The following is a 118440-nucleotide window of genomic DNA, read 5'->3' on the forward strand; positions in this document are numbered from 1 at the left end:
ATGCATGTATGTCACAAGGATGAGAGGCAATAATTTTTCATATTTGAGTCATAATAAAAGAAATAAATAAACAGAAAGCTGGTAAGAAAAAGACAAGAATTCCCAATAATACATGTAATAATAATGTACAAGTCTTTTATATTATTATTGAATCACAAACTATAAATCATAATAAAAAATAGTTTTTTATTAATTAACAAAATAAAGACATTTATATTAACAATGTATATCTATTAAATTTAAAAAAAAAACAAACAAATAAAGAAAGAAACTTATTTCCATTATTATATTACATGTGGTTTTTTACATGATAAAGTGAAAAGTTAGAGGGGTGAAAAGTTGGTAATGCTAAACAAGAGTTGTGTTCTTCCTAATAAATGATTAACCGTTTATTCTTCTCAAAAACTTAGAAGCAAATTGCAAACAAGGGGGAGAAAAATTCAAATCAAAACAAGCCATATGCCCAAGATTCTGAATCCATGAACATTTTTGAGAACTGAGTGAGAGAAGCATCAAACACTTGGTTTTCAATATCACTATCATCATCTTCATTAATCAGCCAATTAAGTTTGCCAATAATGTCTTCATCCCACAAGTCCATGCTGCTGCTGCTGCTGTTGTTGTTGTTGTTGTTGTTGTGGGTAGTAGTACTATTATCATTGTAATTACAAGACCATTCAAAATCTGGTAGCTGCAAGTCTTCAAGGAAAATGGTTGAATTTGAAGAAGATGAAGAAGAAGTGGATGAAGAGGAAGGTCCACAAGGCATTAGAATCTCATCAGGTTCAATTATTGGAACTTCATCCGTGCAGAAACCATTCATTAGCTCCATTTTGTCAAATAGGGGTGTGATGATTTGGTCTTCCAATATGGCTTCTTCTGTGATGGTTGATGACTCCAGTGAAGTCTCTGGCTCCTTATTTGGGTCATCTTTGGGGTCAAAGTCAACTTGCAAAGGTTGTTGGTTCTGCTCTTCTTCTACTGGTTGGTGGTGTAGTTGTTGTTCTTGTTTGGTTTGATTTTTTGTTTGTTCTGTTGCATTAGGGAGTGGCTTATGTGTGACAGGATCAATGCCCATTTTCTTGAGCTTTTTCTTTATGTGGGTGTTCCAATGGTTTTTTATCTCATTATCAGTTCTTCCAGGGAGATGAGAAGCAATCTTGGACCATCTGAGTAAAAAGGAAAATGACAATTAGTAAAATGATATATAGTAGTATTAAATAGTATATAGTATTGATTACAAAAGAAAACACGCGAAAATGAAAGAAAGATTCCATCATTAACATAAGGTTCACGCGGAGATCACTTGAAAGGTAGAATGACTTTATAGCCACTAAAATGCTCCATATGCCATGCAAGCTACGAAATCACAAAAAAATTCCCCACAAGACAAATTTGGCCAAAATTTGCTTTTCTACGTCTATGACACCTCATTTTAGTCAATTTTAACTGCAATCATGAGAAGTTTCTTTTATCTTCTTTTTTTAGTCCTGAAAAAATGAAAAATAAAATGAAAAGAAAAGAGCTTATTCTGCAATTTTTATACGCCTACTTTCCCTCCCAGGTGTGAGACATGGGACCACGGCTTGTGCCTAAGATGAATAAAGAAAATTACAACTTGGGGTGTATGTATTATTAAAATAATAAATTCAATTAGGTTGGTGCGTTTGGTGAAACTTAATATATCTTTAGAGCTTTGAATCATTTCCTGAGATAAGCCTAGCCTAGTAGATTTCAAATAAGCACTGTAGTAATCATTAATTTTAATGATTAGAAAGGTCCTTCAAGGAAAAATAAACATGCAGAAAAAGCAAACAAAGGAAAAATAGTGGATCAGGAAATAACCTATTGCCAAGTTGAGCATGAAGATCAATGACCATTTTTTCTTCATATTCAGATAAAAGGCCTCTCTTTAAGTCTGGCCTCAAGTAATTTGTCCACCTCAGCCTGCAACTCTTCCCACACCTTAATAGTCCTGCATGAAGTCACACTCCAATTGTTTAGTTTTAATTTTAGTAAAGTCATTGTTTCTGCAAGCTCTAACTTTTGTTGTAACCTTATGTTTTTGAAGATTAGTTCAAACTAAAAGTTGGAAAGAGTATGCCAATTTTGAGTGGTGCTTGATTTCATTGTCATTGACAAAATAGAAATCAAAGGAGCTGCTGAACAGAGGAACCATGAAGAAAGACCACAATCCAATTGACCATAAAGCAAAATATTGCAGAACCATTTTAAAGATATTCAATAACCAAATAACAAAGAAAGCATGAAAAACTGATGCATTTCAGCTTCATTCATTATTCATAAATGATTTGGATGGCTACAAATTAAGGACTAAATTGAGGAGACCTGCTAGCTTAGGAACAGCTCTCCAGCAACATTGGCCATTAGTGAGGATGAAGCTTATGAGCTTCTTATCCTCCTCTGCAGTCCATGGCCCCTTCTTCAACCCAACTTTGTCACAACAAGGTTGCCTTCCCATTTTATACCAAAAGGGAAAATGCTACAAAGCCAAGTTATGAACAATGAATAATATCCCCTATGAGATTCAGAAATAGAGAAAGAGACACAGAGAGTATAAGGGAGCTAAGAGGAATGAATATGCACATAAGTTAGGATAGAGCACCACCACCAACTTATTTATTTATAGAAATCAACCCCTCTAAACTCCAAAGTCGCCAAAAGTCCTAAAATCCCACTATCACAATTTTTTATTTTATTTTATTTATTTATTGATGAACTAAATTGTGTGTACTATTCAATACAACTTCTTTCTCTAATACTACTTTCTTGTATTGTTCTTGTATTATTGGTTACGAATTTGTGTTTAAAATGAACACGTGTGCATTGGGGATGAGGCACGTGCCGGGTCTCAATCAGAAAGCACCACCTCATCCACCAGTTTTGCTTGTGATGGAAGCGTGAGATACTCCACTCACTAACTCAAAAACTATGGCTATGAGGATGGTAAGAGAATTAAGTAGTCACAAGTCTTTTTTCTCGAACCTTTTTTCCATTTATAATAACTACTACTTCCAATGTGTGAACGTGGTGAGAAGTGAGAACAAGAGAGACAGAGAGAAATTAATATTGTGGCTGGATAAAAACATCAAGTCAATAAACAGAAATTTGAAATTTGAATATTCCGATTTAGATTTCTATTCCCTTCCTAGAAAAATAGGTTAGACCTAGGCCAAATGATAATAAAATGTTGTCAAAAGAATTTGCAACTATTATTTTTTGAACGACAAATGGGAGGGCCAAACGTATCCATATAATAAGCTAGAGTCGCCCCCAATGGCAACAAAATAAAAGGGCACGGATTAATTGTTATTTTAGATAAAATAAATAAATAATTTTATCTCTTATACATGTGATAAAAGTTACAAATGATTAGTTATGAGCTCCTAACTGATATTCTTGGTTCAAAAATAAAAACTTGTTAATTTATATTATATTATTTCAGTTAATTTGTAATTTTTTTAAAAGTTAAAAAATTTATGTAATTGTTCAATAAATAAGATTTTCTTGATAGTTTTTAATTTTTTTAAAACGTTAACTTTTAACTTTTTTATATTTTTCTTATCTTTAATATATTTATCAAATTTTCTAATTATCCTTTTTAAATAAACTATAATTTTATTATTTTTAAGTCATTTTACACTTCTTTGTTATTTCAGCAATTAGTTTTATTGAATATTTATGATTTAATAAATTAATTTTTCAATTTTCAGTCAACAATTTGTAACTTTTTCAAGTTTCGGTTAATTGTTTAGCTTTCAACTAATTTTACAGAACATAACTTTAGATGTGTAATAAAAAAATAGAAAGAAAAAAAATTTCATAATATGATAATATATATTGGATATTTTTTCTAAAAAATGATAAGTTGTTGGAAATATAATCTATAGTTTTAAAATTAAAGTACAATCTTATATTTTTGAAAAAAAAATACAACATTAAAATAGTGCTATTATTCTTTTATGCAATAACAACTATAAAATTTTAACCTAAAACTTTGTACTACCCAAACACTTTATCACTAAGTTTTATTTATTTATTGGCAAAGATTAATTTAATAGTTTAATTAGAAATATTAGCTAGAAGAATTTAAACTTGTGATCTCTTTATTCTCCTTTTATCGTTCATCACTTATTGAATCAACCTTATATCTTCACTTTATCACTAAGTTAATCTTAGTGGGTTAAAATAAAATTGTTGAACCATTAGAAAATTTTTCAAAATTTACATCTAAATATAATTATAAAAAAACCTTTTCCAAACCAACCTTAGCCATCCTCACATCACATTTATATGTATTTTCTTTCTTTTTATCTATTTGGGTCTTGAAAGATTATTTGTGCGTGATCATAAGGTTTGACCTTTTCCCACTCTATTACCAAAATTATACAAACAGACACTTAGGATTTGTGAGCTACTCAACGATGGTGTCATACAGCATGAGCCTCTCGTAGTTTAATAATTCAGAATAACGAAAGGAATAACAACCAACGTTGAGAAAAAATAGCCAAACAATATATAATTTAAGTAAATTTTGTTATTTTTATGTTTAATTTTATGTATAATTATAAAATATTGCACTCTTTTATTTTTGAAAATTGTAAAAATGATTAAAAAAAGTATTGTAAATCTTTTTTTATAAGTATGAAAACTAAAGAAAAGATTACAAATGAAGGAACACAGTTCCTACAGCATCAGCTGTGACAAACATTGAGAAAATATATTTTATCAAATACTTTTAATCACCTATCTTTTTGTATAATAAATATTTTAAAATAAAAGTTTCTATTCCATCTCCTTAACTATGAATATTTTCCTATGAATATTGTGACACTTGATCAAGATTCTGTTGCTCTCTTTTTGTTTTGAGATTTTATTGGTATATTTTTGGGATTTTGTCTAATTACACCCTACTTTATACACTTTTTTTCAAATTTGCTTTCTTGCCATGACATTAAGGGGGATAACATGACATAACAAGCTGATAACGTGTTCAAATCAAAATACGTATACAGAAAATAAATACACCCGAGTAACCTAGCTTTATATCTATAAACTTTTTGAAATCGATCTGACCTCAGATATAATAATAATCAAACCACGGAATGCGTAGCTGATAGAGACTGATTCAAACTTAATCAGTAATCCTAAGTTTGATACCTGAAAATACAACTATATATATTAAGACTCGATGGAGTTTTTAAGCATTGTCTGACTCCAACTTGAATAGAGTGGGCTAATATTTCCAAAAAATGATATAATAGCTACAAAATAAAGATATCCCACTAGAGATGATTAATAAAATGACAAGGTATTTTAGTATTTTTTTTTTTAATAGGCAACAAGGTACTTTAGTATGTTATTCTTCATTGTGTATACACTCAGATAGATGATTAATGAATTCCCCGACCCCCGTGGAATAGAATTGCTAACACACTCAGATAGAGTTTTAATTATATATCACACAATATTTTATTATTCTGAGTTCATATATAGTTGATTAACAATCCCCATGGAATATTGTTAACCTCAAAATCGATGTAGAAAGTTCACATTGTACATCGGTTGAACTACACAACCAATGTAGAAAGGTTATCCTTGAAAGACGATTTTTCAATCGATGTTGGTATTCAATGACACTGTGTTACCACACGGGTGTTATATTTTTGCCATCTTACGAATGAGTTCTATATATCTAGACAAAGATTATGATTTATGCACTTGGCTGAGCAGAAGCACAGGTCAAGCCTTATCATGTTGAAATTAAATGATCAATAAAAAAATGATGAAATGAAAAGGCGTTACGATTTCTAAATGCTGCTGAAGATGAGTTCTCATAACCATAAATGCAATATTAAATTTATAATTAAATGCTTGATACACTAACAATTCAAAAGTCATAATTATCATTACTTTTTATTAACTGATAATGTAATATTTTTACCACTAGTGGTACATAGAAATTAAACTTTAAAAAAATTATTATTCAGGCCCTTCATTGATCATCACTAAAAAATAATCAATGAAATAGTAATCAAATTTAATGATAAAAAAATGCTTTTCGTCTTTCATTTATTTTGGAATCATTAAATTTTAGTGACAAATTTTATAAATATTACATATAAATTATTCTGGCCATTCATGATAGGAGATCGAAAATATTAAGGTGCTTTTGAATTTTGATAAAAATTGGAAGTATTCTGCTTACAAGAGCCATTGTACACGAAGAAAAAAAAAACAAAGATTAATTAATCAAGAATTCAAGATAATATAGTCAATTCTAGATTCAAGTAATGCTACGAGGAATCTACCTGGTTTGGTTAAGCAATATGCATAAATTATTATAAATTTTTTAATATCTTAGTTTAATTTCTATATATTAAAAAAAGATTTAAGTAATGCTACGTTACTATCGAGAGGTACATGTGATTATTATTATTATTATTATTATTATTATTATTATTATTATTATTATTATTATTATTATTTGTGTGTCTTGCTGACTGAATGAATTTGCCTAGGTATGTATATCTGCCTGCTATTTTTGAGTGGAGAAAATGAAACAGCAACAACCCAGAAGAGAGTAGTAGCAACGTTTGAATTTGACATTTGCAAACTATTTTTGCTGTTGACTATTATGTCATGAAAATATCATCGTCCCATATGGTGAATGGACTCAACTGTAATTGTTTTATCCAAATTGTTGCTTCACTTGCGAAAGAAGAGTGATGTTTTGTCTGCTTAAATATATCCCACATATTAATATATGATTCAGAAAACGAAGTTCACTATTTTAACGCAATCATGGTTGGTTAAAATATATATTCGTCCTGTACTTTATCATGTTCATATATATATATATAACGTTATCCCAACAAGAAAAATAATGAAGACACTCATTAATTTGGAGAAAATTATATTGAAAGATTGTTTGCTAAGGGAAGCGAACAATAAAAAGTCAATGGAGGGCAGAAACTATACACTTTGGAAAGTTGAAAAATTATAGAAGGGAAAAATTCTTAAACATGTATCGCGTTATCCTTATATATATAGTGTAGGGACGTGAAGTGTCCTCAAAATTCTTAAACATAGTTTTTTTTTTTTAACTTAAACAATAGTCATAATTATCTCTCGTATCTTAATCACATTCAACCGTTGAAAATCAATTTTATCAAACTCTAAACAAATGGCACCTAATATCCGTCAGAGAGCAAAGCAAATCACTTTGATCATGGCAAGAAATTATCATTATCATTGAACGTGTCTAAAAAATCATGCAACACTCAATTTCACTTGTTAAATTTGTCTAGATATGGATAAGACACAATAATCAACTGATATACAAAGTACAAAGAGTTCTTTAATAGTTATACCAAAATACACATATAAGGTTCATATTTGTCAACAACGAAAGTTTATAATTCTAAATTTCTAATTAATATTTTTGTACTGTTCATTAGGACACATGATTATAATAATGTGTTTGACCGTACAAGCATATCCTTATCTCAATTTGAGCTCCCCTAGTTCCCTAGAAGACTATCATAATCATATATAATCTCTATTTATTGATCGACTTGGCAAAAAAATTAATTTCTTTTATTGTTGAAATCAACCTACTCTAGCCGATAACATTTACTTACTCCATTAACAGCTCTGTTTTTGGTTTATTATTTGTTGAGTTTCCTTCCAATGATACGATATACATCATTTTTATTAATTTATGCATGGTCAAAAACCCTAGCGATTTAGTTCTCTACCATAGGTCCCAAAAATTAAGTTGTATCTCCAAATTGGAAGAATCTATATATTTAATAACTGAAGATTAGTCCTGCTTCTTCTAACAGCTATCGGTCCCCAAGTTGAAATTATAAATCTTCTCCGAGTTTGAGTTGTTGACAGCAAGATTAATTGTGTAGGTATAATAAGTTTAGGGGACGTACGTTCACTTAGTTGTTTTTATCTATCTACATCATTTTTGTATCTATATTTATTTAATGACAAAGAGTAACCAATGTGATTAAAGAAACAAAATAAAGTTACTACTACGTCTCATTATACAATAAAAAAAAGAAACAATAGTTAAAAAATATATTAAAAAGTATTACTAATACGTCTGAGTATACTTTTATTAATCTCTTAATGAGAACACTAGTTCCTTCAAAGAACTAAATAAATCAGAACACTAGTTAAGAAGACCGTTATTTTATTTTATTTGGATTTGTACCTATCCTCTGTGTTTCTGTATCCTGGTTTCCTGACCAAACTGCTGCTGTATTTCGTAATATATATATATCTATATCTGTGTGTGTGTATTAAATAAACTTTTGTATTTATACAATTTCAGATTTCATATTTTAATTCTTTTTTTTTAATCTATTTTTATGTCCTCATTTATTTTAATTTATGAATTTTAGTCCTTAAACAAGAAGGATTTAAAATGAACAACAAAAGGGTAAAAATTTAACACCATATAGACTAAAACTGATGAACAAAAAACTAAAAATAGACAAATAATTAAAAAAAAAACTAAAATTGTACAAAAATTGTATTTGTACGTGTCCTCTTTCTTTATGTATCCCGGTTTCTTGACAAAACTGCTGCTGGTTAATTCGATTTGGTAAGATATATTTTATGCTTTATTAAATTCTCTCAGTAGAGTATAAATCCTTGACTTACAACAACAACTACCCATCTTGGACTCACCTGCGTAGTGCCACCTAATAAGTCATATATAATAGAAGTGACTTTGAACTTTAGACAATTTTTTTAATCATTTTATATCATAAATTTTGAGGTCACTCTAACGTGTGGCTGGTGTATGCAACCACTTATCTTCTTTTGCCCTTTCACATGTCAGTGAGAGACATAATTGTCCTACACAACAAGCGTGAGGAATGATGCCTGTGTTATTATGTTAAAAAGTGTTTGAAATCTCAGAGTCGCAAAGTCCTGGGGGGCAATGATTTTCAATATCATCCAACAAAATAAATAAATTCTTGACTATAACGAGCGAGAATTTTGTGAATCATGGAACTAGCTAGGTTTCAAAATATGTTGTGCTTAATTGGAAAGTTTTTTCATCATGTCTAATGTCTAATGCAATATTTAATGAAAATAATTATATACAAGTACACAACTATGAGGGGAAGAAAAGAAAGAACTATAGAACAACGTGCTCTTTTGAACTTCCTCTCGGCATTGTTGAGATCGAGTACTTAACACCTTTAGACAAACAAGTGCATGCGTGTAGAGCTCTTAACAAATCAAAAATCTCAATTGTGATTTGGTCAATTTTTAGGTGATTAGGTGGTTAATATATATTATATGCATATTTTCCTTCATGTAAATATACAATTTAATCTAATTTCTCTATTCATGACACTTCACGCTTACATCATAATTGTTACCTCAAGAAGCTTAAAATTTGACGTTGCTGACTTCACAGTCAACTCAAATGTTAACAGGTGCTTCTCTCAAATCCACAAAATTTTCAACGAGGAAAAATATACTTGAAATTTTCAGAGAAAAAATATATTGCCTGGGGTGATTTTTTTCTTCTCCGTTAATTAATTCGTTTTCTCCAAGATATTTCATGGATTTTCGATCATGCATTGCATATGTAGAAATTTCCAATTAATGCTATAGGGGGGAACTTACGTCAAAAACGTTGCATTCAAAATAGTTTTGAGGAAGAAGTGCAATAATTTAGCATAACGCAGACGCCATTGAAGAAATGTGCTAATTAACATGTTTTAGCACGAAAACTAGTGGATGAAATTAAAGACAAAGATTATCGCAAAAGTCTACCCAAAAATAGTTGATATTTTTAGGGCTGCTGGATAGTAATTGGCAAGAAAATCTCAGCCACGATTTTCATGTTTAGTGAAACTTTTGTGAAAAATACTTATATGTATTTATCATTTCATTTTTATTATAGTGACCAAACAAAAAATTAAGCACAGACAGCTGGGCAATAGCCAAAGTCCACTAAATAAAATATATATATTTGACTGAATAATGACCATTTAAGCAAATTAGCAATATATAGAAAGAATAGATATTTTTAAGCTTCAGAAGAGATAATTTTTTTCTTTTTTCAAGAAACAAAGATGAAGTCGTGGGTCTTCTGAGAAATTGGTTTGGAGTCATCTATCTAATGGGTTATGGGCCATTCTTTGGTCCATAGCTAGTCCACATATAGCTTTGTATCTATAAAAACTATATATAAAGATATATAAGTGTTTTGGTATACATATTTTTATATCATTTTATTTTTATAATTATAAATATAAATTATTATTTTATTCTTATAATTATCTTCACAAATTTAAAATTACTCGCTATTAAAAAATAAAATATGGAAAAAAAATTCAGGCATGAAGTGTCTCTTTTCTCATGTATCAATAATGAAAAATTTCTTTATGGACCCAAAATGAAAACAAACACAGTTTTTGGGGGGTGGGGAGGGTCAGTTGGAAAAATTAAGAATGCAAAAATTGTAAAATAAACATCAGGCTATTATAACTTTAATTTTCTTCAAAAAGAAATTTTGCATTTCAACTTGTCACGTACTTTAAAAAATTAATATGCATGTACCTTGAGTACAAGTTTTTAAACTGTCAATTAATTTCATATCATTATTGATGTTATTTTAATGATAGTTATTATAAGTTAATAAGATCATTATATATAATGGTTTGTAAATTTTAATTGAATAATAATGTAATATTTTTTTCAGTATCAATTCATGTATTATTTATTAATACCAGTAACAGTGAACTATAAGTTAGACTTTACTATAATATTAAGAGTTCAAATATTGAAATTATTATTATAAGGAAGACTTCCCTTATCCATCACCCACCACCCGAGACCTGATCTCACAAATTTGTCAATGAAGTTTCTTGATCATAAATATAAAAATAAAGTAAACTGAAAATTTGTCACCTATTTAATTAACCAATGATGTATTAAAAAAAATTGTAATCAGCCAAATATTTTTTGTAGTTATTTAGTGAAGTTATAACTTGAACATATCCTCCAATTCAATTCTCTTAGTAATTTTAAAGAACCAAAATAAATTTCAAAAATAAGATGAAGGATAAAAGTATATTTTAACTAAAATTACAATATACAAATATTTTATAATTATTGCTTTTATTTTTTATATTTTAAAACTTAATGCGTTAAAATTTGTATATATTAATTATTATATTATATTTTTATTTTTATTTAAAAATTATAAAAAAAAATGGTGTTAAACTCCTAACAAGTAGGTATTATCAGTTTTCTTAAATAAAAAAAACGTAAACTTGTAAAAAAGCAATGACAACTTTCTATTAGGCGCTTTCTAATTATACGTAAATTGGTAATTATATTTTATATTGTTTTGATAACTATTATTTTAGTATCATCTTAGAAAGAAAAACCCTATAGTTGTACTTGTACATCACACTCCGAAATTTGTGCGTTTTCTATTTTCCAAAGATTCATCATTCAACTCCAGTAATTTCATGGTCATTTTTACTGTTGTAACCGAAAAGATACACAGGTCATTTCTCATGTGACTATTTGCTGCTACATATTATCATAAAACAAGCGTTACAACTCACAAAAAACACGGCCATTTTCTAGATAACTAAAAAAATATATACCAAAAAATCACAAACTAATCTATAATGCCCGCCTTTCTTGTATATAATAAATTGATTGCCAAGAAATATTCAATGCATTTGCTACTTTCAAATTCTAAGACAAGAGTTGGTACACCTTCAAATGGTGAATAAATTTTATTTGGGAAGCATTCATCAAGATTTAGCTTTTTCCCCCATATAAGGAACACAATACTATTCAATTTTTCAGACAAATAAACTTGTTGGACTTGTATTTTATTAAAAATAGAAACCACAAAAAAAATGTATGAGATCAACTAATCGGTTTATGATACATAAGAACATTGCATGGAAGATTTGAGTCACCTGACCTGGTTTGATTACTATACAGACAAACTTGAACCACAACTAAATTAAAGAAAATGTATTCTACCAAGAAGGAATTTCCTCAACACCTTGCATCTTTGACTAAAAATGAAATACTGGTCAAACCAAGGATCATTTTGCAGTTTTTGAGTGTTTGATTAGCCAGTCAATGACTACATCTAAGTTTACAGAATCCTTGCATGAAATCATATAGCAGCAGACCTCTCTGTCTTTAATTGACTCAAGTCCTCTGAAATCACCCAAGGAGAAAATCATAAAGCATCAAGACAAATTTCAATAATAAAAAAAAGAAGATGATATAAGGCAATATTGATTTCTAGAACTCACAGCTGATCTACCAATGCTTGCTTAGAAAGAGCTTCTGACTTGTCAATTTTGTTTCCAAGAACAAGCAAAGGAATCCCACTCAAAGAAGGTTTTGTCAATAGATCATGTAACTCACTTCGAGATATTGGAACACTGTCTCTATCAGCGGCATCTACAACATATCTGTCTTTGCATCCATCAATGAAAAGAACAAAAGTGTAAAAACATGGAGAATGGACACTTCCAATAACTTGAAAGAGCTATACATAATAACACTCTACAAGATGAAGCATGCATGACCAACCTTCCATTAGATCATCAGAAACGATAGATAAAACCAAGCATTAAGTTCTTTGAGTTTGAAACATAAACAGGAAAAGACAACAGTATAAAAAATGCCTTTGGGGTCAGTATCCTGTATTATAGGTTGTTAGAGATCTAAGAAATATAAATGACAATATCCATATGCCTTCAAGGATGAGTGAAACATCATATGGCATTAGAGCCTCTTCCATGAGGAAGCCAGGAGTTCAGTTCTTAATACTTCCATCTTATATCAAATTATGCTTCAGCATATGTAGTTGTGAAATAAAATTTGTTCCACTTAAATCCCAAAGTCTATTTGCATGAGGGTCCATATTAGAGATCTAAATAAAAATTGTTCCTGAGTATTTTCTTGATAGCTTAAATAAACTTAAAGGATAGTTAGTCATTGCAATAGGTAATCATTTTAAGAGTAGGCTTCACTAACATTTTCCTTTTCTCCGAATTCCTAAAAAGATCTTAGGAGGTCTTTGTGTTTCAAGGTATATGACATTTCTAGAAAGAATATGCTTATGAATGTTTGGCTAGCATTTAACATTTTTGAAAATGTTTTGCAAAATTCAAATGATGGGATAAAGACTGTGGTAGAAGTTGGAGTGGTAGTGCCACAAAGGTTGGATGACATGATAGCTTAGGAAAGGGAAAGCAACATAGCCATCCAGCCATCCCTCATCATGGGAATGAAAAAAAAAAAAAAAAAGCCAAGACTTAGGAATGTGCCACTTGCCAGGGAATTAATAATGCCCAGGAATTTTAAAAAAAAAAAATCATAACATGAAAATATTATATTCCCAAGTTCACTTTCCCAAAAATAACTTACTATTTCTTCAAACAAATGCACAGTTAGGGAAAGAATAAAGGTATCATTTACATTGTTGATTATTCTAGACTTCTCCAAAGAACCAGAAAAAACCCTCTAATAGTATGAGGTATCTTAAGTAAAATGGGATGAAATGGAACTCTATTTACAAAAACCTCCATAATGCAGACAATTTCCTGTTTGGAGTCTAAAAACTAAAAGGTTAAAAAAAAGAAAAGAGATAGCATATAAAACCTAAAAATCACAAGTCAGTATTTGTTTAGCTCAAACTTATTTTGGATAATCAGTTTTTTGCCAGCTTCTTGAGAGAACTTTTGAGGGGTAAAAACCATTATCCTTAAAACGCTATACCCTATACTCAAATATCCTATTAGTCTAACACTATAGGCAACTTTTGATTCAAAGCCAAAACATAAAAAACACAATGAAAGACATGCATGTGTGTGAATGTATATACATATGCTTGCCCTCACAAATATATATCTGAAAGAGAGAGCAGTAAGAGAGACAATACACAATAGCAGAGACACCACGACAGTATCGCTCCCACATTGACCGGAACCTCCTCTGTCCCCCAAGGTCCCAAAGCTTTATTGTGACATTTCCCTTAGTCACTTTTCTCATGTTGAACCCAACCTGCGTTTAACACCAAGAATTATATTTCAATTACAAAGGCAAACATGCTCACAATCATCAAATATGCAACAATTCAAGATTCAATCAAAAAGCAAAGCTAGATACACACAGTTGGAATCATGTCCTCACTGTAGCCCCCAGTCTGCAGGTAAACAAAAAAACCAAACATCAATGTAATGTCAAAACAAGGCCATGAGAGCAATAACAGTAATAACAGAAATTGAATTTCAGGGTTTAATTTCTAAATTGAGTCAAAATTGCAATGCTGCAGCAACTCACAGCAATTGCATTGACAAGAGAAGTCTTGCCAGCATTCTGAAGGCCAACAAGTGAAAGTTCCATCTCCTGTTTAAAAAACAAGCTGACACAAACAACAAACAGAAAGTCACAATCCTCAACTTAAAAGGAACCCTTAAAATCAAATAACCTAGGCTCAACTTTTAAGGCTTTCCTGAATCTCGATGAATAAAGCATATCCCAAAAGTTGGGATGAAATTCGAGAGATAATAATATTGGGAAAAAAAGTACAAAAAAATAGTAGTATTGCGGAGAAGAGGTTTACCTGCGGAGCCAATTGAGGAAGGAATCCCAGAGACCCATTGTGTGTGAATCGAAGAAAGAGAAAGATGAGGGAACAAGAAACTTCGCGGACCAACAAAGGGTAAATAGAATAGAATTTGAAGGAAGAAAGGATTGGAATCTAAGATGGAAATACGAGGTATCTTTCTTTCATATAATAACACCTGTTTCAAACTCTCCTCCACTTTACTCTACATACTGTTCAAGTTTCGCCCCATTTTTAAATTGAAGAAAAAAAATTGATCAAATTAACTTTTTAAAAGATAAAGAACTAAAATTAATATAAAAAAATAAGATAAATGATCAAATTAATTATTTTTTTTAAAATAAATTACTAAACTAAATAAAAAATAAAATAAATCATCAAATAGATTATTTATCCTAAAATATACAAATGATCCATAACTTCTTTTTTTCAGGCTAGCATATACCATTAAGTTAAGTGTTCCATTTTGGACCATGTTTTATTCACCGTGGATTTATTAGTATAGTATTGAAAGTTGGAGATTGATTACCAAAAACAATTTTAACCAGTTTAAAATAATTTAAGGAAGATATTGAATTATATCTATTTTGCATCGATGTATTAATTTTATTGACCAATTTCAACGTTAGAGGCATTAGGTGCTTATGGTGTCGTGAAAGTGATCATCTTTTAGGAAATATTTCAATGTTTCCGCAAATAAATACTATCTCCAAACAAAACAAATCAGAATCTTCAATCTCGTATGGATCAAAGACAAAGTGAGAAGATGCATGGCTTCGTGAGTACAAGTGTTTTGCGTGTGAAAAAAGATTTTTTTTTTTTTTTTTTTGCATAACCATGAACATGGAGCTTTTCTGAAAAAGATATTGACACAGAATCATTGCACAATCCCAATCCTAATCCAAAAAATGTGAAAAAAGAGAACTTTGGTCCAACAACTTATATAATTTCCAGATTCAATAAATCAAAAGAGAAGAAAAGAGCATATACTCCTTCTAAGATTGCATTTTCAGATTCTCTAGCACTACCATAGTGTGTGGTTTTTTAAGAGACGGAAAGTGGCAACATAGACACTATCTTGTAGTGTGTCGGAGCCTCTGTGTCTTGCCACCTCTTCCATTCTACGTACACTCCATTTTTTTAATTAACTATTAATACAAGTTACTTTTTTAAAGTAATAAAATTAGTTATGATATAAATTACTTTTTTAAAATTGAAATTAAATTGATAAAGAGAAAATTTATCATTTTATGATTAAAATTTAATTATTATATTTATTACCTTTGATAATAGAAATTTAATTAATTATGATATTAATTTGTATCGTAATTAGTTTTATTAAAATTAAAAAATGTAACTTATATCATCATTAATTCAAATTTAAATAAAAAGCTAATTTATATAACAATTTCATTACTGTTAAAAAAAGGTAATGTGTTATCGTTTTATAAAGTATACAACGAAAGCGTATTTTCCTCATGTATTTTTTTTCATCTCTCTTATATAATGGAAACAGCTTTTCATTGTGTATTTTTAAGGGAATGTGTCTCCATGAAAAGGTTATTTCTGGAAAAATAAAATTTAAAACACATGTATGGGTGTAAATAGCAAATTAGGGAAATTAGAATAGCAATTCCTTACTCCGCGAGGCCTAAATAAATGGGCTCGAATTAGAAATTTTAGTTGCACAGTATGTCGCTTCCCATTTTGTTGTTTGTTTAAGTCTTTTATTATTATTATTATTATTAGGGAAAAACAAGAATTTCGTGTCTAACTTTTTTCATATTTTAAATAAAAAATAAAAAATAATAAATTTTAGTGAGTGATTTGTGAAGGTTATTATATCTATATCATCATATAAAGGAAAGGCCAATTTTTGTGTCTATCTTTACTTTCCACTTTTATTAAGTTCATTCTACCCTTTAATACTTAAAAAAAAAATTGTAATTACGTACTATGTACTGTGGGACTCATGTCTTTTTCTGAAGATAAAATAATTGGGTTTAAAGTTTGATATATTCTTATATTATAAATTTGTAATTTTCTAATAAAATTTTTGTTTGGAAGTCAACAATAGAATCCTAATTATGTGTTAAAGATGTGGTAAAAATAAAGAGAGAATTCTTGAGATAAAGTTGTTGGAATAAAGTTTGATTATCTTACCATGCATTAACCTGAATAATTTTAATTTAATACATATTAGTGTATAATAAGATAAATTTATAATATATATATATATATATATATATATATATATATATATATATATATATATATATATTAGTGAAATAGAAATCGAAAACACAAGTGTAACAACGCCTTTATTTTTGCTAGTAGAGATAAAATAATAACTGATGAGTATAGTTATAAAAATAAAATGTTATCAAAATGTGTACATCAAAACACTTTATTTCTTTTATATAATTATAGATTATTATTGTTATTATTTTGGTACAAATTATTTTTTTTTTGTACAACTTTTTTTTAATTATTATTATGAAAGAGAATTTGAATTAAAATTAAAAGAAAAATATTTTTCCACATTTGTAGATAATCATTGACTCGTAATAGGGAAGACTAAATGTTCATTTCTTTTTCTTGTTTTCTTTTTATAATAAAATTTTCAAAGATATAAGAAATTAACAAAAATATCAATATACTTTTTTATACATAAAAAAAAAATAGTCCCTTCAAAATTTGCCCGTACATCACCTAGGTCTTCTGTCTAGTGTATAATATAGTGTGTTTAACAAGTTACTTTAATAACCTATAAGCTTAGAGTAAAAACAAAACTTATATATAAGCTAGTTTGATTAATTTATAAGTTGGTTTGACTAAATAAACTTTTAGAGAAAGTAAATGGAGATAATTTTTATAAGTCAACTTATGCATAAATTATTTTAGTTTATTGATAAGAATTATTTTTATCTTAATTTTTTCTTATATAAGCATTTATTTGAGAAATTTATTTGGCCAAAGTGTATTAAGGGTCCACTTGCTGGAGCAAGACATTTGGTTCCAAGACTGACAGTTAACTGCTTCTGACCTTACGGTCGTTTTCAATTGAAGATTTTGTAGATAAAACCTATACTTTCCGAGGGTGAATGTTATTAAATAGAAAATATAAGATAAAAAAAATCAAATACAATATATAACAATGCATACTACGATAAATACCATATGAATTATTTGACCCCCTTTATTTTTCATTTTTATCTGAACTAATTTATTTTTATTTTGGGCATTGAAATTTCTGACATTATGATTATTATGTTTAATAAAATTTGTTGAAAAGTTAATTAAAAAATGAAAAATTAACTGGAAGATAAAAAATTATCTTATTGAATTATAAATGTTTGATAAAATTATTTATCGAAATAATTGAAAAATATAAAATTACATAAGTGGATATAAAATTTGTCTTAAATAAAAATTGAAAATAAAATCTAATAAATATTCAAGAAAAAAATATTAAAAACTAAAAACTAATATTTTAAAAAATATTATTTCAAGTGGCATAAAAAAATGAAAAAATTGTTAAAAAAACTATTTATTAGATAATTTAATAAAGTTTTCAATTAATAAAAAAAATATTAAAATATCTTATCCATCACACTCTGTATTTCCTATCCTAGGCCTCAACTCTTATGTCATGCTCTACTAAAATAGCAAGTATAGGAGCATGTGGTGAAGTATTTGATGTCACTAAACTCAGATCATAACTTCCCAAACTAACTGAAACAACTCAGTTTCAACAAATCAAAATTGCATCAGAAGCGAAAACAAGCCAGTTAGCCAGATTTCACTTTTATCTGTCTTTTTCTCTTTTTCTTCTCGGATGCCATAATTTTAGATTACAAGTTGGAAAGCGTAATTCTTTAGAATCTTTACAACTAAGTTTCAACAAACCGAAGTTAAACCAAAAAGCAAAAGAAGCATAATAAAACATTTTCGTATGCAATTAAATGTACTTTTTTTTGGCAGTGGAAAATATTTAAAAGCATAAATGCTCTCTTTGTCACTCAGAAAGGTGTGCAACAAAGTATATGTCAACTTCCCAAGAACAAGAACAAATGCCTTAAAAGGAAAGCACTTAGCAGAAAATTCTATCTCTATCTTGGTCTGAGATCGGGTGTTCATGTAGCATATTTTTTTCTTCTTCTTTTGGCCAAGATTTATCATTCTATCTTTAGATTTGAAGACACAAAGACGTTGCCCAAGAATAAAACAGGACGGTTTAAATAATAAATAAATTTATATATTTCAAAAATAATAAACATTTAATATTTTTCCAAATATTCGACAAAAAAATATATTAAATTTTTTTTTAGTGAGTACCTTAAAGACTCTCCGTAAGAAATTAAACAGAAAAATATTGATAAAAGCACAATATTTAACACATTATAAACTTAAAAGAATTGCATTTTATTAAATATTTTTATTTTATTTTTAACATTTTTTCCTTGAACATTGTTTCTCTGTTGTTCCTTTTAATTTATTTATTAAAAATACCAAATAGTATAAAACTATGTATATAAAACAGAAAAAAAAATATATACAGAAATCTCCATACACTTATAAAATCTAGAGTGACATTAAATGCTAAAATAATTTAACTTTAACCTAATAATTTTTTTTTTCATAAGAGTTTTTTTAAAATAATTTTATTTGAAGCACTATTGGACATTAAGTATCAACATCTCCTTTAATAAAAATTTTAATTCTAGTTTATCATGTTATATGAGACTAAGTCTTTCTATTATATCCAACTATTGATACCCACTAAATTTATTAGTGCAACAATATACACCATTTTTTTTAGATTTGAAAATTTTAATTGTTTTTTAGTTAGTTTTTGTCATATATTAACTTGGTATAAGGTGATTCATATCTTTTCAAATGTCATTAAGTTATTTAATTATGAGATCCTACGTTTAAATTTCATTGTCCTCGTTATATAGACACAAAAGGTTATTTAATCATTAGGTGGGAGCAAAATACCTCACATATTTACATGTTCTGCTTTTCTTGAGTTTACTTTTATTTTGTATTTGTATTTAAAACAAAAAATTAGTTGAATCAAAAATAATTTCACGCTGAACTTCTATTTTGACAACATAGATTGCCTAGTAGCACCTAGAGAAATATACTTTTTACTTCTATCTAAACGAGTTTGAACCTTAGCTGTCACTTCAAAAAAGCTGATTCATAATTTTAATTATACCTTTTAATTTGATGGGTGAGTAGTTAAGATTGTTTGAAGAAATACTACTTTTGATTATCACAGAAACTGATTCTTTTCTTTTTAGCATTACGTCAATGAAACCTCTAAATTGGAAGAAATGCATTTTGACATTATTATGCAGAGCTACCTATATCCCCAACCACCTTAGGCACATAGTTATTGAAAAACTATAGGCCAGACTATAACACCTTGCCTCACTGCTATAAAAGAATGATGCAACTCAAACTGACTAAAAATAGGAGGGAGAAACATCAATGTAGTTATGTAGATATATTCAAACAAATTATTCACAATTCACGCATAATCCAGTAAAAATGAAAATAAATAAACGTCTTTTCAGGAATGTAATGAAGTAGTAAATATAGAAGGGAATAGAAACCCTCAACAAAGACTCAGAATAACAAAAGGGACTAAGGAGAATTAAGGTAGTAAGAGTGTAAGACAGGACATACACAGCTGGTTTTTTATAATAATCCCCTCAAATGAATAAACAAACAAACAAACAACATTTGTGTAATAAGAATGCCAAAAACAGGCCAATGATGAAATAATGAGGTCTTTCTTCAATTCTATATTCAAGCTTGGGTGTGGCCAATGATGAAATAATGGGTTCTTTCTTCAGTTCAGTATTCAAGCTTGTGACACACCCGAGTCAACAGAATGGTACTGTTGGGAAAATCCATTATCAGCATCTTTAAAATCATGATTCTTCTCTTCCTCTTTCTCTAAACTAGGATGACAAATTTCCTCAATCTTGCTTGCCACCACATCCATTGAAGGTCTCTTATCAGGATATTGAGCAGTACATTCAAGGGCAAGCTGCAAAAGCTTGACCATTTCCTCCTCAACACTTTGGTACCTTAGAAGCTCCATGTCAAATACCTCAGTGTTCCACTCATCTTGAATCACAGATTGGACCCATCTTGGAAGGTCCACCCCTTCATCATTAAGTGAAGAATGAGTAGGAGCCTTCCCTGTAAGCAGCTCCAAAAGCATGATACCAAAGCTATAGACATCGGCTTTTTGGGATATTTTGCGTGCATCAGTGACCTCTGGCGCACAGTAACCAGACACACGGTTTGGTGTAGAGGTTGGGAGAGCAAGGTACGCAAGGCCAAAGTCAGAGACGCGAGCTTCAAAAGTTTTGGTGAGAAGGATATTCGATGACTTGATGTTTCCATGGGAGGATGTTGGGCCAAGTGAATGAATGTATGCAATCCCACGAGCAGCGCCAAGGGCAATGGCAGACCTTGTTTCCCAATTCAGTGGAGTCCTCCCCACTCCACCATTTGCTATAACAACAAAAACAGAAACATGTGTAAGATAAAAATGTCAGATCATAAGGTGCTTGACTTCATAGCATCCAAATTAAAATCTTTTTTTTTTTGTTTTTGCATCCCAATTCAAATTCATTGCAGTTTCATTCAACTAAGAATTACCAAATGCAGCCTACGTTTTTCGTTTCATCAAATGTAGAGCCTTTGATCCTCATACTACATTCACAAGTGAAGAAGTATTTAACAAGCAATCACTAAATCCTGGAGCCTTATACAGTCAACATTACTACAAAATAACCTTTTAAGTGTTAGTTAGAATTAGAAAGTACAATCCTGAAAGAAAGTATTTACTGACAGCAAATTTTCCATTAGAACATAGAGGATCAGCTTAAGACCTAATTAAGAGGCAAACAAAAATTGAGCTTTCTCAGATAATTTTCTAGACAGCAGACTTCACTCTTGATGCAAGATTCTCTCTCCCTTGGACATAATCTAGTGCAAGTATGCATTGGCATCCATTATACATCCAAATTAGAATATCAAACATCAATTTTGTCAATAAACCAAACCCTTTTAACTCAGAAAAGTAAACCAAAATCCGACAAGCAGAAAAATGTGATAAAATGAAGCCACACTCTAGACAAGACAGTTAGCAGAACTGAAACCAGGCCATGATAGTACATTACAAAACTGAACAAGAAACAACAACAACAACAAAAGCAAAGAGAAACATAAAAACAACAAGTAGCCACCCAAAGAGATAACACGGAGTAGACACAAGAACAACCACAATCATTCATTCACCTGAATTAGAAACAAAAGCAATTAGCACCAAGACATAGAGAAAAACACTATTGTCCAAAAAACCAAGCATGAAAGATGGGGTACCAATTACCATGTAAGAGAGCAGATAAGCTTCCCATAGGCATGTAATCATACACAACAAGCTTCTCATCCCTGCTAAAGAAATAACCCCTTAGTGGGACCAAGTTGTGATGAACCATCTTCCCCACTTGCTCAATCTTCTCCCTGAATTCCTTCTCTGTTGCAGTAACATCCTTCAACCTCTTCACCGCCACACTCGCCCCCATCTCCATCGTCGCCTTATAAGTCGTCCCAAAGGTGCCTTTCCCCAAAACTTCAGCTGATGCCCTCAACAACTCATCCAAACTAAAAACTCTACTCACATTCCCAAAAAACACCAAACTCTTATTATCTCCACCACCACCACTGCTACTCCGAACCTCACTCTTCTCCACTGAACCTGAATTCCCGCCACTCTCATTACTCTTCTCACGAGACACTACTTCACCTTCCACGACACGCTTCTCAGGTGGCAAAGTTTCATTCTCATCTTTCTTGTTCCTTTTTCTACACAAAAAGAACAAAAGCAGCAGAATCAACAACACACCAACCACGGAACCAATAACAATACCCGCAATAGCGCCACCGGATAGTTTACTCTTCTTCTTCTCCTCAGTTCCGGGGCAAAGCTGCAATGGCCTCCCGCAGAGCTGCGAGTTTCCGAGAAAAGCGGTTCGGTCCAGACGCGAAAACCGGTTCGGAATGGATCCGGTCAGCGAATTAAACGACACGTTGAACTGATCGAGCGGCGGAGCATCAAGGTCAGGGATAGAACCAGTGAAATTGTTGCGTTCTAAATAAAGAGTGGCCAAACGAGTTAAGCTGTTGAACTTTGGCGAAATCTCACCGCTGAAATTGTTGTTACCTAAATTCAACCTAACCAGATTCTGCAACGCGAACACCGAATCGGAGACCTCGCCGGAGAAGAAGTTTCCCTGTAAGTAGAGGTTGCGGAGAGATTTCAGGTTTGCGAAATCTTCGGGGATTCGTCCGGTTAGCGCGTTGAACCGGAGGGAAAGTGTCTGCAGTTCGGTGAGGTTGCCCAAACCGGAGGGAAGCGAACCGGAGAGACCCATCGCGGGAAGACGCAACATAATTACTCTCCCGCTGGCGCAAACCACGCCGGTCCACGAACAAGGGCTTGTTTGGGTCGAGTTCCATAACAACGTGCGTCCCCCCACCGCGCTTCGGAGTAACAACAACCCCGCTCTGTCCGAAGCTAGATCCGAACAAGCAATGCTTAAGAGACTAAACATAAACACTAACAGAATCGCTTCTTTGACTCGCGCAGACTTCATTTTGGTGGTTCGAGTTGTCCGAGGAAACGGGTTGTTAGTTAGGGAATTGGCGCCATGGGGGAACAAACATGAAACAAAACAACCTCGATCAGAGTGTGCTGTTCTTATAAAAGGAGAGAGTGGTGGCTGTCACGTATTATAGTTTGCCAAACACATCAGAGATTGGTACCTCAAATTTAATTTCTCAGTGAACTGTGAAGGATTGATATTAGTCTGAAATTTATAATTTATAATTTAATAATAAAATAATTTTTAAATTTAATGGTAAAATCACTCTATCACACTTTTTTTGTTGTGTATTTATATATGTTAAATTTAACTTTTTTATCTTTTAAAAATTACTTTAATATTACTTTATACTTGCATGTCCTAAAATGAATATTTATTATATTTTAGAAGGTCCGGAGTGGGGCCCGCATGTTGGAGTGGTCCAGTTGAAACTTAATATGCCTCTGATTCGTAGCGTGGCCTCCCAGCTGGATCTTCTGTCTGAGAAAAAACTTATTTTATGCATCATGTGGGGGTGCCATACTTGTTTTTTTCCTTCTTTTTTTTTTTAACTTTAAAGCTAGCTATATAGAAAATGGAAAGTAGAGTTTTTTTTCTTTTTGCCTGTTTGACTAACTGTTAGTGTAGTTTGATGAAAGTTTGTTTTTTTCAATGGAATTTTAGTATAGTATGTAGTAAAATGACTTGTTTGAATATAAAAATTAGATAACTTTTCAAAATGGTGGATATTTTGTGAGAATTTATTTCAAGTGAAATAAGGATAATTTAAATATATTTTAAAATGGAAAGAAATTAAGTTTTTTTCTTCTGCTTTTAGTAGTATGAATCTCTCTACTCTCATCTCTTTTTTTTTCTATTCTCCCTTTCTCATCTTTCATATATCTCTTTTTATTTTCTTTTCCTTTTCTCAATTACATATCTCTCCCTCCCTTTCTTTTCTACACGCGTTTTTGCTCTTTTTACTACTCCACTTTTCTTTTCTTACATCTTTATTAGTAATAAAAAAATATCACTTTTTACTCTTTTATTATTAAACAACATTTTCATAGCCGTAAAATTATGTTACAATCAAAATCCTAAGTACTTGGTATATGATTTTGTATTTATTTGCTATCTAAAAATGTATAATTAATCATTTAATGTGTTACCTTTTTCTATTTTATAAATTACTTTCTTTTCATTTTTTAAGTTTTGACTAACATTTATAGTAAATGATAACAATTACTAAAATAGCATTTATTGCAGTAAAAAAAGATTTTATATTAAAAACATTTTTTAAGTAAGTATTCATAAAGAAAATTTTACAAATTAAGAAATGAAACTAATTTTTTAAAATAAAATATAATGCAAAAAAATAAATATTTTCTCTAAACAAAATATTGTAAAATTAAGTAATTAATATAATCAAGTTCTTAATGTATCTTAAATTTCTTAAAATTTTGAATCTTCACCCGATACACAGCTGTACAAAAAATTAAAATGTGTTTAAGGGGCAAAAATCCAAGCTAAGGCAGCTGCTAACCCTAGCCTTTCACCTCTTGTAATGGACCATTTTCCTTTCGAGCAATTGGTCTTTTTTTTGTTATTATCCTTAATGAAATAGTACTTTTTTTTACTACAGATTTCTACCAACGGAAATCTCATTTCCTGTTTGATTTCCCTTTCGTTTCATTGAAAAGGTTAAAGGTATAGAAGAAAAAAGGTTAAAGGCGTTTTCGTCGAAGATGATAAAACTCTTATAATAGCAACTTCACATTAATTATTAAATTTTTTTCTTAATTATTTTGGTCAAACGAAAAATAGATCAAGTCTTCTTGTTACATAATTTTTAATGTTTTTAATGAGAATTTTTGTCAAGCAACAAGAAATTTATTCAAATATTTGAATTTATATTATGTTGAAAGAACATATAATTTAAAATTATTATAATGATATAAGAGACTTATTTCTTTCGCACCCACGTTAAATTAGGATATATATGTTTTGTAGTCATTCATTTGGAATAGCATGTTCTACTTTTAATTAATTTAAATATTCTTAAATATATTTTAAGCAAATTATATTAATTTGTTTTAATATAAATATATGTTACAAAATTATTTTTTAATATAAATAAATATCTCAAGAATATTTAGTTTTATATTATTTTTTTCTATTAACACAAAATTTTATATTTTAACAAGTACCTACAAATATTTGTGAGTAGCCATGAATATATATAAAATCGTGAATACTCACTTAACAAATACTTGTATAAGTACGGGTGATCAATAATAACTATTACCTTTATTTATCTCATTTCATTGTCATCTGCCATCTCTATCAAAGATTCAAATAAAAAATTAAACAGAAATAATTCTACCATCATTTTATATTTATGATAAGTGAAAATAAAGATATTTTAACTAAAAATTATAATGTTTTAAACTTTTTTTTTTCTTTTTGAATATAATTTTATTCTTTTTTTTTTCAAACCAAAATATTTTATCCAATTAATATGATAAATGTTATTAATATATGTCTCTACATAGGTAACAGAGAAACCATTGAAAGTAATACTAATAATTTTGTAGTAGTAATGACTAATAACTCCTTAATTCTTATCAATGAAGTACAAAGCATAGAGATTGCGGATAAATTGCAGTAGAGAGAAAGAGAGAGAGAGATTGCGGATAAATTAAGATGAAAAATCTAAGTAAAGATTCTTCATTCTTACTATTGTATTTTACAACTACTAGAAATTTATTTACTCAAACATTCTTTTAATTTAACAAGGTAAGAAGAAACTCTACTTATAATTTTAAATATTATTTTATTTCTTTAAAAATGAGGATTCACCTTTAAATATTAAGTAAAACAAATACTAATAGTGAAGTAATCGTGGTGGTTGAGGCATGTCGTAAGAGTCGTTGAAACTATTCTTTATTTTACTACTAAAGAGTTAATAAAGGCTACCCTTTTACTTCATGATTTTGTCTTTTCAGCTAAGTGCAATAATAGTCTTAATTCGTTGACAACTAATACGTTATAAGATTCTTTTTTCAGAGCACGAAATATTTTCCTATTGTATTTGTTTGGTGTGTAAAAGTAAGTATAGTACTAAGATAGAATAGAAATTTAACTCAAAAATATGTTTATGAAACAATCACAACTTTGACTAAATTAAGATTACAATTCTAAATTACAATTTTAGTTTCGTACACCAATCTCACGTTTAACCTAAACTTTTATGTACCTATATTAGATATATAGAGGAGTTGAGGTCTTGGGGCCCTCCTCGTATAAGAAAAAAATATAGAGAGGAGCTGTTATACATGAAAAAAAAAATCTTCTGAAGTTTTTATATATATAATGACATCCAAAAAAGCTTTTGAATTCAATATTTCAACGTCTTTAAGGATGCTCCAAATGCATATCAATTAAGAGGTAAGTTATTTCTTTGAAAATAATTAATAATGAGATAATATTTGACTATTCCCAAAAGCAACAAAAAAGATGGCTAGAAATGGTCATGGAGGATATAAATAGACAGAGACTAAACTTTTTTTCCCCTCTCAATCAAACCCCCATATTCATGCAACTGCTGTCCAAGTCACAAGACTTATAAATAGTTTATTGGGCTTATGTAACTCAGAAAGAAATTTGTTATTAAATACTAGATACTAGATAGTTCAGTTTTATGTAAAAAAAAAAAAAAGGGTTCAGTTTTGGTTTAGTATCTCGCATTTTACATTGATAATCCATACATTATCAATACTAAAATAACAACTATTTCATTGATAGTATCTCGCATTTTGGTTTAGTTTTACTTATATTTCAATTTTATATATTTTATTAAAAATATGTTTTTAATCCATCTTCACATATGATGTTAATGATGTTTATTATGTGACACATGGAGATTTCATTTGATCATTTTTTTTTTATATAAATGTGGCGTTGCATCATTCCATGTGATATTTTGAATTAAAAATTTGATAGAAACAATTTTTTTAAGAGAATCAAAATAGAAAGAAATTTCATTCTTTCTTTGTTATTTTCTTCATGCAAACTCTTTCTCTCTTCCAAGATTAATAACTTCTTTCCACACACACATTTCTTTCATTTTGGGTGTGAAGAACAAGTTATGGATTTCAAACTACAACTCTTACGTGCAGATCTTGATAAGAAAATTAAACATAAGAACTCATGAAAGCAACATTCAATAAACAAACAAAATTAGAAAAAGAAGACACAAAAATAAATTTGCAACTTGAATTAGTGAAAAATGAATGTAGAAACTAAACATAGAAATAAAACCATAGAATATTAAAATTCCATGTGTTTGAGAGAAACATTTTAATAATTTTTTTTACATTATTTTAATTATCTTTTTAAAAAAAGAAAAAAAGTACATTATTCTCCATGTTAGACAAAGTTAATATCACTAGTGAAAATTTTGTAAGAGACCATTAAAAATAAGTTTTTTTTGTAAAGTTTTGAAGACTAAATTAAATGATATGAAAATTTAAGGAGTAAAAATGAGTTATTTAAGTTCATTTTTTATCTCAAATAAATTAGACAATTCCCTTCCATATATAATATGACTTCCTACATTTTAGGTGCCGTCAACCAATTAGGCGATAATGCCTGTTATAACTTATTGGGTGGTGAATTTGGAATTTGGAATTTGGAGAATGACACGTGTCGAAATAAAATTTGGTTAAGCCAAATAATAGCAAAACTGTTCCTGTCGTTTTAGCAACAGCCAACAGGGGTCATTTCATAGCGTATCAATGTTAGTTTAGTACATACCCTTTCCGTAATTTAAACGTTATAATACCTCTCCTATTGCCAAAACGTGAACTACAAAGTTTTTTTTTTTTATCAATTGTCATGTTGTACACATTTTAATAGCATAAAAATATTATATTTAATTTTTATATTATCAATCAATTAAAATTATTACAAGTAAACAACTATTGTGAAAGTGAATAGTTTTATTATACAAAATAATTCATAATCAATTAGCAATATTTAAAATATTTATATTATAAGTGTATTGACTTTATTATAATTACGTTCACAATATTACATACCTCCTTACACGAATATATCTTGTCTATCTTTTGTTATACGGTAAAATATCTCTCTTGACAGAAAACTCTTTCTTTTTTTTTTTGTTAATTTATTTCTTAATGAGGTCTTTCTTTTTTTTTTTTGTTAATTTATTTCTTAATGAGGCCTTGGTGGAGCCCACAAGGGACCTTTTAGCTGATAGGAAAGGACATGTACGCATTAAATTATACCGTTCTGGAGGAAAATAATTGAATATAATGAAAGATAAAGAAATTGAATTTCTTTGTTAGGTTACATAAAGAAATTGATTTTGCTCATGTCTACAATTAATACTATTTGACATATGTGTGTATGCTGTTTAGTGGTTTCTGTTTGTTCTTCATTTTGGACACTACATAACCCTTTATTAGTGTTTCCCTGTATGCATTGCCTTGTCCTCTTATAAGCAGGTACATGTTATAATCATAATTAAACTTTCAATATAATATTATTGTATATGAACCACCCCATTCTTAATCACAATCTTTTGATTAAGTGAATTACTTCACACAATAGTATAACTACTATTTCATTTACACGCTTTATTTTATTAACTCCGGGGACTCTTTCCACATCCTTCCATTTTATTCAGCCTGATACCAACTGCATTGATATGGTTAGATTGCGGTTAAAAATGTTAACTTTGATTTTGGAATGAGTAAATATTTAGGACAAATTTTAATGAATTTGAAATTTTATTATTTGAATATGTTATTTAATTTTTTTTGCACAAAAATTTACACAAGGAAGAAAAATAGATAAATATAAAATATGCAAAAAGAAAAAAATAATAGTGCTGAAAAATATTGAATGAAGATAAATGTTAATAATAAAATTTTAATATTTTTATAATACAGTTTTATTATAACTGATATTTATTAAACTTGAGTCCACTTTGGAACCAAATTTATTCTTATAAAATAGAGTCAAACTGAGTTTGACTTTCTATTTGTTTCGAGCCTTATGTTCGATTGAACAGACAGAAATAAATAAGGAGGCGCAGACATAAATGTTGTCTTGAGATTTGGTGTGCATGGTTAAGGTATCGTTGTTTAATAGTAAAATAGGTTATGTAATTGCCTTTAATTTACTCTTACAGGCAGTAACAAAAATGGCTTAACAACTCTAACATATGATCGGATCAATTGTATGTAAAAATAAAATGATAAATAAATATAAGATATGTTTTTTTTTCTTAACTAAAAAAGCTCTAGAGTCTAAAATTAAGAAGCCAGAATAATATCACATAATTTTAATTTTGGTGTTACTTAAGCTTGTATCATACAGTTGGCAATCGATAAAAACAACATTGCTAGTTAATGTGCATTTAGAAATTGATAAAATATTTTTTAAAGGCCCAAATCTGTACTCCCCAGCCAGGTCCCACATTATCAATCATCTGATAATCAAAATCTCTTGGTTAGAGACTTAATGCATGTTTAGACATCCATTACAAACCAATATTAGTGACAAAATGAAATTTATAAAAATATTCTCATCCTGTTTTTTGTGTTCAATTTATAGTAGACCATTAAATTTAATTTCGAAATTTGTACACAAAAAATTGATCTGTTCTTAAATTACTTTGTCTATCTACTATTCTTCACACACCTAATGTTCCTCTGAAATCTAGTTGGCAAGTTGACAGCTGTGACACCACTTTTATATAATATTCACATTAATGATGGCCGATTAGATGGATAGTTGGATAGAGTATGCCCCATTTGGAGAATTCATTAAGTTACAGTTGAGCATATGTTGGTTGTTTAATTAGTGAGAATCAACAACTCTTATCTGGGTTTTTTCATACCAAATTATGTTTCCAGATGGATCAAGGTGGGAAGAATCGGATCTTTTAGACTTATGCAAGCTCTTGGTTTATTTAGCAAAAGGTTTCAGCATATATAGTAACATGAAAGTTACACAAGGTTCATATCAATCAAAGAGGGCTAGGTCACAATATAAACACACATGGTCTTAATCGTTACATCATTAGTACATTTTTTTTTTGTTCTCAATTAGTATTCATATAAACATATTCTAGATTTGAAAACCTTAAATTAAAGCCTGCTAGTGATGTTAATATTTCTCACTTTAGGCGTTTTGGGTGTTGCATCTTTAGGCACAACTATACTGAGGACTCCATTTTCCACCTGTGCCTTAATCTGATCCACCTTCACATTCTCTGGCAATTCAATTTCCCTTGAGAAACCCCCCTTTCCAGTGCTTCTCTCAGCCACATGCCAAACAGTATCCTTCTCCTTTGCTTGAGGCTCCTCTCTCCCACCTTCCCCTTTGATGTGAAGAATATTCCCATCCTCAATCTGCACCTTTATGTCTTCCTTGCTGAATCCTATCCACACACATACCCATCATCCAAAACTCAATTATAATCATCCAACCACTCCACTAATCAAGTCAAACCCTAAAAAAGATTCCATTTTCACCATCATACACAGAATCACCGCTCAAGATTCTAATGGATCATCAAAAGTGAAGAAAGGGTGAAAGAGTGTAATAAAATAAAGGACAAAATTTGCATGTAATTCTCTATAAAATTTTGTTGTTATTCTCCTTATTAAAAATTGGAGTTCCACTTCTATTATACGTGTAACAAAAATTTACACTAATATTAACATAGATTATCAAAATGAATAAAACTTTAATTTATTTTATTCCTTAGAATAAAAACATTTATCAGAAGTTTCCAACAACTTACGTACATTACTAAAGTTCAACTAAGCTATACTCATTCGATTAAAAATAACATCAAAAGCACGTAAATAACTCTATCTCTAAGTTTTTTTTTTCAAACAAATATTAACATGGTACCTGGAACATTAACTTTTAAGATGTGGGCAGTGGGTGATTCGAGCCAATCTAAGAGGGCTATTGAGCCAGACCATTCTCTGAAAATTGGAGGGTGACCCCAGATGAAGCGTCTGAAAGGGTATCCAAAGATAGCGTCAGCCATTGATTAATGATATTACACTACCCAGAGAAAAGAGAACTCTAGTAGAAGAAGAGATAAACTCGTTGTCTAATGATATGGTGGTGCTTGCAATTTTTTTTATGAACAATGAAATTATTATATGTATTTTTGTGTTAGTTGTCGCAGACACTCCAGAATGTTCTTTGATTGATCCTATGTTCGTCTTCAATTAACAATTATCCCTCGTTCTGGTTCTAGGTTCTTCTACTGAAAAGCGAAATGGGAAGCCCAATTATTTGGGCCTAGCATGTGGTATATGACTTAGTTATTGGGCTTGTAATTTGTAAAAAAAGAAAAGAAAAGTGAATACGTTCCTTGGCATTTTAAATACTAAATTAATTACTACGTTCTAACTAAACTACATTAAATATAAAAATTTGGTTTTATTTGGTGACCACAACACTGGAGTGGAGAAATCAATAATTTTTTTTAATGATTAATCTCTATCGAAAAAACTTGATTAATCATTTTTAGTAATATTTTTTAATTTAATCACATTTTTTTTATATAAGAGTCGAATATGATATTTTAGTTAAAAAAAATTGAGTCAAAAATCACTTGAAGTAACACCTTATTAGTATTATATATTGGTTTGATTATTATACAGCTTGTATATATGATAAAATAATGTGATTCATAATTCAGGTCTCCTTTTAATTTTTATTTTGATAATCACTTTTCACTTTTTGACTTTGTGTTTTAGACTTTTAGTATATGCTTAACTTTCGGTTTCAAATACTTCCGATATTAGATAAAAGCTAGATTATTACGCATATAGTATGCAGAATGCAAGTTGCAGAGATGAGAGAACCCTCGAGTTTTACGCATTTCATCGTACTTTTCGTCATCTTCCCTCTACAATGTTCTACTTACTTTCTTCCACCAATTCGTACCATACCAACACATTTGCATTTAATTATTACGAAATTGTTATATTATAATATGAGTTTAATGATCGACAAACTTTTAGAGTGTTGGATCTCATAATTTGTTGTTAACATAATTATTAAATTAATTTTCACAAAATTTATTATTTAAATTTACAAGTGCATTAAATATATATTAAAATTTTTAATTTAATATTATGTATAATAACATTATTTAATTTATAACATAATTGACTCATTAACTTAATATAACTTGAAAGTTACGGGTTACAAACGTCTTTTGTAAAAAAAAATTCTTATACAAAACTTTTTCCTACAAATTTTACGAAAATCATAAAATTTTTTGAAAGGATAATTTCAAATTAATGAGTACACAAGTAATAATGATGGGGGCATCTAACAACAATATCCTTAAATTGGTCTGAAATGTGTCTTGAGAGAGAATATAGGGATCTCAGTGAATCTCATCAGTCTCAACAGGGGACCCAAAAAACTAACCAGTATTTCACCATAAAATTTGTAAAAAATTATTATTGGTTAAAGTTGATAAAAAAATACTAGTTGACATTAGTAAAAAAAATATATTTTTAGTATAACAAGTGCTTTTTAATATAATAAATATATGTTGTCAACTAAAATAAATAAATAAATATTTTTAATAAAATTATATTTTCTTAAATTGATTATAATAATTCCAAAACGCAATGCTAATAAAATTGTGTATTACTTCATAAATAGCAAACATGACAAAACACACAATGCTCATTGAATATATATTCGTACCAACTAGAAACTGCCGCTCAGTGTCTATAAAAGCGGGTATCTCCCTAACTGATGAGGGCATGTTGATAATAAGAGCTTTTCTTCTCTGAAATTCTATCTCTTTCTCTCTCTAGACTCGTCTTTCTCTCTCCCTTCTCCCTCGCGGTTTCCTTCTTCCTCTGCACCTAGGGGGGACTTTTGCTGGGGGCCTCGAATACCCTGAGCTATCAGGTACTCTTATCTTCCACTATGTCCCCACTGCCACCAACCCCGCCGTCACACAATGGACCCTAGTGATCACAACCACCACTACCCCGTTGGGTGATCATAACATATATGGTGATTGCCATAACCATCTCGTAGGTGATCTTTTATTTCACGTACAAGATCGCTATGAAAAAACCTTCACATTTATTACCACCACCACCAGTGGCGCCGGCAGAACAAGAAGTAACAGCGCAACCACCACCAGCGGCCGTGGCAGTGACAAAATAAGATGCCACAGAAGCGCAATTGCGGTAGAGCTGGAGCTTCATCTTCCAAAGACTATGCTGGGTTATTTAGAGTTTGTTTTTCATGTTTATTCAGTTAATAACAATCTCGATTAGTTGGGGATTAAATAGTTACACATTTATCTATTTCCTAGCCACTATAAAACGTGGATATTTTATTTTTTCTTTGCTGCATGTTGTTGTAAGGCTTATATAAGCCAAGACTTTGTTATCAATGGACAGAGTGTTTGTTTTCTATTATACCTCTTTCCCTCCCCCGATAAGCTTAATTGTATTTAGGTACGTATAAATGGAGAATTACAACTAGCATTTACACCAACTACTTCTCTGAAACCCCAATAAAAATTCGCCGCTGAAATAGACAAGCATCATCCATGGATGTCTATTCCTTATGCCTAGCTAGAGTTGGAAAAACATTCTTCTTTGGCACATAATGTTTAATGCTTCTTCTCAAAGTATGTGCATGTGAGGTGTGTTCATATTGTATACAAGTGGCTACTGCCACCAATGATGTAGGTCAAGGTACATATGATATGATAGGGTTAATGATATTTCCCCTAGACTTCTGGTTTTAATTAGTTCATTAGGAAGAGAACCAGAAAACTTTACGTACGTAGTTGGTGTAATTACTGACCCATAACATGTGCTGCACAACCATCATCCATGGATGTCTATTCCTTATGCCTAGCTAGAGTTGGAAAAAAATTGGCACATAATGTTTAATGCTTCTCAAAGTATGTGCATGTGAGGTGTGTTCATATTGCATACAAGTGGCTACTGCCACCAATGATGTAGGTCAAGGTACATATGATATGATAGGGTTAATACTTCTCCTAGACTACTGGTTTTAGTTCATTAGGAAGAAACAGAAAACTTTACGAATATTTCCTCTTTTTTGTAATAAATAACTCATGACCCATAACATTGCTGCACAACCTTCTTCGGCTGATTGTGAACCTTTCTTCTTTACCGCTTATTACCTTCCACTATGTCCCCGTCGCCCATCTCCAAGCACCTCCACACGCTTGATTCGGACCCCTACCACCATCTCTCCCGGAAGATTCTGGTAACACTAGCGATAGTAGCCTTAATAATCATGGCAGGGACGATTTATATCATATACAAGATCATTGTGAAAAAATTTATCATACCAGCACCACCAGCAGCGGCAGTGACAGCAGAAGAAGCCACCAGAAAGGCAATCTACATATATAATTCATACTTAATCATAGATTATGGAGATACAGAGAGATTGCAGAAGAAGAAAAAAAAAAACATAGCATCTGAGGATTAAGGAAGCTTCCCATCAACGAGCTGTCAATGATAAGCAGGACTCCATTTTTATATATTGAATTAGATAACTAATGTAAAAAAAAATTATTTTATTTTATGTTGATTGTATTGAAAATTGATGTAAAAATATGATTTTTGTCACCAAAACTAATGGAGTTGCCGAAAAAAGGTATGATTATAGTGCTTTTAAATAATTGGGGAATTTGATTAAATTTTTTAATAATTGAGAGACACAAGTTAAAATTTTAATTATAATTAAGAGATCAATTATATAATTAAACATTTAAAAAAATTAGACAATTGATTTATATACTCCACTTAATAAAACTAGACAATTTTGTTAAAATACCTCAGAATGTAAAAATGCAAGATTTAAAGTTTGAGTAAAAATATACTGACAGCCTAATGGCTCTGAGCTGATCTCTAGAAAGGGAATGAACTTAGATCATAGTTACAGTTCTGATACCAAATGCAATATGGGGCACTCACTTTTCAGAGTTCAAAATTTCATTCCTCAAATCCTTGGCTCGTGACTCTCTTTGCAACATCTTGCAAGAAAAAGTCAGTCATCATTATTATCTACAAAAGCAACTAATTACACCAAATCTACTTAATTAGGCACCATAGCATATCCACTTAAAGGAAGAAAAGTACAGAAGGTGCAAAATATATTCTATACATTATTCATTTAAGAAAAAGATGATAATATGTACAAGATGCTGACACAGATTATAATATGTATGGGTGCCAACTCATATCAGCAACATCACGTGGGACCTCCTGCACTGTTGAGTGAATGAATGCTACTAGCCTGCTACTAGCTTCACATTAAATCGGGTTCACATAAATGAGTCCTCATATTTTTGTAGAATAATTTAATAAGTTTAAAAAATGTACCCATAAAGCATTAGATGTGGTTCATTCGAATAACATTAAATTAAAATTTTTAAATATGATCTTCAATTCTTATCTTATAATATATATATAATATTAAAAAAATTCAAAAAAAAGTAATCAGACAAAAATTAGGTTTTTTAAGTGGAGTTTAATCATCTACAAAAAATAACAAATAATTTTTACTATTGTTAATATGAAAAAAATACATTTTGATATACAAGATTATATGATAAAATTTAAATAAATTTGGGGTTGAGAAGATCTCTCTCAAAATACCATTTCCTCTTTTTTCACATTATAAATAGGACGCGAGTATTAATAAAAACAAACGAATAATTAGAACGTAAGTCTGAATGAAGTTGGGGATTTGCCGAAAATTCTGCCCAAAAGAATGATTGCTTACAAAAATTGATAAACTTTAGTTGTACCAACTCCCCCTGTAATGTAGTTAAATAAGAATATAATAATGAATGACACACATAAAATTTACTATCTTTATTTACTTTATTTCTCACTTATTTTTCTACAACCAAACAACTCAAATCTTAAATTTATTTTGACTTTATTCTCGGGTTGGTTTACCCCTGAAATTTTGTCCCTATTTATTTTTTAAGTTTTTTTTACGAAAAATTTATTGAAGTTAGAAAATTAATTCTATCACTTTAGCATTAGTAAATTTAATGGTAATTAATTTTTTTATCAAACTTTAATAAGGGTAAGTGTAACTCTTAAAAGGATAGATTGCAATAGAATAAAGTGTTCCTTAAAGGAGATCGAAGATTTGATGCATCAATGGAATCCTATTTTAGTTTTTCATCAAGAGTAAAGGAAATAATACATTACCTCAGCCCTGTACCGTAAAGATTCAACAGCATTCTTGGTGAGGAGGGGAAACTCAGCAATGGAATTTGTGTCTTTGTTTTCATTATCCCCAACATGCTAAAATATGTTTATAAATCAAAGTTTCAATGCTTCATTTGAGAGTGACAAACAAATGGGGAAAAAAAGAAAAGAAAATAACCAGAGTAGCTGCAATGATGTATCTTACCAAGAAAAGGATTCCCCTTTCCGATAAAGCTTTGACATCTGTAAGGTTTCTAATTAAACCCAACTGATTCAGTACCACACCAAGAGCATAGCCATAAGACAAGCAATATTATATGATACCATATGTTCAGTGATAAAATGCCAACAAGAGCATAAGAGTAGAATAGATGAAAATGCTGTGTTGGATTTCATATCATACAAAAAGGAAAAAAATGCTGTGTTGGGTTTGATATTATACAGAAAAGAAAATGCCTCCCAACAAGTCAATATATATATAATAATTGAATAAAAATAATGAATGTACTAAAATTAAAATTAAATCATTTGAATACTATTTGAGTTCCAACTTCAAATTAGTTCATATATTTTTCTCTTAATAAACCAAAATATTAGAAATGAAAATCATTTTCAGTGCAAATAATAATAATTCATGAAGAGGCTGGATAAACTCTTTTGAGTGAACCTGGAGTATTACTATCCGAGGTTCAGAGACTAATAATAATAATAATAATGCAATACCAAAAGCTTAAGATATTATCTAAGTAATAACATGAAAGCTTGGTAGCTTGTCTTTAACTTCTGCGCCCACCTATTAGCTTATAATAAAAGACTATTTTCTTATATGCCTTTATTACTACCTTTGAAAAATCAAAGGATTCCATTGCCATCAAACGCTCCACTGTGCAACAGAGTGAGAGAGAAAATATACCTTTGCCAACTAAGCACAAAAAAATGGGATAGACTACAGAATTAATTTTTCTTACAAGTTACAACTATCAGGTTAAAACACGAGTCAAAAAGAAGTACCCTCTTAATGAGAAACAGTCACATCAAGAAAACATGTTTGTTTGAAAGAGAAAATGTGAATTTGAACTCTTGGAGCCATGCCACTTTGATTAAATTGAACGCGGGATATATATATATATATATATATTATAAAGAAAAGTACCTAATAGACATTGCTTCATCATTTATCTTATACAGCATAAATACAATCCAAAAGAAAAGACAATAGAAATAAAATAAATAAATAAATAAAAGATAAGTCAAATCATTATAATAATTTCAAAAAGTAGTAACGTGTTGATGTTACAAGAACAATATTGGCTTTAACAACTTCATTAGAGTAACGTGTTGATGCTACAAGAACAATCTATTAAGTGGAAAATTAAATTCCCCACAAACCTTTCTAGTTGCTTCCCAGTTCTCATCCATGATTGGGATGGGTGCTCCAAGAAGTACAACTTTTTCTACAAGTTCAGCTGCCAATAATAATCAGGACAGACATTAAAAGTAATATGGTAACCTCTCATTCAACGGATAAACATGAAAAGAGTATGCAGGGCATACCTAACTTTTGGCAAGACCATATGAAAGGTCATTTTTTTGGCAGGGATCATCACCATCAATCATAAAAATAATAACATCACAGGTTTTAAAGTTAAGATAAACTGAACTAAATTACAAGCTGATTTCAATGTAACAGTAGTTTTCTATCAGCATGTTGCATCAACATAAAAAATTCCTAGGTGAAACCACCTTCCTTGACCAATGGTACTAGTATTATTGAAGGAAAATGTTCACTGTTGTACCTCTCCAAGTTGTCATTCTGTCCTTCCCATGGCCTTATAAAATCTTCCTTCTCAAAGACAAATCCTGAGACTAAGATCTCAACCCCTAGCCTCTGCAAGAAGAAGTTCAACAGAATCTAATTTGAAATAATAACCAAGTGCAGAAGTATTATTTGATACTACAAGAAAGGCGAGACAAAGTTCACACATGCACATACAGAAACATAGATCACAACTCAATTTAAGCAAGCTATGTCACAAGAAAACAGGGATGTGAAAGATATCAAAACCTACGCCTTGGTTATGGTTTTCTCCTATAGCCTTGAATTCAAACTCATCAACACCCCCAACTCTCCTAGCCATTTTGCTTCCAGTAAGTCCAGCTCCAGCAGCTGGCAAAAGTAGAAGAAAGCGATACATAAAAAATTTCATATTTTGAAAAAGGAATATGCAAGGAGTCAATTGTCCAACAGATGCAACTTTTATCACAATAACAATTAAGAACCAGCATGTACTGTTAAGAAATCAAATGTACTGTTGTCACAAATCAGGATATCAGATATTAATGGGCCTGCATCACTTCTCCACTTAGTAAACTGTTACTTCCTAAAGTAAACACAAATTCTCCTGTAACCTTGGCATATCCTCTTCTGAACAATCAAAAGATGATGAACTAAAGATTGTATTTCAGTCTGAATGAATGTATCTTATTCAAGCAGTTAGTGTAAGCATGCAAATTGGTAATAACAATACAACAACCATCATAATATATTTAATCAGATAACACCTTCCAACCTTTCCATCAGCATGCAACATAGAAAATATCATATTGAGAACATATTCTAAACCTCAAGATGAACATAAAAACTATAACAGGGGAACATGTCAACAATGACCTAGTGATTCTAACAATATTCTTAAGGCTTGAACTCCACACTAAACTTAAAAAAGTGAGGGAAAGAAGCTACAATAACATGGCATGAGTGAATTCTAGCAATTTCAATCACATATATTATAGGCAAATATAAACCTCCAAATGATGCAGCAACAGCAACAGAGCCTGCAACAGTTGCAGATCACACCATGAAGAAGATTCGCAAAGCTTTCATTATGCCCAAGCTGATGCTGCTTCTTTGTTCTCCTTCCGTGTACAAGTTGACAAGGGAGCCTCGACCATTTTTTCTATGTTTACATATTACTTACTAACCTTATTAAAAATAAGAGTAATTTTTCAAGGTGGAATCTCATTAATTTAAAAATTAATACAAATAAATTAGTTAGAAGTCAATACAAATAACACAATACTCGAGAAGATATTATGATTAATTTGGTGATGAAAAAAAGAAAAAAAGATTATGAGTTAAACTCTACTACTAACAAAAACTAACAAATTAATAACTAATATTTATCCATAAAAAAAAAAAAATAACACAACATAACACAATACTCCCTCCATTCCAAAAAGAATGACATTTAAATTTTTTCACAGAGTTTAAGAAAAACAATTATATTATAAGAGAATACTTAGTATTTATTAGGGGATAAATTAAAAAAAATATCATAAAAATTAGAAGAAAATAAAAAAAAATATGTATAACATAATTTTTCTCACCCTAAAAATGGACTCTGACCAAGGCTATAGGTGATAAATCGGTCAAGCCTTTTTGAACCCAAATTGTATAGGGTTTGGACTCTAAATTTTGAAGCAGAATTAAACACGAGCCTTTTTCAACTTATTTGATTAATTTCATGTCATAATCGAGCTTAAGTTAGGCCATATTTGTTGGGCTTAGGCTAATTGCTTCTATTTCTAGCTAGTTCAGTTAAGGATGAAACTAAGAGAGTTTTTTATATTATAAATAATCGCACTAGTTATCATTTCATTTTTTCTTCTTCTAAATGTAATAATAAAACAACATTGTTATTTGTATTTTATTTATTATTTATCATACTAAACGGATAGAAATTAATCAAAATGCTTATTTATCCTCCAAATGTGATATTTTTTTTTTGAGGAAAACAAAATGTGATACTTAATATGTATTTTTCTAAAGTAATTAATCAAAATGCAAAAACTATTAAATGAGAATTTTTAAAACATCAAATTTTTTGATAGAAATTCAATTTTCAACTGCACTAAATTTTTTTTAAAAATAAAATATTAAATTCTTTTATACAAAAATGTTAAAAATCAGGATAGTCTCCGTCAGTAAACCTCATCCAAAGTAGCATGCAAACGACAATCTTTAAAAATTGCTGTGAACTAGCACATCCCTGCCACGTCATCAATCCAAGTGACCTTCTCAACATGGCAGTTCAACCGTGGGATCATCTTCTTTTGGTTGATTCCTAGCCGTCCATATTCTCGTAAAGATGAACAAGGCAGAGTTGTAAAGGAGGCATGATTTTTTTTTTCTTTATTCTCTTTAATTAAAACTCTTTCCAATTTTTAATTTATTTATCTTCCTTTAAATTCAATCCTCAGATCTTTGTAAGAGTCATCCATATCATACCTTTCACTTTCCTAAAGAAAATTGGAACCTGCCTCTGTTGTTAAAGTTTGTATTTTTTTTTGAGTGGGGTGGATTGAGAGAACTGTGCAAGCTTTGGAACTTCTTCAAAGTCTGGTACTTCAATGGCTACTGAAGAGGTTAATAAACTTCAATCACTTCCTCCTTACCCTGAGGTAATTCACATCAATATTCAGAATCCCTTTTTTATTTTATTTTTTCTCTCCAAAATTATTAAACCTTGGAACAATTTTCCTAGTAAAGTTGGCAGATTTCACACTGATGTAATTGATCTGTGCATTTTCCCTGACTTGGGTTTCTTGTTTTGGTCACCCAGCTTAAAATTTTAGTACTTTTGGAAACAAAAGGGTTGGAAAAAAAAAATAGGGTTTTGGAGCAATTCAAGCAAACAGGAAAAAAAGGGTGTCCCTTGTTGGTCTACAATGAGTTTTACCCGAATTCATGAACATGGGCTATGATTTTTACTGCACCCCAGCTCTGTTACTGAAAAAGACTTAATTCATAATTTGTGAGACTTATAAGATGTTGATGTTGTTGTAGATGATAGTGAAAGCACTTGAAGCCCTGAATGAGGCTGATGGATCGAGTAAATCAGCGATATCAAAGTACATAGAAACCACCTACGGTGAGTTGCCAGATGAAACTGTTTTGGGGAGTCACCTGAACAAGATGAAAGAGAGTGGAGAGCTTGCCTTCAAACAGAACAATTACATGAAAGCTGATCCAAATGCCCCACCAAAGAGGGGACGTGGAAGGCCACCAAAGCCAAAGGTTCCATTGCCACCAGGCACTGTTGTGTCCCCTCCAAGGCCAAGGGGTCGTCCCCCAAAAGACCCTAATGCCCCTCCTAAGTCCCCTAAGGCTAAGGCCACCCCTGCCACTGGCAGGCCAAGAGGAAGGCCTAAGAAGGTTGCTCGCTCACCGGCCGTGCCGTCTCCCACCGCCGTCTCCACTGGAAGGCCTAGAGGCAGGCCTCCCAAAGTGAAGCCTCAGTTGACAGAAGTCAGTGTTGAGTCATAGAATGGTTTCTTTCTTTCTTTCTAATTGATGTCAAATGTAGTGATCTACTCTTGTCGAAGTGATGGTGGGTGTGGTCTTAGATATTGGGTCAATTTAATTTCTTTGTAAAATTAAGTAGTGGTAGCTTGCTTATTATGAGGCTTTGTCTTGGTTATTCTTGCTAATTACTACCAAAGAGAACAGTGACTTGAGCTAATGGTGATTTGGTTTCTCGTGGTGTGTTCTTTAGTTCTAACTTATAAATCCATAATGTGGAAGGAAAATGGATGTCTTTCAGAGTTTAATGTGGTTATTTATCTATCCGTGGTGGATCTATGCGCAGTGCAAATTTTTAAAACAAGGGAATGGGTCAATGGACCCTGTCCCTAGAGGTAGGGAAAAGAGAAGCCCAAGTAGATGATGTAATAAATTTGATTCTATGCATGATATTTGGACATCAACCGTACAATACAATCTCTAATCCTATGTTTCCGTTGATAAGACATTTTCAGTATGCTAAGAAGTCGTTGTTTCCCTGGTGGGGGAAATTCTCTGTCCTGGTTTGACCACTATGATTGGTGCCTTGTGTCATTGGTTAAATACTCAAATTTGTATATTTGGGAATGAAGTTGTTCTGCTTAGTTAGTTAGTCTCAGTTTGGAATTAAAATTTTGGAAGGGTGGTGAAAGACTTTAACCGTTATGAGCCTAGTATTGTTGGATGTGGCACGGTTTCATGTTTGACCCCGTTAGGTTAAGTGGTGGCTAGATTCACTTCTCGATCTTTCAATCACCACCTTAAATTATGTCGGAAAAGCAGTCGTATGTATGGTGGGGTCGTTCTCAATTCCATCTGGTTATATTGACTTGTGTTTTGTAAGTATTTGTATTGAATTTGATTTAATTAATTAAGACTTGATTATAATCAGATTGAATAATGAATTTTTTTTAATCTAATCCAACTTATATTATAATTATATATAAATTAATTATTAAATATAAAATATATTAATTTTTAATTCATAGTTTATTAAATTATTTAATTAAGTCACTTATCTTTTCTTAAGTTATTTTTATTTCTGTCTTGATTTTATTTATATTAATATAATACTTTATTTTTATCTAAAATAAATTATATTATCATTAAAATCATTAATTTGATTAATAAAATGTTATTATAATTTGATTTCTTTTGAGTACATTTAAATATAATATACTTACACATTTTTTTAAAAAATAAATTATTGTTTTAAAAAATTTATTCTTTACAAAATAAAAAATATTACGATCCGACTCAATTCATTTGTAATTAAGTTGGATTTATAAAATAGAATTTCACATACTAAACTCAACTTAATCCATAAAGGATTAAAATTTTGAAATTATTTAATATACTTATGAAAATATAATTTATTTTCATAATATATTTAAAACAATTTGGAAATAGATTTTTGGGATATCTACAAATTCTTAGAAATTAATATCTGAGACATCTACAAATTTCAAAAAAAAAAAAAATTGTAGAAAAATAAAAGGCAGAAATTAAACGTAAAGGGAGTACGAACAGACAATAATAAAAAGAAAAAAGGAGTAAATGATCCAGCACAAAGTGACGAAGAACGCATACAACTTCCTCCTTATCAAAGCCCAAAGTATATTAGCATCTTGGAATGTGCTACATGGTGGTCTAAGCTAAGATGAACCACAAAGAGAAATACTACTTTGTTAAGTTGAAGCAGAAATGACCATCCATCTTCACATAGTCAACATGGACTTGCATGCTTGGATTTTGACAAACCTTCATATCTGGTTGATTTGGAAGAGTAGGAACAAATGACTCTTTCTTCTTCTTTTTTGTTTACAAGAAGGCAAGGCCTAATTAAAAGCCCAAAAACAAACTAAACCAAAACAGCTCTAGCCTTAGCAATCAGCTAACAGTAACAGAGAAACATGCATTAGGAGGAGGAGAAGCAAGGAAGACAGTGCCACAAGAAAGCTTATACGCTGCTTTAGCCATTCAAGAATCCGCAACAGAATTAGGGTGTGAGAACTTGATTGTCCAAGTATTGATAACTTGAATGATGATCAAGCTGGATGTGATGAATCATTATCTCATAATAGTGTCATGAATTTTTTATTTTTTTTATAGGAAAGTGTCATGAAAATTTAATGTTATTATTTTGATTTAATTATACATATTTTTTACTGCAATTATATGCGCGTGGGCGTCCACACACACACACACACACATATATATATATATATATATATATATATATATATATATATATATATATATATATATATATATATATATATATATATATAAAAGAACATCATATTTGTATAATTTCATATTAGAAAAAAGAAACATAAACCCAGCAATAGGAGGGGGAAAAAATAAAGACTTGCATGTTTTTATCGTGTATTACAAGTATTTTACCGTCACATAGATACTCGTTTAAGGGATTGTCAAGAGATTGTAGTAAATTGGAGTAAAAACTAGAGAAGTTTGGATAAGGATACCAAAATTCAGAAGCTAATTTTATTGTCTAAGTTTTCCTTGAGGAAGATGACGGAAAACTATTCCCTGTTGATAGAAAATATTCCTTGGTACAGTGATGCTGATTAAAAATAAAATAAAAAAACACTGGTACAGTGTTGTTTTTGATTGTAAAACGTTCTCTGGTATTCCTGGTACCAAGATTAATATATCATTTTTTCCTATCAATAAAAAAACTAAGGTCTATATATTAAACTTAACCAAGATTACTATTACTTACATGTGAACATAAAATATTAGAGAAACAGAAACATGAAAAAACATCATACTTGTTCTACTAATTTATTGGTCTCAAATATCATTTGAATTGTGATGGAATATGTAATAATGGTGGCGTTGTATATGTTGGGATCCGTCATCCGTGGTATATAGAAAATATAGCTGGAAAGAAAGTGACACATTAAGGTGGGATATATGGATTCGGGTACATGGCTAGTGTTATTTGTGTAGGAGTGCAAGTCTGGTACAAATGGAACACTTGGGAAATATTAGTGTTTTGGATATCCGATTATGGTTATACTATGTAATGGGGTATAGGATAGATTGAGTGCTTTCAAGTTGTTTGGCTTATATGTGTAAGGGCGGATACCCCTTTTACACTGTATTATCTTCCTTAATACATATTCTTTTCACTGATTAAAAAAAAATCTGCTTGAACACTTCCATAATGAGGTCATGATAGTAAGCAAGAAGATTGTCCTAAATCCTAATCCTTTGATGTCCTGATGTTTTGCACAATCATTCCCACCATGAAGAACCTAACACGTAATGTGCAAATTTGAAGTTTCCACCTTTACCATATACAAGCATAATGGTATCCTGGTGGGTGATCTTGAATGACATTTCACCTAATAAGCGGTGAGAATCGAAGAGGGACCCGATTCAGTTATGACATTTCTCTATCTTTAATAGATTTATTTTTCTTTTTAAATGTATTTAAATGACATGTTACTAATACTTCTATAAGTAATTATCTAATTAATAAGAGTATAACTATAATGGAATTATTTTTACTTTTTTTTAATAAATGTTTAAATGGAAGGTACTATTGCCTATTAAGGTATTAATCATAAGTAATTATCTAATAAAATAATTTCTTGTGAAATTGTCATTAAATTATTTACTATTTTTGGGTAATTATAGATAATAATAGGTGAGATGATGACAAATGAGCAAATAATGTGACAACAAACAATAGATTGACATCATAGGCGGTTTCAAGGCCCGGCTACCCTGGGCAATTGCCCAGGCTCTGGCCCAAATTCATTTGGTAAAAAAAAAAAAGGTAAAAATTAAAAGAAAATTCATTTGGCCCAAATGATTAGGATGTTCTTCCTTTTCCAAGCTAAGTATAACAGTTGGCAATCAGTTTCGAACAACGCATTGGAGAAGCACATATCTGAATTTTTTTTCAGTTTGATTTTTTGAGTTTAAAAAGTTTTATTTGATCATTTGAAGTTCCTCTGTTAAACTAAATTGGTTATTCCAAAATTTATCTATCAACTTAGTTAATTTAGTAAAACATGAAAAACTGTGAGATGTTAGGTTAAATGAACTTTTATCACGTCAATTAAATTTGACATCGTTAGTGTAAAAAAATTAATGGAAGAACCAGCTTGTTCTAACCGACACATTTTAAAAGATTAAAGTCAAACGGTTTAAAGTTAAGGTTTAATTGTATTTTGTATTTCTAATTTTTTTAATTTTTTGTGAATTTTATTTTTAATATTTTAATTTGGTGTATTTTACCTTTAACTTTTAAAAATCCCAAAAATTCTATCCTATGTCGTTTTACTATTAAGATAATTGTATTCTTTATTCCTAATTTATTTTTTTTGTTGTTGTCAAAGTTTATTCCCAACTTTTCAATTTTTCAACGACTTTCATTCTTAACTTTTTTAAAAAAAAGGTAAAAATTAAAAAAAAAGGTAAAAATGTGAATTTGCTATCTTTAAATTTTTGCCCAGGCTTTATAATTTTTCTGGCTCCGCCACTGATTGACATGACTACACACATAGTTGAGAAAATTGGATCGATTGAGAATTGATGGCCTGATTGGTTCGATTAAGTCATTGGATCGAAAATACAATCAATTTGGATCAATCCATTTTAATTTGATAGGGTTTGACAAAAATTGGTGACTTGGACCAAATTGGTTTGATTTGACCCGATTGATGTATAAAATATGTTAGGCTCGCACAATGACAAGTATATCATACGCAATAATAACAGTGGACTCGAAAGTCTGAATACTGAATCTAAAGGACCAATTATGTTCTCAATTAGTTAAGTTTATTAAACTAACACTAAAGATTATTAAAAAAGGATTTAAATATTTTTATAATTTTGGTTTTTAAAAGAAAGCAAATAGATGAATATAAAGAGAGGTTTCGAGTTATAATCAATATCAAAAGATGTTTTTACCTTAAATCAATACCTAATGATCATGGATCTATCAATTTAAGTCGAAGGATAAAATAAATTCTAGGGGATGATTACTTAAAGATTAACTAATCTATCGAGGATTATCCAAACAGTTTTATTATGTAATGTGGTGCAAAACATTTTCTACCTAAATCTACCAATTACATGTAGATGGTCACTACTATGCAATCAAATGAGTATTAGAATGATCGGTTCCAAATAAACATTAAAAACAAGGGAGATAATTAATTAACAAAATAATAAAAAATTTCATTAAGAACAAAGAAATGAATACATTTGAACAATTACATCATAATCCTCGGATCAAGGGGACTTGCCACTCATGATCAGAGCAAAACTAACAATCATATAAAAAGTAAACAAAGACATACCAATAGGTAAGAGCAATGATCACAATCCTCCTAATGGTGTTGCCCACGCTTTTTAGTTTACAAAAGTCTTCAATGTTCTCTTGAATTCGTAAAAAGATAAGAATAAAACTCAAGAATAAACTCAAAATGAATTTTACAAAGCCTAGAAACCTATATATAACTTCTTAAAGATATTTGCACAAAAAGGTGCACCACGGTCATTGTGAATCCACCATGGTCGTAGTTGGAAGTGACACTGAAACCTTGGGCCATTATGGATTGACCATGATCCTCATGAGTTGACCATGATCATCATGATTTGACCATGACCATCGTTGAATCTTGACGTTGTTCTGGAGGATTGTTATCACTTTATTGTGATTGTGCTGATTACCATGGTCATGATCAATGTACCACGACTGCAATCAAATAGAGTTTTCAAATCTTCATAGATTTATGTAGTTTCCAATTTTTTTCACTTAATTGAGCAGTTGTGCTTCTCAATATAAAATTAGTGTCCAAACATGAGTTCTACAAAAAAAAAATACATATAAAATAGTACAAAAACTCATACAAAATATCACTTAAAAAGTAATTTATCGCCGGTCAATCATTTTTATTTTTTTCTACAATTCCTAAAACATGTTAAACTATTAATAGCTAATTATTGAATACTAATGTATAATATACTCATAATATTATTTTGATCTTAATGAAAATATATAATAACTAATAATTATTATCTTAATTTTGATATGATTTAATATTTATATATTTTATACATCTTCATCACATTTTCTCATGACCATTTGACAACTTGAGTACTTAGTCATAGAAAATAATAATAGTTTCCCTTTTGCAATTTAATGATAATACCCAACAAAATAATTTATAGTAATAAATAATTATGTAACATTAAATTATAGATTATGAATTCATCATATTTTATTAACTATATTATATATATTTTTTAATATATATAATGAATTAATCAGACCACCAAGTGATCCACGGCCTCCGACTCATTAATCTAATACCTCAACCGGATTAATTTTCATAACGGCGACTACACATGATTTTTATAGTTAAATTAAATAGATGAGCTAAATCACGAAGTGAATCTAGTTACCACTCAACCTCGTGGGGTTAAACATGAAAGTTGAAACTGTGCCACATCCAAATACTTGGCACAAAACAATCTACTAAGGCACCAATAATCATAACAGTAAAAATAACAAAACAATTAAATGGATAAAAAAAAGAAAACCCATAAGATTGAATCCAATTTGGGTTCGCCCTTTCATAACCCAAAACTAGAATTTCCAATTGTGACTAACTAATTAAATTGCTAGCTTTACAAATTATGTCACCGTGAGATGAAGAAAGATAGAAAGAAAATACATATCCACTAGGCTAGAGGTCAAACCAGGCCAGAGGATTTCCCCCTTCAAGGAAACAACGACTTCAGAGCAAACTGAAAAGGTCAAATCAACGGAAACATGCGAATATAGGATTGTATCGTACGAGGTTCCTCCCTAGGTTGATGTCCAGATAAGGCAGACATCAAGCCTAGAGTCGAATTTATTACATCATCACCTTGAGTTTCTCCTTTCCCTATCTTATCTCTAGCGACAGGGTACATTGACCCACTCCCTGTGTTAAATATTTGCATCGTGCACAGTTCCAACAAGGAACAAATAACCACATTAGGATCTGAAACAACAACCCTTTTGCCACATCATGGATTTTTAAGTTAGAACTTGTGAACTCAAAATCACCATTAGTTTAAGTCATTGTTCTATTGGATAATAATTAGAAAGAAAAACCAACACAAAGCGTCACAATAGGTTAGCTACCACTACATAATTTTACAAAGAGATTACATCAACACAAAATCTAAGACCACACCCACCACCACTACAGAGCATATCACTAAATTTGGCATTATAACTAAGAAACCATTCTATGACTCAACACTAACTTCTGTCAACTGAGGCTTCACTTTGGGAGGCCTGCCTCTAGGTCTTCCAGTGGAGACGGCGGTGGGAGACGGCACAGCCGGTGAGCGAGCAACCTTCTTAGGCCTTCCTCTTGGCCTGCCAGTGGCAGGGGTGGCCTTAGCCTTAGGGGACTTAGGAGGGGCATTAGGGTCTTTTGGGGGACGACCCCTTGGCCTTGGAGGGGACACAACAGTGCCTGGTGGCAATGGAACCTTTGGCTTTGGTGGCCTTCCACGTCCCCTCTTTGGTGGGGCATTTGGATCAGCTTTCATGTAATTGTTCTGTTTGAACGCAAGCTCTCCACTCTCTTTCATCTTGTTCAGGTGACTCCCCAAAACAGTTTCATCTGGCAACTCACCGTAGGTGGTTTCTATGTACTTTGATATCGCTGATTTATTCGATCCATCAGCCTCATTCAGGGCTTCAAGTGCTTTCACTATCATCTACAACAACATCAACATCTTATAAGTCTCACAAATTATGAATTAAGTCTTTTTCAGTAACAGAGCTGGGATGCAGTAAAAATCATAGCCCATGTTCATGAATTCGGGTAAAACTCATTGTAGACCAAAAAGGGGCACCCTTTTTTTCCTGTTTGCTTGAATTGCTAGAAAACCCTATTTTTTCCCCCCTTTTGTTTCCAAAAGTACTAAAATATTAAGCTGGGTGACCAAAACAAGAAACCCAAGTCAGTGAAAATGCACAGATCAATTACATCAGTGTGAAATCTGCCAACTTTACTAGGAAAATTGTTCCAAGGTTTAATAATTTTGGAGAGAAAAAATAAAATAAAAAAGGGATTCTGAATATTGATGTGAATAACCTCAGGGTATGGAGGAAGCGATTGAGGTTTGTTAACCTCTTCAGTGGCCATTGAAGTAGCAGCTTGTGAAGAAGTTCCAAAGCTTGCACAGTACTATCAACCCACCCAAAAAAAATGCAAACTTTAACAGAGGCAGGTTCAAAATTCTTTTTTTCAGGAAAGTGAAGGGTATGATATGGATGACTCTTACAAAGATCTGAGGATTGAATTTAAAGGAAGATAAATAAATTAAAAATTGGAAAGAAATTTAATTAAAAAGAAAAAAGGGGAAAAACTTCATGCCTCTTTGTCAATTCTCTTGTTCATCTTTACGGATATGGACGGCCAGGAATTACCCAAAAGACAATGATCCCACGGCCAAAGATCTATTATTAAGGAGGTCACTCGGATCGATGACGTGGCAGGGATGTGCTAGTTCACAGGAATATTTGAAGGTACCCTGTTGTCTTTTGCAAGCTTGTTCTTTAGGATGAGGTTTTCTGACGGAGACTATCCCAAGTTTTAAAAATCATTCTAACAGAAGTTTAATATGTTTCATATTTAATTTTTTACAGTCATTATTTTTAATTTAATAGTATTTTATTTTTTTAAAAAAACATATTAAAATGTCTTTTTTTTAAGAGGGATAACATGTCACAATTTAACCACTAAAATAATTTTATTTTAAATTAAGAAAGTAAACAATTTTGAAACTGCACTCGTTATTTTTGTTTGATCATTGGTATCCTTATTAGTTTTTGTTAGATTCTTAAATTAAAAAAATTGAAGTTCTTGTAAATCCGATATTTTTAACGTATTTTCTTTGCTAACACTTTCTCTGTAAATGTCACTATAGAAAGAGTTGCATATGAAGGATTGACAAATTTTCAAATTATACTTCTTTTATGGAATAATAACATACGATTGGCTGAATCCGTGACCTTTTCAATTTGGATTACCCAATCTTGGAGGCACATAAAGGAGTTAAAAATATGAACATATGTAAAATGAATTGTGTAAAAATTGTCAGACTAAAAATAAGGAACAAGTTTAAGTTTTTATTTTTATTTTTATTTTTTTTACATATATAAAGGATTTAATTGGTTTTTCTACACTGTTAATTTGAAGACAATCCTAATATAACTGCATATCCATGATTTAACCCAAAATCTCTAGTTAAACAAAAATCATCCCACCACATATGATTATGATCCACATGCTTGGTGATCCAATATAAAAAATTTTACATGCATAACAATTAAACTCATATAAAAAACAATTGTGTAAAATAAAATAATATAAAAATAATGCAATAAAATACAAAATATGAAAAAGAAAAAAAAATCCTTGTGAATACCAACATTTTTGTAATGGAAACTGTAAAAATAATTAAAATTTTGGGTGTTGTAACTTGTTTGCACAATTATGTCTCTTTATATGAAAAAAACAATTATTTCTCTTTACACACAAATATTTACATACACGTTACCTTACATGTTTATGAAATTGAAGAATATTAACAATACGACATTCTTTAATAATTAGTAATTGAAATTTTTTTATCTGTAAAAATCAAATATAAGTATTGAATAGTTTATAACAGCGTATATTCATTTAATGGGAAGAAAGATTTAGTACGGAGCAAAATTCATATCACTTTATGAGATCTAAGTAAATTTAACGTAATAATGTATAATATATTTTTATCAGCTCATTTTCCACCAAACATCGATGGGAAAATTTGAAGACAAATTATTCTAGTATAGGTTATATCCGTAAAAAAATATGAAACATGGGTTTACCACAGACAACAAATGTACACCAGAAGAAAAAAAAAAAATCATAAGCAACAATGATCAACAAATAGATACAGATTATACATCATGATGGACACATGATTTTCCCGTGAGGTTTACAAGCCCATACTTTTAGCACCCCATTCTTCACCTACACCTACAACTTCAATACTTTCCTTCTCCCACCTAACAAACCTAACATAGGATAAGGAAATGAAATATAAAATAAAAGGATGTATTGAGAAATAAGACCAACTTAAGGAGACCAAATGATGTTCTCCTATAGTCCAGCAAAATTTTGGGGCTCACACAATTTTTGTAGATAGCCCATCAAGCTGACAACTTAGATATGGACAGACTTCAACTCTTTTTTACCAAATTAACAAGCCATCAAATGATACCAGAAATCCCTCCCTCCGTTGGAGAAAATTTTCTGATTTTTTGCAACAAAATTTGGTTACCTTAGGTCTACATGATGCAGGGTGAGAAATGACTTCCCACAAATCCTAAACGTGCACATTCATCATGAAGCAACATCTGCATTGGCCAAGGAGTGAAATATTTCAGCATTTTGAAACGTTGGTGCTAGGGAACTAGCATGATTTCCCCCCCCCCCCGCCCCCCCCATATAAATGCATACCTAATACCTTATGCCTACATGTCTTTGGTTGGTGAATGTTAACTTGACTATAGTGGATCATTTCCCAAGGTCTTCAGGCGAAGTTCCACAGCCTTAAGATCACGAAGATGTTGCAAGATTTCTTGAAGCAGATCCACTCCTTTCTCTCCACCATTCTGTATGGAACCCATGCAGTGTTGTAGAAACTCCTTATCTGTTTCAAGAGCTTGTAACCTCTCGTAAACGCGATCAACCTCCTCTTCAATGCATGTCTTCATGCTATCCATTTCGAGTATAGGAACTGAGTTTTGCATATCAGATGATTCAGATTCCAATTGTCCCTGAAATGTGTATGTTTCCTCAGTCTCATTCTCAGCTGCATCTAAATACGGCAGTAGCTTCTTTGCCAAGGAACCCATTAGAGAGTGTTTATCATCTGAAAACCCATTAGAATATCCATTTTCCTCTAGACTGCTAAAATTGCAGTTCTCATTCAAGTCTTTGTCACCATACATCGATGAATGCTCAATCAATTTGATGTCATCAAGGAATTCCTCATTATCTCCCAATGAAGTAATCTTTTCCTCTAATGCTTTGAGCTGTTCTAGAATGGAAGCCCTCTCTTCCTCAAATTCTGCCAATGTATCATCAAGAGCACTCACATGCTTTACACAGTCTAGTGCCATCTCCTCCATATTAGAAACTGTGTCATCAGTTGCATTAATGTGGCTGCTCTCCTCATGGTTGAATAAGACATTATCTTCGTCCTGTGCCTCGCGGTTAAGATCAATGGATAGCTCATCAGTGTAGTTCATATTGCTGCAAGAAGAGGAGGAGTCTCTACTTCTCACACTTCCATCTTTCATTCTTCTCAGCACCCTTAGTTTCTCTTTTGCTTCATATTCCATTACCTTCTGCCTATACTCTTCCAACTCCTCCTCAAGTTCTTGCTTCTCTTTCTCCCTTTTCATCATCAACTCATTCAAAAGCTGCAAAGCTTCCTGATCATACTCTGATTGTTCTTCCATCATCCTCTGGTATTGCAACGCTTCCATCTGCATTGCTGCCTTTTCTTCCTGTAGTCTTGTAATCATTGCCATTGTCTGGTTGGCAGCTACTGCTGATGCACTTCTCTCTTCTTCTAGTTCTTGATATACAGCACTTAGAGCCCTTCTTTCAGTTTTTAAAGCCGTTTTTAGCAGGTTGATTGTTAATACCGGGTCGCCACATTCTACCTCACTTGCAACACTCCCATCCACAGAGTCATCTGCTACTGATTCTCTTTTATGCAGGTAATGCAGGCCATCTACAGATCTAGGAGTCTCAGGAAGTTTCTCTTCTTCTACTTCATATGACTCTGAGCACTTGGATGATTCATGGCTTGTTTCTTCATCAATTTTCTCAACTGCTATTGTTTTCTCAATCATCTTAGCATACTCGGTGTCATTTGCACCCGTTTTATCTGGACCTGCATTGTTGTAGTTCAATTACAATTTAAAGAAATTGAATTGAAAAAGGAAATATTCTCATTTTTTTTAGAGTTAAGTCCTTCACAATTAGAGAAGCTAAAAAGACAACGGTTTTGCTTACTATTTCCCACTAAAGAATCAATAAATAGAAAGTCTTATTGGTAATAGATAGCAAAACTGAAATCATCATCATCATAATAATAATAATAATGAACTAGATGTAAAACTTACAGAGATTATTCTGGGCAATGAATTCATCAAAGGCATTTGAAGCTTCAGTATCATCTTCACTTGTGGAAGATTGATCTTCTGGTATGTTAGATAAGCAAGCGGGTTCTTCAGATGGAGGATGATTATCTGTGGGAACAAATGTTGAAATCATAAATGTTTAGGACAACTATGTGATCATAATTAATGAACTAGCCAACTAAGTCATTTTTTTTTCACGTCCAAGCAGGAAACTAGCCTCTCAAGTAAGCTCAACTAAGTCATTTTTTTCACTACAATTATGTGATCATAATTAATGAACTAGCCAACTAGGAGGCATGAAACAACAAAGTTCATGCACTTCTTTGTACCTCGTTTATTTTCTGGTTCTTCCATATCTGATTCTATACTTATATCATCATTGGATAAACTTTGAGACTGACTTAGATGATTCTGAGAAATAAATTCATCAAAGGCATTTTGAACTTCAGCATCATCATCACTTGATGAAGAAGATTCATCTTCTGATATGCATTGACAAGAGCAGGCTGGTTCTTCAGATGGAGGCAGATTAGCTGTGTGAGAAAATGTTGAAGTCATAAGTCAGAAACATTTAAATAATAATCTCTCAAGTGAAGTATGCTAAAGTATGTTTTTCCCCTAAATATGTGATCAACTGATCATTATTAATGAACTAGCCAACTATGAGACATGAAACAACTCAATTGCAAAGGGATCATGTTTGATTCTTAAAATTCTTGTACTTCTTTCTACCTTGTGGATTTTCTGGTTCTTGCATAGCTGCTTCCATACTGTTGTCATCATTAGATAAACTTTGAGGCTTACTTAGATTATTCTGAGCAATGAATTTATCAAAGGCATTTTGGACTTCATCATCATCACTTGATGAAGATTCATCTTCTGTGCATTCACTAGAGCAGCCTGGTTCTTGTGATTGAGGCGGATCAACTGCATGATGAAAAATTGTGATTTTTAATAGTCACGGCATACACAATAAGATCACTCAACAGAAACATACTATGCTTTTTGTTTTCAAGCACTGACTTTTAATAATAATAAAAAAAGAGAAATAGGAAACGTGAACAACACTAGTGTGAATTGATAAAGTACCAGAAATTCTACAAATCATGCACTTTCTTGTACCTTGTGTATCATCTGGCTCTTCAGTATCTGCTTCAATACTTTTGTCACTATTCAGCGAAGTCTGAGCTTCTCCAGCAGTAATCCTGTGTGGATGTACCTCATCTACTGAATTCTGTTTCAACCCTTCAAGTTCCAAAGTTATACAATTTTCCAAGCTCTCAAGTTCTCTCACACTTGTTTTCTCTGCTTTCTCATCCACTGTGAGTAATCCTTCCCTTTCTAAGATACTTGATTGTGCTTCAATTGGTGACTCATTAACAAAGGTCTGAGTCTGAGTCTTTTGCTCCATCTCCCTCAGATCCTCCTTCAATTTGTATGATTCAAAATTCAAAGAGGTAATAGAGTCTATTAACTTGACGGGCACCAAGCGATGGTTATCACAATCCATATAATTCTCAAAATGCATATTGATAACTTCAAGTGATCTATCTCCATACAGTGAACCCTGCATAGTGGAAGTGAATTGACTAACAAAATTGTGATCACCACTTGGATCCAGCTCAGTGATGATAAGATCATCTTCCTTCTCATCTTTTTCTGCATCCTTTTCATCCGAATGCAAGTTTGAAACAGAACTCGAACGATCCTCCGCCACCTCTCTGAGGATAAAACTCTCAATATCAGAAAGTATCTGATGCTCATCTGCTACCCCTTCATCATCATGATCTTCTTCTCCATTGTTTCTCTCAAACTCAAACTCAAACTCAAGGTCCTTATCACCTTCTTTTTCATCATCTATTGCCTCTTCCACAATCAAGGACCCTTTGCCTGTGTAGTCCTCATTACCCCAAGAAGGCTTCAACAGCAAATAAGGAGGGTAAAGCTGGCTGCTCAAGCTCTCATTGCAACAAGAGCACCTTCTCATTATGTCATCTTCATTTTCATGTTTGCCATGACTACTCACCCACGAGATGAAAGCGATTCTGTGCCTCATTCCAAACGAGTTTTCGTGCTGGTTTGGCCGAGAGGCCAAACAATCCTCACACATGCTGTGTGTTTCTGCGAGTCTCTGATGATTTGAGCAGTAACCAAGCTTGGAAATCTCAGCTGCATGAGCCTCACACACGAGATCCTTGTGCAAATGCGTGCCGTGTTCTTTCTGCAGCACGTGATCAACCCTTGAACACCAAAGACACGGTGGTTGGAGGCCAACACATTTGGCAAATTTTGTGATGAGGTAACTGAACAAAGAGTTAAGGAGAAGGAGTGCAATCAAGAGCCATTCAAGCACTGCATAGACTAGAATCACAACCATTTTATTGGTGTTTCTATGCAACATGGTAGCAAAGTTATTGGTAGCCATTGATGTTTGTTTACCTTTGTTTTTCTCTTGTGACTTTGAGTGGTGTGTGTGACACTGTTAGAGTTATTGGGAAAGAAGAAAGGAGCACAACACAAGAGTACAGAATAGAATAGAAAACAGGTTCAGAAGAGAAAAGAAAATGTTTATGAAGGTTTGAGAAGGAATGAGTAATTGGGAAGAAAAGCAGATAGCTCTGAGAAACGTGCTAGTGGATTCAGTGAGTGTATCACAGTATCAGTAATATGCACCGTTAAAGTGGATGTCTGCAGTGACTTTGATCGTAATATTATATTTTATTAATCATCCGTGGTTGTTTCATGGGCAACCCGACATGATAATAACCTGCTAATATTATTGCCATGTATAGTCTTTTTGATCTGTCAGCACCATATTCTATTATGCTCATTTATGCATCCAAAATTAATGCACGCTTTGGAATTGGAGAATTCGGGATGTTAGATTACAATAGTGACGCATATTAGTTTGGGAGAAAAAGATTATATTATCACTACAGTATAAAAAGTAATTTTATACATACATCCCATTATACTTCATATAATAAATTTATTAATTTTTAAAATAATTATTTTAAATGATAAATTATATAAGTGAATAACAAAATAAAACTTTACATTATTAATATAGACATTAAACTCTTAATTTGGATACATAACATACATCATTAAAAAAAATACTTTGATAAAGAAAATACCATCAATAACATTCATGACCAATAGCATAACAATAGAGTTTAATTTTCGTGCAAACACAAGAATTAATTAAAACTATCATAAATATGATTTTGAAAGTAATTTTTCACAAAATGTCTACAATCTTGTCATGTGTAACAATTATGATTAGATGAGAGTTTAAAAACTTTAGTATTGTCAGTAGATTTTAATTAAATTTATTAACAATGAGTTTAATTTCATACATTGTCATTCTCAGTTTAAAGATTTTTAGATAATCAACCAACGAAAAATCATTTTAAATATCCAACAAAGACAGTGGAACAACTTATAAATACACAGTGAGAACTTTCACTTCACAGATGAGAGTCACTATATGTAATGTTTTTGGTCGTCCACGCACTGCTTCAAGACACGACCAAATTACAGAAAAAAGCTAAAAAGAAATGTAAACTGAAAATGAAAATTGAGAAAATACTAAACAAACGGAAGACAGTCCTTGTCATTCCATGAATTTGGCTTGGGTTGGGCCCCTCCACGCGCAAGATGGTCCCCACCAACATCCATAGTAGGTCATGCACATATGCAATGTGTTACTTTGCCCACCTGCATTAGTACTAATATAACATACGCTCTTAGCAACGGCATAAACTTCTACCATTCATTATTCAATGTAATTTTCTAAACAAAAATATGCACTGTTTTTCTCTTTAATGCCTCATCCTGTTCATATTTCTTTCATTGGTTTAATGAGGTTTCAGTTTAGGCTCTACAAATTCATTTAAGTTTTTATTGGAATTATTATTGCCTGTTATAGTACTCGTTCCCTAACATTCAAATTGTAATTTATACATCTAGGCGTCCAATTTCAGGATTATATACATAATACTCTCTCTAATAAGAGTTTTTATATATACATCTATTATGTAGAAAAAGAAAACATATCATAAGGAATCGTGGGTGACTTGGGATTCTTCTATTGAAAATTTTAAAGTGAAGGGCAGAAATGATGGAACAAGGGTGTCAACAGTGGTTGGCATCATGAAAAGGCTAAATTGAAAAGAAAAAGTGAGTTGAAAGGAGGGAAGAGATTGAATCAAATTGGGGGGGCTGTGATAGTGATTTAAGGTCTTTTGTATGAATAAAGATTAGAAATAATGTAATGTGGGATCACGGTCTGGCCTACAGCTTTTGCTCTTTAGGTCCGGACTTTCTTTAGCTTTTGAAAAGTTCATTCCAGGATTTAAGATGCAAAGAGATTGTTAATGAAATAATCAAATCATATCTTACCAACTGATACCTTAATCAAATTAGAGGATGGTGAAGACATCTTTAGGCCACGTTTACTACCCGGGAACCATGATTAGGATTTTGTTTAAATCGTGACATAAACGAACAATAACTGCCCCACATGCACCCAAAGCACCTCGTTCATAGATGAAATGTATTTAGTTACTCTTAAGTATAAAAAGAAATTATAATCAGATAAATTATCAGAAAATGTGTAATTTTTGGGTCATACTGTTCATGCGATCTTTCAATCAATAGTAAAGAGTAACCTATTGGTATTGTCCACAATCTTTTTAGAAGCTATTCTTTTTAGACTGCAGATTTTTGTTCAAGAGATTCTATCTAAGCCTTTTTTTTGTGGCGAATATATGACCACTTTCAATGCAAAACCTGATAACATAGTTACCTTATAAGCCAAAATGGTAGGTTATGATTTATGAGCAACAGTACAACACTAGCAGTCAGCTCAGTGTAATGGTTGTTTATGATCAACAATTTTCTTGGCAAATAGGTTCAATCTTTTCTAGTTTTGGTTCCCTATGATGACGAAGATGGTATAAAACATCTAAGTCAATACTTAATAAAATCAGTCACATAATAAAAGGAAAAAAAATAATCCCATTTCTTTGTAGTAGACGTTTATTTCAACAATGAAATCCTTTTGTCTAATAATATTCAAATAATCTAACATCAAGGGATGAAATTGCTCTATTGCTTGCACGTATGCAATGCTCAAACAACCTTGGTACTATAGTACTACCAACAAACCAAACTATGCAGCATTTTAGGTGCCTCCATCATATATATTAGGACAATAAACGGCCCAAAGTGCTGTAGCAGAAGCAATATGAGTTCTTTCGTACAAACGAGTATAATCACAAATGTGCATCTAAGATCTATGAATATGAGCAAAGAACTGCATTTTATGATGCACATAAACAGCATATTGGCATCTTACACTAGCAGTAGTTTCTTTCTAGGGATTGCGTGGGTTAATCCTATACTAGTTAGTATACTTGGGAGGCAACTATGCTGTACAGTGCAACGTTTAAAATATTTCTCATTTGGTATCTTCATTATCAGATTCTATGCTTCCTTTTTCTTCCATGGTGTTTTCATCCATCATGAACCTCCAGCTATCGCCTTCCTCTATTTCCCATTGTTTTTTCAGTTCATAAATAGCTTTGGATGCTGCGGTAGCAATGGCTGGGTTGCTATCTTCTGCCAGTCTCTGCAACAGAAACCAAAGGAATCAACTTTGCTAAAGGGATAAAATGAAGCTATATTGCTGGTCAATAGCACTTCTTGCATAAAATTATAATCATCAACCTGTAATGCCCCCATCCCTGCATTTCCAAGAGTCCACATGGATGGTGCTGCTGCCAATGCATTCGCTAAAGCCCGTCTAGAAAATGCACATGACACACATGCACATATTAAAAAAAAGCCCACAGAAAACAAAAACAAACAACGGAGGAAAAGCATGATAAGGTATCGATTAAGGTTGAATTCATGCATGTTCTTTATTTGATAGTTTTATTTTTGCAAAAGATCTATTTCCATGTTACTACCATATATTTCTTTAAGAGTATTCATGAGACACTTTGCATCATTAATTAATCTTTTTTTTAACCATTACATCATTAATTATAACTTAATGCCAGGGAAATTCTAATTCAGTATTTGAGAATTTTGTAACTGTGACACAACAATCAAAATATGTTAATCATGAAGCCAACCATGCTTAGATCATAATTGCATAAAATAACCTTCCTACTAGTTATATATTGCCAGAAATTTTAAGAGCAAAGAATTTGATTCAAAGAAAAACATGGATTTTCACTTTTAACTTTGCACATTAGAGAATGCAACCAATTCCTTGAAAGATTGTAACATCACAGGAAGCTTACCTAGTGCTGACATCAGGGGAACTAGAACACTCTGCCAACAAAGAAACACTTTGTTTACCATCCATTGCATCCAGATCTATAAGAGTTCTGACCAACAACTCAAGCTGCCCCCAGCAGAAAAGAGTATGTAATTACTTAAATAATGATTGAGATAAGAGTTCAGACAGAAATAAAACTGAATGAAGAATCAAACCTCTTCAGGATCAGTGTAATCGATTCCATCTGCCTCAGAAAGTGCTGATGCCATACTCCAGTATGCTTCCTGTACATCTTAAAATCTTTACAATATGATTGATTGATATGTTTCCTAGTTCCATTGATTTAGGGGGACTGGATTATATATAAACAACTAGAACAAAATGGAAAAGAAAAAGACCTGAAGAGCAGCAATCCTTTCTGTGGTCACATCCCCAGGAAAGGAATTTGTGGTTTTTCCATTCTTTTCAAGCATTATTCGACCTCTTACATTATTTTCTGAAAGGGATCCTTTATCTCTGCGAAGTGGACTGCATGCCAACATCATATGAAACACTTTAGAGCTTATTATATATAAGCAGACATTTGAAGTTACTTCACTTACAAGTTATACATCTTGCTCACCATCCTGTTGTGGATGTTTTTGATAAGCTGCAAAATTTACATAATAGAAAGTAAATTTATTCCTTTGGAACTTAAAAAAAAATGAGCATGGGATTTTGAAATAAGTTGTGTAGCATATTTATTAATTATTATAGTGTATGCAGAATAATGCCTGGTAGTAGGGATCACTGATCACACAGTTAATTTGAAAAAATAAAAACACTAAAAAAGTTCAATAGAAAACACTTGCAGAGTTTAAAATATCACCTCCAAGGCCATAAGGGGATCTTCCATCGCACGTTGCTTAGCACGTAAGTCAGCAAGACGTAAATCAGCCTGACAGTTCAAAGTTATGTCAAAAGGAGTTGTATTTTCTGGCTATTCATATGCATTTTATGAAATCAAACACTCTTGTGTTTTCATGATATAAACTTGCAAAGGGATCCAGCGATCCATATAAAGATCTATAAGAACAGAAACAATTTTAAAAATCTAAAACTAAATTGAGAAGCAAACCAAACTGTGTATCTTTACTAAGCAGTTTTGTTAGGTTCAGTTAAAAAAGAAAAAAAAGCATTATTTTATTTGGTCCACGGTTTGAAGGGTTAAACTGAACCATATGATATACCTTTTACATAGAATTGGGATCAGAAGGCAATGATATAAAACTTGAGATACATACACCATATAAATGCCTGTTTGTTTTAAAACCAGAATTCCTCCCACATTGGCACACGGATCCAATGTAAAATCTATGATTGAGATTAATCTGGGCACACATCTCAATTACAATCAATGTTTTAAAATTAATCCTATAAAAAATTTCTATCCAATTTTAACACAATTTGACCTAAAAATCTCCTCACAAAAAATATTTTGGTCAATACGGGAAGCATTAACAAGAGTATGTGTTGAAGGTGCATATATAAGTTAAAACAAAAAATGTGAAAAAGTTATAGATCAAATGATTTGCTATTCCTCTTTTCTGAAAAGTACATTGTGTTAAATTTTTTACGCCTATATGAGGTACAAAATGTTTTTAATTATAAGAAATTTGAGAGCACGGAAACAGGTTTATAGTTGCTTGAGTTACTATAATTGCTTTAGATGAATTTTATTTCTCAACAAATTGCGTGAAATATCAACATATTTTATTAACTTATAATTTAATTTAATGAATAATTGTTTGGGAAGATTGAACTTCAAGTTTTGCCTTGTCAATTTTCTTAAATGCGTGACACGAGTATTTAATAGATGTCCCAGAAAATATGTTTAAGAGATCATGTGTTAGGATCCAATTGCAAAGTAAGGGATTTGAGATTTTAATGTGGGGTTTATAAGGTTTGAGCTCTCCAACTAAAATGGGTAGCTTTTGTGGTGTGGTTCTCCTAAGGTTCTTATCATCATGCCACTCCCAAGGTGTGTCCATGCCAATCCTTGCTAATCATATAGCCAAACACCATGTCTTACATTTTTCATTTATGCCCACAAATGAGTTTAGTTCTTTGTTAAATAGAGATACTATTATTCGATGGAAGAGAAAGCACATGTCTATTTTTAAGATATTTTGCAACAATGACCAAGTCTTTTCCCACTAGGTGCCTAGGTGGAGTAGGCTACACTACATAGATCAAACAATGCCATAATGTTCTATTGAAAATCATGTCTAGACCTCCAAATCCTTCTTGATGGTTTCACTAACAATTTTTGTTGATCTCCCTCTACTTCTAGCAATTGGGCTACCCTCCATCTAATCTGCTCTTATGATTAGTGCTTTTAGTGGTCTTCTCTAAACATTCTTCTACCATTTTTTTCTACAATAGGTGCTATCCTAACTTTCTCTCTAATGCATTTATTCTTAATCCTATCTTGTCTAGTACAAGCAAAATCAATAGTGGTAGGGATATGAGCAAAATATATAAGAAAAATATAACATGATGCCAATTTTCTCAATATTGATTTTATCAAACTAATCACAAATAGCACTTGTAGGAGAAAACTAAGCGATTAAATAAACAGATGTACCTCTAAGGCCCCATCACTCCAATGCTCATCAGCAGCATTTTTTAATCTGGACTGAGCTTTATCCTTCAATATCTGCCAAGCATATATTATTAAAAAAAATTATTTTACCACCAGTGTGTACTCTTCATCTTCAACCACCAAATTTAAAGATCTAGGTGATACATACAGTAGCAATATGACTAAGTCGGCTAGCTTTTTCCTTGACATCACGGTCAATTTTCTCAGTATCCTCTCTTGCCCGAGCTATGCAGCAAAATAAAAGTAAATGTAAGTTTACCCTATAACCGGTACATATGAATAAATCATCTACAAAGGTGCATCTCTTGAACCTTCCCCAATAGGAAAAGGAAGTCATAGGAAGAGAAGTTCAATACATATGTAGAGAAAGGATAATTACAATAAGTAATCACCAATACACTATGACAGAACTATATAGTCTCTTGAACTACAGATGCTGGTTTGATACACTGCCTATATCATTTGACTTCTTAGTCTCTCCCTTTCTTTAGTTGGGCAGAGAGGAAGGGCAGGGAGTAATGGGAGGATATCCCTAGGATATGAAATGCAATGACTTGTATTCTAGATATTTGGAAAGTTATTATTTCTAACAAAAACAATTGTTTCATTGGATGAAATAAGTGAGATAAAAAGTTGAAGTACAATAATACATCATTTAAAGAAAAGTGGGCTAACCATCAAGTTTGAGAAATTCAGTCCCAAGAAAAGCAACATCTTGACGTGCACGAGCATCCAACCTCATTATGCCACTGAGGAAACAAGATTTAACAGTTATTCTTTGCATCAAGATGAGATTTTATTTTACCGTTATTTCTTGAATGAGAGATATTTAATGGTGTAAAATATACAATTACATGAAATGAACTGACAATGACATGAGAATCAATATTTAGGTCAGCTAGAAATATTCAATGTTACAATTCCTCATGTCAGGACTCAAGATTACTAAAATATCAATACCATTTAAAACAAGGCTTATTGAGTAATTGAATGCATAGTGATAATCAAACAGTTCTCCAACTAAAGGATTCTTCGCAGCTCATAAAAGTGGACTGAAGAACAGTAGTGGAAGCATGTTTTAAACAAAAATATATTGTTTGTATAAGACCAAAACCAGGTTACTGGCAGTACCGTGAGAGAAACTTTGCATCATTACAAACGAATCTACAAGCATCAGCCAAGCCATGAACAACAAGAGTGTGATCATTTTTCTCATCTTTGGTATGTGCCCTGTACATATGATACAATCTCTAATATGTAAGTTTGAATCCTCAGATTTTATGGTGACAAAATCATAAGTCATTGTCAAAAGGATAAGAAAGTTTAACATACAATAAATTGGCAACTAAAAGACATTAATTAAGGGGTACAGGTTCAGAATTAGGAAACAGCAGAAAAAATTGTAACAGATGGACTGTCGTCTATATTTAATTCTCTTACCTATCATCATAAGTTGTAATACTTTCTTTCTCTTCAGTATTATTTGCTCCTGTTGATTTACATGAGATAGAAGATTTCTTGGAGATCAAACCAACAGGTTTTCCGTTAAAGAACCAAAACCAGTCATTGAATAAGGTTGATCTCTGTGTGTGGAGACATCTATAGTTCAGATGTTCATGTTCCAGTCTATGTCTTGACAACTGTATTCTATTGATCCTTGTTGACGAGGAAAAATAGTGTTTTTCATGTGATCTGCAAAGAGCTGTTCTTTTAGTCACAATAGGACTGCTAGAAACTTTGTTTGCAGCGAGTGCCATCAGAAATATCAAGAGAAGAATGAGATATGCCTGGCCTTCATTTCACTTGCAATATCTCAATTCTGTAACGAAACAACAAAGAGAGAATGAATTCATTGAATTTACATAGAGGTAGTGGATATTACAATGGGTACTTTTCTGACCACAATTTCCATTCTTCAACAGGCATATTGCAAGATATGGTTTGTGTTCTGAAAAATACAATTTGAGGATTGATTGACAAAAAAGGCAAAATTAGCAGCAGAAGTCCTTCAATGTTAATAATGACTAGGCCATCATCACCATCACCATTATTTGATGAAAATCAAGACAGGTATGAATAAGCAGCTCAATACATATTTTAATAAAAGTAAGTCAGACAGGTCAAATTATTGGTGAAGTCTATGTCATTTTGTAGAGGATTACTTATAGCAATCATAATGCTATGAACTTTGAACATTCAAGTTCCAAAAAGAGTAGTCAAGAGTAAGAAAGCTTTGTTAGGTTATCCTTATGAAAATCTCTGCAAATCCACTTCTGGGATGGATTATTTCAGATATCTGATAATTTCAGCATTTATGCAACACTCTGCACCCTATTCTCAACCTCAATCAAACGTTTCTCATAAAGAACATCTTTTAATAAAAAGACACAACTTAATTATCTGTCAATTCCCCATAAATCAATCATCTTATTTCAAAGCAACATGATGTCAGTACCTTGGTTCTGATCAAATTTTCCATTATTTTGATTTCAGCTAATTAAATGTTTTAAAGTTAGGAACATAACTCAAATGTTTGAAATACAAGGTCCTAAACAGTTAGTGAGTGCCATAATTTATTTATTTATATAAAACTGTTGATGGTCAATTGAAGTCAATTGATTACTTAATCCATGAACCAGATCAAAATGTGTTCATCCTTCTTCAATATCCGGAAGTAAATATTGATAATTGAACGACATCGATACTACTGGGATTATAGAGACTTCAAGTTTAAAGTTCAAAACTTCAGATGCAGATTACATTACCAATTTTCATAAACACGAATTCCAGATTTGTCAATTAAATTCATCCAATATCGGCATGCCCAACAATTCCCATCATTGCAAGAGGAACATCAGCATTCAATATTGAAAAATCAGATAGATCAACAAAAAAGGGGAAATATCCGACAGCATCGTGAACAACATAGTACGATGTCGTTAAAACTTCAAAAACATGGAAAAAGAACTCACTGTGCAACAGCAACACATCCCAATTAAACACAGTAAATGACAATACCCAATTGAGAGAAACGCTGGAGAGAGTGTGTGTGGGTGGGTGGGTGAGAAGATAGTAACTTACTTGTGGAAGAAAGACAAAGGGGGAACAGGAACGAAGAATTATAGTGAGTGAAGGTGAATCATATATGTATCACAGTGATAGAGACTGAAGGGAGTGGAGGAAGGAGAACCACAAGATGAGGGTGTGGCCCTTTGAGTGCCAACAAACAAAAAATCAGAATGGCGCAATAGAGACCATAAGGAATGGAGTATTGTGCGTTGTAAGTTGTGCGTGAGGAGTGAAAATGTGAAATGAAGCTCCACGTCATTCCGCGTTCAGACATGCTTCATAATTGCCCTGTTTCTTTGGACAGAGACACAACAACTCTATCCGTAACGGATGGACTAGTGGTGTGTTTGGAATTTGGATTTCCAAAGAAAGAAAATTAAGGAAATGGAGGTAAAGCAGCAAAACGTTTTGTACCCCTGCGTTTTTGTTTTTATGCCCAAGACTAGAGTAAGATTTTATCTTTTTTTGGTCAATAGGCTTAGAGTAAATCTAATCTGCTTTTCCCCCATATTGCCCATATCCTTTAAAAAAACACGCAAGCCCGATACTCACAGCATATATGAAGGACTTTTTTATGTTGGATATTTGTCATGAAAATAAAGCGTCTTTTTATATTTCTTGGTCTGAACCATATGTATCTTTGACACGAGACATCAAAGTCAAATTGGATAAAATGATAATGGATGGCAAAACTTTCATTCCAAATATTTAGTTCCCATTTAGAGTGGGGAACATATTAATCTGCTGCAGTAAAAAGAAAGTGGCAAAACTTATCTTCTAACTGTTACATATAAAACTTCAATTTAATTTAAGCTTATGTTCCAATAGTGAGCCACAAGGGATCTCGAGCATGTCCCCTGGCGCTCCCCCCAACCCAAAGCCCTCTTCCTATATGATTTGTTTCCTCGTGTAAAAATAAACAAATCAAACAAGAACAAGCAGACATATTTCCAAGATGGCGAGCACTCTGTTGTGTCATTTCACAGAACACCATTCATGTTACGATAAATCCTTAGTGCTGTCATTGTTGTCATTGATCATTTTGGTGGTTTCTTCACATTTGAAAGTCCAACCAGCAAAATCAGTCTCTGAAAATAAAGAGGAAGGAGTTGCTTTGAAGAATGCTAGGGGAACCTGCTTTACCCTCCGTGATATCTGCAATGATGCAAGTTGTCACCAGACGATACAAGACAATGAGCAGTATGCACATCTTTCTCTACTTCCTCTTATAATTTATACAACATAAGCACATCATGAGAAGCGAAGAAAAATAGAGCAATTATTATATCACCTCTGCTCCAAGGATTGTTGCATATGAACCAGCACTAAAATCACCAACATTAACTTCAGTTGTTTTTGCCCTGACTGTCAAATCATTCCCAAGAGACAAAGCAAACCTAAAAGCACAAGCAAAGTACGCAACATTTAAGGGAGTATGTCAAATTCCAAATATGACATTTGAAATTACATTGGGAAAAGAAGAATAGGAAAACTAGGAGTAAAGGAACAAGTTCAAAACACTTGCCGTGAGGCAGGAGGACAGTAGTGGTGAAGAATAGTATCAATTTCCCAAAGAGAACTCCCTGCTCCAAGAGGTCATCATCAGCAAAACAAATATAGAAGACCAGGGAAAAAAATGTAACTCTACCACCAAGAAAGAGTTTACTACTTGACTTTATTTCCTTAAAGACTGAAGTCAGCAATACATAACGAAGATACTTACTCATAGCACCTGACTTCTTAGGATCAGTTTCACTACTGTTAAAATGGTCAATGCCTGATTTCTGGCTGGGCATGGCAACAGTCTTCGCATTATCCGAGTTAGTAGCCATTCCTTCATCTGTTCTATGATCCCCTTTCCCTTCATCAACACCATCTTCCTGCTCATATACAAGTTCAATCAAGATGTAATATTTTAATGTGATCCTTAATAACATCTCCAGTACTGAAGATGCAATCAAGAAACCAACGGTTGGCTTAAGCACTAGACAAAACAAAAAACAGATGAAAGAAAACTGTATTTACCCGGTGCACCAAACAGTTGATCGAAGGATGTCTACGCAAAATATTGTGTATCAGAGCCGTAATAACTAATGCCCCTGAAGGAGGAACTGAAAGCAACAACCTACTCAATTTCTTCGCAAAGGAAGCAGCCAGGTAAGCCGGAAGAAGAGGTGACTTGAGGCAAGAATCAAGAAGCTGCAATTAGAAAATTGCATATTGTCAGCAAGCAGCACATGCATAGGATTTACATACAGCAAAAACATTCTTATCATTCACTTAATCTCTACAAATGTGGCTGGCCAAATGACTTAATCTCCATTATTATCTAAATTGGAAAGCATAGAAAATTTACAAAAAAAAAACAATTTAATAGATCATTAATATGTCCTTCGTACAGCTGAACAGAAAGCATTCTTTTTTAATTCAAAAAATCCACTTTTGTTATTTTTATTGTCATAAGTGACAAAAATAATTAACAAAGATTCACCTGGAAAAACCTTGCTCGATGTTTTGCCATGAAGATAGATGGAACTAAGAGGGCATATAGTTTTTCATAGAAATTTGGGTATTCCAATCCATACTGGGTCATTAGGACAAAAAGGCTGCTAAGAGCCATCACACTGACCACACCACCAACATCATATGATCTTGTTAAGAAATCACTGCACAAAATAAAGTAATATGATATCAGATTCAATATCTAGTTATCATAATAAATTGCCAACTTTATGGAACATAGATGTTTACCATAACATGATGGGATTAGAAAGATGAGGAATAACTGCTTGGTGAAGATTAACAAGAACCTGGTAATAAAAAAATAACAGCTCAGGAAATCGAAAGGGGGAAAAAACATTAATGAAGAAAAGAAGAAGTATAATAATGCAGTTGCATACTTGCATTCATATAAAATTAAGGCATAAAAAAAGAATGCCACATATTCAATCACCACAACAATAATTACCATTCACCTTCATATTTTACAATTTACATACCTAAAATGAAATCAAACAAAGTGTAAAGTAGATTGGGTAAGTAATATATCACATGATATGATTACCCGGCTAAAATGTATCTGATATCTGATTCACAAATAAAATATCTTCAACAAAAAAGTATATTACCCAAAGATTGCTTATTTAGCCATCTGATTACTATCCTCTCTGAATGTAAGATTTTCATGTTTTAAATCAGAATAAAAAAGTTGGCACTGATAATCTACTGACATCTGAGCCTATTCAGGTCAAAAATAAATGTATTTGTACATCTCACCACTTCTTCCACCAAGAAAAATGCAGACCCAAATATCCTTCACAACAGCAATCTCTCTTTTGTGAAGATCTAAAAATCAATATGAAAAAACAATGTTGCATTCTAAAGTTTGTATAGAGCAGCTTTTATGTCATAACGCATCCCAAGTCCTGACATTAAGTATAAAGGACCAATTGCCCATATAAGCAGTTAGGTTTTCTTCATTGTTCCCTTTGGATTACATTTTCATCTCTGTTTCCAAATTGCATATTAATCCTAACAGTAACAAAGAGCAAAAATACACATGTGCAAATAAGCAAGCAGGTACACATGCAAGCGACATATGAACATACACAGAGATGTTCATGCAAAGTCCTGAAATATTATGGACTATTAGAAATGGGTTGGACCTAACTTGAAGGAGGTGGATTACCCAAGTCATATGAGGAGTATCCTAGCCATATTCCTAACAAATGTGGGACATATTAACACAATCCCCTCATGCCCAAGACTGAATACCTAGAGTGTGAAGTTTGTAAAATTGGACATTTGCAGATGACCCAATACCATGACTAGATAAGCCTTAATACCATATTAGAAATGGACTCTTCCTAACTCCCAAACGCTAGCTCAAAAGAGGAGGACTACCCAAGTCTTACATCGACTATTCTAGTCACATTCTTAGCCGATGTGGGACATCTTAATACAATCCCTTCATGCCCAAGACTAGACTTCTAGAGCATGAAATTTACAAGACTGGACATCTACAAGAGATCCAATATGAAAAGTAGATAGGGTGTGATACCATAACCATATAAGAAAGGAGTAGACCCATCTTAAAAGCTAGCTCAAAGGAGGAGGATGTCTAACAAGAAGTATTCTAACCATATTCCTAGCTAATTTTGGACAAATAGTCAAATAATCAAAATTACACCCAAATAATGGTATTCTTTTATAATCAAGTTTGTTCCTTCTATATGCTCCTAATGCCCATCCCATATATGAAGAAGTACTGAAGTAGTTAACTTCATTGAACTTGAAGGCCTCTGTTTTGAGTATAGAGATAATAACGACAAGCTATTATCAGCCCAATGCATGATAATAATTTATAATTAGGCAGTTTATTTAATATCACCTGTGATATATAGCTGATTAAGAATCTTACTGCAACCAGTGATTTTTTTACCAGAAGACTATTTAAGCTTCATAGATTAATAAAGGTTCTGAATGAAAAACAAAAAGGCCATAAGCTGAAATAATCTGTTCATTCGTAGAAAACAAAAAAAGGTAGATGAACTGATGACTAGGACTTTGAAACTTGGTATCTTTACTAGAAAAGCAATAATTCCCTCTTGCAAATGATAAGTGGTCCTCTCTCTTAACCTCTCTTCTTATTTATAGTCAACATGGCTCATTTCTTTGACCAAATAACCTAACTAGTTAACTGTTGTAACTTGTAACTACCTAACTAATGGGTATCTATCAGACTTCTAGCTAGCAGAGATTCAAGATTATAATGGTGGTAAAATTGGAGTGCATTAAGGACACAGTAAGTATAGAAACCATCTTAACTCCAGAAAAAACAATAACATCCAGATTTCTGAGTCCACAACCTCTATTGGTTAAAGAAACTTATTGGCATACCTATCAATATTAATTTCTTTTACAAAAAAGAAAAATAAAATTGAGCAGGATGCCCTCAATTCAGGACTAATATATAAACAAGTTTTATCAGCTCTCCTGTATGCATGGTCAGATATATTTACAAGTAAAGTAAGGACCCAATATTTAAAGGGAAGGGCAACCACTATTCTCAAGGCATGGCATATAGGTTACCACCTACCACACTACCATATTTACAATTATTATGATCATTGTTAAAACCACAATGTTACTTTTAGGAACATAGGAACCTATGATTTTTATACCATTTCTTGCTCATGTAAGATCAGAGATTTGTATGATCATTGTGAGATTGTCAGGTAAACATGCAGAATCAAGGGATTGGCGCTTCAGATCCATCAACACAAAGATCGGGTTTTACAACCCAGCCCAGAATGGTTCCTCTAAAAAAAATTACCTTAATCATTCATCTCTGCATGTGAAACACCATCCAAATGCAGCTGTCCCTCTTTTCAAAATTCTCTCCCATTTCAATCTAATTTCAAGTTCAACTTGGGTGCCAAGATCTCTGTTCTTTTCTTCAGAATATTATTGAAGAACAAAACAAAAAATAAGATGGAAACTGGAGAGAGAAAACTGAAAGAATAGAACTGAATTGTTGAAGATTGAAGAACAGAAAATTGAGGATAGAATTCCCCCCCAAGGATTTCCCCTTCAAAAAGGATATCTTCTTTCTCACTAACACAAACTATCAAATTCACAGAATGCCCTCCTTCAATGTAATTTCCTCTATTTATAACCAATCTCTTCTAACTAGGCCAACTAACTAACTAACAGTTGTCATTATTCAACTCACATTATATTTCCTAACAACGAAGAACATATAGACAATGATGGCTATATATTGTATTTCTATTCTACTAGGATCTTACAACCCATGTTACAATTCCACCATTTGTGTTTCTTCCCCCCTTCGGCTCCTACATTGGATCTCAAGACAACCTTGAGACATCTTACATGACATTCGCACCATGATTCAGACTATAATGTTTCAGCTATATTCAAATTTCAAAAGCATAACTTGTGGATTACCTCTTTGTAAACATCAATTGGAAGAGGCAATCTAAGATACGCAATCCATGCTTTAGTAAATTTTAGCTTCATCTTTTTGGCAATTTTGGCTGCTGACAATACCTATACATGTAAAATGAAAATTAAGTAGACAGTAAAAAAAGAAAAACTACACAAACAATTACAAGAGTTTTTAAATGAGAAGGCCCTTCAATATATAAATTCTTTAAAATGAAGATAAGAAAACTACTAGGGAATTGGAGGTCAAGAGTTCCTTAATAATGAAAAAACAAAAATGGGGAGTAACATTTAACTTATCAAACAGTATGGAATAATAACTGACATTTTTGTTAGGCTTCTGGAACTTCTGTGGCTTATCATCAGCACCCTTATCTCCATAAAGCTGCTTATGGTCACTTTCTATGGACAAAAAAATCCAAATTACAAATAGAGGTACACTATGTATAGATCTCAAAAGGATCAAAGTCAAGATCTTCTGATCTTCATTATGTTAAATAGTTTTTTAAAAACCAAAATGCCTAACAAGCAAATGAGCAAACAGTTACCTGAGCTGCTCCACATTTCCAATTCAGATGTATTATCCGAGCCTTGATGTGGGGGAACATGTGATATAGTGTAATACATGTTGTGGATGACACATTCCATACTGAAAAGGAGTACATTTTCAAGTTATCAACAAAATTAAATCATTATGGTTATTTAAAGTAAATTGTTCATTTCCTAGTTTCATAACTTGGACTAAGTCTCCCTGGAAGCATTCAGAAAAGTACAACTTTAAACTTGCACTAGACAGAATTGAGCTGCAAAACTATAGCATGCTGTAAGCATTGTTTATGATAAAAGAAAATAGTCATTTAACACTAATGATAGCCAACCAGCTACGATGATCTACAAACATATCTTGACAAAGGAAGGAAATAGAAAGCAAGAGAAGTAGCTTCAAAGCAATGCCTATAGGTCTTACTAACTTTGAGCTCATTTGACTTTCACTGGAACCATCAGCATTTGCAATTTTATCATCTGACAAGGATAAGCAAATGAGTTATCCAACAGAGAATACTCAAATAGTTGGAAATTGAAAAAACAACACACAAAACTCCTGTTTGCAATTTTGCACGTTAAAAATTGGAAGACCAAGACAAAAGCTAGGCTACAAACGCACCTGAGACATCTTTTCCCTCCAAAGTACTAGCGAGCTTTTTTAGACTTATAAACGTAAAATACCTGCACCAAGTAACTTAATAATTCAGTAAACCAACTAAACTCCATAACCAACATGAGCTATGCACTAAACACTCATGGACATAAAATCGTGTCAGTGAAAGAAGGACTGACATATTCATCCTCATAACACTTACTGCATAAGTTCAGCCTTCCAAAAAAGGGGCTAATAGTAAAACAATACAGTATATGCCATAAACCGTGATAATACCAAAGAACTTAAGAGCCACATTAAAAACTTGATGATTAGAAAAACAAAGGTAGCAAGCATAATATCCATACCGGACATCGATATACTTGAAATACTTCGACGCCAGTAAATCCACCAAAAAAGTAGGGGGACTAGTAGAGTAAACCTGATAGCATCAATCCAAAATCAACCAAATCAAATCGAAAAAACGACAACGACAATTATCAACAAAATTGGCATAACGTACAATACTACAAAGAAGCTTGTGGTACAGAGAAGAGTGGAAGGCGCCGCCATTGGAGACCTTTACGAACTCCATGAGCGTGTCCAGCACGAGTTCCTTGAGCGTCTCATCTCCCTGCGGCGAAGCGAGGACGTCGAGGAGGGACTTGAGGAACTCGTCGAACTTGGAACGGAGCCAGGAGAGGTAGATGAACTCGGATTGGTCGTCGCCGGAGGAGGGAGCGGCGGCGGCGGAGGAGGAGGAAGGGAGCTTGGGGAGGAGAGGGAGGAAGAAGGAGTGGAGCGAGAGGAGGGATTCGAGGACGTGGTGAGGAGGGGAAGAAGGGGAAACGAAGGAGAGGAGAAGAGGCAGATTGTTGATGTGCGAGGCGGAAGAGAGAAGCTGGTTCCCTAGGGTTTTCAGCTCTGCGACGCCGTATCGTCCTTTTTTCTTCTTCCTTGGAGGATCCATGCTACGCCACAATACGCACACCAGGGGTTTGAGGTTTGAGGGAGGGAGAGAGAGTTACTTGAGTGGAGCAAACACCCGCAGTCCGACCCGGACCCGGACCCGAAGAGTTGGGTGGTTTCGGACGGATTTGTGATTTAAGCGGGTTAAAATATCGGATTTAATTGGATTATTTCTGGCGGGTTCGGACCTGGACTTTTGAATCTATCGAAGACCAACCCGCCCAGACTGTTGTTTCCTGCACCTCTCTGTTGACTTCCGAAATGGTCATTGCTGAAGTAAGAAATATCTGACACTTTCTCTAATATATTTTTTTTTATGATTGATTAAAATTTATTAGAAATTATATTCTTTTTAGATTTTGTTTATTATTTAATTATTATTTCTCCTAATTTATATTAAATAAGAAATAAAATTTATTAAAATGGATGATTTTTAATAAATTCTAACTAATTAAAAAAATGCAGGAAGCAACTGGAACGTATACGAAGCAATAGTCACAGGTGCGAACATATGACATAAATAATAAGGCCCAAATTATGTAGGCCCAATGTTGCGTTTTGGGGATTTGAATCATGTACCGCCTAAATTGAATCTTGCACCTCCCAAATTTTTAAAAATTTCAAACTACCTTTTTCATATTATACCTTTTCCAAATAGGTGTTTGATAACAATAAAAAAAATAGTTTTGAAATTCTCATTTCTATTACATTTATTCACTTTTTATCTTAATATTAAAACCTTCTGCGTCATTGTTTATTAAAAACGATAATTTATAAATTAATTTAGACTCATGTTTTAGTTACTTAAATAGAATTAAAAAGTTAAAATAATTTTTAATGACCCTTGTTAACCTTTTGCAGAGAAAAAACTTTATAGAAATTGTTACATATTCAACAAAATCATTATGCGATATAAAAAATATTAATAGAGAAATCAGAAATGACATATTTATTTTAGAAAAATTGATATTTTGATTATTTATCGTGATTTTTTTATTTGATTAATCATAGGATTATTCTTGTTCACTGTTCACCAAAAAAAGTCTTGCATAATTTAATTACCAGAGGCTATCTCAAACAATAGCTCACCTTATTCAAGGTAACTCATACATATTATCATTTGGATTCCACATGTACTAATTGTGTCATTAATTAACTCACAATTATATATTCATCTTAGAACGTGGTCTTCATACACAGTTGTTAGTTCTATACTGCACAGATATCTCATAAAACTAATTAACATGGGCTGGTTATGAGATTGATTGGAATGTGTGACAGAGATATCATACTTGGGACTATTTTTAATGTGAGTCACATTTGACATTGCCATGAACTGCTGTAAGTTTGAAAGTTGATGTGATTGTAGTTGGTACTGATTCAAGAAAGAAAAAGATGGGGTATTAGGATAGATTTTATAGCCTCAACTACTAGAAGCCTATAAGTGAAACTTAAATAACAAAGTATAACACATAAAAAATTATCTAGGTCCAATCAGAGGGAAACACAATAAAAGTATTTCCAAACTAAATTTAAAATTTAAGCATTTGCATATAGATTCTATATTTGTTGATATTTTGAATATTCTAAAGGATTTATCCTATCTAACAAAACTAGCTTTCCCACATGAGAGAGGATTTCAAAATGATTGTTGTACATGGACATGTATCCTTTTTAGATACCCCTCAAACTTCATCTTATTCCCCTAATCTGCATTCTACAATTCTTTTACTTGAAAAAAAAAAACTAATATGGGTGGAGTATTGCTGTTTTTGTTTTAATTTAAGATCTGTACGTTTTTCATGTTAATTTTATCTTGGTCCCATATATGTGTTTTATAGTCTTGCATCTGTATTGTATTGTATTCATGCGTCATGTTGTATCCATATCCCTGGTTCCTAGATCTGGTGCTTCCATAAATAACGGTACAATGCGTGGGAAGAGAGAGAAAAGATTAATTAGTTTCAAGCCATTATGCATGCTGAAGAATCATAAGATTACACTTCTTATTATTAACCTTTCAAACTTTTTTCAACCCGTGGTTGAAACTTTCCCACTTACAATCCAAACATTAGACACACTTTTCAAGATGTTTGTCAAAGGGAAGCATGCCCTTCTCGGTCTCATGTGCCCGGATGCCAAAGTCAATTAATGTATAGACTATATATATATATAATATATAGCAACACAAAATACAATTTACTAAAAATAGTTTCCCTCTGAAACTGAAGGGAACGTAACTAAATGTGTCCCCGTGTGCTACCAATTAAACAATTAAAATAGCATTGAATTGTTTATATATGTAGAGATAGAAAATTGCTGATGAAGAATCATAGGATTACATTGCTTATTAAATTATTTATATATGAGGAAATTAAGGGGTTTAAGGGCATTTGGGTCCTCCTTCCTTGGTCTTCCAGCTGTTGTAGCAAGGGCAAACTTGCTTGTTGCCATATGTACCAGGAGGAACGCATAAGCATTTTGCACAACACTTCTGGCAGAAAAACATGCATGGCTTCTTGTGTGAAGTTGCAGAGCAACGGTAAGTACACCTTGGTTTACAATCTGTTTCATTCATTAGTCACATCATTAGCATTCAGCATAGAAATTAATTAAATCCCTTTAAATTAGTTAAAACTAATTAACATGATTGATGGTTACTATCTAGGAGCGACCTAGCATTAAAATGTTGGTTCTTATTCGCAAAATCGAGACACAAAATACATGAATGCACGACAATTAGATGAGTACGTGGAAATTTCATACCTGAAGGACGAAGTGTTCCACTGCGTGTATAAGCCTGTTCAAATATTATTACACAAACAAAATTGAGCAATAGTTAGAACAATTGGACTTCTATTTTGATGTTAAATTTATATATTACGGGCTTGTTTGGATAAACTTCTTTAGAAGCACTTCTAAAAGAAGAAAATAAGAAGAAAAAAGATAAGATGAGCTTTTTCATAAGCAAAAATAAACTCTTCATGAGTTAATTTTTAGAAGCTCACCAATATAGCTTCTTTAAAAGATGAGATAACATCTACAAATTAGCTAATGAAAAACTTATTTTAACTAATGAAGAATCTCATTTTATTTTTTTCTTCTTATTTTCTTCTTTTAGAAGTGCTTCTAGAGAAGCTTACACCCAAACATATGCTACTAATAGAGAGGCAATGCATGATTATGATTAATGTGCAAAGCCAAAGAGTATTTCTTGTTATGTACCTCTGCTACGTTAGAGAATGTGACCAAAAGAAGCAAAGAGAGGGCAACCATGGTGGGACTGTAGGAACGTGCTGCCATTGCTATGATGTGTGAAGTGAAGGACACACTTTTAGAGGAATGAAAAACTAAAAAGAGAAAGATGAATATATATATATATATATATATATATATATATATATATATATATATATAAAATAAGTCTTCGTTATTTCTCACTTAGGAATTGGACCGATATTTATAGGAATAAGAGAGGATGGTACGTTCTAATCATGATGATAGCTAATAATGAAAAGTTGGAAGACTTGCAATAGAATTCCGTTGTTTAAGGCGTTGAAAAGGGTGATTGGGAAAATGTTGCATGAGAAAGTGAGCGATAACCCCGGCGTATCTTTTGTTACATTTGTTTTTATTGGCTTTTGTCAACTGAGTAACAACATGCTGGTAGGTCCCTCCTCATTTATTTTCTTATTTTCACTAATTTCACTGTTTATTTTGTTTCACTTTTTTTATTTTCTTTCTCCACTGATGCCTATAATATAGAATCATTGTTCTTCACAAGAGTATTGTATATGGAAGCTTTCAAAAACCTCAAGAATAATAATGCTATTTATATATACTTTATACACGTACAATTTTTTTAAATGTAATAAAAAAAATTAACTGGGGACCTTGAACTCAAAACAAGTTATATATTAAGGGTGCTTATGAATAAATTCAATCTAATTAAAATTGAATGGATCAAAATTTTAAAAAAAATGTTTTTATTAGATTAGATCGGATTTCATATTTGATTTTGAAATATAATCCAAACCGAAATTATATATACATATAAACTTTTATAAATAAATTTATGTTATTACTCATGTTTACATTTTTATTATTTATATATTTATAAAATTATCATATAACTTATGTTTATCAGCTTAATGATCATAGTGTAAAATATTTTTATAGTGTTGTCTTCTAATCATCATTTATCATTAATATAACTTTTAAAGTAATTATCATAAAAATCAACAAATAGACTTACATTACATGTTGGATTGTGATTGGAGGACGGTTTAAAACATTTTACATTGTTAATATACTATTCTTCCTCTTTATATTTATTTGTGAAAAATCTATTTGATTTAAGATAATTTTTAGTAACAATTTGATTAAAAGTATTAAAGTAGGTGAGTACAATTATTAAGTTATGTAAATTTATTTTAATAGTATATATTTGAAGCATTATACTACTATTAGTTAAGAAAAATATGTTTATTATATATATTACCATTTAATTTAAATTTTCTCCAAAGAAAACTAAAAATAAAAAAGTAAAAACAAATCCAATCCAAATCACTTTAAATTGGATTGGATTTAAATTTTTTATTAAACCAATTGGATGATTAATTAAGAAAATTTCAAATGGAAAGGAGAAAATTTGAAAAAATGTCATTTAATTTTCAAATTTCAACCTTGAGGACAAGGTTATTTCTAGGAGGGGTGTATTGTTAAGATACACGAAAAAATTAGTTAACATAGTTAGACTATTAATAGATTAGTTTACTACAGTTAGTATATTGATTAGTTAGTTAAGGGATTAATTAATTAAATAAAGGGATTTATTAGATATAAATAGGAAAAGAAGAATGAAAGAAAAAGATCTTATCATTTGCAGATTGAGCATTAACTATTTATAAAAAGAAAAATCTTTTGTGAAAAAAAAATCATTGGAAGAGAGTTTTCTTTCTTATTTTCTGTTCTTTTCTTACTAGTTAATAAAATTCTCTTTTCTTCCTCGTTTCAATTCTGGCTCCTAAAACCTCCATTGTGAATAACTAATCTACTTTACAGAATGTTTAACCTAATAGCAAGAACGGGAAATTTGAAATTTTGATACAGTGAAATGACTCGACCATCTGGATATCAGATGTATAACACATACATTATTAATTAATCTGTAAGTTGTCAAAAAAAGAAAAATAAAAAGGAGCGGCGTATAAAACCACTGTTGTTTTTTCAAGGCTGACCATAAGCTAATCTAAGTCCAAAGATTGTAAATAACACTATAACAGTAAGAAAATATAACAAACTAAAGTCGGAACAAATGAGAATTTAAATACTTCAAAATTTGCATTCATGCACAACTTCATTTCACCTTCATTTTCATTTCTCTATAGCCATTTGGCGCTTTATCAGAAAATCAATATATAACAAGCCACTATAAAAAAAATTTATGCAAGAAATTTTCAAGTTGACCTAAAATTTGAGAACACACATCAACACCTATATAAATGGCCAGCACAAGCTTCCATGGCTTTGTTTGTTCCTCCTATTTTTGTTTAATTTCACTATGTTGAAGGCTAAAATAAATTAAATATTCCTCGTCACTCCTCACTATCGGCTGAAGTGGTCCACGCTGGGCATAAGCACCGAGCAAGCCACAGGATAACTCTGTCATCCTAGGATAGGTTCAACATTTCTGTCAGTTGACTATAATCCCATAAATGCAAGTTCTGGTACACGAAAATGGCACCAACCGCAAATACAACAGAAAGAATTGTCACGCTCTTCATGCATCCATGGTCTTGTGACAATCTTCCCAAAAGGGCTTTGCAGTACTTGTCTGCATCCTTCAATAATGCATGGCGAGCAGCATCATCCGCCTTAGCCAAGGCCTTTTCATTCTATAAAGACAGATTGAGATATGACATAAGTTTCTCTTGCCAGTTACAATATAGTAAAATTAGGTTCAAATAAGATGCATCCTTTACAATGACACGGCTGGAATAATATATCATCTAAGATAACCTCAGTATTTAGATTCTACTCTCAGTACTCAGGCCTAAGGATTTTGAAAATATGTCAAAGAAACATCAAGATATGCTGCCTGAGATTAACTAGCCTAAGTATACTGCTGTTCTCAATTCAATTAACCCCATTTTGGGACCCTTGGAAGAACTTTCACAGAGCTTTTAAAGGCTTATAATATAAGTGGCTAATGATAAGTTCACTTTAGCTTATTTCAATAAGCTAAATGGGAAAGCTAAACAAAATAAGCTAACAGGAGAGTTATAAGCCATTCTCATAAAATTAAAACATCTTATCAAGGGATTACGACTCTTTGATGATAAGCTCTCATTTAATAAGAGTTCAATTAAGTTGTTAAAGCTCCCTTGATCATACAAGAACAATTTGTAATATAGACCGAAACTTCAACATGCATACTATAAAGGTTGAGTTTCTCCAACCATTGTGCTAATGTATTTACTAAAAACGGAAATAGTTTACCTTTTGACTGAAGCTCTTAAGAGTTTCCCTCAAAGGATCAAGAGTAGGATGTTTGATAAAGTATTCCTTCCATTCACCAGAAAGTATTCTTAATACAACAATACTTGCTTCAAGGTTATCCATATAAAGCAAATCCTGTTTCGCAGTATTAAATACATGTTGAAATGTGTAGGAAAAGAGTCACTAGGAAAAAAACTGTAGAAAACAAATGAAAAGAAATTGTTAAATATCATTCCCTTGTACTCACCCATTGCTTGTAACATTCAGGGTTCTGAGTCAAACACCAAATAAAAATGTCACTTGCCTCCTTTGATAGGTCCAGATTAGCTGTAAAAGATTCAAGCCTTTAAGTTTTCACACTAAAGTACAACACCAATTCATTCAACTTAAATAATAAATACTTGAGAGACAGCATACACTACAAATAACAAGTAAATAATGTGCAAGGAAAAAAAAGATGGCATTCAACATTAACTAGACATTACCTTTTCCCGCAGCTTTAATTGCAAAGCTTAGTATCTGTTGTGCAAGATGCTTTATTGCTTTACTTCCAGGGGAACCGGCAAGGGCAACTTCTCTTAACGTTGGATAAACAGCTTCAAATCTTTCAGTGGCCTAAACAAAACATACAAATACCAAAAGAGTAACTCGGCTAAACCAATGATCGCAATGCAAGTGACTACACAATACACAAGATTCTTTAAAAAAATCTACCTTGACCCGGGCTGAATGAAGAGGGAAAGTAACTCTCAATAGAGAATCAAGTGCCCATGGGGGCACAACACGCTCCCCCTTTCTGACAGCCCCACTTAGCAAGATAGAGTGAGCTTTAGGAAATGTGATAATTCTGTTTCAAAAATGAAAAAGAACAAATGAAGATAAATCATTCAAGGCAAGAAGGAGCAGCCAAGAATTCTGCACTAGTTACGTTAAACAAATCAAGGGAAGTTACTGTCAAATCAAAAAGGTTCCTAACCTCTCAACCAACTGTAATATCAAGTCTCTTGACTGTGGATTGCAACCAGACTTCACACTCAGCATCGGCAAGAGAAGATATACCCACAAGTACAACCCCATAACTAGATCTCCTTGAGAAGCCTACACAAATCTTAATCCAGTTACAAATCCATATAATAACTTTTCCGAGTATTTGGGGTGGGGGTACTAAATCATGTTTAAAACACTCACCTGAGTTATCACCCAAACAATGACAGGGAGTTTATCCTGTCCTTGATATTTTTTATTCTCCTTTAATATTGGTAATAAGCTAATCAAGACATCAGGTTTTCGTCGAAGCACCATTGTTAAAACCACAAACATGGCAACCTGTAGTTCAAGTGATATACAATATTCTCACCAAATATTCGCTGAATTATATGCTATAGCTCATGTAAACATGTACAGCATTAAATTAACATTATAAGTTTTTGGAATGATATTTCAAAAAGTTATTAGTATTCAATCAAATTTGGGGGGCATGTTGCAATCAATAATAAGTAGAAAAAAAATTATACAATTTTGATTGAAAGGAGTCAACCAAGAGCCAAGTTGATCCTAGAACACCAAGAAGTTTATCCTTATTGATATTGATAATTTGATATCTAGCTTCATTTCCAGAAATCAGATGCGCAACCACTCAAAGCTGAGGATCAGACTGCAATAGGTAACTGTCCAAGGAGGCACAACCCACATCCAAACTTTTCCCTCTCAGCCTCAATGACATATCCTTGCCATCCTTAAATCCTAATGCATTTCAGTCTCATATTATCTCATAGGACACATAAAATAATAACCCATTCTCATATTGTTTGACAAGCTAGTCCATCTCTATTGCTAACAAAGCTAAGGAACCACAAGAAAAAAAATTCAAGATCTAAGACAGATTTGAGAATTGATCATTTTATTTCGAATATTTCTATATTTCATATTAAACAGGGAATGGAACAACTTAGTTAAGACTTAAGACACTAAGAAAAAAACTCAGTTGAATTACAGTCATCTATAAAATTCCACAGTAAAGATTAAATGAAAAACTCCTTAAAAATAAACATCAACATTCAGAAAAAGTTCTCATTATCAATGACATCCTACAAGGCTAGAACAACTCATACAACCAAGCTTTAACTCACTAGGTGGCATCAGCTATCTTGATCCAGAGGAAACTATTTACCATCTCTCACAGATACAGATACTAGCCCATATGGAGACACAAATCAACAAAAATGCAAAGTTTCTTTCTGTATTATTATAAATAAATAAAAAAGCAAAAGAAAAATAATATAGGAATGTACTTGTCCACATTAAATTTTAAGAAATGCAACACCTTTAAAAAGACTACGCCAAATTGTGCATCATATAATGGTATAATTTCGAAGGGTACCTGAGATTTCGATGATGATTGCTGGACTGCCTTCTTAACTCCCTGATGACTGGCAAGGTCTGAAAGAATGCTGTCCAACGACCATAGCACAAAGGAACCAAGTGCTTCATATGATCGATGACTGATCCAATCCGTTGATATTTTGTAAATATCCTCAGATATATGCAAAAGAGGGATCTGTAGGGAAAGCCAAAATGATAAGAAATACTAACAATAATCACTGAGCAAGGACCACTAGCTAGCATCCAAACCATCAACAATGAGCAAAAAAGAGCATTTTGCATTAGACAGATAATTACAGAAGGCACATAATTCAGCAACATTTTTTCACGAACAATATAAAATAACAATCAGATCAGAACTCACTCATGCAATTCAAAATTCTATAGCATACTACCATATGTCACGCGCATCACAAAATCGTTCAACTTTCTTTTCCAAATCATAATCCAAATTAAAATAAAAATAAAAAAACAAAAAGGAGCAGAAACAACTCACATCAACAATCTTCGCAACGGTGGACTCTTTGAACGTCTTCAGCCACGGGAATTGAGCTGCACTCACCGACGAGAATGCGCGACCGAAGTAGTCAGCAAATCGCATCAGCATAATATCTTGCTGCGATTCATACGAAGCCTGCGCAAACGCTCACATTCAATGAACAACAAACAAACGAATCACAATAACAGCAGATCAATCGCGAAAAGGAAACACTCACGGTAATCTCAGCGAGAAACGCGTCGAGATCATCGGCGCTGATTCTAGAAGCAGCTTCGGCCACCGTCACCTTCGGCTTCTTCGGTTTCTTCTGCTTCGCCTTCTTCACCTCCTGAACGGCGATGGCTTCATGCTCCGCATCGCCGTCGTCTTCGTCGTCGGAATGCCGCTTCGATCTGCTCGGAGCGGCGGCTGCAGCTGCTTCAGCCTCGGAGGCGATCTGAGACTCGAGTAGTCGGCGGCGGCTGTGCTCGGAATGGCGCTGAACGGAGCTGAAGACGTCAGGGGAAGGATCGGCGGCGAGAGGCTGCTTGGAGGAAGACTTGTTGTTGTTGTTGTTGCGGTTGCGCTTGTGATACGACACCGTTTGCCATTGGTTGTTACTTTTGATTGTGGTGTTTTGCGTGGTGAGGTTCCGTCTTCTTCTGTGAGCTTCTTCTTCTTCTTCCTCTTGCTCTCTGAGAATGGCTTCGATGAGAGCTGAAGTCTCATCCATGCTATGGTTTGAATCAACGCGCGCGCTCTGTTACTACGTCGAAGAAGAAGAAGATCGAGACGGCGTCGTTGTGGAGAGAGAGAGAGAGAGACAAAGGGGGTAATTAAGCGTAAGATGATGACAGAGAAAAGACACGTGGGTGTTTCGTTCTGCTTTTTGAGTTTGACATCGTCTTCAATTCATCACTCGATTACGAGTTACGACATTGTTTTTATTTATTTGTTTGCATTATCCGTTGAGTTTTAATCACTTTTTCGGCAAACGTTTAGAAAAAACACAAAATCAAGAATGTACTAGGATCTGTGTTGCTGTTGCACAACATAAAAACTTTTATCCTACATGTAACACGTTTTAAACAACAACAAAAATTGAACCATGAGTAAGTAAAAAAAAAAAATATTACATTACCAACAACATATTTTTTTAAATAAATATGTAAATATTTTCATTAGTTTGAAAACATTTTAAATATTACACATTTAAAACGTTAATAAAGTACTTACTTACCATAACATATTTCAAAATAAGTGTAAATATTTTCATTAAGTATTACTAAAGTATTACATATTTAAATATTTTAAAAATGACGATAGTCAAATCACTTGTTTTGTGTGATACATTAAATACATGTTTTAAGAACACTTTTCAACAATTGATGAAATTTATTAGCATTGAAAAATTTATGTTGAAAATAACTAATGTACTTTTAATGACTCATTAAAAAATACAGTATGAAAAATATTACTACTACAATATAAAAAAAAACATATTAAATAATTGTTAAAAATAAAATACGTTGATTATAGTACTAATAATGAAGACTTTTTTAATTACCCATTAAACAATAACACTTAAATTAGAAAAATTTTATTTTACTTTATCTTAAACAATTAAATATTTTTTTATGTGTTTTTTTCTCTGCATTTGATATTATTATTTAAAAGAATTTAAAACCATAAATGAATGTCAGGTTGGTCTTTGCAGTAATTGTGTAATTGTAAAAAGAACGCATACTCCAAGTGCTACACTGCACATGTGTAAATATATAATATCCTTTTACGTGAGAACGAGAATAAATATTTTTAATCGTTGAATTAAAATTAAAGGTGATGAATAAAATATTAAATAAAAATATCACGTGTCCTCAATTATACTGAATGATATATGATATTTTCCAATTTATTATTACCGTACTCACTTTATTATTCTCAAATCGTATCTGACATTCATAATCCTTATTTCTGAAAGCATCTTCCTAATTAGGGTTCTTAAGATATTGATTAAAAAATTAAAAAATATTTATTCTATAAATCATAAGATTTTAAGCTAATTTTAATAAAAAAATATTTCTATTTAAAGTTTTTTAACGAGTGTCCTTCGCCTTTTTTTGAAATTCTGAAATTGTTGCTATCTGACGAATCAATTGAAGACCTCTCCCGCACGTTTGTCTAATTTATTGCAACTATTCGCATTTTCTAGTGTGATCTTATTTTTAATGTACGTTACACTTGCACAAGAATAAACCTAACAAACCATAAACAATTAGTTTTATATTAAAATCAAGGAATGCATGTGCTCTATAAAAGTTGAATGAATAAGTTAAGTTTAACTTAGAGAAATTTAATTCTGTTTTTTTAAGTTTTTCTTTGAATTTCACACATTATTACAACAAATTTATTATAAGCAAAATATAATAGATTTGTGTTTACAACATATTCTACAAGAGATTCTGTAGTTTATTATTGGCTAAACACTATTAGAAAATATGTTTTCTACATTGGTTATTTATGACTTTCAACATCGATTTTTCAACCGATGTTGAAAGTACCGACGTTGATAGTATTATTGTTAACATTGATTTTTGAAAAATCGATGTTAACGTAAAATTATCAACATCGGTTATATAAATAACCGATGTTTCTAATATGAATTACACCCAGAAAATGTATATTAATGTTGATAGTTAATATCGGTTTTTACAAAAAACCGATGTTAACGAATGTGTTACTGTTGACAGTTAACATCAGTTTTTTACAAAAAACCGATGTTAACGAATGTATTACTATTGACAGTTAACATCGATTTTTTAAGGTGATTCTCTTCAAAAGAGAAATCTTACAAAATGCACATGAAAATTTATGCTCTTTCTATTAAAAAAAATTGTAATCATATTTTTTTCTATGCAAAGAAAATTATATGCTCTACTGTTTATTATGTAAAGAATAAAATAAAAATTATAATAAGAAAATAAGATTAATAGCACCAATATTTTCAAGTATGTTAATTTGTTTTCTCTCTCTCTTTTAGAAACTCAACCCCCCGCACTCAATACTATACCACGCATCAAACATACGTCATCTCATTTATCTCTTAGAACGTTCATCAAACACCAGGTATGCATCTTATTTAACATTTAAATCTCAACACAAAGGAATCAACAGTAGCCTAAGAATTCTTGCATTGCATTCATTACATCAAACACCAGGTATGCATCTTATTCATTGCATTACTATCACTAGCCAAGCAAACAACGAAACTGAGAAATTTGAAGATAACCTGTGTTTAGTGAACGATTCAAAGCAGAGAGATAATGAGGCTGCTTCTTGTCTTTCTTCTGGAAGTTTCACGCCCTTTTGCAGTTCCCTCCCCTTTCTGCGGTGAAGTCAGTCCAATGAGGCTGCTTCTTGCCTTTCTTCTAGAAGTTTCACGCCCTTTTGCCAATCAAGTCCTCTCCTTTCATGCCCCTTCCGTTTAAGATGCAAAGCATCGGGTTTCTTTACTTATTTAAAAAACTACACATGCTAAAATACTATTGGTACGTACATGTAACACGTTTTTCATCTATATTTTGTAATGTCGTCCTAATTTTATTCTAAAACTTGTTTATTTTTATTTTCTGAACTTTTATGTGATGAGATACCAATTACGTGCCCGTGCTAACTTTTAAAATATAGATTCTCTGGTTTAATTTCAATTTTTTGTTTTTTAATTTTATATTATAATATAAAATTAAAATTTACGTACAGTATATAAATTTCATACTGTAATATAACCTTCTGGCATTCTTTTTTTTAAATTTCCCATTTTCCAATATTTTAGATTCTCTGGTTTAATTTCAATTTTTTATTTATTTATATATAAATTTAGTATACAATTAATTTTGAGAATGCTTTGTAAATAAAGTAAAACATTAACATGTTGACGTTTTTAATAAACGAATATTATATATATTAAATTAATATCCATCATATTTTTTTGGCATGATACTCGTTATAAAAATAATTCTAAACATTTCATACCAAAAAGAATATTATAATTTCAAACATTTAGTATAAAATCATTATTTAACAAATAATTAATAACTCATCGTATTATTACATAATTACGGCATGAAGTACAGACATGAAAAAATCATGCCAAAAAAACATGATGGATCTTCCCTTATTTTTAAAAAAGAAAATATTGCAAGAAGTACAGACATGAAAATTCGTACTCCACTAAAAATATTAATTAATGTCAAAAGATTATATTCTTATTCAAATACTTGAAACTATTGTTACTGTTAAAAGTAATTTTATAAAATTAAATCTACTCAAATCTTATTCAATATTAATTATGTTTAGACGATAGATTGCATTTTTTTTTATTTTATATTAAGAGTGGAATTTTTCTAATGATTAATTATAAAATTTGATAAATAATTTTGTAATCAATAAAAAATGTAAAATGAAAATTTATAAGTTATATCAAATAAACTTTAAATAAAAATGTTATCTTTTTATTTTTTGCTGATTTAAATAAAATGTTATCTAGGCCTTGTCATATCCAGACTTAGCACTGAAGAAATTATAGTTAACATAATATTTTAAGATAACCTAATCATTATATAGAAAATTATTCAAGCTTTTTTTTTTAATGCAGAAAATTGTTGAAGATAAAATGCATGTGTTTCGGTGCTTTTTGTTGTTTAATCTTGCCTTAGAGTTGAGTGGTTGGCTGGATGACCAGGGAAATCTTTGGACAAAAAAAAAAGCCTCTAAACCAAAAGCAGCCAAAATTAAATTGGAATGATAATATTTATCGATATAAATTAATTAATTGTTGTTTGTGTCGAGTTCCATCAAGATCTAATTGACCTATCTCAGCGAAATTTCTAATGTTAAAATTGGAGGAGATACCTACAAAAGGGACTCCAAGTAAGTTAATAATACTTTGAGATGTTTATATATCTATCCTGGGGTAAAAAACGTATTTAGAGATCTTTCCTGTGACTTATATATACATGTATGATATCAAGCTTAACACATTTAGTATGATCCATCATGTTTTTTTGGTATGATTTTTTTATTAAATTTATTAACAAAAAATTCACATAATTAACAAATGTGGTTAAAAATAATAAAAAAAATGACAAATGTAATAAAAATAAATTACATGTGGATTATAATTAACTCTAAATTTAAAGACTTAAAACATAATTTTCGTGTCTCATGAAAATATTTTTATTTTTGTTTTGTTTAGAAATAATGAAAATATCATTTTTTTTAAATCCTACAAATATATGAGATAACTATAATTATTTAAATTAAACCACTGTAACATATATTTTCAATAAATCAAATTAATATATACAAATATTTTAATTTATTTTTAATTTAAAGATAATACGATAACATAAATATAGTAGGATTTCATAGAATTTTTAAACAATATTCTCCATTTACCTTTTTATGAAGATTTTTTTTATAATAATTAAATAAAAATATATTAGTAATAAATTTTAATTTTTTTACGATATAATTGATTTTACCAACATTCTATAAAAATTCTATAAAAGTTAAACTCTATTATTAAAAACAGTTTTTTTTTTCAAATTAACTAATATCAAATAATTTATATAAATGTGTGTTATATTTAAATGATAATCATGAAATAATAAAATTAAAATTACGAAATTCATTTTAAAAATTTAGTTTAATTTTTAAATGTTTACCTTTTGAATTTATTATTGTTTATTAATTATTTTTTTTAATTAAAATATAATTAATAACACAATATATGTTTTTTTAAATATATAAATAATTAAAAAAAAGTTTATATTAACATTGGTTTTTTCAAAAACCGATGTTAACATCATTAGTTAACATAAGTTTTTGGAAAACCGATGTTAACGTATCACATGTTAACATCGGTTTTTGAAAAAATCGATGTTAACGCGTGATATGTTAACATCGGTTTTTTGGAAAACCGATGTTAAGAATAATACTTTATTTACAAATATGCCACCGCGTTTAATTTAACATCGGTTTTGTTCAAAACCGATGTTAATAAACCGATGTTAAAACTGCTTTTTGTAATAGTGAAATTTTAGTTTAAACTATAAAATCATAAAATAAGACTCAATAAATTAATAAGTAAGACTTAATTTATATTTGAAAAAACTAATTGAAAAATTAGTTAAAAAAGTTTGAAAAGTTAGTTAGTAGTTAAAAATTGAAAGTTAAAAAATTAATTTATTAAATTATAAATTTTTAATAAAATTAGTTATTGAAGTAATTAAAAAGCATAAAATGATAAAAAATAATAAAATCATAATTTATTTTAAAAAATACTATTTTAATTAGCATTTCAAAAAAACACGATAAATTATTAAGAAGAGACTGAAAAATATCTATTTACCAATCAATCAGACAAATTTTTCAATTAATAAAAAAATTAAAAACTCACTTAAATATCCAACGAACCACTCCTTAAAAATTGTGATTTCAACTAACAAAAAAATGTTAAAAGTATGTAACATATTTTCAATGAAATAACTACTGACCGGAATTATTTAAGGAATAGTACATATAACTTACAATTTGGTATGTGTAAATTTAGAGTACATATAAAGTCTGGAACCCAGTTTGTTCCTTCAAGCTAATAAACCAATAAAAACTTTATCCATGTTTAAGACACTGACTTTAAGCATAATAAACCAATACAACTTTATGATAAGAAACACAGATACAAGAAATTTTATCTCAATTTCCTTGTTTGCATTTATTTAGGGTTAGCAAAATTCTAGAAACATTTTCCCCTGCAAAGCCCAGTTAGATAATTTAAAATTATGCATTAATAATATGTAACACACATAAAATAAAATACTCTTTTTTTCTTTACTTTACCGTCCACATATGGTTTCGCACAAGTGCATTTTTTTTCATCCAATCTTCTAATTATTGTAAAGACTTCTCAACGACTTTAAGTTGACTTGCTAGTAGTGATGTCAATGTTTCGAAATTTCCTATGCAATTACGATTGTTTTTTTAAATTTGGGTAACCTTGCACAAAACTCTTGTTCCAATTCTATAATAATAAACGCACATCTTACATCAATTTTTGTAGAAGATAATTTTGAAACTTTAAATAATTAGTAAACAAAAAATTAATACTATATAATTATCTAATTTTACAAGGGGTTTATAACGTATGGTTTCAATATTGAACGTACGACAGCAATTAAATTAAAAAAATAAATAAATACTCATTTTGTACTTTTATTACTATTCCATAAAGAATATATTATTTTTATTTCTAGAATATAATTTTTAATATGTTAACATACTTCGAGTAAATTACAAAACACTTTGCAATTTCGTCTAATAAAATTCACACATTTTTTCCCTACAATAATCTCTATTAATTGTTAGAAATATACGTACTAGGCTGACACTTCATGTTAGTCAAAACTCAAAAAACAGATTACACAAAAAACAAGGAAGGTCCGAAAGGATATCTTGTTAGTTTCCGGGGGGAATCATAGCAGCGTCCATAATTTATTCTAAAACACATATTTGACACTATTAAACAATTAGGTAATCACATGTAAAATAATAGTCATAAAAATCAACCAACAAATCCACATATCAATTGTCAGTAAAATGTATTTCAATTAAATTCATTTCATAACACAATGACAAGGCTTGCAAATAAATTAAAAACCATTCGAGCATTATTCATTTGTTAGAGGCAACACCATTGTGCTGATGTACATATCTCCACAGATAACCTGAAGAAAAGGCAAAATTTGGACTTTTCTCGGTGTTTCTATAACACCAACGTCCTCCTCATACTTAAAACTCAAAAGTTAATATAATTACACATAAAAGTAGTTATTTAGAACTTAGAAGGTGTGGACTAAAACCCTGAGGGGATAAATACAGACCTACAACCACTCCTCGTCATAAACGTTCCCCAGGGGAAATCAAAGATATTACTAATTGTTACAGTATTAAATTTCTTATTGTTTTGACTTTCAAACCCAACCCACCCAATTCAATTCAATTCAAATTCAACACCGCGTTTAGCTCAGCAGCAACCATCACCATTCACCACCACTCCCTTCACATCTTAACGTGACGTTCCATTATGACAAAACCAAACCATCACGCGTTTTCCGTTTATTAATTTTCCTTCCAAATTCCAAGTTGCAGATAACGCGCACAGTGACAACACACAACACAACACCAACCAATCGTTTATAATATTTTATCCACATCATTCACCATGCACATCTACTACTCGTTACGAAAATATAGGCTACGACTTTTCCTCTTTCTGTTTCTTATGCGTTCGTTTAGAAACAAAAATATCTTACAGCATACTGTATTAATTTCGAATTTGCAAATCGCGCAAAAAATCTGTTAGAAAATTAAAACAAAACAAGAAATATCGCAGTGCATGAAATTCAGAATCAGTAATCATATTCATGAGTTTTAGTGACAAAGGAATTAAGAAAAACAACCATAAGTTTTCCATGAAAAGCAAGAATTATCATCAAATAACTAGAGAACTGAGTCCTACGAATATTCTACTAATCCTACTTGTTCGTTCTTCAATCTTCAATCCCTAACCTAACACCTAAAGCCACATGTCACGGTAGAGAATGTACAGAGAACATGTTAATAACTACTTTATGTGCAGTTCTTAGCTCTTTCTAACAAAACATGAAGATGCGTAATCGAACGTACCTTTGAACAATGAACTTATTATTGGACTATTGATTTAAACCTAATTAAGAGCGAGTCATCATCTTTTTGAATTCCTCGAAGTTGACGTTGCCGTCGCCGTCGCCGTCGACGTTGCTGATCATTCTCCGGCAGTCACTGAGGGAGCACTTCTCGCCGAGATTCCGGAGCACGTGGTGCAACTCCTTCGCGGAGATGAGGCCGTTCTTGTCGACGTCGTAGAGATCGAACGCGTCGCGGAGCTCCTTCGAGTCGTCCTTTCCGGCGCCGCCATTGCAGTGAAAGTCCGCGAACTCCTTGAGGTCAATGAAACCGTCGCCGTTTTGGTCGAGCTCCTCGATCATGCGTTTCAACTCCTCGTCCGTCGTTTTGGATCCGAGCGCGGAGAGCATGTCCTTCAGCTCTGCCATAGAGATTTTTCCGTCGCCGTTCTTGTCGAACTTGTTGAAGATCTGCTGCACTTCGTCGTCCATGATCAAAAAGAGAGTGAAAAGAGAAGATGAAAAATCTCAGGGTCTCGAGTGCGTTAGGTTTTTTTTTTTTTTTTTGGTTCTCACGCCAAACGGAACGGCGTTAATTTAGGGTTTGGTTGTTGTATTTATAGTGCGCCGTTTCTTTCACGCGGTTTCTTACTTAACGCGTTAAATGAAAGTGGGGACCACTGGCTTGATCAACGGCAATTGAGTGTAATGGACGATAAGGGAACGATGACGAGACCATTAGCCAATAGTATTTCGACGCGTGTCATACACATGATGGAGTGCACGAGAATATCGTTTGTGTGTGGGGAGTGGAGGAAAAACCAAAAATTATAGAAACAATTTTGGTATGAGTTAATCTTTTGCAATTAAATAGAAGAAGGACAATTTATTTCTATAATAAATAAAAGTCTACTTATATACGAGTGTGGGGTTAATGTCCCTTTCTTTCGGTTACGTATACAATGTGTATGATTATTATGACAGCTTAATTAATCATATTGTACCCTCGTACTTGGTAGTGGTACAACATCTACAAGTCTATAAAGGCTTTTTTTACTGCAACAATATAAAGGCTATATAAATCTGTTTTATTTACATTTTTTGTTGTTGCTTGTTACAGTGAAGTATATTTGGAAAATGGACCACCAGTGAAGTATGTGATTTACATGTAATTGGAGGTTAAGTTACCGGTTGGTTATAAATAGATGGAAACAAATAATGAAAAAAAATCTAAAATTCCAGTTAGGGGTTATTTTGTAAATAATAAGAAATTAAAATTGTTGAAATTGGTGAATTTAAAATCAATTTTTAAATCATCTACAACATAAAACTAAATATATAAAAATAGATTAAAAATCAATTCTAAATTTAGAATGCGTAAAACTAACCATATGCTCAATGCACCAAGACACATCACGTCCAGTGATACAATTTTCTCATGCAGGTAACGAAACGTAGAAAATCAGAAGAAAGGCAGTGACTATAAATAGGAACTAGGAGTAAAGTAAGGTTTCATGCAGGTTTAATTATGTGCACGATCCACAACACAATTTCACATGGCCAGCTTGCTCTATGTGGTTTATGGTTCGACTCTGCTAACTTGACAAACAACATTATCAATGATTAATTAGCTCTTAGTAAAATGTATTTTAAAACATAAAGTATAGTTATATAACTAATTGAAAATAAACATTTTAATTTTTTTATAATTTCATAATTTATTATATATGTACAAGCACTTAGGGGTTGTGCATTTGTGGTCTCTTTAGGTGGCTCTTAGGCTCTATATTTTTAGGGATTTGGTTCTCTATCATAGAGGTGTGTGGGTTTGGATGGTTTCTAGGCTTAATTGTTCATGGCAAAGGGTTTGTGGTGGTACTGCATATTGAGGGAGTGGTGACCTAAGCAAGTGGTAGTTAATGTTTGCAGGTGGTTTGATGTTGGCTTTTGGTTCTTTCTTTGTTGGCTTGGTTAATATAGGGGGTGGAGATTCTGTTTAGAGGTTGCTATGGGCAGTGTATCCAAAAGGGGGTGGTTTTGACTTTTCTATTCTGTGTAATGTGCTGGAGGTGTGGGTATATTGGTTGTTTGATAGGTACTGGTTCATAAAAAATAAAAATAAAAAGAGTTAGGATTTTATTGATGAGATCTCCTTTAGCCTTGGATCAGTGATGAATCCAGGTTAGGAAGAGATAGTATGCATATAAGTTATTCCTCACAGTATTTCCACAATCTGAGATTTTTCCACCCAAACCAGTCCCTATCTAAACAGAATACCCCTAATCGTCTCTTCCTATCTCTTCATAGCCTATCTTTGCCAAATTCTATTGAAATTCTAACTAACACTGATTAACTAAACTCCCTTAACTACCAGAAACCAACCCATTGGGCTTTACCTAACATAGAAGCCAGCAAGCTATAAAAGAAATGCGTTTGTTCATGAAGCTGAAATTTGGATGTAGTAAATGTATAAATTCTTCAATAATCAATCAACAATATGAAATCCTTCTTCATTAGCATTTAGAATAATCTAAATTTCTCAAATTTCTCAATGTTTTGCTGACTTTGTTAACCCACCCCCTTCTTATGGCTCTTGTGTATGGTTCCCAGAAATTGAATCCTACATTATTATTATATTGTATAACACTTAGTGTTTTATGGCCTTGTTTGCTTGTTGAGTAGATCCATTTTACTAGACTTAAATTTTACAATATCAGAATTATGTCCATAATTGCGTGTTGCTGATTTTCAATTGTGCCCTTTACTATATAATTTTTCCTGCTGTTGAGTATGAAAGGCAAATGAGAATCTGATATCAAGATAAGTAAACTCAAATTTTGAGCATTATTCTATTTTTTTTTATAAATCAGAAGTCATAGTTAGAGTTTCTCTTGGAAATTCATGCTCCATAAGAGTCTAATGCTTTATGCAACATGAACAGGTTGGTGAGGATGAATTTGGATATATGCTTGCCAATATACTCAAGGAAAATAATGTAAACAATGAAGGGATGCGTTTTGACCCTGGTGCACGAACTGCTTTAGCATTTGTTACATTGAGGAGTGATGGAGAGCGAGAGTTCATGTTTTATCGTAATCCCAGTGCTGATATGCTGCTCCAAGAAGATGAACTTGATTTGGACCTAATCAGAAAGGTAAAAACAAAAGCAGAATTTGTGGTAGTCAAACCAAAGCAAAATGTATGCCAGAATCCACGTGAGTTCTTCCAAGGGAAATGAGATCACTATTAAGCAAGTTATTCAACATTATTTATGTTGCATTTTTCTCATCTCAAGTAATCTTTGTTCAGTTACTCAAAATTACTTCATTGAACCAGTACCTTGTGAATTGTGTAAACATTAGAACTCACTGAGTAAGGATCTAATCTAAGGCATCGTTTTGATTGCTTATATAGCATTATTCTGTAGTTTAAGAACTCCCTTTCAGGTTTCCTTAATATCAGGTAAAACATCAAAATGATTGCCAAGTCTATGTTCCTTTTAATATTTTCCACTTTGACTCAATTCATAAATTCTAGTAATATTGTTCTATTATTTCTTTCTGGCAGGCCAAGATCTTCCATTATGGTTCTATAAGTCTTATAACAGAACCATGCAAATCAGCACACATTGCTGCAGCAAAAGATGCTGGTGTAGTTCTGTCTTATGACCCTAACCTGAGGCTTCCGTTATGGCCTTCTGCGGATAGTGCAAGAGAAGGGATTCTGAGTATATGGGAGACTGCAGATATCATTAAGGTTCCTCTCCTATCAATAGGGCCGAATGTATATTCTTTAGCAATAGACTTTTTCTTGTTCCCTTTTTCAAGAGTACAGATTACAAGGGAATGGAAAAAAACAGACAACAATACCATCTCTAACAACCAATCTGATAATTATTCAGATAAGTGAAGACGAGATTTCTTTTCTTACAAAAGGTGAGGACCCATATGATGATGCTGTCGTTCATAAACTATTCCATCCAAACCTCAAGCTACTCCTAGTTACCAAAGGTGCAGAGGGGGTTGCAGATATTATACCAAGGTAAGCCTTCCAAAGATGCTACTTTCTGAAAATCATTTCAACTCTTGCTAATATTTGTTTTATGGTCACCATTTGGTGTATCTTCAAAGGTATGGAAGTAATACGTGCCAATTAAGTAGTTGTTGCATAAACTGTACTCTCATATTCCTATCAGATTAAGAATTGAAACAAGTTATTTCTACTTTCTAGAACAGCAAATGTGTATGTCTCTCTCTGGTGCCACTTGAGCTAAGGTTCCTAGGAAATTTGGGTTTCTTTCTTTCTTTCTTTCTTTTAAGTGCACTGTTGTTGAAAGACAACAACAACATTAGCTTTTTTCCACTATATGGGGGTGGCTACATGGATCACACTACTCCTTTGACTCGGTTAAAAATCAGACTTCTAGAGATACTATTTATGATGAGACCTTCTTAACAACTTCCCCTAATGTCCTTCTAAGTCTCCCTCTCCCCTTTTTCACTAAACTACAACATCTAATCTCTATAGGGCTAATGATGAAAGAGATATGAAATAATCAAACTTCTATAGGTGTCAAAGGCTAATGTCCTTGTTGCAATTCTTGCATACATTAGTTGGTACTGAAAATCATGGAAAACAATATCATGGATATTTGTTTATTAGTTGATCCACCGTGATTAACATCCATATCTTCTGGAATTTGATTACAAAAAACAACTAAAAAGAAGACCTGGAAAAGTTATTAGTTCTAAATTCTAATAACATTTGGTGCTAGTTATAGTGTACTAATGTATTATTGATAATAACTATGGAGCCTGTCCTACTATTTCTTTGCAGGAGTTCTGTGGTAGGGTCAAGGGATTGAAGGTGGATGCTGTTGACACCACTGGTGCTGGTGATGCATTTGTGGCTGGAATACTATCACAATTAGCTGTGGATCTTTCAATACTTCAGGTGAGCAAAATGTATATTAACCATCCCAAAAGTTTACACCACACAACAGCTGAAACTCATGTTGTACGAAACATCTATTATTGCTTGAATTATTAAAACAAAACTCAATCTCTTGAGTCTTAATTATGCAATTTTATTCCCATCACCCGATGTAATACAGACAAGAATTGAAAAGTAGCTTGATTAAAATAATATCCCTGCACATGGCCACCCACATCTGAGGTTAAGTCTTATGAATTTAATTGAAATAAGCTAATGATATAAAAACTTCTTACACTGTCATTCAATTATAGATTGTCATATATGGTGAAATTGACGATTTTTATGATTTATGATTGCAGAAAGAGGATGAGTTGAGAGATTCTCTCAAGTTTGCTAATGTCTGTGGTGCATTGACTGTGACCGAGAGAGGTGCAATACCAGCTTTGCCCACCAAGGAAGCTGTTCTGAATGCTATGCTTAAGCCCGTATCCTAACTTTACCAGCATACTCTTTGTAATTATGTGCATCAGTGAAGATCAATTTTTTTGTTTGGAGGGAAGTATTTAAATTCTTAGGAACTTGTGAGCTAGTGCAATAAATAAGAACTGATCGTTTCAATAATTTGGCAAATGCTGAGTTCAAGCAAAATTCTACCAATCCAACATTGGGTAATGGAGAATCGTTCTCCATGCATCAATTTATACTACTACTTGTGACTTACTTAGGATAATCTGAACAAGCACTTGGGAGGACCAAACCGAGCCCAAGGAAACAAAATTAAGATAATCTGTATTGAGAAAGCTCATATCTGTACCTAATGGGATCCTGTAAAAGAAAATTTGGGGGAGAATCCCACCAAGAAATGCCTATGTTTTGAGCACCAAAAGAGGTAAGTTTGTCCACGCAACCATTGCCTTTCCTAAAAATGTGAGATATCCTAAAGTTGCATGAATTAACTAACTTTATACAATTCATCCAACGGGTAAATGTATACCAACGCAAAGAGCTTGGGTTATGGTGGCATATTGAACTTGTGACCAACTTAGCAAAATCTTTTCAACCAATCTATCATGAAATAATTGTTATATCTAGAATCAATACTCGTGATATTATCTAATTGACGTATTGAACTATTACGGAGTAATTGCTATGTCCAATTTGTAAGTATTCATAATTTTTTTTAGGTGTAAATATGTTTTTTTTCTTTCTTGTAAGTTAGTTTTTTTTTTTTAAGTTTATTTTTCTAATTTCAGTTCCTATAAGTTTGTATCTTTTCAATTTTTTTTCCTGTAAGATATTTTACTTGATTTAGTCAATGTAGGTTTATGTTTTTTCCAACTTTGGTCCTTGTAAGTGCAAACTTATGTGGTTTGTAAATGAAAAAATTTAAAGTCTTTGAGACCAAAAATAAAAAAATGTTAATTATAGAGACCAAAAACATATTTAAGTTTTTTTTATTCAAGTTAAATATAAAAATAAAAAAGGAAAAGTATATTTAACAGAAAATATTTAAAATTACAAAAGAGATGTACACAATTTAGTAGATTAAATAATATTTATTAAATTGATAAATATAAAATAAGAATATTTTGTTTTGTTAGTTATAAAAAAGAGAGATAAGAGAAAGGATTTAGAGATAAAATGAAAAATAGATTTAATTGTGACTTTAATTTATGTAAATATAATTAAATTTTATTTTGGTCTTTAAAAAATTGTTAATTTTGATATTAATATTTTTTTCTAGAAATATTTTTCATTTCTTAATAATAATGTGACATGGATCTAACTATACAATAGTAATTATTCTGAGGAGACATAAGGCAACATATATAAATATATGTCACCTTATCAGTAAGTAGTGGCAAGGATTATTTTGGAAAGTTTAAAATTTATAAAGACAAAAACTAATCACAATATTTTAAAAAAAATTAAAAAATATCTTTCCCTAAACAATAATAAAGTAGAAAAAAAAAAAGACATGCAACGCAAGAAGCATTCAAGAAAAGACTTCGTAACAAAATTGTCTTTCTTTTAGGAGTGAGAACTTTCATCAACATTTTTGACTCTATATTTGTCTAAACTTAGTTACCTGTGTTGGGCTCTTGTGCGATTGATTTTCACGCCAATGGATTTTTGGTTATGAGTAGTACAGATAACCAAAAATCCATTTTGTACTCTGGCAAATGACTTTATTGAGGGTGTTGCTAGGTGCACCCAGCATTATTGCTGGTGCATCCAGCACTTAAGGTGAAATAACAAAAATATTTTTGATCCGTAAGTCATTTAAGTTGATCCGTAAAAGCCTTACGGATCAACTTGATCCGTAAGTTTTTTATGGATCAAGTTGATCCGTAAGACTTTTATGGATCAAGTTGATCCGTATTGTTCCGTAAAAGGTTTACGGATCAAGTTGATCCGTATCAACCTTACGGATCAACTTGATCCTACGATTTATGGACCACCCTCACACACACCCATCACAAATGCGAAAAAAGCACCGGAGCAGTTTTGGTATTTAAAAAAAATGTTGGGTGCACCAACAATAATGCTGGGTGCACCTAACAACACCCCTTTATTAAATGGATATCATATTTGCTTTTGACATGGGTCTTGTTTATCCAAGTATCGTTACGTTATTAAAATAATCGAATTCATTAAAATGATATATTACTTTTATTTCTTTTTACATGTCCTTTAAGATTAGTAGCGGAAATACAGAGATTATCGTGTCTTTGTGTATGTATTTATTTTGTGTTATATTATTTTTATATTTATTATTTTTTAATTGATGTATATATTAATTTTAATTCAATATATTTTTCGAATACATGTTAATTTATATATGAATTTTCTTATTTTTCATACTATCTTTTGTGTATTGTGCCTAGTCTATCATATTTTAGTAGTATTAAAAAAATATCTAAGTTTAATAACTAATGAAATAGAGAATTACTTTAAAAAAATACAAAATCAGCCATGTGTATCCATATTTTTTCATTAAAATTGAAATATTTTATCTTATTATTGGGTTATAGTATAAAAAATGTAATTATTATATAAATAGATATAAAAAAGTTATAAATATTAGATAAGTTACTCTTCTTGTTCCTTAATTTGTTTATTAGGTTCAATTTGATCCTTTATTTTTAATAGTTTTAATTAGATCTCTTATTTTGTAAGATAAACTAGACTTGATTTCTTTATTTTTAAAAGGTTCAATTTGATCTCTTGTTGTGTAAAATGAATTAAATTTGGTCTCATTTTATTCTATTAGCTTCAAACATTTTTTCTAAAAAAAATACAGCCAAATTTGGTTTAAATTATAATTAAATTGAATTAATTTTTTAAAAAATAAGAAACTTAATTAAAACTTTTAACAATAAAAGACCAAACTAAATATATTTTAAAAAATTATGACCTATTAAAACTTTTAGAAATAAAGTAAAGAAATTGAACCTACAGTAAACCAATTCCAACCATAACTTAGAGAAAGATCCCGAACCTCCATTCCATTAATTTCCCAAACATTTTCAACCATAGATAAGTATAGTAAAAGAGTTGTGCACTATGACCAAGTCTCATTATGGTTGTGCAAAAAGGGACACAACACCCCGATATTAAAGGGTGTCCTTACATCATGGGCACCCTCCCTCTTTAAGAACCTTTGACCAATCTCCAATTTCAGTGCAACTCCAAACTAAACTAACTAGAAGAAACTCTTTCGTTGTCATACACACTATCAATTCACCACACAATGGCTGAAGATCCTCAAGACGTAGCCGATAGGGAGCGAATTTTCAAGCGTTTTGACGCCAATGGCGATGGCCAAATCTCTTCAGCTGAGCTTGGAGAAGCACTCAAGGCCCTTGGATCAGTCACAGCAGAAGAGGTGAAAAGGATGATGGAAGAGATTGACACTGATGGAGATGGCTACATTTCATATCAAGAGTTCACAGAATTCGCCAAAGCCAACCGTGGCCTAGTCAAAGATGTTGCCAAGATTTTTTAACTTAATTAGCCCCACTGCTCTTTTGTAATTAATTAACCAGAGATGTGATACACATGCAATAACTTGTATAACATGATTTCTTGTGTATCTCTTACTATTACAATAATTTGTTATATAATTTGTTGTACAAGTAATATTTCTCTTAATTAATGAATTGAATTTCATTGTGCTATGTTGTCAGCAACCAGAAGAGAAAACGGTTTGCGTGCGCATGGTTTATAATTTTCTATGTACATGATGATGGCAATTAGAGATTCATTCATTTCATTATGTCAGCCTCTTTTGGACCTTTTTTTTTCGCCTTAATAGTTGGGCTGTTTTGCAATCTGACTTATTTTGTATATAAGTATTATATAACAAGGTCCATGCTCTAGATGCCAACATAGGTACACCAAACAATTAGAGATGATCTAATCTTATTAAATGGAACCTACTTTAAAACACTCAAATTGTAAGTTTGTACGTCATCTAAACAAGTATGTAGACACATGACCTTATTTTATACTTTATCTATATTCAACTATTGTTCATCAATGCCAAATTGGCTTTGTTGTGTGGGTGTGTGTTCTTTGAGCCTGAATCGGTGGAGAGAGAGCTAGAACAGGGTCTTCTAAAATTTGAATGTTCTAGAGCCAAGAACTCATAAGGATAAACAGATAAAGTTTTCCTATACTGATATAACATCATCCACAAAGAATGAAAACAAAATTTAATTAAAATATTCTACCAATAAATTGAAAATGTTTTTTTACTATTTATCACCGGATTAAAATTGTTAATTTTTATAATAATTATTTCAAAATATATATATATATATATATATATATATATATATATATATATATATATATATATTTAAATTGATTTCTAATTGATAGAATGTGCGGAAATTAAACTGGCCATAATATATTACACTTTACCCCTTTGGTAAGGGAAAAAGGTAAAGGAAAAAATGTATAAACAAGAAGTATATTCCTTTGAATTTTTATTTCTACTAACAACTTGAAAACATTCACATCTAATCCCTGCACAATGGTGAGAATCATGGCAACAATGATTCTCAATGACCATAGAGAAAATCATCATCCTCACACTCTGAAACTCCTAGCATTGCCAAAGCCAAGTGACTTTTCATCTCATTATTTGTTTCTTGTAATTGAGGGTAATAATCAATCACATATCCATTACCAAAATAACCAGATTTCCTTCTTCTAGAGAGTACAGGCTCTACTTCTCCTTTCAATATTGCAACAATCTCACCTATGCTTGGCCTCCTAGATTCTTCACTTGTAACACAGGCAGCTGCGGCATCAATCATGCGAGCCATTTGATCTGTGTAACTCAAATTGTATTTGACTTGAGAATCAAGCAACTCTTCAATGGCTCCTTTCCCTTTTCTCAGCAAAGGTTTAGCCTGCAAATGAATGTAAAATTGGACGTGTGTAAAAAATATCATGTCCATTTGTAGAATTTTAGTCACAAGTAAATAAAGTAATCAATATATATCACAATACTTTTTCATATGATAAAAAATTAAATTTTGTCTCGACTGTTCAACCAAATGCATTAGATATCTAAGATCCTACTTAGTTTAAAAGAAAAATGTTTTATGTTTCTATTTTAATTTTCACAATAAATATAACAAAAAAAAATCACCATGTTTCAATTTTATTACCCATTTTCAAAGATTTCTTAAAAAATCTTTAAAATCAGGAAACTAAAAAAAACAAAGAAGTTAAATGACATTGTTGTAATTATTAGTGAAATAAAAAATAGAAATTAAAAACATTTGCTTGGACTAAATAGTCCTAATTGTCATATTTCACAACTGGATCAGCCAATTTTATTATAGAACCAGAAAAAATGACAAATTTTCAACTTTGTTCTGTTTCTCCTAGTCTTGTAGAAGTTAGAAACTGATGTAGAAGTCATATAAGCTATATGATAGCTTTGTTAATTAATTATTTGCTTAATTGATATGAGTAATTGATGTTCAGAGGGTTTGGTTATATAAAATTACAATCCATAACATTTGATCATTAACTCACCCATACTACCAAGTTTTCCTCTCCAGGGGTTCTTTTTGCTTCAATTGGCTTGCGGCCAGTTAAGAGCTCCAATAGAACAACTCCCAAAGCGTAAACATCAGTCTTATCTGAAACTTTTCCATGTTGGAAATACTCAGGAGCCAAATAACTGTTGAGAAAATCCAAGTATAAAATACTTGATTTTAATGATCATAATATGAAAAAAAATAAGGCAAAAAGCCAAAAAGATCCCAAAGATTAAATTTCTGAATCAATATGAAGGGGTTAAGTTCATACCCAAATGTTCCTTTCACAGTTTTGCAAAGGAAAGGAACTGAAGGTGCAGAAGTCCATGAAGCTAGTCCAAAATCACATAACTACAATTTAACAAAAACAATAAGAATGATTTGTAAGGGATTCTAATGATACAATTTGCACTATGGTATACTCCTACTTATCAGCAATAGAGCAACACAACTTACCTTGGGAATCTTCTTAGAGGAAAGCAGAATGTTTGAGGGCTTAATGTCTCTATGAACAACACATCTTTCTGTTCCATGATGCAGATAAGCCACTGCTTCTGCAATCCCAATTGCAACTTTGTACCTCACAGACCATGGAAGTGGTGAACTACCCTTCTTCCTCCCTATAGAAAAAGCCCCAAACTATAATCAGTGAAAATCATGAAATTCAATTGTAATCACTGCATAGCAGGTGGAAATCAAGTAAAAATATAAGAGAAAATGAGTACCATGTAAGTGATGCTCTAAGCTTCCCCCTGACACATACTTGTACACCAAAAACAAACCCTCCTCTGAGTCAATACAAAACCCCACAAGAGGAACAACATTTGTGTTATGCAGAGAACTAGCAATCATCAATTCTCTGCAAAACGCCTTGACACACTCCTTGTCTTCCTTATCCAACCTTTTAATAGCAACAGAAGTCCTCCAAATCCCAACTCTTCCTCTAAAAACACAGCTCAAGGCACCTCTCCCCAACACTCTCTCTGTCCATAACAAAACAACAAATCACAATCTCACACAAAGGAATCAAATTCAATTCACTCAACAGAATACCCACACACGCACGCCCACACGTACAAGTTACCTTTGGAGAAATTGTGAGTAGCAGACAGAATTTCATCATAGCTGAACCTGATCAAAGTGTTGGCCACGGGAGACAAGCTTTTCTCCGGTGACTGTATTCTCCTCCATTTTAACTCCTTCACTTGAGACTCATAGTCCAAATTCACCATCAAAAAGGTTGCAGCAGCAGCAGAAGCAGAATAGCTCATGTTGAAGGACTCAACCTCAACCTGAGAGCAGAAGCTGAACCTGAAAGACGAGTGAACCGATCGAGGGTCAGCACTCGCCAATTCTGCTCCAGAATCCGCCAGCAACCACGCCTTATTGTGCTTCAAAGTTGCCTTCCTTTGACCGTTAAGGTCGTTATTGCCGCCACAAGGAACAACACCAACACATGCGAAAGCATACTCCCACATGGTTTTTTTCAAAAAGGTCATGAGTTTGTTGTTATGCCTTTTGTAGTCAGAAGGCTCATTTCCAACAGCAGAAGAGGAAACGAGTGCATTGGTGTCACCAGAACAGGTTCCTTGAGAGGAACACAAACTCATCATGAATGAAGTAGAGAGAACAAAAGGCTTAGAGAGAAAAGATAAAGAAGAAAAGTGAGGAGAAGCTTCTTTGCTTCTTGTTAGATTGGAGCATAGTTTTTTTTTTTTTTTTCTCAACTGCACAGAAAAGAAGAAGAGAGAAAGATGGGAAGTGGGTGGAGCTGTCTTTGAATAATTAAAATTGGACTAGTGTGAAGGTTGCATCAAAGTGAGAGAAGGTGAAGAATTGAAGATGACCTTGCCTTTTGAAGATTTTAGTTATGTTATGGCAAAATGTTTATAATAATATAATAGAGGGAGGAGAGAGCATGAACTGATGGTGAGAATTGAGGAAGAGAATCTTGTGTTTTAGAGACTGAAGATGACACAAGGTAGAACACACACCAGGGAATATTTTTCTGCATAATTTAGTTGTTTAAGTAGGTGGGAACTCATGAATAAAAAAACATACATATAAAAATAAGAAGAAACTAGCTATCATGTAATGATTCTAATACGCATGCATTTTCACTTTCAATAACAAATTTAACAAATAATTGTAATTGAATGGATGGGAAAATCTACTAGAAAGTCAACAAATTTTTTGTAATAGTAAAAAATCGTTACAATTTCAGCACCCATTTTTAAAATGTGAGGATAGATGGAAGGAAAAGAGGGATTGGGAGAAAAATCAAAGAATGAGGGAGAAAATAATAGATGCAATAAATGATATCATGAAAACAAAATAAAAAAGTAGGAAAAAATACGATAAAAAAGAAATAGGAGAGAAGTTGAGTATACTACTATAAGATAATAATATCTCTATTATTTATTCTTTAAGTAATTATCAGAGGCTTTGAAAGAGAGAAGGCTGGCTTTTTTATAAGATGTGGCAGATGAAGGTATCAGGCATAAAATTAATAGCGGTGCACAATTTAAAGATAGAGTTCAGTTTTTATTCTTCTTGGTTACCTAAGAAAAAAGAAGTATGTGATGTAATGGCTTTGAATAAAAAAATACGAATGCTTGTGTAATGTCTGCACAAAAATTCCTAGATCTTTAAAAGGGGTTTGGAACGTAAAAAAAAAATCATTTTTTCTCTTATTTTATATGGGAAAGAAAACTATGAAAATAATTATGGTGAAGCTATTAATGTTTATGTAAAATCTATTGAATTATTTTTTGCATTATTCTCTCATGACATACGAAAAATTATGAGGGAAGGATCATGAGAAGTTTAAATCCAGTAATATCAATATGGAATATTCGATTGGCTTTGCAGTTTGGTGAATATACAGCCAATTCCTTCAAATCATATGCTTGTTTCATATAATTGACTCAATTAATAAATCTTAGTTTATTAATTAGTTTTAAAACGTACGTTCGAATTTCAATTAAAATTTTATAAATGATTACAGAGTTTATTGTAATTGCTCGAACCTCTCACGAACGGCGGCCAAATACATTTTACCTTTGAATCACGGGGTGTGTCGGCCGGCGCGGAAGGAAGAGCATCGAAGAGGTGACTAAGGCGAGTGAGGTGACTGAAGCGGTGATGAAAGTTGTGTAGGACAACTGAGTGAAGAAGCTAGGTCCTCAATGAGGTCCATAGTAACACGACTGTTTGAAACGAGTGAGGTCACTGAGTGTCACGTGCCTAGCTACATCCCGCGCACACCACATCGGTCTTCACGAAACACACATTGTGGAAGTTTTAACTTTCTTATTCGAGTACGAGTTTCTACAGTATCGTTGTCGTTTTTTAACTAATAATTACGAAACTGTCACCGCGTGTTATATTACAGCAGTTATTTTTGATCGATGTCGTTATTGTGTTGTTAAAACTACTTTTGCTGGTAGTGTATCTTTTTCTTTTTTCCTCTGAATTATAAAATTTATCATACAATTGACTATGCAAATAACATTTCTCATAATTTAATACTACGTTAATAAAATACGTTAATAACCTGGATGGTCCCAAATTCTTGTTTGCAGTTAAGGGGCTAAGTCTATCATGACACGTGGAGTGCGATTCCATCCGTATCAGAATGGAGCCTACAAACTACCTGTAAAATGGACATGAATCGTCCATTGATCTCCAATATTAGAATATCTTATAGTTGATAGTTTAAAGATAATTTTTTAATTTTAAATATTATTAATATAACTTTACTTTTAAAAAAATTATACAATTATTTTTTATTGTTTTAAAGATAATACTAAAATAAAAAAGTATACTAAAAACACGATAAAGAGACATTAATAATATTTGATATTATATTTTAGAAAGAAAAAAAGTTATGATTAATTTTTCAATCATTACTTTCTAAAACAATGAAACCCTTTTATAAATACATCCAAAAATTAAACATTGCACATTTGCCATTGTTATTAAAGAAAATAATTAGAAATTATTGTGACAATTTATTTTTAGAGTTTTATGATGATGTATTGACCTGTAATCCAATTCTAAATTACTATGGATGTGACTTTTAAGATAATGTTATTCAAGTCAATAAATTTATTATAAATCAGTTAGTTTTTTATTAGATTATATTATAAAATTATTTTATATTGTAAGTGTATAATTATTTTATTTTTATTTTTAAGTGAAAATAAAACAATTAATATAATTACATTAACTTTTATACTAATGTTAATACAATTAATATTATTTTTCACATTGATTCAACTGCCTTATACTTATTCAGGTTCTATTCATTTTATTAATTCAACGGAATTTAGGTTTAGACACTTTCCAAAGAAAGAAAAAAACATGCTTAGCATAACTTTTTAAAAGTTTTATTTTTTTGTTTTACTTTAATTCCACTGGTGAGTTTGCACAAACAAGCTCGTAGCCTCTTTACCATGAGTCTAATAGCAACTCTATTAATCTACTGATACGATAAAAAAAAAATAGTAAATCTATTACTATGAGTTACTAACAACTAAACAAATAAGTTAGTTGATGGAATAATTATTGTTTAGAAATAAATAAGAATATTGTTGATTATGTGATTTTCAAAATTGTTTCAAAGAGATCAGGTAACTAAAGGGCATCATATTCATTTGCACAATTTGAAGACAGAGATCTATTTTTGTTCTCCGTCGCTAAATGGGGGGGCTTATGTAATAACCTACCTCTTAGGTCATAATAATAAATATGCTTATCGAAGTTCTGTGAACTTTTACTAAAGTTATAAACACATGCTACAAAAATGTTGTACGAGTTAAATGGGGTTGTCATTTTTCAAAAATATATATAATTACCAATTGAAAATATTTATTCATAATAGTCACTTACCTATGATTTTAACTTTTTAAGCATATACTAGAAATATAGGTTTATCTTTATATTTGTAATTATGTTTTGATTCATTATTAGTTATAATTATATATGAATATGTTTGGTTTTTATAAATAAATTTGAACTGTCAGTGTAAAATACAAATGATTATGGTTATAAATGAGTTTCATTGGGCATAACGTAATGAAATGACTTTGAATAATAAAATGCAAATGCTTATGTAATAAGCTACCTCATAAGTCAGACTAATAAAACTGCTTATGGAAGCTCTGTGAACTTTAACTAACGTAAATAATCACATGCTACAAAAAGTTCTTCGAGTAGTTAAATTGGGTTTTTCATTTTTTAAAAAGGTATATCATTTTTAAATAATCACATGCTACAAAAAGTTTTTCTTTGTTATTTAACATTTTTTATTTTTATTCTTATTTTTTATTTTAATCCTTATAAAATATGTTTTTTTCATACTTAAAACATTTTAGATAATTTTTTTAATAATGAAAAAAATTATTTTAAAAAATAAAAAACACTATCTCAATTAAGGATTTAAAATAAAATAGATATATTTTATAAGGATTAAAATGAAAATAAAAATAAAAATAAAAATAAAAAAGAAAAACAATAAATTACAGGAATGAAACAAATATTTGAACTAATATATATAATTACCAATTGAAAAAAATTATTCATATTATTTACTTACTTACTATTTTAAGTATATGCCATAAATATAAGTTAATCTTATAATAGTTATAATTATTATATATGTTTGGGATATTTTTAGTTATAAATATTATAGATAAAAAATGAATTATAATTATGATTGTAATGGTATTTAAATTACTATTCACTCAGTTATAGGTCCTAGTACAATATTTTTTTAAGTGTTGATACGAGAGCAAGTAATATAATATCTTACTTAGATTTTATTCATTGTCAGTATTCAAGACTCAATTATTTTACTGTACACAATTAATAGTTTTAATTTTGTTATACATTTAAGTATTTATTCCAAAAATTATTATTCTTTTTAGTTCATAATTTATAATTCAATTTCTTCATATGTTAAAAATTTAAAATATTTTATATTTTTATTCACAAATCAACATATATGGGGTGCATGACATGTATTGCTAAAATTTATATTTTAATTTAAAAATATATAGTTCAAAATATTATTTTATAAAAATATTTTTTATTGTAACTAGGAACTTATAATTTTAGATTGCTTGAAATATTAATTATTTAAATTACAACCTTACATAACATAATTATTTTTTTATTTCTCTCATTGTATTTTAAAAATAGTAGTCTATCATATATATAATCAAGACCTATTTGATCCTTTATCTTATATTTTATAGTTCAATTTAATCTTTTATTTTTTAAATATATTATTTTGATTTTTTTTTCAATTTAATCATTTAAAAAAAGGGGAGAAAACTGAATAAAAAAAATTATTTTTAAATGATTAATGATATCAATTTTAAATAAATTTAAGGATAAATTGAAAAAAAAAAGTAAATGATCAAATTAAACTAAAAAATAAGACAAAAGGATCAAATAATCTTTTTAAAAAATAAAAAGATTAAACTAAATCAAAAAATAAGATAAATGATCAAATAAATCATTTAACCTATAATCATCAACTATATATAATTGGAGAACAATAATTAATAATTAAAATATTACACTTTAGTTTTAAATACCTGTTAACACAAATATAAAAATATTTGTATATTTATTATTTTATAAAATGTTCATAAACAATATTATCCTGTGTATATAGCACAAGTCACACACTCTAATATTTACAAATATTAAAACCCAGTTCGTCAAAAACTTGAAAAGAATGAAGAAAGAGGATCATCGTGAAGTTATGAAGTGACGTACAGAGTCAGGAAGATATATATACTTTTTTTGACAAAATGAAGATTTTTTCAAAGTTTACAAAATATATACTTCTTCAATTAAAATTATAATATTTTTTATCAATATTTATTTTTTTATTTTAAACTATTTTGAGACAAAAATATTAAATTATTAAATTAATATACTAATTACAAAATAAAAACTATTTACCGTGAAAGGGTCGAAAAATTGCTTCTACCAATCTTACCTTATGTAAGGACCGCCCATTGATCTCCAACCATGTTATTTGATAAATGTTTATAAATGATTGCGACACCTTTGATTTTAAAATTAAAATATAAGTATTTCTTTATCTATCCATCAATTTCAATACATCATGATTAGTAAGCTTTAAAATATAAATTATTGCACTTATGAAACTATAAACAAATTATTAATACCAAATTAATTTAATAATTATTGCACTTATAAATAACTTTTTAGATATATCAATTTAATTGCTTAATAAAAGAAATTTATTGAAATAATAAAAGATGATTTTAGTATTTATTGTATAAATTAAAAAAATAAAATAAGATAAAAACAAAATAATATTTTATAATTATTTATAAAAATACAAATATTTTCTTAAATGAAGAATAGATTTATAATTAATGAGACTGAAAATCACTTTACATGTCACTTTCGATGACAAGCTTCCTTATATTTAGATTTTTAGCAACTACTAGCCTACTACTTTTTTTTGGCAGAAAGCAGCTACTTCTAATCGTAATTGTAAATTTTTTTAGTAATATTTTTTTTCTTATAAATTCATAATTTTTATAAAAAAAATGCTTTTATTTATGAATTTGCATTTCTTTTAATGAAATTGTAACTTCTGAAGAAACTTTTTAAAAATTTCTTCGCAAGGCTTTATTAAAAGCAAAATAATATTAATATTAGGCAAAACAAAATCACTGTAAAAGTTATGCAAATGATGAGCAGCCAAAAAATACATGAATAATTATACGAATCAAATAAAACAGTATACCCCCTATTAATCTTAACAACACCAATCACCCAATACAAAACATGTTTGACAAAATTCCACACCTATATGCAAGAGTACTAAGGCAAAAAAGCATATACCCTATCATAGTATGGCACCAAGTCAATTTTGATCCAACAACGGAGTTAGTGAAAATAAGTTTTATGGGAATTGAGCAAGTCTCTTGATGACATAAAAAAATCTACGTGTAGTGAAGAAGATTTAAAAAAATGAATATCACTATAGATCATTTTAGAAAAATAGTGTGAGTTTCAATATGACAGTGTTAGATTTGTGTGGGTTTTATGAGCTAAACATTTCAAACCAAGCAAGTTTCAATAACCAAGAATGAAGAAGAAGAAAAAAATTGAATAAGGTGGCATTCATCTGTCATGGCCTCATGGATAACTTATGTATGCAATGGTTTGTACTTTGTACAAGGCCACCTATTGAATATGTTGTAAGAATTGTGAGCATATATATTTTCATTGAATCCAAAAAGCAGCATTTACATCTTAGATTAAATATTTATGCTTCCTTAGAATTGTCCACTATTAGGAAGATCTTAAATCTTTAGAATAACAATACTAATAAACAATAGTATCTAAAAGTACACAATGTGTGTTACAAGTTACAATAGTATAGTTGTAAAAAAAAAAAAAAAAACCTTACAATAGTATCTAAAAATCTTTTTAACAAATGCTGCAAAGTTATTGGTTTTAAGAAAAATAAAGATAACAGATGTTTAATTTAAAAAACCATAACATTTAATGCATTAAATATTAAAATAGATATTTGGATTTTTAAATTTTAACAAAAACTTTAAAGAAACAATATTATTTATCTTGTTTTGTTAATAAACTTCTAAAATCTTTCTCTGATGGTTAATAATTAGACATTACAATAATCAATCATTCAATTGGTAGAATGATATGACTTTTTTTTTTATCGTGAACGAATATGAACATTTCAACCATGCACATTCAGATCTTGATAATCTAGCTGCTAAACCCGTTAATGTGAAATAATCATATTATCTTTTCGGATAAATAACATTTTAAACCAGTCTTTTAAATAATGTTATGTAAAGATGGAGATTGTTATTAAGGAATCAAAGGTAGCAGATTTTTATAAAGGAGATCGTTATCAAGGACTGATAATGTATTGACATTTCACACCTTAATTTTTAATACAGTCATATTATTATTTTAAATAAATAAATTTTATTATTTGTTGAACTAATGTTGCAGGACCCTATTAAAGATTTCCAACCATGTAGCCTATCATCAATGGTGATAAGCAAGTACTAGTTCTTGATAAGACATTGGGAATGCCATTAATGAAGTTTGTTAGGCATTCTAAAATTAATTTCAATCTGCCCAAATCCGATAGTTTGATGAAAAGCAGAAACAGAGGCTGGGCTTTAAGAATTGGGCCCAAGTGGTGGGGTATTAAATCTTGAGAAACTCATTTTTTTTAGGATGAGAAACACAATTTTAAATGTTGATGTCATGACGTTTAAATCATATGATAACGAGCTATACTTGGGATGCATTAATTACAACTACTTGAAAGTTACTGATAAAAATATCTAATAAATTACATCAAACATTTTAATTATTTAAAAATATTTTTATTTATTTAAATATTAATATTTTTTTAAAAGAAATCATTTATGATTTCACTCCAGTGTATCGTTGAGAATTGAAAGTTTGGAGGGATAAAAATAAATAAATAAGAATGGCTTGCATTATGATGAGTTGGATTTTTGAATCATATGAATCTTTGGATAATTTACATATGAGAATGAGGAATTGTAAAGAAATGAAACCAGGAAAATGTGTATTTGAAAAATGTTCAAATATGCCAAAAATTGAATTATCCATCGTGAACAAAAGAAATGCAACCAGAAAACAATTATTATAGATAATAATTTATTGAAAAACATCGGCACTAAAGGTCTGCGTGTCGAAATGGTTATCAGGCATGACTTAAAATCATGTGAGCTTTGTCTGCCCTTGCAGGTTCGAATCCTGCCTCTGACGTTTATAACATTTTAATTTTCTCTATTAATGAAAGAATTGAAAATTTTAAAATAAAATGAAAAAGATGAAAGATATCGCTAGAAGGAGGGCTTGAACCTCCGACCTTGTGGTTAACAGCCACACGCTCTAACCAACTGAGCTATTCCAGCTTTTAACACATTACATATAATAATAAAAATAGTTTTTTGAAACAATAATCAAGTTCTTTTTTTTCCCACCAACTATCTCTTTGATTATAGGTTATTTTGTATACAATAACTTATCTTACTTTGGATTCAATCTTGAAATCTGATGAAGAAGTTGGTATTTCAGTCTGATGGGCTGACCTGAATTTTCAAATAATATAAGATTATTTGGGTGTTTAGATGATAGTTTAATTTTGAAGAAAAATATGTATGTCATATTAATAAGAAATTTAAACAAGCGTTTTGGTTTATGTAATGGTACAAGGTTTATTATTGAATAATTAGGTGTGAACATAATTGGAGTTATTGTTGTTCCAAGAATTAACATTGGAAATAAAGTGTATATATCAAGATCTAATTTGATTTCGTTCGATCGAATGATTCCTTTTAAATTTAAGAGACGACATTTTTTTTTTCTTATAGTCTGTTTTGTAAAGATTTGTGATGATGAAAATAAATAGACTTTTATTATTGGATATAAAATAGGTATTTCAAAATATTTAAATGTGTGATGAAAACAAAGAGGTATTTCAAAAGATGAGAGAAAGAGAGTTTCTTATTTTTCAAAATTTTTAATTTTAGTCTTTCTTATTTTAAAATAAAGACATTTAATCATCATTTATATGAAATATACAATTTTGGTCAGTCCATTAAATTTGAAAAGTGTTGATTCGAAAAAAAATTAACATATGACCCAAATTTAATGACATAATACAAAATTATTTGTTTAATATCTTTATGATTAATGTTTTCAATTTGATAGAAGAATTAAAATAATGGATTTTACAAAAGTGAAAGATTAAATGTCTCTATTTTAAAATAATTAAAATAAGAAGATCAAAATTACAAATTTTAAAAAATAAAGTGACTAAAATTGTATTTAAATCTTAATAATAGTTCATTTGGAGTTAAAAAAAATTGTATTAAAAATAAGAGAGATAAATAAAATATTTATAATTTAAGTAATTCCTTAATAGAAATATTCATTAATAGAAATTTATTGAGTCATTTAAAATTAAAATGTCATAAATTGAATTATTTATATTAACACATTAAAAATGCCCTTAATAGCCCAGCTAAGCGGCTGACCATGCGCATGTGTAAGCTCACTTTTTAGACTTGGTGAAGTCTTCTTTTGAGTTATATTAGTGAAGTCTATTGTTACTATTTTTTACTATTTGACCAAGTCTAATTCAGCTTCTAGCGTAGAATGATTAATCTTCTTTCAGTCGTAATTGATTATGCTTTATTTTTGCTTAATACATTACGTATTTAATTAATTAATTAATTTTTTTTAATATTTTTTTTTTCATTTTTTAAATCCATTTTTTCAATGATCTACTTTTATACCTTCATTCCGATATTGGAGAGCTTATAAAATATGACGGGAACTTGTAGATTTTTGTTGACAATTTTGAATACAAAATTTTCTATTTATTTGTGTTTTCTTTAGAACTTTGTGTACAAATATTTTCTACAAATTTTTGTATAAATTTACAAAAATAAGATCAATTTTTTCTTAAATTTTTTGAAAATTCCATAGATTTTTTTTCATATTTCTATACAAATCTTCTTTTGTATACAAAAACTTAATGTTTCTTGCAAACACTTTCAAAAAAATAAAGATAAAAATTTTCAACTTTTTAAAATTCAGACAAAGATAGAAAAATCATAAAAAATAAATTTAGTAGTGTTATTATTTATTAATAAAGTAAAATATATTTTAATATTATAAAAAATTAATCATGAAAATAGTTGATATTTAAATAATATCATTAAATACTTAAAATCACTTATAAGAGATAATATAATCAAATTACATTGAATTCATTATTATAATTTTAATTATTTCAATCTCTCTGAATTTTTTTCTTAAGCTCCACCACTGTATATACGTAATTGTAAGAACTCATTTGTAATCATTAATTCCACCAATAATACTTTTTTGCTCTCTGAATGTTTATGTTTCTTTTGGCCTCTGTCGTGTTTCTTAACAAGACAGAACAAACAGAAGGCTAATAAAGAAATTACGTGGGAAAGGAAAATAATTTATGAAGACTTAGATTTTCTTAAAATAAGAGATCTAGTAAAAAAAAAACTTTGTAAATTATTAAAAAAAAAATCCTTCGCGAGAAAAAGCACGATTGCAATGTGGCTCTTTATTATTAAATAACAATAAGTTAAAAATTCAAAGGAAAATTCCATATCTAATGGAAATCATGGTGTGGAACATATTAAACTTTTGTCAAAAAAATTGTTTCATACCATTAGAACTTCTATTAAAAAAATCTTGATATTTAGAGAGACTAAAAACATGTAAACGTTAATATTAATTTAAACAAAATGAAATCACTACTTATTAATTATTAAGCATGCACTAATTAGTTATAATAATCAAAGTGTTTATATAAAACTTATTTTAAATATTTCCAGTTAATAATACAAATATTTTAATATTTTTTTTTTTAGACCACATGTATTGGTTCTCAGACAATTTTACTTAAAATAAATAGAACCACTATGTGATAACAAATAAACATTGGCAAATTTTTGTTAAAAGAGAAATTTCAAAATATACTTAAATAATTTGAACCACAACCCTATTGTTTGGATTGGACCTATAGTGGCTTAACTCTAATCCGTCTTATATCTTTAGAAAGCCCAAACAATTCCAACAAAGATTAGATCATAATCAAAACCTAAAGTATAATTATTGTAAGGGATTGGAATTCTATGCCTTCCTATGTGTATCATGTACCTCCCCTTTTTTTTAAAAAAAAATTCCAACCTATCCCTTCAATTTCCCCTTCTTCTTCTTTCTCCCACATCAGCAGCAAACGTGCAACCCCTTCCGTTCATTCTTCTCTTCTTCATGCAACACAATTTGAACCTCGTTTTCTAGTTTCTTTTCTTCTCCAACTCAAATATTATTCCCACAACCATCAAAGGTTCCAGCACATAAGTCTCCCTCCTGTTAAAATTAATGTCTTGTTGGAAAAGGTATATGACTTACGTAGGAACTAATAAATAAATAAATAATAATTAAGAACTAAATTGTAATTGAATTGAATAAGAGAAGTTTTTTAAGGTAACGATTACTTGATAGGAGTAGTGGTTATAAAAGGAATTAATATCCTACTAATGTGAAACGAGGTCCCCTTTCTCACAGAAAAGTGTTTTCTCTCACCCATAGTCATCACGAACGTAAAGAGACAAAAAAAATAGTTTAAAATCTTGTTTTTCTCCTATTTCAAGGAAATCAAAATACGCCGGAGTGAAGTCTTCCTATGGAGAAAAATACGCATTATTTGTTTATTTATTGTTTGTGAGAATTATAGATTTTCAAGATTCTGTTGGTTTTCTATGATTGATCATCTTGAAAACCCTTAATTGTTTTACATCCTCTTCCAACTCTGCACCCCACATGTATGTTTCAATGCTTCACATCCACATTGTGAACTTGTTTCCAAAATGAGTATTTTTGCTTCTGGAATGACAGTTCCAAAACACCTTTTCCAAAAGTAAAAAATAATCATTTTGCAAAGATTCTCTAAAGGAGGTAGGTGTTAAGATTAGAGAAGAAGGTGTTAATTTATTAAGGGTAATAGGATAATTTCAAGCGAAAGAGGAGAGTATGGGATTCAAGTCCCTTATTGTAAGTAAGATCATGCATAAATCACCCATAACGGATTTTGGGCTATGTGCTAAGGATTCTAACACAACTAATGTTATTATGAAATGTACATGTTGATTACATAATAACATCTCGTCGTTCTGATAGAATTATTATTAGCTTGAGACTTGTAATTTCATCCATTTCAAGAAAGAATATATATATATATATATATATATATATATATATATGAAATGTATATTGTATGTGTTCTAAAATTTGCATAAAAAATACTTTGAAAATAAGTTAGTTTTAGGGATTAGAGATGCAAGTTATTCGCTTATTCGCCATGAAATGAAGAGACAGCTAATCTACTCCGTTTTGATTAAAGCAAAATGTGAAACGTTGAAATCTTCCGGGGGGACGGAGGGTCATAGAAGCAAAGTTTGATTGAAAGATTGAGAATATATTTGCGAGTGATTTTTTTTTTAAAAAAAAAATAGTAAGAGTGAAATGAATCTTTACTGTACTAATTATTAATGGGCTTGATCATTATTATGGTTGACATTTGCTTCTTCCTTAAAGTTAGAAGACGATAACTCTAATTGACACAGCAACTCTTGTTACCTTGGTAATTTAAATGTAAGGAAAATGGGATATTTGGAACACTTCCTCAACAGCTCGTGACAGTAGTCAATTATTTAAGAGCATTTTGACACGGGCTAGAAAAGCAAAAGATAGAAAATATGCGTAGAAAAAGAGCAAAATCAAGAAAAGGAAATAGATACCCCTTCCTTGATCAGAAAAGGAAAAGCATCAATTGATCATCTTGATAAAGTAAACTTAAAAAAAGGGAATTAACTTAATATATGATCATGGATCTTAATGATTCACATATAGCCTTTAATGATATGATCTGGGGATTATGCTTATTAATTTCACCTAGAATTATGTCGAGTTGTCTGTGTCTTAAGAAGAATCAACAATGACATGTTAGCTTGTAGCCTCGTGGCAGTATCTTACCAACTCTTTTATATCGGCTCTTATTTCTTGGCCTTTATTTGCTTGTCACATTTTATAACGACATAATGGGGACAATGGAAATTAAGCTGACTGGTCCATCCTACATCAAGACGACACAATCTATAATTAGATTCAAATTAAGCTATGTAAGTAAGTGTAATTAGAACACCACAATGTTATATACAGAAGAAGTAATTAACCCTCTAGAAAAGTATCATGCAGTCACATATATATGCTGGCCTTTGCTAAACCACATGCATCCATCACAATATATATGTGCTCCAATTTGAGCTTAATTATTTTGGTGCACTGAGGCTTTTGCTTTTGTTATAATTTGTGTTTCTATCCCTTCCACTAAACATTTTTATAAAA

At 31.1% G+C, this 118440-nt stretch overlaps 14 protein-coding genes, 1 long non-coding RNA gene, 1 other non-coding gene and 1 pseudogene across 22 annotated transcripts; 3 read left to right on the forward strand and 14 right to left on the reverse strand.

Moving 5' to 3' along the window:
• Nucleotides 1-259: 259 nt before the first annotated feature.
• On the reverse strand, nucleotides 260-2620 carry LOC114383480 (transcription factor MYB20). Its single transcript, XM_028343163.1, has 3 exons — nucleotides 2350-2620; nucleotides 1846-1975; nucleotides 260-1169 (listed from the first exon to the last, which is right to left on the reverse strand). The coding sequence occupies exons 1-3, from the start codon at nucleotides 2480-2482 to the stop codon at nucleotides 446-448; spliced, it is 987 nt and encodes a 328-aa protein (XP_028198964.1). The 5' UTR covers nucleotides 2483-2620; the 3' UTR covers nucleotides 260-445.
• A 9258-nt stretch (nucleotides 2621-11878) lies between these two features.
• Nucleotides 11879-14887, reverse strand: LOC114383590 (ADP-ribosylation factor-like protein 8c). Its single transcript, XM_028343285.1, has 6 exons — nucleotides 14672-14887; nucleotides 14389-14470; nucleotides 14219-14251; nucleotides 13988-14109; nucleotides 12351-12512; nucleotides 11879-12252 (listed from the first exon to the last, which is right to left on the reverse strand). Exons 1-6 carry the CDS (start codon nucleotides 14707-14709, stop codon nucleotides 12135-12137), a joined length of 555 nt encoding a protein of 184 aa, XP_028199086.1. The 5' UTR covers nucleotides 14710-14887; the 3' UTR covers nucleotides 11879-12134.
• A 5341-nt stretch (nucleotides 14888-20228) lies between these two features.
• On the reverse strand, nucleotides 20229-23552 carry LOC114385018 (probable inactive receptor kinase At1g48480). The gene is made up of 2 exons (XM_028344946.1): nucleotides 22092-23552; nucleotides 20229-21211 (listed from the first exon to the last, which is right to left on the reverse strand). Exons 1-2 carry the CDS (start codon nucleotides 23356-23358, stop codon nucleotides 20550-20552), a joined length of 1929 nt encoding a protein of 642 aa, XP_028200747.1. The 5' UTR covers nucleotides 23359-23552; the 3' UTR covers nucleotides 20229-20549.
• Nucleotides 23553-30341: 6789 nt separating this feature from the next.
• Nucleotides 30342-31609, reverse strand: LOC114384346 (15.7 kDa heat shock protein, peroxisomal-like). Its single transcript, XM_028344007.1, has 2 exons — nucleotides 31297-31609; nucleotides 30342-30817 (listed from the first exon to the last, which is right to left on the reverse strand). The coding sequence occupies exons 1-2, from the start codon at nucleotides 31436-31438 to the stop codon at nucleotides 30525-30527; spliced, it is 435 nt and encodes a 144-aa protein (XP_028199808.1). The 5' UTR covers nucleotides 31439-31609; the 3' UTR covers nucleotides 30342-30524.
• A 6803-nt stretch (nucleotides 31610-38412) lies between these two features.
• Nucleotides 38413-39543, reverse strand: LOC114383222. The gene is made up of 3 exons (XR_003660428.1): nucleotides 39456-39543; nucleotides 38720-38817; nucleotides 38413-38538 (listed from the first exon to the last, which is right to left on the reverse strand). It is a non-coding gene; the product is annotated as an uncharacterized LOC114383222 (long non-coding RNA).
• Nucleotides 39544-40849: 1306 nt separating this feature from the next.
• Nucleotides 40850-42260, forward strand: LOC114383066 (HMG-Y-related protein B-like). Its single transcript, XM_028342657.1, has 2 exons — nucleotides 40850-41111; nucleotides 41497-42260. Exons 1-2 carry the CDS (start codon nucleotides 41061-41063, stop codon nucleotides 41974-41976), a joined length of 531 nt encoding a protein of 176 aa, XP_028198458.1. The 5' UTR covers nucleotides 40850-41060; the 3' UTR covers nucleotides 41977-42260.
• Nucleotides 42261-49092: 6832 nt separating this feature from the next.
• On the reverse strand, nucleotides 49093-50336 carry LOC114383025 (HMG-Y-related protein B). Its single transcript, XM_028342604.1, has 2 exons — nucleotides 50136-50336; nucleotides 49093-49755 (listed from the first exon to the last, which is right to left on the reverse strand). Exons 1-2 carry the CDS (start codon nucleotides 50184-50186, stop codon nucleotides 49276-49278), a joined length of 531 nt encoding a protein of 176 aa, XP_028198405.1. The 5' UTR covers nucleotides 50187-50336; the 3' UTR covers nucleotides 49093-49275.
• Nucleotides 50337-51931: 1595 nt separating this feature from the next.
• Nucleotides 51932-56923, reverse strand: LOC114383262 (myosin-binding protein 3-like). Of its 3 annotated transcripts, none has more exons than XM_028342890.1 (6): nucleotides 55370-56923; nucleotides 55052-55174; nucleotides 54577-54780; nucleotides 54230-54355; nucleotides 52551-53997; nucleotides 51932-52447 (listed from the first exon to the last, which is right to left on the reverse strand). In XM_028342890.1, the coding sequence occupies exons 1-5, from the start codon at nucleotides 56670-56672 to the stop codon at nucleotides 52598-52600; spliced, it is 3156 nt and encodes a 1051-aa protein (XP_028198691.1). In that variant the 5' UTR covers nucleotides 56673-56923; the 3' UTR covers nucleotides 51932-52447; nucleotides 52551-52597. The 3 variants fall into 3 exon arrangements, with proteins under 3 accessions (XP_028198691.1, XP_028198690.1, XP_028198689.1); XM_028342889.1 differs by having other exon boundaries at nucleotides 52558-53997; nucleotides 54980-55174; nucleotides 55370-56922; XM_028342888.1 differs by having other exon boundaries at nucleotides 54980-55174; nucleotides 55370-56922.
• A 2413-nt stretch (nucleotides 56924-59336) lies between these two features.
• On the reverse strand, nucleotides 59337-66489 carry LOC114385343 (senescence-associated protein AAF, chlorolplastic-like). 3 transcript variants are annotated; one of them, XM_028345381.1, is made up of 13 exons: nucleotides 66265-66482; nucleotides 64624-65002; nucleotides 64315-64413; nucleotides 63859-63932; nucleotides 63332-63408; nucleotides 63166-63237; nucleotides 61408-61476; nucleotides 61142-61188; nucleotides 60938-61067; nucleotides 60755-60823; nucleotides 60562-60665; nucleotides 59981-60056; nucleotides 59337-59882 (listed from the first exon to the last, which is right to left on the reverse strand). In XM_028345381.1, the coding sequence occupies exons 2-13, from the start codon at nucleotides 64938-64940 to the stop codon at nucleotides 59712-59714; spliced, it is 1305 nt and encodes a 434-aa protein (XP_028201182.1). In that variant the 5' UTR covers nucleotides 64941-65002; nucleotides 66265-66482; the 3' UTR covers nucleotides 59337-59711. The 3 variants fall into 3 exon arrangements, with proteins under 3 accessions (XP_028201182.1, XP_028201183.1, XP_028201184.1); XM_028345382.1 differs by having other exon boundaries at nucleotides 66156-66267; XM_028345383.1 differs by lacking the exon at nucleotides 64315-64413 and having other exon boundaries at nucleotides 66265-66489.
• Nucleotides 66490-66843: 354 nt separating this feature from the next.
• Nucleotides 66844-74416, reverse strand: LOC114385342 (nucleolar complex protein 4 homolog). 2 transcript variants are annotated; one of them, XR_003660858.1, is made up of 15 exons: nucleotides 73881-74416; nucleotides 73726-73799; nucleotides 73385-73446; nucleotides 73191-73242; nucleotides 72768-72868; nucleotides 72545-72621; nucleotides 72223-72324; nucleotides 69004-69062; nucleotides 68744-68918; nucleotides 68278-68451; nucleotides 67976-68132; nucleotides 67778-67835; nucleotides 67544-67649; nucleotides 67178-67407; nucleotides 66844-66958 (listed from the first exon to the last, which is right to left on the reverse strand). XR_003660858.1 is itself a non-coding variant. In XM_028345379.1 (14 exons), the coding sequence occupies exons 1-14, from the start codon at nucleotides 74325-74327 to the stop codon at nucleotides 67252-67254; spliced, it is 1800 nt and encodes a 599-aa protein (XP_028201180.1). In that variant the 5' UTR covers nucleotides 74328-74415; the 3' UTR covers nucleotides 66998-67251. The 2 variants fall into 2 exon arrangements, 1 of the variants encoding a protein (XP_028201180.1); XM_028345379.1 differs by lacking the exon at nucleotides 66844-66958 and having other exon boundaries at nucleotides 66998-67407; nucleotides 73881-74415.
• A 1889-nt stretch (nucleotides 74417-76305) lies between these two features.
• On the reverse strand, nucleotides 76306-77701 carry LOC114385371 (protein RSI-1-like). The gene is made up of 3 exons (XM_028345420.1): nucleotides 77552-77701; nucleotides 77093-77126; nucleotides 76306-76891 (listed from the first exon to the last, which is right to left on the reverse strand). The coding sequence occupies exons 1-3, from the start codon at nucleotides 77627-77629 to the stop codon at nucleotides 76710-76712; spliced, it is 294 nt and encodes a 97-aa protein (XP_028201221.1). The 5' UTR covers nucleotides 77630-77701; the 3' UTR covers nucleotides 76306-76709.
• A 1943-nt stretch (nucleotides 77702-79644) lies between these two features.
• Nucleotides 79645-84591, reverse strand: LOC114385370 (transmembrane protein 214-like). 2 transcript variants are annotated; one of them, XM_028345419.1, is made up of 10 exons: nucleotides 83926-84591; nucleotides 83706-83825; nucleotides 83208-83384; nucleotides 82016-82153; nucleotides 81804-81925; nucleotides 81542-81674; nucleotides 81313-81442; nucleotides 81075-81154; nucleotides 80828-80962; nucleotides 79645-80223 (listed from the first exon to the last, which is right to left on the reverse strand). In XM_028345419.1, the coding sequence occupies exons 1-10, from the start codon at nucleotides 84418-84420 to the stop codon at nucleotides 79999-80001; spliced, it is 1755 nt and encodes a 584-aa protein (XP_028201220.1). In that variant the 5' UTR covers nucleotides 84421-84591; the 3' UTR covers nucleotides 79645-79998. The 2 variants fall into 2 exon arrangements, with proteins under 2 accessions (XP_028201220.1, XP_028201219.1); XM_028345418.1 differs by having other exon boundaries at nucleotides 79647-80223; nucleotides 83706-83843; nucleotides 83926-84589.
• Nucleotides 84592-92133: 7542 nt separating this feature from the next.
• On the reverse strand, nucleotides 92134-93011 carry LOC114383307 (probable calcium-binding protein CML18). Its single transcript, XM_028342954.1, has one exon. The coding sequence runs from the start codon at nucleotides 92900-92902 to the stop codon at nucleotides 92477-92479; it is 426 nt and encodes a 141-aa protein (XP_028198755.1). The 5' UTR covers nucleotides 92903-93011; the 3' UTR covers nucleotides 92134-92476.
• Nucleotides 93012-94511: 1500 nt separating this feature from the next.
• LOC114383723 lies at nucleotides 94512-98231 on the forward strand (annotated as a pseudogene).
• A 2794-nt stretch (nucleotides 98232-101025) lies between these two features.
• LOC114383350 (polcalcin Nic t 1) lies at nucleotides 101026-101526 on the forward strand. Its single transcript, XM_028343010.1, has one exon. It carries the CDS (start codon nucleotides 101100-101102, stop codon nucleotides 101352-101354), a length of 255 nt encoding a protein of 84 aa, XP_028198811.1. The 5' UTR covers nucleotides 101026-101099; the 3' UTR covers nucleotides 101355-101526.
• A 710-nt stretch (nucleotides 101527-102236) lies between these two features.
• Nucleotides 102237-105418, reverse strand: LOC114383352 (probable serine/threonine-protein kinase PBL7). Its single transcript, XM_028343012.1, has 6 exons — nucleotides 104492-105418; nucleotides 104133-104390; nucleotides 103864-104027; nucleotides 103679-103758; nucleotides 103403-103550; nucleotides 102237-102768 (listed from the first exon to the last, which is right to left on the reverse strand). The coding sequence occupies exons 1-6, from the start codon at nucleotides 105018-105020 to the stop codon at nucleotides 102415-102417; spliced, it is 1533 nt and encodes a 510-aa protein (XP_028198813.1). The 5' UTR covers nucleotides 105021-105418; the 3' UTR covers nucleotides 102237-102414.
• Nucleotides 105419-113322: 7904 nt separating this feature from the next.
• TRNAN-GUU lies at nucleotides 113323-113396 on the reverse strand. The gene has a single exon. It is a non-coding gene; the product is annotated as a tRNA-Asn (tRNA).
• Nucleotides 113397-118440: the final 5044 nt, after the last annotated feature.

Source organism: Glycine soja, chromosome 14 (genome assembly GCF_004193775.1).
Source record: "Glycine soja cultivar W05 chromosome 14, ASM419377v2, whole genome shotgun sequence".
Taxonomy (NCBI): Eukaryota; Viridiplantae; Streptophyta; class Magnoliopsida; order Fabales; family Fabaceae; genus Glycine; species Glycine soja.

Excerpts from the sequence above, each read along its gene's own strand:
- LOC114383480 (XM_028343163.1), bottom strand. The coding sequence starts at position 2,482 with ATGGGAAGGCAACCTTGTTGTGACAAAGTTGGGTTGAAGAAGGGGCCA. Across the intron at positions 1,976-2,349 it reads AGCTGTTCCTAAGCTAGCAG|GACTATTAAGGTGTGGGAAG; the intron begins GTCTCCTCAATT and ends GACTTCATGCAG. Across the intron at positions 1,170-1,845 it reads CATGCTCAACTTGGCAATAG|ATGGTCCAAGATTGCTTCTC; the intron begins GTTATTTCCTGA and ends CTTTTTACTCAG.
- LOC114383590 (XM_028343285.1), bottom strand. The coding sequence starts at position 14,709 with ATGGGTCTCTGGGATTCCTTCCTCAATTGGCTCCGCAG. Across the intron at positions 14,110-14,218 it reads GTGAGGACATGATTCCAACT|GTTGGGTTCAACATGAGAAA; the intron begins GTGTGTATCTAG and ends TGTTAAACGCAG. Across the intron at positions 12,253-12,350 it reads CAAGCATTGGTAGATCAGCT|AGGACTTGAGTCAATTAAAG; the intron begins GTGAGTTCTAGA and ends GGGTGATTTCAG.
- LOC114385018 (XM_028344946.1), bottom strand. The coding sequence starts at position 23,358 with ATGAAGTCTGCGCGAGTCAAAGAAGCGATTCTGTTAGTGTTTATGTTT. Across the intron at positions 21,212-22,091 it reads CTTATCTGCTCTCTTACATG|CAAATGGTGGAGTGGGGAGG; the intron begins GTAATTGGTACC and ends TTGTTGTTATAG.
- LOC114384346 (XM_028344007.1), bottom strand. The coding sequence starts at position 31,438 with ATGGCTGACGCTATCTTTGGATACCCTTTCAGACGCTTCATCTGGGGT. Across the intron at positions 30,818-31,296 it reads CTTAAAAGTTAATGTTCCAG|GATTCAGCAAGGAAGACATA; the intron begins GTACCATGTTAA and ends GTGTGTGGATAG.
- LOC114383066 (XM_028342657.1), top strand. The coding sequence starts at position 41,061 with ATGGCTACTGAAGAGGTTAATAAACTTCAATCACTTCCTCCTTACCCT. Across the intron at positions 41,112-41,496 it reads CACTTCCTCCTTACCCTGAG|ATGATAGTGAAAGCACTTGA; the intron begins GTAATTCACATC and ends ATGTTGTTGTAG.
- LOC114383025 (XM_028342604.1), bottom strand. The coding sequence starts at position 50,186 with ATGGCCACTGAAGAGGTTAACAAACCTCAATCGCTTCCTCCATACCCT. Across the intron at positions 49,756-50,135 it reads CGCTTCCTCCATACCCTGAG|ATGATAGTGAAAGCACTTGA; the intron begins GTTATTCACATC and ends ATGTTGTTGTAG.
- LOC114383262 (XM_028342889.1), bottom strand. The coding sequence starts at position 56,672 with ATGGCTACCAATAACTTTGCTACCATGTTGCATAGAAACACCAATAAA. Across the intron at positions 55,175-55,369 it reads AGAGCCAGATGATACACAAG|TTGATCCGCCTCAATCACAA; the intron begins GTACAAGAAAGT and ends TTCATCATGCAG. Across the intron at positions 54,356-54,576 it reads AGAACCAGAAAATAAACGAG|ATAATCATCCTCCATCTGAA; the intron begins GTACAAAGAAGT and ends TTGTTCCCACAG.
- LOC114385343 (XM_028345381.1), bottom strand. The coding sequence starts at position 64,940 with ATGGCACTCGCTGCAAACAAAGTTTCTAGCAGTCCTATTGTGACTAAA. Across the intron at positions 63,933-64,314 it reads GATGCAAAGTTTCTCTCACG|TGGCATAATGAGGTTGGATG; the intron begins GTACTGCCAGTA and ends TTGTTTCCTCAG. Across the intron at positions 61,189-61,407 it reads ATCCCCTTATGGCCTTGGAG|CTTATCAAAAACATCCACAA; the intron begins GTGATATTTTAA and ends TAAATTTTGCAG.
- LOC114385342 (XM_028345379.1), bottom strand. The coding sequence starts at position 74,327 with ATGGATCCTCCAAGGAAGAAGAAAAAAGGACGATACGGCGTCGCAGAG. Across the intron at positions 73,243-73,384 it reads GGAGGGAAAAGATGTCTCAG|ATGATAAAATTGCAAATGCT; the intron begins GTGCGTTTGTAG and ends TATCCTTGTCAG. Across the intron at positions 67,836-67,975 it reads TAAGAAGTCAGGTGCTATGA|GGAGTTCTCTTTGGGAAATT; the intron begins GTAAGTATCTTC and ends CTCTTGGAGCAG.
- LOC114385371 (XM_028345420.1), bottom strand. The coding sequence starts at position 77,629 with ATGGCAGCACGTTCCTACAGTCCCACCATGGTTGCCCTCTCTTTGCTT. Across the intron at positions 77,127-77,551 it reads CATTCTCTAACGTAGCAGAG|GCTTATACACGCAGTGGAAC; the intron begins GTACATAACAAG and ends ATATTTGAACAG. Across the intron at positions 76,892-77,092 it reads TGGAACACTTCGTCCTTCAG|ATTGTAAACCAAGGTGTACT; the intron begins GTATGAAATTTC and ends TGAATGAAACAG.
- LOC114385370 (XM_028345418.1), bottom strand. The coding sequence starts at position 84,420 with ATGGATGAGACTTCAGCTCTCATCGAAGCCATTCTCAGAGAGCAAGAG. Across the intron at positions 83,844-83,925 it reads CGTTTCTCGCTGAGATTACC|GCTTCGTATGAATCGCAGCA; the intron begins GTGAGTGTTTCC and ends GCGTTTGCGCAG. Across the intron at positions 81,155-81,312 it reads AATTAAAGCTGCGGGAAAAG|CTAATCTGGACCTATCAAAG; the intron begins GTAATGTCTAGT and ends AATCTTTTACAG.
- LOC114383307 (XM_028342954.1), bottom strand. The coding sequence starts at position 92,902 with ATGGACGACGAAGTGCAGCAGATCTTCAACAAGTTCGACAAGAACGGC.
- LOC114383350 (XM_028343010.1), top strand. The coding sequence starts at position 101,100 with ATGGCTGAAGATCCTCAAGACGTAGCCGATAGGGAGCGAATTTTCAAG.
- LOC114383352 (XM_028343012.1), bottom strand. The coding sequence starts at position 105,020 with ATGATGAGTTTGTGTTCCTCTCAAGGAACCTGTTCTGGTGACACCAAT. Across the intron at positions 104,028-104,132 it reads CTTAGAGCATCACTTACATG|GGAGGAAGAAGGGTAGTTCA; the intron begins GTACTCATTTTC and ends CTTTTTCTATAG. Across the intron at positions 102,769-103,402 it reads AGGAAAACTTGGTAGTATGG|GCTAAACCTTTGCTGAGAAA; the intron begins GTGAGTTAATGA and ends ATTCATTTGCAG.